Source organism: Lissotriton helveticus, chromosome 6, assembly GCF_964261635.1.
Source record: "Lissotriton helveticus chromosome 6, aLisHel1.1, whole genome shotgun sequence".
In the NCBI taxonomy this organism is placed as follows: Eukaryota; Metazoa; Chordata; class Amphibia; order Caudata; family Salamandridae; genus Lissotriton; species Lissotriton helveticus.
In genome coordinates, this window is record NC_136067.1 from 2112067604 (window position 1) to 2112211782 (window position 144179).

The 144179-nt window shown below is 48.2% G+C and overlaps 1 protein-coding gene across 1 annotated transcript; it reads right to left on the reverse strand.

The window, feature by feature from the left end:
• Positions 1-31973: 31973 nt before the first annotated feature.
• Positions 31974-110184, reverse strand: LOC144762081 (NACHT, LRR and PYD domains-containing protein 12-like). Its single transcript, XM_078647212.1, has 4 exons — positions 110060-110184; positions 87510-87823; positions 79956-79991; positions 31974-34268 (listed from the first exon to the last, which is right to left on the reverse strand). Exons 2-4 carry the CDS (start codon positions 87787-87789, stop codon positions 32569-32571), a joined length of 2016 nt encoding a protein of 671 aa, XP_078503338.1. The 5' UTR covers positions 87790-87823; positions 110060-110184; the 3' UTR covers positions 31974-32568.
• Positions 110185-144179: the final 33995 nt, after the last annotated feature.

Here is a 144179-nt window from a genome sequence, read left to right on the forward strand (position 1 = left end):
GCGTGACCAGCGCCCTCGACGTTAGGCGCCATAATTGATTGGGAATTTAAAACTGACTGACCCTATCTAAAGTAATGGGTTGCATATTCAAAACGCGGACGTTTTCGCACCCGATTTTCAAAAGTTAACAACAGGTGCCATTACAGAGTGCGCTTAGAGGGCCCTCCCTGGTTTCATTGAATAATGGGCCCAAAACTAATGTTTTTGCAAACATTTTCCCAAATACAATGGAAATGGTAAATATAGAGGCGGTAGATATAAAAAAAAAGGGGCACTAATTCATTAAAAGCACCACATTCCTAATACCACATCTTATGCATCTAGATATTAGCTCTATAGTTGGCAGTGTGGATCTAGAGCCATAATGTTAAAACCGCCAGCCTTTCCATACCCAATATCAATAAACTGAGGATAGGCACCATTACAAAGAGGGTCTTTTCTAATGCCATGGGGTGACAGGGGCAAGCTTTATCCAACATATGCTCAAAAGGCCAGAGTTTAAAGAAATGTTGTCACCCATTCGGAGCCCCGGTGGACACCAAAGAGCAAAACAGGATTTTTATGGGGTAAACCATCATCTGTGTCACTTAACCCTATTCCACTCTATAATTTGGACAAAAGTACGTTCTCAATATTATGCGAAGTACCCTTCACTTTTTCAAGTACTGTCCAGGTGAAATTGTGTTTTTCCTTGAAACAGTGCTGAACCAGTTTGGTTGTGAGCTTGCCTGCCCTTATGGTACTTAGATGTTCTTGTACCCTGACCGTGATCTTACGTGATGTTAATCCAAGATACTGCAAATTGCATTCACACAGCAAACGGTATACCACATTGGTGGTGTTACAATTACTGAACTGATTAAGAAACCACTCCTTGCCTGAAGCCAAAATCACACTGTTACACTTTTTTGTGAGAGGGCACACAGAACAGGAGCCACAAGGGTGGTGCCCATTCGGAATGTTGGTAGTGTAGTAGTACACTTTTTAATGTGTACGTGATTTCTCTGGCATGATTGATAAGATCCTTTGGCTTCCAACTCACCTCCTATGCGGACGACACTAAAATTGTGTTATCTCTTAGAGAAGGGGAGGAAAAGGAAACTGGGGCACGTTTTCATGATTGTATGAATGCCATCTCAGGGTGGATATCGACCAACTGCTTGAAACTAAATTCAAGCAAAACAGAAGTCATCATATTCGGGAATTACCCACACCTATGGACACCAGACTGACGGCCAGAAGATTTTGGTATTTGCCCTGCCCCCACCGGGAAAGCAACAAATCTGTGGGTGTTAGTGCATAGCAAACTTACGTTTAGTGACCACATAAGCACGGTGGTGTCAGCTTGTTTTCTGATACTCAGAATCGTACAAAAAATAAAGCTTTATCTTTCAGAAGAAAGTCTCAGGACGGTGGTCATTGCACTTGTTATGGCACTTCTGGATTATTGCAACAGCCTCTGTCTGAACGCCCAAAAACAGCACATTAACAGACTTTAGATCGCGCAAAACGTGGCGGCCAGGTTGTTGACAGGCACACCTGAATTTTGTCAAAAAAGAACTAATACAACTATACTGGCTTCCTGTGAAACAAAAGGTACGCTTTAAGGCCCTCTGTACGGCATTTAAAGCCCTCAATGGAATAGGCCGGACTATCTGAGGCAAAGATTCAAATGGTATGTTCCTGGAAGGCTCTTTGGTCCACAGGAGCAAAACAAGTTCTAGTTCCTATATTTAAAAGAGCCAGTTGGGGAGCTAGGAGTTTCATCGCCTGTGCATCTAAGGTCTAGAATGACCTGCCGTTCCATTTGAGCAATTCAGCAGATCTCCTCTCTTTTAGAGGGGGGCTGAAAACATGGCTGTTTACTCAGTGACATAATTTCTCCTGATATGCAGTGCATAGCGCCAGGACACCTCAGGGTAACCGTTGCACTCTAAAAGTTTAATTAACATAACATGCACTTCCTGCTTTTCTTTTCTAACTAGAGCTCAGCTGATTGTGGGACTTTTGACAGTATTTATGTTAATCACAGTGCCCGTCAAGGGCTGCATTTAACAAATACCTTCAAAAGGCATAAAATCAACCCCAAAGCTGCACTCTATTTAGAAAAGAAATGCAACAAGTCTACAAACATGAGGTGTGCTTTTAGAATCATCTGAAAGAACAAGTACGTGCTTTTAAACTTGATGCATTTATTTTCTAAATACAGCTCAGCTGTGTGGCTTTTGAAAGTATTTATGCTAAATGCAGCCCATGACGGATGCTGTGATTAACATAAATACTTTCAAAAGGCCCGCAATCAGCCCTGCAGCCGTGCTGCTTTAAGAAAAGGAATGCAGGACGTTTAAAAGCACAACGTGTGCTTTCAGATGGTCCTGGATGTTGGTGAGTGGTAGTGATGGAATTCATGGAGAAGAAGGAGATGGGGCGCCACGAAACACTGTTCACAGTGTGCGACGCGTGCTAGGGCTATCACTGGGTGGGAGTGTTAGCCCACTCCCGAAGGTCGAGTCTAGTTGCTCCCCTGATCACAGCGTACATCATGGGCTGCATTTAACATAAATTCTTTCAACAGACAAACCATCAACCCTGCATTTAGAAAAGAAATGTAGCAAGTTTTATATAGTGGGAACTCAACCCAAAGGTATTGGAGCAATTTACCTGATTTTCTTTTTGAATGTATGGGGAGAGTCATTGATTTGCAGAGAATCACAGAATGTTAGTCTAACCCGAGACAGAAAACCCATCGCCTAAGTTGGCAGCTCGAGCATTAAGCCACAACCTCTACCACAAGACCGGAAGCATTTACAATATGATATACAACTTTATACAACGAACAACCATTGACAAAGCCAATAATCCTGGCTTCTTGTAGGTGTAAAGATACTTGTATTATATATTTGGATGCAATGACAGAAGAAGCGAAATATCAGTTGGGTGGCACACTATGCTAAACTATCTTAATTGCTTTTAACCAACGTCCTTAAATGCATTGGTCAGGCTTTTTGTGAGACACCCTAGTTTTTTCATCTCACTTAAACCCCTGGTCTACACGCGTGGCCAGGTTCTTGGAGCACATAGCCTTGGCTGCAGCACACAGAGACCTTACTCTCTCGCACACAGAGGATAAAAATAGAGGGAATATTGCTTGCGTGGTATTGTAATTAAACGAGTGACTGTGTTTATGAAATCATCCCCACATTTCCCAGGTGTTGAAAGCCCTGGAGTAATGTTGCTGCCAGCGCACTTGCATCGTCACTAAAAAATATTAACAAAGCCAAACAGCTCTCAGATAACATGAGAGGTACTTGGCTTTGTCAATGCTTATTTAGACATAATGCAAAGCTCGCGAGCTGCTGTGAACATGACAAAGAGTAACACAGTCCCAGGCCGCGGTGCACTCTGGGGTGTCAGCGCTCTGCTCTGCTTTGAGCTGTGCAGCATGGCTAAACAAACATTGGCAAAGCCAGGAGATTGTGCATGGGTGAAATCTCTTGGCTTTGCCAATGCTTGTTCAGGACTTGTGCTCTGAGGACATAGATACAGAGTTCACGAACGGTTGATAGAAATGCAGATCATAAACTGAGGCTTGTAAAGGCCTCGAGGCGCCTCCAGGAGGAGGAGACACAGGGTCTGAGGGGTCAATGCTGAGGGAGGAGGGTCGATGACAGGGGTGAACCCTCCCCACCTCCTCCCTCCTCCCCTCCCCACCTCCTCCCTCCTCCCCTCCCCTCTGACTCACCAGCCTCACAGCGCCTGCAGATGAAGCCTCCGCTTCGAGGCGCCCCTGGGGCTGCAGCTCCACTGTCTGCGAGTCAGACTCACTGGCAGCAGCTACAGAGGACATCACTTCCGGAGGTAGTGAATGCTGATCTGCGCATGCGCCACCCACTGGCTACGGATTTATGGGGAAGTGAGCGCAGTGCAGGTAGTGAGTGTAGATCTGCGCATGCGCAACTCGGGCTACGCGGTTGTGAAAAGATCGACTGTTAATAACTGCGCATGCGCGCACCTTCAGTTATAAATTGAGAGGGAGAACTCAGTTTAGGGGTCTGCGCATGCGCAGCACGGCCTGTAAGATACCTTGAAAAGAGACCAGTATGATACCCTGACTGCTGCCCATAGGGGTCTGCGCATGCGCTGAGGGACCAGTGTATTGTCCTGACAGCTGACCCCTGACCTCAGGGTTTGCTGCAGACAGAGCAGGATCCCCGGGTCAGGGGTGAGTGTTGCGTCATCACTGTTTGTGTTTATGGGATTTCACGAGCACCAGTGAGGGCTGAACCAGACCCAGGGTGAGGGGGGTCACTGGACACCCGGGGGGGAGGGGAAGGATTCTATGGGGCCTGTGGGCCTAGGGCCCCAAAACTACTTTGGCTACGAGGTCGGTAGTGAGGCCCACGCGTGCCTCTGCCAAACATCCCGGAAAAAGGGGGAGAGAGCTGCCCGCCTGCAGGGCACCCCCTGTAGCAGGGCGCAAAGCGCCGGAAAGCCGGTGGGCACGTCTGAGCCCCACAGCCTGCAGCGACCGGGAGGCCCACCGCACCAGCCTTGAAGGACGAGCCGACCGGAGCCTACCCGCGTCGGCCGCCACCATCCAGTGTCACCAAGAAAGAGCGGACCGCCCAGTGCCCACCTGCGACGGCCGCGAGGCAGAGACCCCACCGGAGAGGTGCACCGGCCGGGCGGAGCCCACCCGCCACGACCGCGACAGAGCATCAGGCCCGCCGGCCGAAAGTGACCCCCAGCGCTGGAGAAGCGAGCCGTGCAGAGCCCACCTGCATCGACCGCCACCGAGCCAGGACTGGTAGCCAAGCACTACGACCTCCGCGGAGCCCACCCTCGTGAAGGACGGATGCCAGCCAGCCGAAGGTGAGCGGAGGGGGCCGGCAAGCCTGAAGCGACCCCCGTGACTGTAATCGTAAGCGGAGCCCACCCGCAACGCACACAGCGGTACCAATGGCGGCTGCCAGCTAGCGCCGCCAGCACCACATATAAAGCGGAGCCCACCCGCTGTGAACATTAACTAGTGGCCCATTGATTAAGCAAACCAAGCGGAGCCCACCCGCGGCCTGCCTTCAGCGACCCCGCCGCGCAGCGATTAACTGAAGCTGCTGCGGCGGTAGGGAAAGGAGCCCGCAGCGTGTGGAGAGCTGCCGGGCCCGGTTTCAATGAAGCGGAGCCCACCCGCACAGAAATGCGAACACCTCCTCACCCCGTATAGCGTGTGACTGCGGCGGTAGGGGAGGAGGAGTGAGAAGCCAGCAATCTCGGCGCAGCCGAGACAAAGTAAATTACCGGAGTTTCAAGGGGAAACCAGCAGGCAGTGGCCGCCTGCCTCGCCCCACCGCATCCGTGCATGCGTGGCCGGGACAGATAACGGCCCGGAAACCAGCGCCGACACCCCTTCCCCATCGCGCAGTGTGCAACGAGTGAATAGCTACGGAGGCGAGGGTGCAAAAGACAAAGGCTGCATCCAGCCGGTAGAGCCCTCTGATGAACCCCCCCTCGGTCAAGAGGCAGCAAGGAGGGCCCAGCACTGACCACAGAGCGCCTCAACATTCACTACGGCAAAGTGCTCCAAGGTGTGGCCCAAGCGCAATCCAAGTCAGCCCTTCAGAAGGAGACCGCACTTACCCTGCTGCGAGCGAAGATCATGAGGAGACAGAGCGGCATGCTGCACCAGGACCCCCCTGCGCAGCCCATGATGACTGAGGCCAGCTTGCCTGAACGCGCCCAGCAGGCATACAAAACTGGGTGCAGGTTCTGAAAGTGACCGGCGTCTCTCTCTGTCCCCTCCACGACACAGACACAAAAGGGCTCCACCTTCAATCGGCACAGCTCCCAAGTCGTGCCTACTGCCCCCAAGTTAAAAGAAGAGAAAGGGACACTCACCGAGAGGAGAGGCTCTGCACCTCGGTGTTCATCAGCGCCGAGCCCCGGACCGGCAACAACCAGGAAAGCCTGAAATCAGAGAAAGACTACCGGAGCCTGCTCCAAAGTCAGCACTGCCATCTAGTGGCCTTCCATCAACAAGGCGAGTGACCACTGCAGTTTTACACTAGCAGCTCCAAGTGTACCTCAGGACAACAGACTCCCTGTAGAAGGCACCCAGCGGCGAACCGCCCATACAGCCAAGCAAGTTAGCAACAGCACAAGGAGAATCTGTCCAAGCACAAGGACACAGCCACGCCCGAATGACGCCACGTAAATATGCAACCTCCTGAACACATCAGGAGACCACGCAAGAACGCGCCCAAAGCACGGAACCGTGCCGCGAGAAACGCGACAGGAGTGCCAGAACTCCACACCCGCACGACAGGATCGCGCAGCACTGCGCCGGAACGTACCAGGAGCGCCAGAGTGACGCTGCACAGCGACACACCAACGCCACGGGACAGAGCACAAAAGTCCCCAACGGAGACAGCGATGTCTCACAGCAACCAGAACGCCATCGTCAGCACGCATGGCGGCATGCACCAGGAGCGGTGACGCAACCCTCCTCCGCGCAGACAAAAGCGCGCCAACGCCAAAACACCGTGACGGTGAATAGCGACCACAAAGAAAATAGCACAGCATGACAACTCATGCCCAAGATGAAAACCGACCACCCAGTCTGGTCACCAAGGAAAGAAAAGCAACAACAGAGAAGATACGACGACAGGTCTAGTCACCAAGCCAAGTGAAGACAGTGTCCTACCACATGGACAAGACCACGGGGACGACATGTAGAGGGCCCACTACATGGAGAATCCTGGTTAGCATGAGAAAGCAAGAAAGAAGACCTGACCGCGTCGAGGAAGAGAACGTAGAGGAAGAATGGAGAATCACAACATCACTCCACAGAGGAAGAGAGAGAACCACAACACACAGGAACATCAGTGCTGTCCAAGGAGCATTGCAACAGTCAGCACACAGGAACATCGCTGCTGTCCAAGGAACATCGCAACATCCGTGTGGATCCCAGTAATCCCTACAACCTGCATTAGAGGAGACCAACCACTGAAGAACCGCATGGGTGCCCCGTGAGCCTGAAGCTTGCCGAAGCAGAGCATACCCGAGCACTAGACAATCAACCCTTGTGGACTACACAAGACTCGACTGTGGCCATGTCCGAAGTTCCGCAGCTACCCGCACAGCCCACGCGATCAAGTGGCAGTCCAGGGGACAAGGGCCTCGGCCGCATGTCCTGTGAGACAGGAATCCGGATGGGAGAGGTGCAGCAGCGGCAGCTCCACGACAGGCAACAGGAAGCATGAAGGCCCCAGGTAAACACCTGGCACCGAGAAACAGTCTGTTGAAGACACTGAACGCATGTCCTAACGGCAAGACCATCCTGGTGGATGACATCAACACCCCCGAGGACATCATGAGAGACTTGGCGGTGAGTCCGTTGGCAGTTCGGCAGCGACGCCTTTGCGCGGCTCATGCGAAGCCCGCACGGCCCACCCGGTCCCATCGTGTCCGGCAAGAGGGTCCTCCCAGCGTCTCTAGTGAGAGAAGAGTCCAAGCAGGAGAGGCCTGTCTTCGAGGCTCCAGTGAGAGAGGAGTCTGGCAAGGAAGGCAAGTCAGAAGTTACTTGGCCGGACGGAGGTGTGAAGGCATCAAGATCAGCAAATCCAAGGAAAGACCTCTCGTGCCATAGTCGTCTCCTACAACCAACAAGCGTTGTCATCCACTGGACTAGGAACACCCTGAGACCCCTCAAGGGTCACACCCATTCTGCTCCCAATGCTCAAGTGATGAACACTGTATATAAGCGTCAACACAGCAAGACAAGGATGATCTGAAGTACACCGCCGAGGTGAAGCTCATCTGACTGACTTTGTAGTCCTGGAACTTTCAACATTCTCCCAGCTGATCGCCTGAAGAAGATCTGTTGGGGCTATCAAATGTTATTGTTCTGTTTTCTTGCAGGTTGGACATTCGTTTTCCTTTCATTAAAGTTTGGGAGGAATGTAGTGTCCTGCTAGGACACAGTCTAGTTGTTCCATGTGTAACCCTACACTAAACACCCACCCACCACAGACGTCACTGGGTCAGGTGACGCTGTTAATAAAAGACCCTGAGCGCACGTGCTCGTGGCCAGATCTACTATCCCCTAACTGGTGTCCTGTGTCATCCTTTACTCACCATGTGGGCCTAGGGCCCCAACACTACAGGGCCCCCTGGGGGGGGGGGGAGGGGCAGGGGTAAAGGATTCTATGGGGCCCCCTGGGGGGGGGAGGGGCAGGGGTAAAGGATTCTATGGGGTCCCCTGGGGGGGGAGGGGCAGGGGTAAAGGATTCTATGGGGCCCCCTGGGGGGGGAGGGGCAGGGGTGAAGGATTCTATGGGGCCCCCTGGGGGGGCAGAGGTAAAGGATTCTATGGGGCCCCTGGGATGGGGGCAGGGGTGAAGGATTCTATGGGGCCCCTGGGGGGGGCAAAGGTGAAGGATTCTATGGGGCCCCCTGGGGGGAGGGGCAGGAGGGGAAGGGTTCTATGGGGCCCCCTGGGGGTGGAGGAGCAGAGGTAAATGATTCTATGGGGCCCCCTGGTGTGGGGGCAGGGGTGAAGGATTCTATTGGGCCCCCTGGGGGGGAGGGGCAGGGGTAAAGGATTCTATGGGGCCCCCTGGGGTGGGGGGGCAGGAGGCGAAGGATTCTATGGGGCCCCCTGGGGGGGGGGCAGGAGGTGAAGGGTTCTATTGGCCCCCTGGGGGGGGAGGGGCAGGGGTAAAGGATTCTATGGGGCCCCTTAGGGTGGGGGCAGGGGTGAAGGATTCTATGGGGGCCCCTGGGGGGGGAGGGGCAGGAGGTGATCAGGGAGCAGGCGATCATTCAATAAGAGGTTGGTGAAGCTGATAGAGCGCGCAGGTCACCCGACTAGTCTTACCATCCTCACCTGGGCCCATACGCATGACTAAGCCTAATAACCACCAGGTGACCTTGGCGCCAACTCTAATCAGTGAATTATGAATTTCGTTTTAGGACCTATACCATTGTCTTACCAATCCTTATCATCTGTACCTAAAGTCCTAAGGGATCAAGGGAGTTAGCAAGAAAATAGGTAGAACAATAATACTTCATTTACCTTAAATAACCACAAACTCAGGGACGATTTGAACTCTTTATCTATGAAAATTATTAAATGTCACAGTCCAAATATGCAAGATCAAAGCTCTTTCAATTAGGAAGATAATGATGAAAGCAATAATATGCAAAGAAGTTGTGAAACTTAATTTTGCCATTTAAACAAAGGTAGGGAAGAGAAAAGGGATGACAGACGATAACATACCCACATTTATTTATATTTACCTGAAATAGTGTGAAGACCAACCCTGGCAACGGGCTGGGATAAAGGACAGAACCCCGAATATACAGGTGCCACCAGGATAAAACAGGTGCAGACCAGAATCAGGTCAGGTAAAGCCAAATTGAATCAGGACAAGACCACCATAGGTTAAGACCGACACCCACAGCTAAAGTTGCTCCACCAGCGTTACAACCCTCTCTACAGCTAACAGTCGAACCCCAATTGGGTCATCAAATCTTCTCCCTTAGAAACACCGAAATTGCTATCGATTTTTCTGACAGAGTGCTCGGCCAGCACTTCTGCTCTCGATCGCCTATTGAGTGCGTTGGGCAGGGGCGGCTGGTGACATTTGAAAGTGGTGGGCGTAAATACTGCGCTGTGGCGAGCGCGCGCAGCGAGCGAGGCCCAACCACCTATGGGGGATTCAGGGGTTCTCCCACGAGAACACTTTGAAAAAAGAGTGGGCAAATGGTGCATTCTCAAGCACATTTGAGAAAGAGATATCTTGGCCAATACATCTCTGGGAGTAGCCAGACAAGTCTCTTTGCACTTGCACAGATACATCTCTCTCCCTGCATTCGCATAGGCACAGTCACCCTACACTCATAGACCCATTACTCACCCTTCCCTGACACATCACTAAGCCAGCATTCACCCATCCACATCACTCACTGTGGACTCACACAGGCACACTGCTCAACCTGCACTCACACAGACATCACTCACCCTGGACTCACACAGGCACACTGCTCAACCTGCACTCACACAGACATCACTCACCCTGGACTCACACAGGCACACTGCTGACCCTGCGCTCACACAGACATCACTCACCCAGGACTCACACAGGCACACTGCTCACCCTATACTCACACAGACATCACTCACCCTGGACTCACACAGGCGCACTGCTCACCCTGCACTCACACAGACATCACTCACCCTTCAATGCACTGCACTCAATTGGTTTCATGTCTTTCAGCCTGTCTAGGCCTGACATTGCCTGGTGACAGACTCCAGTACATAAGACCACGTCAGCTGGGGCCTCTGAGCAGCTGGGGGTGCTCAGCACAGACCCAAGAATGCAAGCAGCCCCCCCACAGACACTGGTGTTGTTATTGTAGGATGTTCGTCACTGCAACAGCCTTCACTGCAAAGGAAAGTGGGTTTAGATGCACCAGTCAGAATAGAACCGTGGGTCAATGCGCCTGCTCGCGCTCTGCCCAAATTTAATTTCGTTCGTTTGCGAGCTTTATTCTCATATCAGACCCGCCACATGCTCTATTGTCAGTGATGCTTTTTATGGGTCTTGGCTGAAATCGCTGCCCCAGGGATTTATTATCCGCTTTCTAGTAATAAGGGATTTGCTGTCTGGCAGGTTTGTACCCAAGTGGAACAAAGAAGTGATGTGAGCTGTTCGTGCCCAGAGGTAGAAGCTCACCTCCGGGAGGTATTTGGGGTTTGTGTCACTATTTCTGTTAGGATCCTTCCTAGCGCTGCCTGAACACGCTCCCAACCCAGACATCTCTGCCACATTAAGGCTTGAGCATTGAATTCTGCCATAAATACAGTCTGCCTCACCGGGGACCGGCGCCAGAACACCAGTACGAGCGAGCGATTATAGAGTCCACGCGCTGCAGCTACCAGTGCACACATAATGCACAGCGAGTGAAGCGCATTGTCCCTCGGTTAAATGGCTGGCCAGTAATCTGAATGTGCAATCACTGCCAGCGGTAGTGCAGTAATAAACGAATACGTGCAGTCCGGTGACAGCAGTCGACGCCTACTGCTTTATGAGTAGAGTACACGCGCTGCCCAGTAACTAAAGTGTGCCCCCAAGACCCAGTGCAAGGGGTACAGAGGAATTATCAATGATTGTAGTGTGCCCAGTGCTAATTTATTCACAGTTAATTAAAACCATTCAAACAGTCACGGCTCGCAGTACTCGCGAGGGGGATGGCGGGGGGGTTGCGGGGGGAGGGGGTCACGGTGGGGGGTGCGCCAAGGGAGAATAACATTGAGAAAACTTACCTGACCGCCTCTGCTCCGCGTTGGCGCCTCATCTTCAAACAGGAACCAGAACAGGAGCAGCAGCACTGAGTGGCAACCCCATAGCCAATCTGCAGCGCCAGGGCACAGTTACTCCTCGCCCGCAGCACGCCCATTAGGAGACTGAGGGGCTACTAATGGGCATGCGCTAACAAGTAAGAACACAAGTGCGCATGAGTGGGCACGGTGCGAAAATTCACCCTCCGTCCCCACTCATGCGCACTTGTGTTGTGCTGTTGCCTGCTGCCCCCATGTCTGACAATGCATGTCAGTCAACATGACGCCAGACCGCCCACCCCCTTCAGACTGTGAAGGGTGTGGGCGTTCTGATGTCATGCTGACTGGCATGCATTGTCAGTTTTCCCACGGCGTCGGTGTTTGAACTTGTAAACTATTCAGTTTACTTAAGTTCAGAAACGTCGGAGCTGCGGGCGGCTGCGGGCGGCGGGGCTACGCCCCAATGGATGCACCGCGCCTGGCGTTGGGTCAGTGACAGGTCAGCTATTCAGACAAGTCGGACAAAACTAACTAGCTAAGCCTACTCTAGTTATACTATTTTTCAGGGCAGTGTACCCTCCCCCCCCAATGTTGCAAGTGTAAGGATCCCTAATTTTGATTGGACAAAAGACGAGGAGAGGTCATCACACCATATCAAAATGAAACTTTTCTTTAGAATATTGAAATTAGCGTTCCCTCCCATAACTTTATTTTCCCATGCACGTTTATTCCACCCAACAATGGATGTTCTAATAGTCAATACAATGTTATAATATAACTTCTTTTTGAGAGTTCAGCAGGTCATCTTCCCAGGCGCATCTCAGTCAAGACTGTCCCTGGCACTCCTTCAATGCCATGACTTGGGCTTTCTTGGTTTCTTCTGCGCATGTCCAAAATGGGTGCAGTGGGATTTCATCAGGCCCGAAATGTGATACATGCAAAAATAGAAAACAAACAGTTTTAGAACAAAGAATAAATGAATGTTCTGTATACCACTTATCTCTACTCTATTCCCATTACTTTATTTTAACTATAGCGTTAGGGGTTAAGCAGAATGAACAATTTAGTGAAAGCAGCAAAGCAAGCATTATCACGTTATGACATAGAGAAACCATTTTAAGTTCTAGTGCGCAGAAGCAAAGTTTTCCCCTCAAGCGAAAGGTACATCATGTCACATGAGTATGACTGACGCATGCACAGAACAGATCCTGCGTTGTGGCGCCCATAATAATGCAAAAGGATTACGGTTAGTAAAAGCACATAGGCAAGCTTCCCCTAGATACTAAAAATGTCACGTGGTGGAATATTAATAAGACAAAACATGTAGTTTAGTAGGTTTACACGTTATTTAGAGAGGGCTGAGTCCGAGCAAGTTGCTTTTCATGCGCAACCTTGCTCCATCAAAGCACAGCTACTCCACCACAAGGGTCTCAAGGTGCTGGGGGAGGGGGGATGGCTCCGCTGAGTGCTGGGGTCATCCAAAGACCCAGGTCTTGAGGTCCTTGCTGAACAGAAGCAGTGTAGAGATGGGCCCGAGGGGGAGTGGGAAGGTGTTCCAGGTCTTGGCTGCGAGGTAGAAGGCCTTTCCTCCAGTCCTGGTCTTGTAGATGCGTGGGACGGTGGCCAGAGAGAGGTCAGGTGATCGGAAGTGTCTCTTGCGTGCGTGGAAAACGAGGCGGTTGTTTAAGTATGATTGTTCGAAGTTCTGGAGGGCCTTGTATGGGTGGGTGAGGAGCTTGAAGGTTATTCTTCATTGAATGGGGAGCCAGTGGCGATCTCGGAGCTGTTGGGTGATGTGGTTGCAACGGGTGATGTCTAGGATCAGTCTGACTGTGGCGTTCTGGACGTTCTGGATTTAACGTAGTCGTTTCTTGTAGATTCTGGCATAGAGAGCATTGCCGTAGTCCAGTCTGCTACTGATGAGGGCGCGCATGACCGTTTTTATGGATTCGGATGGGATCTATCTGAAAGCTTTTCAGAGTATACGAAGGGTGTTGAAGCAGGCCGAAGATGCGATGTTAATCTGGCCTTTGATTGTGAGCGATGAGTCTAGCATTATGCCTCGGTTTTGTGCATAGTGCTACGCAAATAAATGATTGACGGAATGCTGAATAAATCATACATTCACCCCCCAGTCAAGAGATCTGGGTTAAATCCATTGTTCTTTTGCTCGCCATGCTACCCCAGTTTAGACCCAATCATATGCTAATCAGTCTTGACCCTGTGCCTCATGGGAAAATTCCAGACCGGCCTGCCAAGCCAGGTCCTCCCTGGACCGGAAACAAGCATCCTGGGACCTGTTTCTGCGTATTACCCTTTATCAGCCAGGCTAGCTTGAATCCAGTGGCACAGTGAGCAAGGGACCCACGTCTGAGCATACCCATCACACAGGGTGAAAAGTGCTATGCAAACAAAGGATGGGCAGAATGCTGAATAAATCATACATTCACCCCAGTCAAGAGATCTGGGTTAAATCCATCATTCTTTTGCTCACCATGCCACCCCAGTTTAGACCCAACCAGGGAGGACCTGGCTTGGCAGTTAGGTCTGGACTGTTCCCATGAGGCACAGGGTCAAGACTGATTTGCATTTCTTTTCTACTAGGTGGCGAACCCCACATACACAGCCGTCAATTTAGTTACACCATTAATCACTGGGATTTTGCAGTGCTTGAATATCTGTGCCTTTCATTTTATATACCATTGCAGAGTCTTATATCTGACTTTTTAGGTCGAGGCTACCGTCGCACTGCGAAGCAGTGGGCAGAGCCAAAGATTTAATGTTGTGTAGTATGGGGGCTTGAACCCGCCCATCTTCTCCATTGGCTGGCCTCGTAAATGCTGGCCAGCCATTGGAGAAGAGGGGCGTCACTCGGTTCTAGCCCCGCTTGAGCAGATTCGGTGGTGCGTGTTTTTTAAAAAATGTTAATCAGTGACGTCATCCGTCACTCAGCAAAAAAACACCCCCCCGAATTGCGAAAATGGCGGCGCTTTTGTTCTGCCATTTCCCCCCGACCGCCGGCGGAAGAAGTCGTCCTCAGGTGAGTGCTTGCTGTCCTGCCCCTCCTCGTTGCTTGTTTTAACTTTAAACGCGAGGCGCGGGTGCGGCCAGTGCTTGTTTTCAATCAATGCACTTTTGAGGGAAGCTCGAGTTTACTGCCCGGCGATAAGGTCAAGTCAAATAGTGGTTGTAGAAACCCATGCTGCCACATACCCTTCTGGCCGGCTGGCAGCACTGGAAGTCTGCGCGGTGCCGAAGCGCCACTTGAAGATGCAGAATGTTCCTGGTAAGGGCGCGTAGGGGCAGGAGGACAAGCAATGCCTCTGTATGCAGCGCCAAGCTGCCGGACTCGCGCTGCCAAATATCGGGGGCTCATATCTCTGCCCCACCCACGCGGCCTTTATAAAGAACAGGCACGGGGAGATTCAGTGATGGCCCAGAATCACAGGCTGTGGATACAACCTCGAGGCTGTGTCTTTATCAGCCTGCGTTAGAGGCACCACATGGGGAAATCTGCACTGCCCGCGGAGCCCATTGGGCTCGCGCTGCCCCCCCCCCCCACCTGACCGTGAGGGCATCGGAGTCCCAACTGCCCGCCCGACAGCACCCTGAGCCCCCAGCCTCCTGTGAGCAGCAGACATAAAGAAAGGCCTCGCTCTTCTCACCACACGTTTAGTTTAATTATCCAATGTGTGCTTATTGACATGTGCATCCCAAGCATAGAAGCTCATCACACTGCCCATTTGATCCTTGGCCTCTCAGCAGAGACTCTTCACCCCGTACTACGGCTACTGTTGCCCCAATGCCAACAACTGAAGACTGGTGTTGTGTGCATAGGGTCACTTGCCCAGGAACACAGGGTGTTGAAGCCCGTGAGACCCGCCCAATTATCCTGCACTAAATTCGGCCACCAATAGTCCTGACTGCCGCCTCTGACCGGGCCCGATACCAGCAATAAAACCGCATGCTACTCCTGCCGGCCCGCACCTGCGCCCTGTGCTTTCGCCAGCACCCCCTCTCACGCTGCAGTCAACCGACTCTGGCGAGAAGTGTGGGGACTCTGTTTTGGACTGACCTGGGTGCTTTGCTGCCGAACACGCCGACTTCCTGAGACTTGGCCTCCCTGTGTCCCTGGAGGGATTGACCGCCTCCGCCGCTCGATTACTTCTTGCAGCACCCGCTTTGCGGGTGCCGCTGCGCGGCGTGAGGCGTGGGGTCGAGGCTCAAGGAGGACTGCTCAGCGTGAGTGAGGAGGAGGGAGCTCCGTGAGGCTGAGGCGAGCGCGCGCCGCAGGGACTCAGAAGACCAGGAGTCCCTGCGCTGCACAGGTGTGCTCGGCCGCGCCCCCAGCAGGACACACCCCCCGGCCGACCAGTCAATTAAAGCAGGAAGCTTGCTAACTCGCAGTGGGACTCTGTTTTGGACTGACCTGGGTGCTTTGCTGCCGAACACGCCGACTTCCTGAGACTTGGCCTCCCTGTGTCCCTGGAGGGATTGACCGCCTCCGCCGCTCGATTACTTCTTGCAGCACCCGCTTTGCGGGTGCCGCTGCGCGGCGTCAGGCGTGGGGTCGAGGCTCAAGGAGGACTGCTCAGCGTGAGTGAGGAGGAGGGAGCTCCGTGAGGCTGAGGCTGAGGCGAGCGCGCGCCGCAGGGACTCAGAAGACCAGGAGTCCCTGCGCTGCACAGGTGTGCTCGGCCACGCCCCCAGCAGGACACACCCCCCGGCCGCAACGTCCCTCTGAAAACCAACAGCCTGACGCTCAGCGGGACGCCGAGCGAAGCCCGAGCAAAGGGCGGGCAGTCTGTGGCAGTCAGGGGCTGTCAAGGCTGGGCTGGGCCACGTCTCTTACATTCGGCTCTGGCCCCTGGTGGGTCGCGTTACATTGTCCAAAGGCATCCCTTTCTATCATGTCAACCCGTTCTGGCAAACTACTTAGGTCTGAGGGTGAAAGGGGTGGTGCTGTTGGGAGCCCAGTGATTGGAACTATGGACCGCTTCATTACGAGAGTGGCGGCGGTCATTGACAATGAGATCGCCATTTCTGAACGGCGACTCTCTGAGGTCTATCTCCCCTCCAGACGCTCCTCTTTGGGGGCTGTAGCTCAGGTACTATCACCTGCTAGCGAGAAAACTCATTCTGTTCCCCCTGATGTCATGGAGGCTTCTGCAGATCTTCCCCAAATGGCAGAAACTGGGAGCAATATAGATAGGCCGGAACACCTACCTGCGCTTCTATCTAGTGGTGTTGTGGAAGTCTGTGGCGCAGATACAGCTCCTCCACCTGCGCCCCTAATCACAAGCTCTACTCAAATAATATTGCCAACTTCACCGGTTCACAACATAGTAAACCTAGTTGGGGTGCAAGTTGTGCTTGACTCGAGTGGGCAAAATAAAAGGGCCAAAAATAAAAGGGCGGCATGCTCTAGTAAGGGTAGGCCGATGAAACAGGCTAGGTTATATAAACAACCGAGAAAAACTATTGAGCAGGTTGTGAGGGACGTAAGGGGGTCGGTCCCAGCAGATAAGGTAGTGGAGGAGGGGGGCTCTGTGGACGCTCCCATGGGTAGAAACAACTGCTCGCCCTCTATTAGTAGTGCAGCTAATGTTTCTTTAGCTTTCGAACAAAATATGATTGATAGGATTATGGAGAGGGTAAACACTCTCTTTGTGCCGTTGCTGACCCAGGTTAAAGGATTGGGGACTAGAATAGACAAATTAGAGCAATCAACCCTTGACGGCTTCTTCTCACTTAAATCTATATTTAAACAGCATAAAAGAGCGAGTGAGAACCAGGCCATGGATCCATATGAGAGTGTGCCCCCAGTAGTCCCCGCGCAAACTCAGGCGGATTCTAATCATTCAATTAGGGCAAAGAAGGTAAATACTGGCAACATACAAGCACCTATACCTGTAATCCCTCCCCCAATAAAAGTAGGAATCCATCACAAGGGAACGGAAACATCTACTGAGGTCGCCAAAGGTAAACCTAAATTAACATCCCATCCGCAGCCCTCGGTAAGCGGAGGGTTGGCAAAGGTTAGCCAAGCCTCCGGCATACAAGACAAAGGCAAGGGAGTAGCAACAGAGAAGGTAATTAAAACTGCCCCTCATTCTGTAGCCCCGATTACAACTACAACGGTCCCCCGTAAATTTTTACGGCGAACTCCCCCAATAAATTTACCACCAGATTGTCACCCCTTTGTTGGTGTCCTAGTAAACGTTCCCCACCTGAAGGAAGACCAAGTGGAGAATCACCAGTCTCTCAAGAACAAGTGTATTCACTGGCTAAAATCAAATAAGCCAATCCCGAATGGTCTAGATGGGCTAATTCTTAGCGTCCGCAGAGTAGGGTGGATAGGCCAAGGAAAAAAAATACAGGAGGGGGATTGTGTAATTATAAACTTCCAAGATCCCAGATTGGTGAGTTCCATCTGTGGCCCTATAAAAAAATATGGATGAGATAGGGGTTAAACTAGTGGATCTAACCTTTTTTTATCCCAGGACAATTGTAATGCCATCCCGGGTAGGCCCTAGCACAATTGACTCCGGCCAAAACTGGGACCCATGTGTGATTGGGGGTCTGGGATATAACGGGTCGAATCCTCTGCGGGTGCCAAGGAGTTGTTGACTGGAGGAGGGTGATACGAGGGAGATTATAGTGCCCGACATGGCAACTGCCATTAGGAAGGGTTTAATGACAGTAATACCAACCCGAATACTCTCTCCTATAAGTACAGGCGACAGTGGAATGGTAGACTCTCTGCCCATCCCCTTGGACAGTAATTTGCCTGTTCTCCCTGTGAGGCTATGGACAGGAGCGTTCTTGCGGTCTGCAACGCACCAGCTGTGACGGACCGTAATTTTAAGGTTTTCAGTTGGAATGTCGCAGGGATCGCAAGAAAACTGGCCCTTCCAGACTGGAATGCTTTGGTTGACGACCACGCCATATGCATTTTCCAGGAGACCTGGAGTTTGGTCCCAGTACACAGGGTGGGATTTTCATCCTACTATGTGCCCGCACAAATTTCAGATTCGGGGAGAGGACGCCCTTCGGGAGGTTTGCTTATATGGGTGGCAGCTTCCCTAGACTGTAGAATAGAGGACCTTCAGACAGGATGTCCAGATATCCAAAATATTATTTTAAGAGACTCTAGGGGTCGCACAATATTGAATATCTATAACGTATATGCCAGAGGGACTAAGGGCGGGAGGAAGTCGACTGTATTAGCTCTCCTAGAAAGCCACCTTAGTACAACTCCATATAAGTCGTGTACCCTGGTAGCGGGCGACATGAATTGTACGTTCGAGCCCTTGGGCTCGGATGTTGCCTTACAGCAAGATGAGGAGGACGCGAAGATAGGGATCCCAACCTTGGAGATTCCTCCCATTAGGAGATGGTCACAGGTGGCGCTACAGTTATACACCCTGAGCACTGAATTCAATTTAAGGGCAGTGAATGGGAGGACGATTTCAGATAGGGGGGGGGCACATACTTATAACAGACCAGGACCTACTTCTAGAATTGATTATATTCTATTAGATATATGTCTGTGGAGCCAGGTGAGGGATATGGTTGTTGTACCCACGGTCGAAAGCGATCACAACCCGCTTTCCTTGACCATGGTTCAGTGGTGGTGTCATTCCATGAAGGGGAATAATAACCCCATATTAACTCCCCCAGATGAGTCGGTAGTCTCACTATGTGGAAGGCGCCTAAAATGGGCTAAATTGGTCATGTCGGAAGAAAAAGTTGGAGAAATATCAGCCCTTTTAGATCATGCTTTGACAAACTTGGGGACCATGCCGGAAGGGGTGGGTAGGGCTTGCGAGGTCTTCGCCGCACTAACAGAGGCGCTGACTAATGTGTTTTCTATCCCCTCGAGTAAGCTAGGGAGGAAAGGAGGTGAAAAGAAAGCTAGCGGGTGGTATACACATCTGTGCAGGTTAAACAAATCAAGACTTGTTGAGGCAGTGAAATCCAAATCCCACCCTGACATATTGGAAGCAAGGAAGGCATATAACAGATCCCTTAAAATTGCTAAAAAGGAGTGGGAAGAGAAATTTTGGGAGGACTTACTTGTTGCTAGTAAAAGCAAAGACCCAAGGGGTTTTTGGAACCTTGTAGGCTCCCGAAATAGGCCTGATGAAGCTATGAGACCCTGTAATATCCCCCCACAAAGCTGGGTCAAACACTTTGGGGCCCTATATCTCCCGGTGGATGGGGCACTAAACGTTAGGATGCTCCCCCCACTAGTATCTGAACCCCATGGCTACAATCTCTTTTCAGCTCTAGAGATTGAAAAGGTGATTGGGTGTGTAGCCCCCCGGAAGGCAGCAGGCCCAGATGGCTTTTACCGGGGGACCTCATGCGGGCATACCCAGTGGCCTGGGGAGGGGTTATTGCGGCACTCCTTAATGATATTATGAAGGGGGGCCAGTGCCTGATTCCTGGAAAGGGGCGGTGGTGGTCCCAATCTATAAAAAAGGCTCTAGAGAAATCCCAGGGAACTACCGCCCCATAAGCCTCATTGACTCCACCCGAAAGATAGCAGGTAAAGCTATCCTTGGTAGGATTCTTCATTGGGTGGAGGAAAACAAAATACTAACAGACTTCCAGGCAGGGTTTCGGGCAGGTACAGGGACGATTGAGCAGGTGTTTAGGTTGGCACTCCTTGGGTGGAAGGTGGTGGAACTAGGCAAGGGCAGTCTATATTTGGCATTTATAGATCTGAAGACTGCTTTTGACCTAGTTCCCCGGGAGGAACTATGGAGGGTGCTCTATGGGTTGGGGTTACCTCCCTACATTTTGTCCCTCCTTATTAGCCTACACAAACATACCTTTGCTCAGGTTCGTTGGGGGAGAAATGGAGAGATAACTGAAAATATTCCAATGTCTCGGGGTGTGAGACAGGGATGTGTCCTAGTGCCCACCCTCTTTTCATTATATGTCAATGGGGTGGTGGATTATCTCCAGCAAGAACCAGCCGATGCTCCTTGTCTAGGGGGAGTGCGGATCCCAACTTTACTTTTTGCGGACGATACGCTTTTGATTTCTAGGACTCCGCAAGGCCTCCAAAAGTTGCTCGCCCGTTTCCAGAACTTTTGTGCTTTAAGGGGCTTGGTAATCAACGTAGATAAAACCAAGTTCCTCATTCTAAACCCTCCAAGGAAACTGGGCCGCCCACCCACTCTTAACTCTGTTCCTTTGGAAAAAGTATCCGAATTCGACTATCTCGGAATACGGATTACGGACACCATGAATTGGTCATCCCATATTGCTAAAATGGTCTTGAGTCACAAAAGAGTAGGAGGGGCCCTCCTGAGGGAATTTCGGGCTTCACCAAGGAGGTCGCTTGCCCCGGCAATTGACATCTACAAGGCTAAGGGAGTAACATCAGCCCTATATGGGGCAGAGCTGTGGGGTCATTGCTGCCTGGATTCCTTGGTAACATCAGAGAGCAAGCTCTTGAAATCTCTAATCGCCCTCCAAGCACCCCTACAGTGCCTGTGCTGTTGGACACTGGGTGTAAGAATATCAAAGATCAAGCCCGGCTTCGGCCACTCCTTCTATGGGCACGTATTTGGAGGGGTGAAGAGTTAAAATCATATGCTGAAGGGCTAGCAGAAATAATGAGCTTGGGCGGTTGGGCAAAGATCAAGTGGTTGAAAGCTACGAAAAAACTTCTGGAGGATATTGGGCTAGGGGACTGCTGGTCATCAAGAACGGCTCCACCAAAAGATGTTCTGAAACGACTCTACTGGAAATGAGTTGCGGACCAGCTAGTGACAAATTCTAGACATTGTAATTCTACAGCTGCCTTTTTAATAATTAAAGATGTTGTAGTCTACGAACCATATCTGGACTTAATTACCCTGGCAACTGATCGAGCACTGTATTTTAAATTCAGAGTGGGTTCCCTTCCAGTTGGTGCCCTGGTGTCAAAGTGGAAATCGGGTGCCCACACGTCCCCCTTTTGCGCCCGTTGCACCACGAGGACAGAGTCTATACCGCACATATTGTTTGAATGCCCGGACTATGCAAAACTAAGGGGCTTTTGGCTGAAACCCCTTTGTCGCAATATGGGCACGCGTAGTCATCTGGTAGCTCTTCGAATCCTTATGACGGACACTTCCCCTCCTATTGTTTGTGGTGTAGCCAAATTTTTAAAACATTTTTGGTTGATTCGCTGCAAGAGATTGTCAATAGTGGTTTAATTTGTATTTTAGTTAATTTATTCTGACATCATATGTCTTTTTATATTTTTTAACTGTACACTCAATACTGCTCTTAAAATGTCTTTTTCCAGTTTTTAAATGTTGTATTTGTGTACGCTTTCAAGATATCTTGCATATCGAATAAAAGCTTCAACCAAAAGTATATATTAATCCACGCAGACACTTCTACAATTAAAGAAACAATTGAGAGAAGTGTGGAAATAAAGTATATATCAATCCACGCAGACACTTCTAAAATTAAAGAAACAATTGAGAGAAGTGTGGAAATAAAGTATATATCAATCCACGCAGACACTTCTAACATTACAGAAACAATTAAGAGAAGTGTGGAAATAAAGTATATATTAATCCACGCAGACACTTCTAACATTAAAGAAACAATTGAGAGAAGTGTGGAAATAAAGTATATATTAATCCACACAGACACTTCTAACATTAAAGAAACAATTGAGAGAAGTGTGGAAATAAAGTATATATTAATCCACGCAGAAACTTCTAACATTAAAGAAACAATTGAGAGAAGTGTGGAAATAAAGTATATATTAATCCACGCAGACACTTCTAACATTAAAGAAACAATTGAGAGAAGTGTGGAAATAAAGTATATATGAATCCACGCAGACACTTCTAACATTAAAGAAACAATTGAGAGAAGTGTGGAAATAAAGTATATATTAATCCACGCAGACATTTCTAAAATTAAAGAAACAATTGAGAGAAGTGTGGAAATAAAGTATATATTAATCCACGCAGACACTTCTAACATTAAAGAAACAATTGAGAGAAGTGTGGAAATAAAGTATATATTAATCCACGCAGACATTTCTAAAATTAAAGAAACAATTGAGAGAAGTGTGGAAATAAAGTATATATTAATCCACGCAGACACTTCTAACATTAAAGAAACAATTGAGAGAAGTGTGGAAATAAAGTATATATTAATCCACGCAGACATTTCTAAAATTAAAGAAACAATTGAGAGAAGTGTGGAAATAAAGTATATATTATTAATCCACACAGACATTTCTTAAATTAAAGAAACAATTGAGAGAAGTGTGGAAATAAGTATATATTAATCCACGCAGACACTTCTAACATTAAAGAAACAATTGAGAGAAGTGTAGAAATAAAGTATATATTAATCCACGCAGACACTTTTAACATTAAAGAAACAATTGAGAGAAGTGTGGAAATAAAGTATATATTAATCCACGCAGACACTTCTAACATTAAAGAAACAATTGAGAGAAGTGTGGAAATAAAGTATATATTAATCCACGCAGACACTTCTAACATTAAAGAAGCAATTGAGAGAAGTGTGGAAATAAAGTATATATTAATCCACGCAGATACTTCTAACATTAAAGAAACAATTGAGAGAAGTGTGGAAATAAAGTATATATCAATCCACGCAGACACTTCTAACATTAAAGAAACAATTGAGAGAAGTGTGGAAATAAAGTATCCATTAATCCACACAGATACTTCTAACATTAAAGAAACAATTGAGAGAAGTGTGGAAATAAAGTATATATTAATCCATGCAGACACTTCTAAAATTAAAGAAACAATTGAGAGAAGTGTGGAAATAAAGTATATATTAATCCACGCAGACACTTCTAACATTAAAGAAACAATTGAGAGAAGTGTGGAAATAAAGTATATATTAATCCACACAGACACTTCTAACATTAAAGAAACAATTGAGAGAAGTGTGGAAATAAAGTATATATTAATCCACGCAGACACTTCTAACATTAAAGAAACAATTGAGAGAAGTGTGGAAATAAAGTATCCATTAATCCACGCAGACACTTCTAACATTAAAGAAACAATTGAGAGAAGTGTGGAAATAAAGTATATATTAATCCACGCAGACACTTCTAACATTAAAGAAACAATTGAGAGAAGTGTGGAAATAAAGTATATATTAATCCACGCAGACACTTCTAACATTAAAGAAACAATTGAGAGAAGTGTGGAAATAAAGTATATATCAATCCACGCAGACACTTCTAACATTAAAGAAACAATTGACTAAGTTACCGGGTTCCCGAATTGAACGTCTTTGTAGTCTGCATCGTTGAGCCTCCTAGTGACACCCTTTGCAAGAAGGCCCAGGGTGCCCGTTCAATGTATCCGGGGCCCTACTCCCGCCCTCTCAAAGGTGGCGGCTGGCCGCCTTGGAGGAGGTCAGAGGGGGGAGGAAGCAGCAGCGCCCCCCCCCACGCTGAGACACAGCATGGGTGCAATTGGCCACAAAGGGGAAGGGGAGCAAGTGCCCCCCACCACGCAACCAGAAGACACCACGGATCGGGGTCCAGGAGCGCTCCGAAGGGGGAGGGGCGGGTGAGCAGCCTTGCGCTTGCCCCCCCCCCCCTCGAAGTTAATCGCTGACTGCACACAAAGTCTGTCTGCCTGCAAAGCAGCCAGGGGCTGGCCTAGTGACTGTGAGGACGCACCCCGCCTCACTCCTACACACTCTAGGGTACAGCCACCCCCGCAGATGCTCCCACGAAGCCTTCAAACCGGCACTGTTGCCTGCTTCCCCCTTCCCACAGCACCCCAGGCCCATGCCGCTGCTCCGAAAAAAAAAGACGGGGCGAGGGCCCAGCGGCGCCCCCCGCCCTTTACAGCTGTGCTGCGAGAGCCGGCCCCGGAGCCAGGGAAGCCACAATTGACGGCATGGAGCCTCAGACTCACCCATACCCCTTCTCCCGTCTACCGAAGACTGAGCAGCCAGGAGATGGGGCCGCTGCCTAAGCACCCCTGGAGCTGCCCATCACCCCCCAGAGAGGCCGAAGCACCCCTGGAGCTGTCCATCCCCCCCCCAGAGAGGCCGAAGCCCCCCTGGAGCTGTCCATCCCCCCCAGAGAGGCCGAAGCACCCCTGGAGCTGTCCATCCCCCCCCAGAGAAGCCGAAGCACCCCTGGAGCTGCCCATCCCCCCCCCAGAGAGGCCGAAGCACCCCTGGAGCTGTCCATCCCCCCCCCAGAGAGGCCGAAGCACCCCTGGAGCTGTCCATCCCCCCCCAGAGAGGCCAAAGCACCCCTGGAGCTGTCCATCCCCCCCCCAGAGAGGCCGAAGCACCCCTGGAGCTGTCCATCCCCCCCAGAGAGGCCGAAGCACCCCTGGAGCTGTCCATCCCCCCCCAGAGAGGCCGAAGCATCCCTGGAGCTGTCCACCCCCCCACAGAGGCCGAAGCACCCCTGGAGCTGTCCATCCCCCCCAGAGAGGCCGAAGCACCCCTGGAGCTGTCCACCCCCCCACAGAGGCCGAAGCACCCCTGGAGCTGTCCATCCCTCCCCCCAGAGAGGCCTAAGCACCCCTGGAGCTGTCCATCCCCCCCCAGAGTGGCCGAAGCACCCCTGGAGCTGTCCATCCCCCCCCCCAGAGACGCCGAAGCACCCCTGGTGCTGTCCATCCCACCCAGAGAGGCCGAAGCACCCCTGGAGCTGTCCATCCCCCCCAGAGAGGCCGAAGACAGTCACCATTGTCACAGGATGTACCTGGGCTGAGAGGGCAGGCATTGCAGAGACAGACACCATTGTCACAGGATGTCCCTGGGCTGAGAGCGCAGGCATTGCAGAGACAGTCACCATTGTCACAGGATGTATCTGGGCCGAGAGGGCAGGCATTGCAGAGACAGTCACCACTGTCACAGGATGTCCCTGGGCTGAGAGCGCAGGCATTACAGAGGCAGTCACCATTGTCACAGGATGTACTTGGGCTGAGAGCGCAGGCATTACAGAGACAGTCACCATTGTCACGGGATGTACCTGGGCCGAGAGGGCAGGCCTTACAGAGGCAGTCACCATTGTCACAGGATGTCCCTGGTCTGAGAGGGCAGGCATTGCAGAGACAGTCACCATTGTCACAGGATGTACCTGGGCCGAGAGGGCAGGCATTGCAGAGACAGTCACCACTGTCACAGGATGTACCTGGTCTGAGAGGGCAGGCATTGCAGAGACAGTCACCATTGTCACGGGATGTACCTGGGCCGAGAGGGCAGGCATTGCAGAGACAGTCACCATTGTCACGGGATGTACCTGGGCTGAGAGGGCAGGCATTACAGAGGCAGTCACCATTGTCACAGGATGTACCGGGGCTGAGAGGGCAGGCATTACAGAGGCAGTCTTCATTGTCACAGGATGTACCTGGGCTGAGAGGGCAGGCATTACAGAGCCAGTCACCATTGTCACAGGATGTCCCTGGGCGAGAGAGCAGGCATTACAGCGACAGTCACCACTGTCACAGGATGTCCCTGGGTCGAGAGGGCAGGCATTATAGAGACAGTCACCATTGTCACAGGATGTCCCTGGGCTGAGAGGGCAGGCATTACAGAGACAGACACCATTGTCACAGGATGTCCCTGGGTCGAGAGGGCAGGCATTACAGAGACAGTCACCATTGTCACAGGATGTACCTCGGCTGAGAGGGCAGGCATTACAGAGCCAGTCACCATTGTCACAGGATGTACCTGGGCTGAGAGGGCAGGCATTGCAGAGACAGTCACCATTGTCACAGGATGTACCTGGGCTGAGAGGGCAGGCATTGCAGAGACAGTCACCACTGTCACAGGATGTACCTGGGCCGAGAGTTCAGGCATTGCAGAGACAGTCACCACTGTCACAGGATGTCCCTGGGCTGAGAGCGCAGGCATTACAGAGGCAGTCACCATTGTCACAGGATGTACTTGGGCTGAGAGCGCAGGCATTACAGAGACAGTCACCATTGTCACAGGATGTACCTGGGCCGAGAGGGCAGGCATTACAGAGGCAGTCACCATTGTCACAGGATGTCCCTGGTCTGAGAGGGCAGGCATTGCAGAGACAGTCACCACTGTCACAGGGTGTACCTGGTCTGAGAGGGCAGGCATTGCAGAGACAGTCACCATTGTCACGGGATGTACCTGGGCTGAGAGGGCAGGCATTACAGAGGCAGACACCATTGTCACGGGATGTACCGGGGCCGAGAGGGCAGGCATTACAGAGACAGTCACCATTGTCACAGGATGTACCGGGGCTGAGAGGGCAGGCATTGCAGAGACAGATACCATTGTCACAGGATGTACCGGGGCTGAGAGGGCAGGCATTACAGAGGCAGTCACCATTGTCACAGGATGTACCTGGGCTGAGAGGGCAGGCATTGCAGGGGCAGTCACCATTGTCACAGGATGTACCTGGGCCGAGAGGGCAGGCATTGCAGAGACAGTCACCATTGTCACAGGATGTACTTGGGATGAGAGGGCAGGCATTGCAGAGGCAGTCACCATTGTCACAGGATGTCCCTGGGCCGAGAGGGCAGGCATTGCAGAGACAGTCATCATTGTCACAACATGTACCTGGGCTGAGAGCGCAGGCATTGCAGAGACAGTCACCATTGTCACAGGATGTACCTGGGCTGAGAGGGCAGGCATTGCAGAGACAGTCACCATTGTCACAGGATGTATCTGGGCCGAGAGGGCAGGCATTGCAGAGGCAGTCATCATTGTCACAACATGTACCTGGGCTGAGAGCGCAGGCATTGCAGAGACAATCACCATTGTCACAGGATGTACTTGGGCTGAGAGAGCAGGCATTGCAGAGACAGTCACCATTGTCACAGGATGTACCTGGGCCGAGAGGGCAGGCATTGCAGAGACAGACACCATTGTCACAGGATGTACCTGGGCTGAGAGCGCAGGCATTGCAGAGACAGTCACCATTGTCACAGGATGTATCTGGGCCGAGCGGTCAGGCATTACAGAGACAGTCACCATTGTCACAGGATGTACCTGGGCTGAGAGGGCAGGCATTACAGAGGCAGTCACCATTGTCACAGGATGTACCTGGGCTGAGAGGGCAGGCATTACAGAGGCAGTCACCATTGTCACAGGATGTACCGGGGATGAGAGGGCAGGCATTGCAGAGGCAGTCTTCATTGTCACAGTATGTACTTGGGCTGAGAGGGCAGGCATTGCAGAGACAGTCACCATTGTCACAACATGTACCTGGGCTGAGAGCGCAGGCATTGCAGAGACAGTCACCATTGTCACAGGATGTACCTGGGCCGAGAGGGCAGGCATTGCAGAGACAGACACCATTGTCACAGGATGTATCTGGGCCGAGCGGTCAGGCATTACAGAGACAGTCACCATTGTCACAGGATGTACCGGGGATGAGAGGGCAGGCATTGCAGAGGCAGTCTTCATTGTCACAGGATGTACTTGCGCTGAGAGGGCAGGCATTGCAGAGGCAGTCTTCATTGTCACAGGATGTACTTGCGCTGAGAGGGCAGGCATTGCAGAGGCAGTCACCATTGTCACAGGCTACAGCGCATCTTGTGATGATCTGCGAATTTTACAAGTGTCTGATTCCAAGTCCCAGTGGTGTATACGGTGCAAAGATGTGTGGTTGGCACTAGGAAGCCTCTTTGTGCCCCAGTGTGGGCAAAAAGAGCGACAGTGCCATATCTCAGTAGATATAGATCTGCGCTGTTCTTTCCCCCACCCGCAACAGAGCGCAGCAACTTAATTTTAAGTACATCAGCCCTTATGCGTTCAACTTCGTTTTTATACATAAATGACTGATACATCATAACAAGTTTAAGACAACTACTTCAAAGCTACATAGGAGATGCCTCTAGAGTCTTCTTATGACAACCACCAACATAACAAATCATGGGACCAGGGTTTACCTCTAAAGAGACCCATGCTTACAACTAAATATACCTATTGTACCTCCTAGAATTGTTGTGGTGTGTTTTGTTCTATCTGACCTAGCGTCAACTGCTGCTTTAATACAAAAATTGCTGCTTAAAATTAAATAAACTCTAATTAAAATGAGTGTTTCATTTAGTAAGTACACTGTGTAGGAAGTCAATAGACTGGAGTTTTATAGAGCGCAAACTTAACCTGAAAGTATCAGAGCACTTTACATGAGCACCTTCATTTTTAGGCACAGGGAGATGACACCATTTTCCCAGAGTCACAGGACCTGTGCCTCTCTGCAAGACTCAAACCGGGCTCCCTGCCTTCGGAGTCCACTGCTCTAGCCGTACTCCACATCCTCTCCTGTTTAATTGAATGACAGAGGTATAGCTCGTTGCGTATGCTCTGCTGCTATCAGACCCTTCCACTCCAAGGATGCTACTCATAATAATTTGCATTTCTTGTTGTCTACCTGAATATACATGTGAAGACCTATAGTAATAGGACAGTTGAAGACATAGGTTAGCACACAGTCTAGAGTTCTATGAGCGCCTTCTGCAGACTCCCGGCACACTAGGATGGCTAGGTTCAGCAGACGTCTGGTTGTTTCTCTGCCTCTTCCCAGCATGGGCTGTGTGCCCCTAGGCTCAGCAGACACCGGCTGTTTCTCTGCCTCTTCCCAGCATGGTCAGTGTGCCACTAGGTTCAGCAGACGTCTGGTTGTTTCTCTGCCTCTTCCCAGCATGAGCTGTGTGCCACTAGGTTCAGCAGACGTCTGGTTGTTTCTATGCCTCTTCCCAGCATGAGCTGTGTGCCCCTAGGCTCAGCAGACACCCGGCTGTTTCTCTGCCTCTTCCCAGCATAAGCTGTGTGCCCCTAGGTTCAGCGGACACCTGGCTGTTTCTATGCCTCTCCCCAGCATGGGCTGAGTGCCCCTAGGTTTAGCAGAAACCTGGCTGTTTCTCTGCCTCTTCCCAGCATGGGCTGTGTGCCCCTAGGTCCAGCAGATGCCTGGCTGTTTCTCTGCCTCTTCACAGCATGAGCTGTGTGCCCCTAGGTTCAGCAGCAGATGGCTGCTTCTCTGCCTCTTCCCAGCATGCACTGTGTGCACCTAGGTTCAGCAGACGTTGTGCCACTAGGTTCAGCAGACGTCTGGCTGTTTCTCTGCCTCTTCCCAGCTGAGCTGTATGCCCCTAGGTTCAGCAGAGTCCTGGCTGTTTCTCTGCCTCTATCCCAGCATGTGCTGTGTGCCTCTACGTTCTTCAGAGGCCTGGCTGCTTCTTTGCCAGTTGCCAGCATGTGCTGTGTGCCCCTAGGTTCAGCCGATGCCTGGTTGTTTCTCTGCCTCTTCCCAGCACGAGCTGTGTGCCTTTAAGTTCAGCAGAGGCCTGGCTCTTTCTGTGCCTCTTCCCAGCATGGTCAGTGTGCCCCTAGGTTCAGCAGACGCCTGGCTGTTTCTCTGCCTCTTCCTAGCATGAGCTGTGTGCCCCTAGGTTCAGCAGACGTCTGGCTGTTTATCTGCTTCTTCCCAGCATGAGCAGTGTACCACTAGGTTCAGCACACTTCTGGCTGTTTCTATGTCTCTTCCCAGCATGAGCTGTGTGCCACTAGGTTCAGCACACGTCTGGCTGTTTCTCTGTCTCTTCCCAGCATGAGCTGTGTGCCCCTAGGTCCAGCAGAGGCCTGGCTATTTATCAGCTTCTTCCCAGCATGAGCTGTGCGCCACTGGGTTCAGCACACGTCTGGCTGTTTCTCTGCCTCTTCTCAGCATGATCTGTGTGCCCCTAGGTTCAGCAGATGTTGTGCCCCTAGGTTCAGCAGAGACATGGCTGTTTCTCTGCCTCTTCCCAACATAAGCTGTGTGCCCCTAGGTTCAGCAGACGTCTGGCTGTTTCTCTGCCTCCTCCCAGCACGAGCAGTGTGCCCCTAGGTTCAGCAGGCGTTTGGCTGTTTCTCTGCCTCTTCCTAGCATGAGCTGTGTGCCCCTAGGCTCAGCAGACGTCTGGCTGTTTCTCTGCTTCTTCCCAGCATGAGCTGTGTGCCCCTAGCTTCAGCAGAGGCCTTGCTGTTTCTCTGCCTCTTCACAGCATGGGATGTGTGCCTCTAGCTTCAGCAGAGGCCTGGCTGTTTCTCTGCCTCTTCCTAGCAGGAGCTGTGTGCCTCTAGGTCCAGGAGACGTCTGGCTGTTTCTGTGCCTCTTCCCAGCATGAGCTATGTGCCCCTGGGTTCAGCAGAGGCCTGGCTATTTAGCTGCTTCTTCCCAGCATGAGCTGTGTGCCACTAGGTTCAGCACATGTCTGGCTCTTTCTCTGCCTCTTCTCAGCTGATCTGTGTGCCCCTTGGTTCAGCAGACGTGTGGCTGTTTCTCTGCCTCTTCCTAGCATGAGCTGTGTGCCCCTGGATTTAGCAGACGTCTGGCTGTTTCTCTGCCTCTTCCTAGCAGGAGCTGTGTGCCTCTAGGTCCAGGAGACGTCTGGCTGTTTCTCTGCCTATTCCCAGCATGAGCTGTGTGCCCCTGGGTTCAGCAGAGGCCTGGCTATTTATCTGCTTCTTCCCAGCATGAGCTGTGTGCCACTAGGTTCAGCACATGTCTGTCTCTTTCTCTGCCTCTTCTCAGCTGATCTGTGTGCCCCTAGGTTCAGCAGAGACATGGCTGTTTCTCTGCCTCTTCCCAGCATGAGCTGTGTGCCCCTAGGTTCAGCAGACGTCTGGTTGTTTCTCTGCCTCTTCCCAGCATGGGTTGTGTGCCACTAGGTTCAGCAGAGGCATGGCTGTTTCTCTGCCTCTTCCCACCATGAGCAGTGTGCCCCTAGGTTCAGCAGACGTCTGGTTGTTTATCTGCCTCTTCCCAGCATGGGCTGTGTGCCCCTAGGTTCAGCAGATGTCTGGCTGTTTCTCTGCCTCTTCCAGCATGTGCTGTGTACCCCTAGGTTCAGCAGACGTCTGATTGTTTCTCTGCCTCTTCCCGGCATGGACTGTGTGCCCCTAGGTTCAGCAGATGTCTGGCTGTTTCTCTGCCTCTTCCAGCATGAGCTGTGTGCCCCTAGGTTCAGCAGATGTCTGGCTGTTTCTCTGCCTCTTCTTATCATGAGCTGTGTGCCCCTACGTTCAGCAGACGTCTGGCTGTTTCTCTGCCTCTTCCTAGCATGAGTTGTGTGCCCCTGGGTTCAGCACATGTCTGGCTGTTTCTCTGCCTCTTCCCAACATGAGCAGTGTGCCCCTAGGTTCATCAGGTGTCTGGCTGTTTCTCTGCCTCTTCCCAGCGTGAGATGTGTGCCCCTAGGTTCAGCAGATGCCTGGCTGTTTCTCTGCCTCTTCCTAGCATGGGCTGTGTGCCCTTAGGTTCAGCAGACGCCTGGCTGTTTCTCTGCCTCTTCTTAGCATGAGCTGTGTGCCCCTAGGTTCAGCAGATGTCTGGCTGTTTTTTTTCTGCCTCTTCCTAGCATGAGCTGTGTGCCCCTAGGTTCAGTAGACGTCTGGCTGTTTCTCTACCTCTTCCTAGCATGAGCTGTGTGCCCCTAGGTTCAGTAGACGTCTGGCTGTTTCTCTGCCTCTTCCTAGCATGAGCTGTGTGCCCCTAGGTTCAGTAGATGTCTGGCTGTTTCTCTGCCTCTTCCTAGCATGAGCTGTGTCCCCCTTTTGATAATTCTGTAACCAAGATCATTGGCTTCTCCTGGGTTTGTCTGAGACTTCAGATCTGTGAGGACATATTGTTCTGTGCTATCATGTGATCCACTTGAAATCTTCCAAATACTAATCCACCACTAATAAGTTTGAACAGTGGTCGCTAATCGAGGTTTATGTCTGAGTAACGTATCAGGTGAGGGGACTCTACCAGAGCTTGTGTGCGGCTGTACTAGTGCGATATCGCAAAGCATTTTCATCTTCCAAGGGCTCTTTGGTCACCTCCGAATGGCAATAATTCACAGGGTCTTCCCAAGTAGGCGACTTACAAAAGGATTAATTAAATAGACCTTATTTTAAAACACTGGTGATTTGTAAGCCTTTTCCCAAACATATTCTTGGAGAACTGTTCAGAACATATAAGCTTCTCCTCCAGAACAGTCAGGAAAAATGCAAAACAGACCTAAATATTTGCTATGGCCAAAGCTTTCTAGGCTCAGATTGTAATGTTTGTGAAGATATTAAAGAAACACTTGTGTATAATTTTTAATCACAGCGGAATCAGCGGGGCCAAAGTAGAGGAATCCCTACAGAGTGCACACGTGACAGCCCAGCTGACCCCACCACGAGGGCACCTGGAGTAAATACAAGATACCTGGGCAGTTGTTTCAAACTTACGTTAAACTAGAACACTTCTGAGTCCACGGGATCAGGGATTTCACATCTTCTGCTTCCAATTTAAATTGTGAAATATTGAGATTCTGAATTGGAGCAGAGTTTTTAAAACAAAACAGCAACACTTTCATATCCATTGTGTCCATTTGTCGCCCAATGTGAATTTTATCGAAGGATTCAAGGGCTATCTTCGTAAACTCTTCATCCTGGATCTCATGCAAGCAGTACAGCAAGTCCATCAGGTAATCACTGAGGAAATCACTGCTGTCCTTGATTTGTTCTTTAATCCAAGGCAATAAATTAGTTTTTGTTCCTGACAGAATCTTCCATTCTAAGTGTTCCCCCATTCGCTTCACTGCTTCTGTGTTTCCGAAGCCGAAGATGAGACGTACAGTAAGCAATAAGTGATTCTGGTCGCGTTTCATGTAGTCGCTCAATAAACCGCTCAGAGCTTGATCAGGATTCATTGCATGATCCGTTGGTTCATCGTTATCCCTTAGTACATAGAATAAAGCTGCAAAGAAATCTTGAAAGATGGAGTGGGCGAAGCTGTAGATGTTGAGGTCACTGGTATCCTTGTGAAATAGGTCTTTACTTTGGAGGAGTGACTGGATATGCACAAGGGACAAGCCGTGTTTGTGGAGGTCTTCTTCCGTAAACTGTGTTTTGTTCTCGTAGAGTCCATCCTTGGCCAAGGTGCAAACCCTCTTCAGGGTATCTTGGGCAGGCTGCGTTGCTGCACTGTTCTGTTGCTTTATGAAACTGGATAGGAAAGTAATGAAGAGCAATGCCATTGTTCTTGGGGCATTTGTGAGATCTTCGCCCCTTTCCATCTGAAGCTTGAGGACTCTGCAGATGACCCAACACACAGTTGGGATGAAGCACATGCTATGAAGAGCAGGCCTTTCCCGAATAACTTGGAAAACCTGGGCTCCCAATTCTGCACTTCCAAAAAACTTGTTGAAGTATTCCTTCCTGTCGTCTTCTGAAAATCCAACCATCTCTTCCAAACGTTGGATCTTCACACATTGCCTAAGTTTCTCCAAAGCTGCTGGACGTGTGGTAATTATTATGGACGACTTGGAGAGAAGTGTTCTTCTTAGTAAACTTTTCTGTGCACACTGCAGGGGTTTGTCGTTGCCTGAGGGTAGAAATAAGGGATGCCTCAATTTGTCAAAACCATCAATTAAGAAGAGTACTTTTCCCAGGTCTACCACTGAGCCAAGATGTGCCTTAGGCATCTGCATATAACTCTGCAGGAGGAGGTCCGCCATGACTGGGTATCCAGGAAGCTGGTCACTATCTCGGCACTGAACATAGAAAACATACTCAAACCTGTCCTGGAAAAGTTTCCCCATTGCCCAGTCAAGCATGATCTTCCGAGCAAGGACTGTCTTTCCGATCCCTGCAGCTCCCTGGATCACAATGATTCTCGCAGTATGTCCCTGCTTATCAGGGTTAAATAATTCTGGCACTGAGGAGTAGGAGTACATTGGGACCGGAGCTCTGACTTCTCGATGCTTCCTCCCAGAGGACATGATCTCATGCATTCGCCCCGCCGGCTGGTTATGGCTCTTTACGAAGACCAGTTTTGGATATCTTTCTGTCAAATCAAAACGCTGACCAAAGCCAATCTTTTCAGCTTCTTGTACCTTTAATTTTTCAATTACGCCATCAATATATTTCTTCCTCAGCAATTCTGCAAGGCAAACAAGAAATAATCAAAAAACACTCTTATCAACCTGCAATCAAGTGTCTTTGCTACCCTCTGCAGCCCTACTACAATTCCTGTGGTATTGTCTATTCGGGCACTACAGGAGTCGTTGCCTGAATCGGGATTTCAAGATGTGAAAATTTTTTACTGACGAGGAAAATATTACTGAGTTAACCCCATTTTGAGTTGTGGAAGTTGAAATAATTCAGAAATACAGCGCCCAATAAACACTGCACCCTGCAGTGTTAGTAATTAAAGATGTATTAACATACCAAAACACAGCCCCGGCAGAATGAGGTTACTAGAACTAACAAATCATATGTCCTGCAATTACTTGAAAATAATTAAATAGTATTAAAATTATTCACCAGGGGGGAGTGGCTTTGGCGGCGATGTAGTGAGACGTGCTTTCCGCGAGCTCCGGTGCCCTGCCGCCTTTATGAGCCTTATTTAACGGAATTGGGGTGCTGCACCGTGGCCCAGGGAGTGGTGGATGCTGCCTGTGAGCCGGGGCACCCGCGGAGAGCAGTGATCTGTTGGGAAATTGCACCGCTGGCTGGCGGCGACTGCCAACGTTCCTGGGAGCAGCCGTGCCTACCATTTTGTGCCACCCGACGGAGAAGCTGACCCGCGCCCTGGGGGCTGCCTGGGTTCCCGCTTAGCTCCGCCTGTGTGTTTCCTGCGGACTGGGTCAGGCCTGGCAGTGGAGCACTCCGGAGCGGGAGCTTTGCCGACAGTTGCGAAGGCAAGACTCGACAAGGCAGTGTGGTGAGAGGAGGCGGCGCAGCCTGGTGGGGCCACCGTGGTGAAGAACACGGCGGACTGACGGCGCCTGGCTCCGAGGTGGTGCAGGAGTTGATGCCTGGGAGGGCCTTGAACTGCGGACACCCAAAGGAGTGGTGAGTCCCCGGAGAACAGCGGTGCCCGGCTGTGCTCTATGTAGTGGAGCCGAGACTCGGGGGTGAAACAGCGGAGGCGGCGCAGGATTGGCAGACGGTGCTCGGCGGCTGCTCTGGGGGCTTGAGCTGAAGTGGCCTGAGAGGTGAGGTGGACCGGCGGGTCCCTTTTGGACGAGCAGCAGGAGGCAGGCTGCAGACCCAGCCTTGTGGCGGTAGAGGCGGGTCACTGAGCAGGTTGAAGGGCTTTACCGACAGTTGCAGAGGCCATGCCTAACGAGGCAGTGCGGCGAGAGGAGGCGGCGCGGCCTGGTGGGGCCACCCTGGTGAAGAGCGCGGCGGACTGATGGCGCCTGGCTCCGAGGTGGTGCAGGAGTTGGTGCGCGGGCCGGCCTTGAACTGCGGCCCCCCAAAGGAGAGGTGAGTCCCCGGAGAACAGCGGTGCCCGGTTGTGCTTTGTGTAGTGGAGCGGAGGCCCGGGGGTGAACCAGTGGAGGCGGCGCAGGATTGGCAGACATTGCTCGGCGGCTGCTCTGGGGGCCTGCGCTGAAGTGGCCTGAGGAGTGAGGTGGACCGGCAGGTCCCTCTTAGACGAGTGGCAGGAGGCAGACTGCAGGCCCGGCCTTGTGGCGGTAGAAGCGGGTCATTGAGCCGGTTGAAGGTGCGGCGAGGCGGGGGGTCGGGGGCAAATGTCGGGATCGCTGATCTGAGCGGCACTGGGGGACTCTAGACATTGCACGTTGCTGTCCCCCAGGGTCCTGCCCCCCAGTCTCCCTGCACTGCTGCTTAGACACCTGGTGCGCCTCCATGTTGGATTGAGCGGCGGGTCGCCCCAGGGACTCAGAGCAGCCGGCACCGAGGCAGGGGAGCTCTGCTATAAGCATTGAAGTGAGCGGGGATTTCTCCTGGGTGGAGTTGCTGGTGGCCATCGTAGGTGGAGCGTGGCTGGTCGTGTTGCTGCCCTGTGGTGAGTGGTGGGCACCTGAGGGTTCTGCGGGCGAGCGCCACCATCTGGGGCCCCGAGGCATACCCCATCGATTGGACTCCCCATTGAGTGACTCCTGTGCATTGACTGGCACTGATTTTGGTTGGGTTCGGGGGACACAATTTTTGCTGTTAAGTGGGGTTGGAAACGCTTGTCGAGCTCTGCAGTGCCCTGTGGTCTGGGGGACCCGGTCATCATCGGCTGCTGCCAGGCAGTATTCGCGCGAAATTTAGGGTGAGTGCAGCGTAGCAGCGGGGCCATCGACCGCCATTTTGAGACTGAGGCCTGGAGGTACTGACCACTTTGACCGCGGCCCGCACTGCACTGGTGTGGGCGAGTGTGCTCCGGTGGTCGCCCTCTGAGACGTGTGAGGGGGTTGTGGAGCGGGTATTGTTGGGGTTGACGGAGACATTTGGCACGGGCAAGGGAGGGCGAACATTTCAGGGTGCCAGTGTCGCCATTTCGTGACTTTAACTCGTTGCCTGGAGTTTAGCACTGTGGAGAGATGGGACCATTTTCTGTAGCTGTGTGACTACCCTGGGGCCGTGGCTGGTGAGCTGGAGTGGAGAGGCTGTGGTCCAGATTGACCTGCAGGGGGCGGCGCGGACTGGTGCATTTCCCCTCTTACCCCTCTTTTCTTCTTCTCTCCTGGGCGCATACCGACCGACAGGCACAGAGAATGCTGATTGACCACAGCCGCAGAGCTGGCAATGACGCGGTTAAGGGGGGGTAGGGCCGACTCGGCGGCAACATCCAGAGACAACTCAGTTGTAGCCATGTGGGGCAAGGCTGGGGCGACGACGCCTGCTGAGGGATCTTCGCAGGCTGCTGGAGACTCGCCGCCGGTGACCCAGCCTTTTATGACCTCCTTTATGTCTGAGCTCAAGATGGAAATAGGCTCCCTATGCTCCGAGGTGCATTCTTGTGTCATGGAATTTCAGAAAGAGGTCACCGACTTGAGAGACCGGGTCGACGGGCGAGTCTACAGCAGCCTGCGAAGATCCCTCAGCAGGCGTCGTCGCCCCGGCCTTGCCACACGTGGCTACAACTGAGTTGTCTCTGGATGTTGCTGCCGAGTCGGCCCTACCCCCCTTAGACCTTGTCATTGCCAGCTCTGCCTTTCCCTCCGCTCCGTGAGGAACCCCCCGGATGCGGAGGTTGTTCCGGCGGCTTCTGTTTTCAAGGTCCTCCTGCTTGACTTGTAATTCTATATTTTGCTCCTCCAGCGCCGCCAGGCGTTGCCACAATTGCTCCTGGTCTTCCGTACATGCATCTACTATTTTCTCAAGCCCATCGACCCTGTCTCCCAAGTCGGTGACCTCTTTCCGTTTCCATCCCCGCATACCCCCATAGTGGGGAACCCGCACTTCCCACCGGCCGATCAATCTCGAGCATTTGACAAATGGACACAAGGAGATTGCAGGGTGATTTGCGACCTATATGAAGGGGGCGCACCCAAAACCTTTGACCACTGTAGGGAGGAGTCTCGAGTACCATCGGAGGCAAGACTGCAATATGCGCAGTTGCGACACTGGGTCTCTGAAGGGGAAATGTACCAGGCAGCCACACGCGATTTCACCCCTTTCGAGAAGCTGGCGCGCTCCCTTGGGGGATTAAAGGGGCTGATCTCCCAGATCTACCACATCCTACAACACCCGCCGACTGTGCCATCTCACCCATACCAACGCCAGTAGCAACTGGCGGCCGGCGCGGACATTGAGCCCTCGCAGTGGGACTGACTTTGGAGAGATATTACCAAGATATATCGGAGCATCCCGCAAAGGGAAAGTGCTTACAAACTCCTGAGCCAGTGGTACTACACGACCCTGCGGCTCCATAAGATGTTCCCCACGGTCTCTCCCTTGTGCTGGAGGTGTCAGTCTGCATCCGGGGATTTTATCCATGTTTGGTGGGCGTGCCCGATCCTGACTCTCTTTTGGAAGGAGGTTCTCAGCCACATTAGAGGGGTGCTGGGGTTCCCCCTGCCTGAAGCCGTGAGCACAATCCTACTTGGTATCAGACCTGCCACCCTTAAGGCACTCACCCGCAGTATTTGGATCCTGGCGCTCCAAATGCTGGGGGCGGCCAAGCAGCTTATAGCCCTATCCTGGAAGAGAACCGAAGCCCCACCTATAGCAGTCTGGTTTGGTTTGTACGGCTTTGGCATGTCATAACGATGGAACTTCTCACAGCACGACTGCAAGCACGCGACACACGTTTTGGGGCGGTTTGGCGGCCCCTAGTGCGATACCTCTGCTCCATAGAACACGCGAGCCACATGCCTACCAAGCTCAGAACCCTGCGCCTCTTAGACGACGCTGTCACCCCTCCAGACCCCGACAGACTACTCCCTTAGACATCCTCTATGACGCAGGAGTTACCCGTGGCGCCTTCTCCCCGCTGACCCCCCATGGTGCACGCACACTCTGCCTTCACTGTTCTCTTTATATCTCCCACCTCTCCTATTCTCCTTTCATTTTTTCCTCTCCTTTTCTCTGCTTTTAGACTCTACACATGTTTACTGAGCCCCATTGGGCTGTCCTTAAGTGTTGGGCCAGTTGCCCGTTAGTCAATTGCCAATAGACCTTTGATCTGGGTTATCTAAACGCCACATGGATACAACAGCTTATGTCATGCCACGCGGCCGGCCCCGGTGGGGTTGTAGGCAAGGTGCTGTGTAAATTTGTTTTTTTGTGCAAGCCCTCTGGCCCTAACGCTGTTTCCTTTCGCGGCCGGCCCTGTCTAGTGTTGGAGGCTCAATGCTGTGTTTAAATGACCCTGTTATGAGTGTTAACTCTTAAAAATAAAACAGACTTGAAATGAAATTATTCACCAGATACCCTTTAGTTATTTTTCACAGTGACCGGGGGCATGTACAGCTAAGCCAGGCTCTGACAGGACCAGCAGAGCTATTACTTTATCTTGTAACTAGTAACTACTAGTAACTCGTCTACACTGACCGGTTAGGCACAGATGAGTTAGGCTCTGGGGGCCCGGTAGGACTATTTCTTCATCTTTCAGCTAGTAACTACTAGTAAATAGTCTGCAGTGACCGGGCACGCACTGCCAAGCCAGGCCCAGGCGGCACGAGGAAGATTATTAATTAATCGTGTAACTAGTCTACATTTAGCTGGTATGCCCAGCTAAGCCAGGTTCTGGTGGGGCCAAGTCAAGTCAAGGTAACTTTATTTGGTTCAAATGGACCATAAAAGTTTAACATACATACAAAATACCTAAAGTTATCATGTCCAATTTATACAATAATATAACTCATGAAAATACACCATTTTCATTTACACTTCATACCGTTTCCTTATTGAAAGTGCAGGTCTGATAAAATTTAGTGCAGCAGTGCAAATAACAACAGTGGGCAAAGAGCATAAGAAAGTAAAACCCTCCTGATACATACAAGGGCGAATTTCTCTTAGGATTGGGGTAAGGAACCGTGCCCATGGCTCTTTGAACAGTGTGCAAAACAGCATAAAGTGCAAGGTGTTTTTGTTGTGCTAGATTATTGCAAGGATAGGGGATAAGGTTCTTGCATCATCCAGCTTTTTTAGGAAAGGCCACAAGAAAGTGCAACTTGCAAAGACGAAATCTAGTAATGAGAAATCGGAACTGTGCATTAGTAGTAAAAGACAAGTAAGATTGTTGTTGGAAAGGGGACCGATATAAATGATAGTGTAAACCTGGTTGCCGGCGACAATTGTTTGACTCAGCAAAATATGCTTCTTTTATAATCATTTTCATGTTTATGTGGATACTATCAGGGTTAACATAATAATGCCCCAAACCTATTTCGTAAAATTTTTCTTTGACAAAGCGGAGCCATGGAATAGCCAGGGCATTATCAAAGGTCATGCAATCCTTGATAATTTCCCTTTGAACTATAAGTCCTTTGACAGCCACATTTTAGCCTAAAGGACCAATGGGGCGATGTTAATTCGGTCCTCTATAAAATCCAGCCGTACCTTAGAGTGACAAAAGGCTGTGGGGACACTTTTTTTGGGTCTTTAGCAATCTTTTTATTAACCTGTTTTCTAAAGTTTGTAATTGAGTGCCTTTATGATGTCCCCACACTCCCGCCCCGTAGGTTGCGACAGACAAGCATTTTGATTTGCATAAAGTGATTAATTCTACTGCCGGCTTGTGGCCCGACTTACAAGTAGAGCGGAATAGACCCTCTTCTACGCGGCTAGTATGCTGAACCCTTGCTTTAACAAGATGGTCCCAATTCAGTTTATTAGGTCTCGCCTGGCAATGCGCTTGCGCATTGAGCTTGCGAGAATATAGGGACTTATCCACAGCTTAACCAAACTGGCGATTTCATGCTGTGCCCGTGAAAAGCAAGCTCGCCTTGCAATGCGCTTGCGCATTGAGCTTGCGAGAATATAGGGACTTATCCACAGCTTAACCAAACTGGCGATTTCATGCTGTGCCCGTGAAAAGCAAGCTCAATGCGCAAGCGCATTGACCTAAAAAGTGCGTGCACATGAAAGCCAGCCATCTGCCGCCAGCAGCTTCACTTGAAAGGGATCATTTCGCAGTTTTCGCCTCAGGCATTTCTCCTCCCCTAATTTATTCACTGCCCACGGCCGGCCGGCCGTACTTTCACTTTGACGGCCGCCAGACCGTCTCTCGCATTTCTCCTCCCTCCTCTCAGTGAACTTTTATTTGTTTTAACTTGTTTTATTCTGACATTGATTGCATCGCGGCTTAACTTATTTCAAATATGACATTGCATCGCATCTTACCTATTATTTCAATCAGCAGCAATCTCGTTTAAATGTGCCCTGATTCTGAGCATGGTTTTGGAGATGAGCACAATTACGCTTTATTTTACCTAAAACTATTCTGACATTGATTGCATCGCGGCTTAACCGATGACATCCGAGCCCTGATGGACAACGGAGAAACAGCGGCCCTCATCCTCCTAGACCTCTCCGCGGCATTCGACACTGTCTGCCACCGCACCCTAGTGCAGCGCCTCAGCAACGTCGGAATTCAGGAAAAGGCACTGGAATGGATCGTCTCCTTCCTCGACGGAAGAACACAGAGAGTCCGCCTACCACCGTACAAATCAGAGGCCACCGAAGTCATCTGCGGCGTCCCTCAAGGATCCTCGCTGAGCCCCACCCTCTTCAACGTCTACATGAGCCCCCTCGCGCCCATCGCACGCCAACACAACCTGAACATCATCTCCTACGCCGATGACACCCAGCTGATCCTCTCACTGACCAACGACCCCGCCGCTTCCAGAGCCAACCTTCACGAAGGGATGAAAGATGTAGCCGAATGGATGACGACCAGCCGCCTGAAACTGAACTCAGACAAGACGGAAGTCCTCATCCTGGGCTCCTCGCCCTCCGCCTGGGACGACTCCTGGTGGCCCCCCGCCCTGGGCACCGCACCCACACCGACAGACCACGCACGCAACCTGGGCTTCATCCTGGACTCCTCCCTCTCCATGACCAGACAAGTCAACGCCGTCTCCTCGTCATGCTTCAACATCCTGCGCATGCTACGAAAGATCTTCCGGTGGATCCCCACCGAGACCAGGAAGACGGTCACCCAGGCCCTCGTCACCAGCCGACTGGACTACGGCAACGCCCTCTACGCCGGAACCACCGCCAAGCTCCAGAAGAGACTCCAGCGGATCCAGAACGCCTCAGCCAGACTCATCCTCGACATCCCCCGACGCAGCCACATCTCCGGACATCTGAGAGACCTGCACTGGCTCCCCGTCAACAAGAATCACCTTCCGTCTCCTCACCCACGCACACAAAGCCCTACACGACCAAGGCCCGAGCTAACTCAACAACCGCATCAACTTCTACGCTCCCAAACGCCACCTCCGATCAGCCAGTCACGCCCTCGCCACCGTCCCCCGCATCCGAAGATCGACAACAGGAGGAAGGTCCTTCTCCCACCTGGCCGCCAAGACCTGGAACTCCCTCCCGACCGACCTGCGCCTGACCCAAGACCACCTCTCCTTCAGGAAGAAGCTCAAGACCTGGCTGTTCGAGCAGTAGCAGCACCCCCCCCCCCCAAGCGCCTTGAGACCCTCCGGGTAAGTAGTGCGCTATATAAATGTCCATGATTGATTGATTGATTGATTTCAAATATGGCATTGCATTGCGTCTTACCTATTATTTCAATCAGCAGCAGTCTCGTTTAAATGTGCCCTTGCATGCTTTTGGAGACGAGCACAATTTCGCTTTATTTTACCTAAAACAAGTAAGCTCTTTAATTTTTCTGAAGGCTTTCATTGTCTTTTTTGGTTTTTTTTTGTGTCTTTTATAGCGCTCGGCTACTCAGAAGAGTGTCCCGGCGCTTTATTGACAACCTAAAAAGACAAACACAACAGAGTAAAAAAGGGCAGGGTCAACAGAACATAAGAGTCTAAGAAGAAAAAAAGCCAGGTTTTCAGGGCCTTCCTAAAAGACAGCAAATTAGAGGTGCTACGTAACGTCAGGGGCAAAGAGTTCCAGAGCTGAGGGGCCCGGAACATAAAAGAACGGCCTCCCATACGAGCCCTCCTCACACGAGGGACAATAGCAAGGAACTGCGACTCTGATCTCAAAGATCGGGAAGGACGATAAGAGACGAGCCTCTTCTGAAGGTATTTGGCCCCTGTAGAATAGAAGGCCTTGTGAGCAAGGGTTAGAGCTTTAAAAGCTATCCGCTGTCGGATAGGCAGCCAATGAAGCGACTGCAGCAAGCCGGAAACTTTGACTCGCCTATGCAGACCAAAGATGGCACGTGCCGCCGCATTCTAGACCACCTGCATCCGTTGCAGGAGATATTCGGGCAGGCCAAGATATAAGATGTTAGAGTAGTCCAGTCTTGAACCGATCAAGGCCTGCACCGTAATCCTCCTGTGGTCCTCCGAGAGCAAAGGAAAAAACTTCCGAAGCATACGGAGAAGACCAAAGCAGGTGCCAGTGAGGGCAAGGATCTGAGGTCTTAAAGTCATACCGTTATCAATTTTGACCCCCAAATTCTTGGCTGACTGAGAGGACTGCCCCGGAGGAGACATATCAGCAGGCCACCATACCTGCCAGTCCGGATCGGATTGACAACCGAAGAAGAGCACCTCTGATTTATCTGAGTTGCACTTGAGGCTGTTCAGTTGTAGCCATTTAAAAACAGCCTCAAGGCACTCGCGGATACTCTCTCCGTCAAAATCCTCTCTTTTCCGGCAGGTAAAGAGCAACTGGGTGTCATCCGCGTAGGATACGATCTGGGCCCCGAAAGACTCAGCCAGAGCCGCCAGAGGGGTCATAAAGATGTTAAAAAGAGTCTGGCTCAATACAGAGCCCTGCGGGACTTCGACTCCCAATGGCGGCATCTCAGCAAAGCTAGAGGAGGCCCAGACCGTCTGTCGGCGGCCGGCCAGAAAAGATGTAAACCAGCTAAGCACCGTCCCCCTCAGACCGATCTCATGAAGTCTGATGAGCAAACCCTCATGGGGGACGGTGTCGAAGGCCGCCGACAGATCCAGCATGATCAGCATGGCTCTCCCACCCGAGTCTAGCGTCTCCTTGATGGCCTCAGACACCTCCAGCAGCGCCGTCTCCGTGCTTAGATTGGGGCGAAAGCCCGATTGAGTGGAATGGAGCAGATCGTTTGATTCCCAAAAATTAGAAAGCACGTTATGCACGTGCTTCTCCAGGGTCTTAGCCAGAGCAGGGAGAAGAGAAATAGGCCTGTAATTGTCCAAGACCTCGGGGGCTAAGCCGGGCTTCTTAATAAGGGGAATGACCATGGCTTGCTTCCAAGCCAAGGGGACCTCACCTTGGCTCAAAGAAAGATTCAGAAGGGGGTTGACCAGCGGATTTACCACCACCGCCATCTTCGCCAGAAATTTGGCCGGGCATGGATCGAGCGGCGATCCAGATTTGAGATTGGCCAAAAGTGTCAAGGACGAAGCAGTTGAAATAGGCGGAAAGTCTGACAGGACTGGCCCTAGAGGAACTGATGGGACTGGACCAGCCTCAGAACACATGAGGGCACCAGCCGGCCGCGATGGAAAGGAATCCTGTATCAACTTAATCTTTGCAGTGAAGAAGCAAGCAAGATCCGATGCCCACTTCTGTGTGGGAGCAGTTTGGGCCACATTCAACCGTGGGGCAATATATTCCCTGACGATCGTGAAGATCTCTTTGCAGGAGTTCGAGGCATCCTCAATCCTCCTAGCAAAGTAGCTTTTCTTCTCAACGATAATATCTCGGTGGTAGGCTTTGATCATGGTTCTGTATTCGAGTCTGGCAGCTGGATTGTACTGAGCTCGCCAGGCCCTTTCCGCCACCTTGCACTGCCTGCGAGAAGCCAGCAGCGCGCCAGTGAACCACGGAACAAAAACCCGTTTAGGTAATAAACGGGGGGTCCTCAAAGGGGCCAGATCATTTAGCCTGTCCACAAACCAGGCCTGCAAGGACTCCAGGTCCCTATCCAGGACCCCTGTAAGAGGGCATGGATGTTCACACAGTGCCTGTGACAACAATTCTGTCGTCACCCGGTGCAATGCCCTTGACGCTGGCCCTAGCTGCCTGGGGGAACTACTCAGGGGTTTCTTATTGCCCAGTATATGAAAATGAACCAGACGGTGGTCAGTCCAAAGAACCGGCAAAAGTGCCGTCACCTCTATGAGGGAGGAAGAAAAGACCTGATCCAAAGTATGGCCTTTGTCATGTGTTGGTTCAAAGAGAAAGGGGGCTAGGCCCAAAGGAACCGTGATATCAGATAATTTAATCACGTTTGGGTCCAAAGCATCGTCCATGTGAAAGTTGAAGTCACCAGCCAGAATGCAATGGTCCGCTCTCATAGCGAGCGTTGACATAACAGACTGGAGCTCCTCGAAAAAAGTACCTGCTGGACCCGGGGGTCTGTATACTAACAGTCCTTTCACTGACTGATGCGGCGCCACGGATAAAGAAAAGGCAAGGGACTCAGACCCTTTAATAGCCTCAGTAGGAATGATAGAACATACAACAGAGTTCTTCACCACGAGTGCTACGCCGCCACCCCTTCCTTCCGGTCTATCCTGCCTGTAAATGCTGTATTCTGACGGGATCGCCGAAGCGATATCAGGGTTGGAAGAAACTCCCAACCAGGTCTCTGTGAGCATCAGACACAGCGGTTTTTCCATAGTCAGGAGGTCAAAGAGCTCCTGAGCGTGACTGCGCACTGACCTGGTGTTTAATAGCATACAGAGATGCTTCACCGAGGCCACCTCCCGATAAGGAGGTGACCGTGAAACAGTGCCTTTCGACCAGCCACAACCCGGGCATCTACTCTTGCCCCTATGGCGACCGGAAAATACCTTGAAGCAGCCGCACGATACCCTTTGTAGGGACCGCAGTTGCGCAGAAGTGTAGCTGACCATTATAGCTCTAAATGTGCGCGGTTGACTCAGATCCAGGCCTCCCGCCGCTCCGACCGCCTCCGGGACGCTGACGGGCAGGACTCTGGCACGACTCAGGCACAGCGAAGGCACGCCCGCTGCGCAGGTCCGCTGCGCGGAGGAGCGAGCTTTAAATAGGAGTCCCTCTGGACATCCGGAGCGCTAGACCACTCACTATTGGTGTTCCTGGTATTGACACTACTCCAAGATGGCGCCCGTTCTTACCCCACCACCCCGAACCGGGAACCGGGCACGGGAAATGCGGTGGATGCCAATTAACGTGCAGGTAAGAGGGTCCTACGTGCTGGCGGCTAAAAGCAGGGGTTAAGAAACCTAAAACAAATTAAATAGGAAAAAAAGGAGCATTTAAAAGAGAAGCGCGATAACAAAGCGCCACGCGTTTGTGCAGTCTTCTGTGTCTCATCCTGCAGTCTTCTGTGTCTCATCCACATCTGCCAGATTGTCGTGTTTATAAGTTGACGCGCCTTGAGGCGTGCAGGCAGAAGTACGGTAAATGAATACGGCGTGTTATTTCTTTTTTATTAGGCTTACAGCTGGCTTTGTCATGGACAAGTCAGCAGACCGGCCCGGGACTACAGTACAGAGAATTCCATAGCATAAAAAAAAAACAGAGAACGGCTAATCTGTGATTTGTACCGATCAGTTGTGTTTAAAAAAAAAAGTCAGATGGGTTTTTAGCACGCCCACACTCTCCATTGTTCAATTGCGTAATCAGTTTCCTTTAGTGCCTTCCAATTAGGCAGAAGTCGCGATACGTCACTTCTTGTGGCTTATGTGGAGCACTGCTTGACTACAAATTAATTATACTTAATTCGTGTCCCTCCAATGCAATCATAGTGATTGAGGTACTACTTTGTTTTTGAAGTCTATTACTAGGACACCATTTGTGGTTTTTTGTCTCTGCTTATGCATTGTAGTGATCGTGTGTTTTTTTTTAAACTTTGTGCAGGCTTTAAAAAATAAACGTTTTCACTTGTGTTTAATCTTTATCTTTAGCAGCAAACTCTTATGTTTTCTTTGGGCCGGCGCCGTGTTTTTGCTTCACCCATCTTCCCCCTCGTTCATCCCGCCTACCCTCTCCCCTACCCCAGTCAGGTTACCTCCTGCTAAATTTGAAATGCTTGCAAATTCCTGCAAGAGCTGGGTGCAGCTTCTGTAAATAAAATAGTTATGAAGCTTGGATGTTTGTTAAATCTAGTTTCTACCCATAAAGTAAAGAACACCAGCTTCATAATTATAAAGAAATGTGCCGATCGTGTGGCAAACCCCTCCCACTCTTTCTCTTTGGTCACTTATTGTTTGGAGAACATACCATATCTAACATATAAGTAAACAACAGATTTGTACCAAAATCGTCACGATAGGAGAGTTTCTATCTAAGGTGAGGACAGGCATTGTATATGTGCAGACAAATTACTCTCTGCAAAAGGCTAGCAAAAAACCCCGGGCTGCGCGACGTGTTTGATCTCTGTTCAACCAGCAAGCAGAAAACCGTAAAATAGCAACCAATATGAGTGTGCCAGCAAAGTATTTGTAAACGCATTAAAGAGCACACAGTGACACTAGTACTGCACTTTTTTTCCCTGCTTTGTGCTTTTGTATTTTCTTTCTCGCATTTATTGTATCCACCCCACTTCCTCTTGTCTTCTCCCCCTGCCCTGCTTTCCGCCCCTTCCCTATCCGCCTCTCTCTCCCTCTCTACTTCCCGCTTCGCTTCTCTCTCCCTTGTCTGCCTCCTCTTTTCTCTCACTGCCTCGCGTAGTCAGCCCTCCCTCCTGTACCCACCCCAATGTTCATTGTCCTCTCTCGTTTCTCACCCTGCCTTCCTCCCTCTTCACCCACCCTTTATTTGACCTCTGGTCACCATTTCTCCTTCCTCCACCCCCTCTAAACATTTTCTTCTTATGTCATCCCTTCACTTTACTTCTTCTTGTCTTTTGCTACCCACCTCACACCTGATCATATACTCTCTCCTCCAATCCTGCTTATTTGTTTATCGCCTACAATAAAAACTCCTTTTGTGGAAATCATCTAAAACATTTATTAAGGGTTGTGGGATATTTGGCCTGGTTAGTTTCTGATTTACAAATAACCATACATTTCTCGAAGGTAAGATGCTATAAAAGCATCTCCCTTCGTACACCTCATACTGTACATAATCTTCACAAAAGTTTAAGCTATTGCCATTATAAATTACAATAACTTTTATTTAAGTATTAATTATTTAAAAAAATTAAAAGCAATTGTTATTTGTAATATCAATACATCTAAGTCACATAAATACAACACATATTGTATTACAAAGGCTAAAGGTGTCACATTTGCGAAAGTTAAAAGTATTGGCATTGTAAATGACAAAGCTATTAATTTCGCTATTCACAAAACCAACACATAAATAAAAAAATTGTCATTTACAAGACCAATAGCTCAAACTTTCCTAATGTGAGACCTATTGCATTGCAAATGTTTGTTATTATCTTTTTTAACCTCCTATTTATGTATGTACTGTCTTTTATTCTGTACTTTTATGGCTATTCCTTTGTATCAGAATAAAGAAATTGATTATTAAAAACGATGCCCAAATATGTAAAATTGGACACCGTGTCAATGGCCTTGCCCTCCAGGTATATTTTCTTGTTTTAGTTTGACTCGGGCCACACACCATGATATAAGATTTGGTCAAATTAACTTTTAGGTCCAATGCTAGCATAAAATCAGTAAACATATTCTAAGATTTCTGGAGACTTTTGACGGTTAAGGCCATTAAAACTGTGTTGTCCGCGTATGACAACAAAGGGACCGGGGTTCCCCCAATTCTAGGGAAGTCTAATGCCTGCTCTATTAGAGATGACTCTAGGCCATTTGTGTACAGAAGGAAAAGAAAAAGAACCAGGATGCACCCCTGGTGAACTCCCTCTGTAGAAACAATAGGCCAAGTCTTCTCTCCCCCAGGACCAAATCTTATGGCGACGGTAGTGGACGCATGCAGCCTGCGCAGGAGGGTGATAAGAGATTCCTCAAAGCCCAGTTTCTCCCGATTTACTGTATCAAAGGCACTGGACAAGCCCATGAAGGCAAGGTGGATTGACCCCTTCCTTGCCCTCATGTACTTGCCCATTATTAATGACAAATCGAGGCACTGTTCGTACGTCACCATACCCTTCCTGAAACCATATTGTGTTAGGGACATAAGCCCCGAGGTATCTGCCCAGGTGTCGAGGCCCGCTAGAATGACCCTCCCCAACACCTTGACGGTAGCGTTGATTAGGGAAATGGGCCTATAACAGGCCGGGTCGTTCTTGTTTCCCTTTTTGTACACAGGTACCACTATGGCAACTTTCCAAAATAATGGGATGGGGCCAGGTATTGCTGCTCTGAAGACACTTGTCAGGAGGGGTGCCCAGAGTTGAGGATTGCTTTTAAACAGATCTAAAGGTACCCCATCATGACCTGGGGCTTTCATGCAAATCCCCTTCGCAAGGGCATCCTTGACCTCACTCACGGTCGGAGAGGAGCTACGTTGGTATGCATTAATTAGGTCTATTGGGACGTCTAAGCATGGCTCCTGAGATGTAATTCCGTTTGGGTTAATTATGCTTGATAAATGAATTTTCCAAGCTTTCCCTGGGATCATTGAGTCCATGCCCCTTGCATCCTTTGAAAAACAAGCATTTGCAATGCAATAGGTCTCGCATTAGGAAAGTTTGAGCCATTGGTATTGCGAATTACATTTTTTTTATTTATGTGTTGGTTGTGAACATAGCTATAGTAATAGCTAAAGTAATAGCTTTGTCATTTACAATGCCAATAGTTTTAACTTTCACAAATGTGACACCTATAGCATTTGCAATGCAATATGTGTTGTATTTTCACGAAAATCCAAGAACAGAAGTGAAATATTAACATTTTTTTGTGACATTTATAAGACAGACGTTATTGTTGTTCGAGTACTTTACGCTGGTGTTTGGATTCCTGTAAATCCCCAGTGTTGCAGGGTGCTTAAGAATTTTGTGATCACAGTGGTACTGTATTCCGGGCTACCTTTGATACTTGCACAAGTGCCACCTTGCCCATGTAACGCTTGTTCTTGAGCCTGAGTGTCTAGCACTTATTGCAGGACTATACCTCTAATCATACTCTGTTTTCTCTTATAACTGCACACTTGGTACTTTCATTTCCTCTGGTGCACTTTTGACTACCTCATGTATTTTGTTTGCTCACAATTGTCACTATTACCTTATGTAAGTAACGTATGTTTTTGCAACCTGTTCTTTTGTAATGTTTCTCATTATGTTTCATTTCTGTTCCTGTTGTGAAGCCTCCGACGCCTTCGGGTAAAGTCCGCGCTTTATAAAAATGCATAAATACATGAATAAATAAATACCTCCTTCGGGTCAAGTCCGCGCTATATAAAAATGCATAAATATATGAATAAATAAATACCGCCTTCGGGTAAAGTCCGCGCTATATAAAAATGCATAAATACATAAATAAATAAATACCGCCTTCGGGTAAAGTCTGCGCTATATAAAAATGCATAATTAAATAAATAAATAAATACCGCAAAACATCCTCGTTACTCTGCCGGTCTGCGACCAGGAAGTCAGGCAGGCCGGCGCGACAACAGGAAACAGGAAGTAGTAGGGCGGGAGCCTACCCCGCCTCCCACGGAAGAGCCGCGATTGGAGCCGTGCACCGGAGCAGGCAGGAGCCTACCCTGCGCCCCGGTGCCTAACGAGGGAAGAAGAGTCCTGCTGCCGGGCCCTGCAGCTGAGGAGAGCCGGTGAGTGCGTTGCTGAGCTGCGGGCGGGCGGGCGGGCGGGCGGGGGGGGGGGAAGCATGTACGCGGGGGGGCGGCCTGTGTATGTGTATGTGCGTGTGTGTGTGTGTGTGTGTGTGTGCGTGTGTGTGCGTGTGCGTGTGTGTGTATGTGTCTTGGAGTGCGTGTGTGTGACTGTGGGGGAGGGGGTGTGTGTGTGAGCGAGTGTCTGTCTGCGATGTGTACGGCGCGGGACGCGGACGCGACGTGCGCATTCGCGCACACGAATCCAGGAGAGAAAATGCGCGTGCACCCTCTGGTCCGTCATTCCTCCCACAGTGATCGCTACTGGTCTCCAGCTGGATGCATCCTTACGGATGCTTTTCCAGCGAGACCCAAAAAGATAGGATGAAAATGAGAGGGCACTGTGGGAATGTTTCTCTCCTGACCGCCTTTCAACATGCACTGATTTCATTTTAAGAGCCAGAGTGTCTGGCGCGTACAAGAGCGTATTTATTGCACAGGTAGCAAGGGCATGAGGTCCACAAAGGCCAAAAGGGCTGCATGCCATGTTACACGCTGTGCCTCTTAAACAAACACACAAACTGGTAACATAAACTACAAGTCCCAGAATGCAACGTGCTGTTCACTAAAAAGTCATGACTGGATGAAATCGTTACACATGGCAAGTAGCCACTGGAGCAGCTGTGCATATCAAAAATACATTAAGTCCCCAACTCCAAACTTGATCAGAGAGTTCCCTAAACCTCAACTATGGTGACAATGTTGGCAATGGAATGTGTGCATGCCACAGAAAAGAATGAGGCATTTTAACTGCAAGTAATAAAAAAACGACAGCAGGGATACCTTGTTCCACGCAAGTCTTCATTTAACACGTGAATGCATTTTGGGAGTTGTAGTGACTAACCACCCCTATAAGTACAAATTGGGCTATATCATTTAGATTACAGTGGTCTCTACAACGTATAACTGGGCTTGAACCTGGTGCTCCCGGTGACAATGTCGCCTGGCAATCTAATCTCTTATTAAAACAATAACAGCTGACACCTTCCAGCGGAAGTCGGTATTGCTAGCAGTTTTCAGATGTCAGCAATGAACTGCAGACATTATTTGAATCTGGTTTAGTGAATTTTCCGCCATGGCAACTTCGAGTCTAGGTTGAGAAATACCCCGAAACTGCAGGATTTTCCACAAATGCAAAAAAGTAAGTGAAAACCGCATCACCGCGAGAGGCGCGAGTTGCAACTGTGTGGGAAGAGGGCAGCGTGTTGTAATAGCATTTAGGTAGCGCTTTCTGCCCTTGAGACGCAGAAGCGCTACAACGTGAATGAGAAAAGCCACAAATGATCATGGTCAATGGGAGCTGGGACCGGTGAAAACACTCAACAGCTCGAAAACTTCGAAAGGCTCGTTGAAATAAACTTTAGGCCACCCCTTCAAAAATGAACCGGAAGGGACTATTAAAAGGGACATATGTTTGAAATCAAGCACAATGGAGTGGTCTCGTCAGTGAAAAGCCAGCGTCTGTAAAACTGTCTAAACAAAAAACGTGTCTCACTCCCAAATGTACACAAAGCAGCTTCCACATTGAGCCTGTTTGCAGAAGGGGGCTGCCTGGCCCGTGCACTTGGGGGAAGCCATTTCAAAACAAACAATGCCGTCTCAAAAAAACTCTTCAAGTCACCCACGTGATACTTCCAGGTGTCTCATTCAGAAACAAGGGGCTCTTAATTTCCCTTTTCTTTTTCCCACACTTGAAATCCACTCGTTGTGCCTACTATCCAAATTAAACTCGGTGCCTGGCCGTCATGGTTTCAATATTGTTAGTCCAAGCAACAGCGCGTTCTGCTGCGGACTAAGTCACACATACACAAAGCCACAGGCGTTGTGCGGCAACAGAGAACCAAATTATGCGGCAGAGTCCTGTAAATGTTTCTCCAAAGAAAGGTAAATTATGCAGCAGGCAATTTACACAACCCAGTCTATTGCATTATCTTCCAGCTATCTTGAAATGTTAGCACACTTTGACACAAGAGTGATCACAGAAAGGACTACATTCCTACATACGTTTGTCAAAGTACACACTTTCGGCAGAACCTATACAAAAAGTTATACACAAACAAATTCACTATTTTGTATTGCGCAGTAGCACAGAATACTATTTTAATAGTAATTTCTCCCCCCCCCCCTGAATAAAAATGCATAATTAAATAAATAAATAAATACCGCAAAACATCCTCGTTACTCTGCCGGCCTGCGACCAGGAAGTCAGGCAGGCCGGCGCGACAACAGGAAACAGGAAGTAGGAGGGCGGGAGCCTACCCCGCCTCCCACAGAAGAGCCGCGATTGGAGCCGTGCACCGGAGCAGGCAGGAGCCTACCCTGCGCCCCGGTGCCTAACGAGGGAAGAAGAGTCCTGCTGCCGGGCCCTGCAGCTGAGGAGAGCCGGTGACGAGGAAGAAGAGTCCTGCTGCCGGGCCCTGCAGCTGAGGAGAGCCGGTGAGTGCGTTGCTGAGCTGCGGGCAGGCGGGCGGGCGGGGGGGGGGAAGCATGTACGCGCGCGCGGGGGGGGGGGGCGGCCTGTGTATGTGTGTGTGTGTGTGTGTGTGTGTGTGTGTATGTGTCTTGGAGTGCGTGTGTGTGACTGTGGGGGAGGGGGTGTGTGAGCGAGTGTCTGTCTGCGATGTGTACGGCGCAGGACGCGGAAGCGACGTGCGCGTTCGCGCACACGAATCCAGGAGAGAGAGCTCGTGCACTCTCTGGTCCGTCCTTCCCCCCAAAGTGATCGCTATTGGTCTCCAGCTGGCGCATCCTTACGGATGCATTGCCAGCGAGACCCAAAAAGGGGGCGGGGGGTTTATTACCTCCCAAAAACTCTTAAGAGTCTTTAAGTGCATTTACTCTCTCCAGATCTTCCAAGGCTAACCTTCTCAGTTCTTTTTTCCTCTGGTTGACTGTACTTTTATAAGCTTGCCTCACATTTTTAATTAAGGTTTTGTCTCGAGGGATTACATGCAGTGCCTTCTTAAGGTCCTTTTGGGCCCTTGAACACTCAGCATTAAACCATTTTGTCTCCTGTGCTTCCCTTCTTCCAATTGACTTTGTCAAGCTTTTGGATACGTCCCTACAGATTAGTTGGAAACCCTGTATAACCATATCTGGGGGAGAGTCTTGATCTAATGGAACTCAAGTCAGCTTTAACAATATTCTCCTCGAATTGGGAGAGATTTATTTTGGTGCAATTCAATCTCACCCCTTGATTTAGGTTATACTGGAGTGGGCGACCATCACCTTTCTCCTCCTGAACTGTTACACGTAGGGAGGCAGTAAAGGTATTATGGTCACTGCCATTATTAGGCTCTGCCTCGAAGCTATTATAAAAAAAACAAATTTCCTAGATATTAACATAAAGTCAATAACACTTACCCTTCCTCTGACCATATAAGTAAGGTACTGTATTTGCGGGTTGCTAACCAGGGTATCAACCAAAAGCAGATCGTTTACAAAAATAATGGCATTTAAAGCTTCGCCCTGTCGTGTATGTGTAAAATGCGTCAGCTTTTGACCTTCAGTGACCAATAGCCCGCACTCTCGGTGTGGGCTATGCCGACATAAAGTGCAATTAAAATTCCCCACCCAGTAAATACACAAGGGCTGCCACTACCCCGCAATCTTATCAATTTATTCATTGGGAGTGACAATGATATCACTGTTTGGGTCAAATATGTTGTAATACCAATTAATCAGTAATTTCCTGGCCTGTAACAGATTGCAAATCAAAATAAGTTGATACCAAGGAGAGTCAATAACGGTATCTGCCTTAATAGTCCCATATTTGACAGAAATCAGTGTCACCAACCCTCCTCTTGCCCTCCCTGCTGGCGCAGCAATTGCATGGACATGAAAAGAACAATAACCATCTAACTCAATATTCTCCCTATGCCATGGCTCCTGAACACAAATGATATCAAAGACCTTGACATACTCTAACCAAACCTCGTACTCTAAATTCGGGTGAATACCTGCAATGTTCCAGGAAAGAATTCTGAGAGTGCGTGTTTTATGGCTCCTTGTCACTGTATCCTACAGGTTATTAATAGTGGCAAGCCCAGCAGGCGTGAAATCCAAGCCATGCTCCACCGCTCCAGAATTGAGTCTCAATTTCACATGTGTTAATGTGAGTGATGGTTGTTTTATGTGAAGAATGATCCAAGGAATTTTCGACTAACCCACTCCCTGTTAATCTAACCACTACATTAGGGTCTCTCCCTAGTAAGCCACCTATTGTTATTATCTTATCTGAACTACTTAGGTCAAAGGGTAGTCAATCTATATCTGTTAGACCAGAGGGTACCTCGAAGCGATTAGGGTGAAGCCATGTGGAAGGCTGGCGAAGGGGGTATCTATTACAAAATCGCGGCAGTGGCTGTTGGCTCTTCGAAGCCCCTTGGTGGCAAGGGTAGAAAAAACCCAAGGGGCGGGCTATATCTGCTCCGAAGAGGAGTCACTAAGGTGACACAGAGTGAGTTTAGCGCATGTCCTATCGTTAAAATTCAACACCAGACAATCGCCTTCTCTGCTATTGGGGGTTTTTCCCAGCCAACTCACCCGCCTTGCCATAATGATATTTTTATGCCAATTTATCTGGGACTGGATTTTACTTGTGCAGATTTATTAATAAGGCTCTGGCAACTTTCATTGTGCCCTGGTGAGAGATAAGAGACCCCGGTCAAAACCATGGTATAAGGTGTGTACTCCGGGGGTAGGTTTAGAATGGTATTTATCACCCTGCCTGCTTGGCAGACCAGGAGCGGAACCAGTTATGGGTATTTTCCCTTTCAATAGACTCAACCTGCTATGCCTATCAGATCTTAGAAAATTGGTAGCCCCTCATTCACCATTAAGGGTCCACTCAAGGCCGGGTGCCTTAACCAACGGAACTGTTGAATGGTCAATGCCGTTATCCATGTCCGGGGGAAATTCTGGTGGTTTGATCGCATTGTGTGTATCTATTGGCCCATTTATTATGGTCCGCCCACCCTCGGTAGTGCTAGGAAAAGCATTATCTCCTCTTTCTCCAGTACCATTAGCTAAAGCACACCCTCCGCTTTGCTTACTTTGCGCGGCTGAGTTCCCTGAGATCAACAATAGTTGACCAAGCTGCTCCTCTATACCACCCAGGCGGGACAAAATAGGCTCCAACAAGTCTGACACTATTTTACCAATTTGGTCTATCACCGTGTCCATTTCAGTCTGAGACCTGATGAACCCTCCTCCCCCACGGGGTCTCCCAACAGTTCCTGGGGGTTTTACTGTGTTCTCTTGATCCTGGGCAGTGGCCCACTGTGCGCTGGACAGTCCCAGTCGGGTCAGTGCACTTCCTTTTTCCCCCAGACGTACTCTGGTCCACCACAGTTGTACGTATTATGGCTTCCACACCCTTTGGTGCGGCACTCCACCTGAGACTCCTGGCTCAAGATGATAATGGTAGGTGAAAGTGGAGGTGGGGGTTGTGCCAAACAGTGAGAGGGCGTAGCAGGTTTTGTTATAATGGGAACCTCCGTGAGAGTGACAGGCTGAACAGTCTGTGTAGTCAGAGCAACAGATGGGTGTAGTGGAGCTGACGAAAGTCTACATTCTATGAGTTCAATTTCCTTATTAATAACCCCCATGGTTTTCTGTAGGAAGCCATCTAAAGTAGAGTCTGTACTTTTGGCAGCAGGCGAGGGTTTCTTCCTCCCCATGACCAAGAAATACTTGAATGCACGGAAAGAAAAAATGTAAAAGCAAGAGAGAGAGATCATTTCTTTAAACGTACCATCATACCAACTTACTAGAATTTTTTCTGGTGCGTCAACCGATGGAGCCAAAAGGGGGGCCCGGCCCGGCCTCTTCCGCCTGCGGACGGGCGCAGATGGGCCGGCCCTTGGTCTGGGCTTCACCCGGGCACAGGCACACCTGCGTGACCCATGCTGCAGAAGCCCTGGCCAGTGTTAGAGCGCCTCCTGGCGAAGAACGTGACGTGAGCGTCGTGCCCGCTGCTTGGTGGTGCTGGGAGTTGCGGTCTCCTCACCCCTCTCTCGACAGCAGGTAATTCAGTGCAACAGCAGGCAGCAGGTATCAAAAGAAACGGGGTGGGACCAGCAAGACTATTACTTTATCTTGTAACTAGTAACTAGTCTATAGTGACCGAACACACACAGCTAAGCCAGGCTATGGCAGGACCAGCAGGACTATTACTTCATCTTGTAACTAGTAACTACTAGTAACTAGTCTACACTGGGCGGGTACGCACAGCTAAGCCAGGCTGTGACGGGATCAGCAAGACTATCACTTCATGTAACTAGTAACTAGCAGTAACTAGTCTACAGTGAAAGGGCACACACAAATAAGTTAGGCTCTGGCAGAACCAGCAGGACTATTACTTTATCTTGTAAATAGCAACTACTAGTAAGTAGTCTACAATGAGCAGGCATGCACAGCTATGCAAGGCTCTGGCGCGACCTGCAAGACTATTACTTCTTCTTGTAACTAGTAGTAACAAGTCTACATTGAGCGGGTACGTACAGCTTAGCCAGGCTCTGGCGGGACCAGCAGGGCGACTTCATCTTTCAACTAGTAAGCACTGAGTCGTTTCAGAAGAGGAATGTCCCCTCTTGTTTCAGGCCGGGTTATGGCTTCGGTGGCCAACACTGGCCCGCAGGAGCTAGAGCAAAGCCATATTTTCATCATAGCTGTAGCGTCTTCTCCAGCCTGGATACCCACCAATGACTATGCCACACACGGAGCTTAATATAACACATCTTTATTCAACTGCGTGTAACTGCGAACTCCACATTCAATCACAAGCTTTCATTGCGCTCCATTCTGACACCTAGGTCACAGCTCTACGGAGTCCGTAAGGAGCCAAAAGGGTCCCGTCATAAAACTGGCCAGACACTACAATAGCCACTGACCATGAAAATCATTATCAGTGAGAATCACAGGGACTGATTCACAGACCCTTGTAAGAGCAATTATAAGGTACTAATGTAGAACTACTTCCTGTACTCATAAATACCTTTGCAAATCATCCGCGATGCCTGAAAATGTATTTAGTAGGTTATCTTTTTAATCTGACTCCACATGGTCCTCTCAAAAGAGCTTTGAAACCATTTAAGTCATGTTCCCGGTCCTTTTAGACAAGTCTCCGGGAGCTTTGACACTCAATCCCTAAAAAGCATGAACTTTCTTCTTTTATCTCAATATGATATGTTCAATGTGCATCCCATCAGCCCAGTGCATGTCTGTATCTGTGAAATAACACCGCAGCGAGTGACTTCTTCTGGTTTTGGTCCCAGATACCGCACCATCTCTGACAATACGTCTTTTTCTCTTTGCTAACAGTCCCTCAGAAAAAAATGAATAAGTATGGTGAAGGTTTTGACCAATTGAAGCAATGGTTAATAACTCTTCATCACCATATTTGATTCTGTTGACATTACTACCCATCTGTACCAGGGCCAAGTGCTGAAGTTATCTCCACACAGGGCAGGAGAGACGAGACACACTTGGTGGCACGCTGATGCTCCTGGCGACAGCAGCCCCAGGTCACCCATCTTGTCCCTTTCTTCCTGCCCCATGAATGGAAGGATTGTGAATTCAATTTGCTTTCTAATAATTTATGCTACATTTAACTATTCCCATGTGGTTTCACTCACGTCCACTTTGTATACTCAAGTTATATCCAGGCCCTCTCTGCCTTCTTACTTCTGAGGGATTTAGCCACCTCTAAGCGAGGATTCACAAATATCTCAGCATCTGAGGTTTTATATTTTCTGTATCTCCTCTTTTTAGGCAGCGCTTGTGCTGTCTCTGCAAGTCATGCTTTATTCAGGATATGGACATTAAAAACTCCTTCCATTTTTAAGGACTGCCCCTGTTACATGTGTTGTTACTCAGAGCTTGTGAGCACTATTTCTTTCTTTAAGCTGGAGCACTCAAGACCAGTACTCATGGTTTACAGAGCTCTGTTGTAAACAAGGCTGCAAATCTTGCTCTTATATTGCCACATTTGCTGTGCATTCAAAGACGAGTTTTGTTTTGGCTGCAGCTGACTACTCCTCCCTTCTGCTTTTGAAACGCTCTGCCTGGCGTCACGGTACCTGCCTTCTTATGGCTGCTGCCGCCTCTGTCTCACAGCTCTACAAGCATTTACAATGCAATAAATTTCGCATTTGCGAGAGTTTGAGCTACTGGCATTCAAATGACAATGCCTTTTATTTATGCGTTTTGACAACCTGCACTGAGTAAACACGCACTTTGTACTTATAGTTGTTGCTTACAAGAAGCAAGGCTGGCAGTAACTGTGCCTCTTTTACTGGCCAGCCTTTCGTAGGGCAACTGGGCTGGCCAAGTGAGCTAAAGAACTATGGGGGAATCAAACCAGATCTGTGACTGGGGGGTGAGCGTCTGGAAAGTTTCACCGCTCCGTTAATCATCTGCTTGTGTTTGCAGTCTCAAAGGGCAAACATATTTGTATCTGCAGCTAGTTTCTTCCACGATGAAGTTTTCAGCAAAGTAGCTGATATAAACAGCCAGGTAAATGGATTTGCAGCAGATTTGTATGCCCACCGAACTGCATGCGTGAATACATTCAAAAACATGAATGTACAACGAGCTCCCAGCAGCAACATAGCTGTCAGCCTTCAGATAAGTTTGCACTCTTTGAAAAAGCAAATTATGTTTTAAAGTCACTCTTGAGTGATGGCTACGGGTTCACACTGAGTGAGATCAGAGAAATAATGGTCAAAGTTGATGAAATGTATTGATCCATAATTGTCCTGGTTACGGCATCCTGGCCGCTCGTGTGCCTCCTCGCTCATACAGAGGACAGGAGTCCTCACTTCCAGGCGTCTGTTGGGTTGCGGTCTAGTTCCACGATCCGGAAACGCCCCCAGTGATGTCAGCGCTTCCGGGGAAATCCGCATTTCTATAGCGATGCCCGCCGGCTCGGCGCTTCGAATCGTCGCCAGAATCCTCTGTTCCTGCCTGCCACGGATTTGACTGCCTTAAGGAAACCGAGGTCGCGCATGAGCGCTGCCTCATTTCCAATTTGACCCGTTCTGCTCCGACGAGAGTTCATCGTCTCAGAGCTGGATTTTTCATTGTGCCTGACATTTGCCTCGTCATTCAGGGAGCCTTGCCCATGTTGTATGGGGCTTCTGAGGGGGGTAATTATCACCGCGCTGGAGCGCTTTTGTTTGGTTAAGCACACACCGCGCTGGAGCGCTTGTTGCTTGCGTGTACAATAAGGAACACTGTTGTTCCTCGAGCCTTCTCACATCGCGCTGGATCGCTTGTGGTGGGGTTAGCGTACACTGCGCTGGAGCGCTTACTTTGGCTTCCTTCCACCACGCTGGAGCGTTTGTACAGGGGTTTTCACACACCGCGCTGGAGCGCTTTTGTTTTGGGTTTGAACACGCCGCGCTGGAGCGCTTGGTTCTTTTGTATTTGTAGTGCAGGGGCACTAATCCTATGTTCCTGTGACAGCGCTATATCCTTGTTTTTGAGACTCTTAGCGCTGGAGCGCTTATACTGGTATCTCTGATCCTAGCTGGAGCACCACTTCCTTTCCTTGGCTAAAGATGTCCTCCAGATACATGGTGTTTCATTTGTTATGTAGATACTATTCTGTATGTGGGCAGAGGTACATGTGGCTAGGGTGGTTTGTGTTCATTCTAACAGGGTTTCCTTATATCCCTACCAGCTGGAGTTAACGGAGTCAAGAGAAGTCCTCTTCTGGTCCACTGAACTCCTTTCCATCATCTTTAGCTTCCTTCCCTGGCCCCATCTTCATTCCAGTTCAGTTCACAGTTCTTCACTGGGTAAGGTGGGTACAGGGGCGATAGCTCTTGTCGTCTCTGCGAGGAAACTTCGCAAGCAACAGGAAAGCCTTGTGGGGTACCTGACAGTATTCAAAGCCCACGTGTTTCATCTCGCCCAGACGAGTGATCCCGGGATATCCCTACAGGATATAGCAGCCATGCTTACCAATATGCAGGCAGAGAACCTCAGCCTATGCCATGACATGACGGCCTTACAAGGTCAGTTGGCGGCCGGGGTGTCAGGTCCTTGGGGTCCTTCTCTGAGTCACAGAGTCAGACAGGAAGGGTTGTTACGGCCTCCCCTGTTCACCTTTGGGGATCCACATCTGCCTCCACCCAGGACACTGCCATACAAGTGATTGCATCCCACCCGGTGCAACTGGCACCACCCGAACGCGTTTATGGCGACAGCACCAAGTATAGTGTACTCCTCCACCAGTGCCATCTCCATTTCATGGCCAGAGCCACCGCCTTCCCGGACGATGCTTCAAAAATCGCCTTTATACTTTCCTACACGGGTGGAGATGCTGCCCAGTGGTCCATCTCCTTGGTGGAAAACGACGATCCCATGCTGAACAACCTGACCGTGTTCAAGGAAACGATGCGACGGATGTTAGCCCGTCACACCTTTGTTCAGTCAGCAGACAATGAACTGCTTAACCTGAAGCAAGGCAACACAGACTTGCTCCACTACATCACAACGTTCAGTCGACTCGTCATTGAGGCCCATTGGCCCGAGTCCAAGAAGGTGTCCTTATTCTACAGGGGTTTACGTGACGAGCTTAAAGACCTGATTTCGCAGATGCCAGATCCTCCCGAAGAGATAGGACCATTCATTGATTTGGTGGTCAAGGTGAATTACGGGATACAAGAGAGAAAGACGGAAAAGACCAAGGGTGGTGATAACGGGTTCTTGTCCTTCAAGGAGAAAAGCAGGGAAGAAAACGTTCCTACCAGTAAAGCAACGGAACCGATGCAGATTGGTAGCAAACGGGGTCCTCTCACCAGTGAGGAAAGAGAGAAAAGAAGGAAACAAAATCAGGGCCTGTACTGTGGCAAAAACTGACACTTCGTCAGGGAATGCCCTGTAAAGCCCACCCGCACACGAGGAAGAAGACCTTTTGCCTTGCCAGTAACCAAGGGGGACAAGACGGGAAACGAAGTAACCCAGTATACAAAGGGGTTCGCCTACTGGGTTCATCGTCCAGCAAGACCATGACCCCTTCTGTGTTCGATGGCAGTCATCATGTGCCATGTGGCTCATGATACGGCAGGTGCACAGAACACAAAGCACTATAGGTGTGTACATACCTGTGTAATGAGGCTCCTTACAGAACTACCATTAGTGCAATGTGGCTCATGATGCTGCAGGTGCACAGAATATAAAGCACTATAGGCGTGTACAAACATTTGTAATGAGGCTCCTTACAGTACTACCATTAGTGCAATGTGGCGCATGAGGCGGAGGGTGCATAGGACATAAAGCACTATAGGTGTTTACAAAACCTGAGTAATGAGGCTCCTGACAATACTACCATTAGTGCTATGTGGCTCATGGTGTGGAGGGTGCATAGAACATAAAGCACTATAGGTGTGTACAAACCTGAGTAATGAGGCTCCTGACAATACTACCATTTGTGCCATGTGGCTCAAGATGCGGCGTTGCACAGAACATAAAGCACCATAGGTCTGTAAGAACCTGTGTAATGAGGCTCCTTACAGTACTACCATTTGTGCCATGTGGCTCATGATGCGGCGGGTGCACAGGACATAAAGCACTATAGGTGTGTACCATCATTTTTTAGAAGCTGAAGACCTTATAATTCCTCCCTCAGAGACGGTATGGAACCAAACCTCCATTGGATCTTTGGTAGAGTCCCTTTTTGAGCCATCTTTAAAGACACTATACAAGTATACAAGTCATTCTACGCTTACCAAAAACTATCACCTCGGGTGCCCAGGACACGGGATCCAAGGAGCCCTGGGGAGCCAAGACCAAGGCCGGAGCTGCCGTTGTCGAAGGCTTAGGGCTCCCAACCAAGTCTGCAGGGCCCGAAGGTGCACAGGCGGAGTCAGGATGCCCAAAGATGGCGTGCATCACTTCGTAAAATTGACGAAGCTGGGCAGGGGTACTCCTGGTTCTGGGAAGGGAGGAAAGTCCGGGGTCGACCCTTAAGGCTCCGCACAAGGAGCCGCGGGAGTGGCACCACTCACACCCTTCGTAATGTCGGCCGACGGACGAGGGGAAGTCAGAGAGCGACGATGCTTCTTCAACTTCTCCTTACAGTGCTTCGACTTACCCGACTCCGAGTGCGAAGACTTCAATGATGAGTGGTGATGGTTCTGCGATCGGTCCCGCCACCTCCCTCACGACCTGGACCTTGAGCGACACGGAACTAACTGCCGGCCTCGAGGAGCTATCAGGACCGCTCCCGCAAAGACTTCAGGGCCATGGTCCGGCAGTCGCAGCATGACTTGGGGTCGTGTTTGCGCTCCAGGCAGTAGAGGCTCATGCAGCATTAGTCGGTTACAGGAACTGCAGACCTTGAAGCCCGGCATCCCACGTGCACCAGGAGACTTGAAGGACTCGAAAAGAAGTAGACAAAAAGTCAGTAAAAAATTGACTGGGGGTACCACTCTCTCCAGATCTGCAATGGCTGGTGTGAAAAAAGAAAGAACTGACATCAGCGTGCGAGGGCGGCGGCTAAGTAGCCTCTGTGACGTCAACCTGGTGACTATGACGCCAACGATGGACACGGAGTCGACCGCCGCCACCTTCCGACGCGCAGTGGTACTGCTGACGAAAACGTTCCGGATCCTGTCAATTCGCCTCATTCTCGGGACAGGTGTCAGTACCTGACAATTCATCGAGCTCGCAGTAGCGTTTAGTTATTACGGTTCGAGGGACAACAGTCAGTACTTGTCACAAGGTTTGTTATTTAGCCTGAGGTCCTCCTGCAGAATCAACCTATGAAAATGATCAGCTTTAGATGGACAGGTGTCGTCTCCAGAACATTGAGGCAGGAACATCAATGGAGCTAAATGTCATGGACACAATATCGAAGGACAAAATATTAAAAGTTAAATATAGATATATATACAGCTATATATATAGGTAGTTATAGTTAAGACCTAATTTCCATTGGTATAGTGTTTTGTGTTTTGCTAATAACCATGGCACTGTTTGACAAATCTTCACAAAATGTTCACAACTAGTTTGCCACTCACTTCAGCTGCTGTCTGGAAAGTTTTGGGGTGATTCGTCAAGAGGGGCCCAAGGAAAAGGGGGGGTTTCAGAACGCTTTCTCCCCATGCGATTTCCCGTAAAGATTTTAGACACGACTACAGCCCGAACCGCTGAACGGAATTACACCAAATTAGGCAGAAAGCTAGATCTTGGACCAGAAAGGGTGCTTTTTGTATTTTGGTGCAAATATGTTCAGTGGTGTTTTGGAGTTATTTAACAAAAAGGATTTATATAGATCTAAGGATGCAGATCCAGCACAGATCCACTGTTATGGATCCGCGGATCCATGCGCCAGCAGCAATGCCATGATTGGCTAACCGCAGCCTGACATTAAAGTGGCGACCTCCATTTTCTATATCGGGACTCGGTCCCAAGGGGAAAAAATAAGAGATGAAATTGAATGAAGGTGTCAGGGTAGAGGTACCCTGACCCATTGGGTCTGATAGAGTGGTCTTCAAGGAACCCCTTATGAAAATGACAAAATTCAGAGCTGCTCCCCCATGTAAATATGCATTGGATCCATGGATCTAGTGCCCAATCAATAAAACACATACACCCACTCTCAGACCCACCTAGACACTCACTCACACCCCCACACAACCACTCACACCTACTCACACATGCATACACCCACTACACACCCACGTAGCCACTCACACACCCACAAAGTCGATCACATACCCACTCACAGGCCCACACACCCACTCACATACCCATATACCTACTCACACCAACTCACAGACCCACAAAACTACTCTCACATACCCACTTACATACCCATACAGTCACTCACACACCCACTCACATACCCATATACCTACTCACACCAACTCACAGACCCACAAAACTACTCTCACATACCCACTTACATACCCATACAGTCACTCACACACCCACTCACATACCCATATACCTACTCACACCAACTCACAGACCCACAAAACTACTCTCACATACCCACTTACATACCCATACAGTCACTCACACATCCACTCACATACCCACTGTTGGACCTGCGATAGGCAAGCCCAGCACCAAGGGGGGTAGCTTGGCTTGAGTGACAAGGCGGTAGAAGGCTGTTGTGTTAAGCCGGCTATGACCAAATAATAACTCCCTGCACACCACACAAAAAGAAGGACACCACACCACTGTTATAGAAAAATACGTTTCGTTTATGTAAAAGTTCTCTGGGTTTGAAGGAAGTTCACTTAGGTAATCACATTCACATTTCTTACATGGGTTTGATTAGCTGTGTACTGGTTTCTCAGGAATAAATAGTTGGACTCTAATAAATAAATATACTGGATAAATATCAGGATTCAATACATTAGAATAAATATCAGCAATGACTGGAATAAATATCAGCAATGACTGGAATAAATATCAGCAATGACTGGAATAAATATCAGCAATGACTGGAATAAATATCGACTAAACACAGAGAAGATCCCAGGGGAATGTTTTGAGACCCTAACTGCTAAACCCCCTGATTAGAATTAACACCAACCTCAATTAGCAGTGAGTCTACACAAATATAAAACCAATACACTCATGTACCCAAATACACAACAAAACAAAAGGGAAAAGTTTAACTGAAACGAGTTCCCATCAGTCCACCATCGAGACCGCCCTTCATCATCTGGGATCTCTTGTACATATCACATTCAAGGGAACACACCTGACCAGGCAGATGGTTTACCATGCCCAGGAGTGTCCCAAAACAGTTATGCAGATGTGAAAGAAATGGCGTGCCTAGTAGGGAACCGAGTAGCAGTGCTTAGAAATGTGTGTGTGGTGAAAAAAGAAGAAAGAGAAAAAGCTCTAAAATTAGGTCGTGATCGGGAAAAAGTTTTTTTTAATATGCACCCTCACACTCCTAAATCAATAAAAACAGTGCAAATTAGTAGTATAACAAAGGACCACTAAAAGGAGATGTAAGGTCGACATGTTTCTGCAGTCGGGTGGAGCCTCAAGGTCTCCCGCTGCTTCCTCAGGACCATTAGTGCTACTGCTCAATTAAAAATAAAACCATATCACCTGAATAGTGTATGTGTAATCCTCTTCCCATCCTAGACAGTAGAAGAAAATAGTATATATGAGTATATATAAGGGTACATGAAAAAAGGTAAAATCAATCCCCTCCGAAAATCCAACAAGATAGAATTACTTGTGTCAATACATACAGCACATTTTCTAACAAGATTAAAAAAATTGTCAAAAAACATTGTAAAATTCTCAATACAGGTACAGACTCAATACCCCCTCCTTTATTTGCCTTCAAGAGAGGCCAAAATTTGAGGGATCAGCTGGTCCACACCAGACCGAAAACGGCGATCCCCCGGGCGGTTGGTACTCTATGGGACTTGCCCGCAGTTACTGGACACCATCCTTGTGGCAACTGTGCGGCTTGCCCCCAAACCACTAAAACACTGACTATAGATATAGGCACTGATAGACCTTGGCAACTCAGACGGTTCATAAACTGTAACAGTTCAAACTTGATTTATTTGATAACTTGCCCCTGCAAACTGAACTACGTGGGGATGACCACCAGAAAAATTAAATTGAGAATTTCTGAGCATAAGAGTTCGATTCGTTGCTGTAAACAAGCAACAAAATTGACGAATCATTTTTTGCAAGTTGGTCACCAGCCCTCTGATATTTGTTGGACGGTATTGGACCAACCATGGATCCCTCCTTCTGTAACTGATACTGCTAAATTTCTGTTCAAATGTGAACAAAAATGGGTCTACAGACTTCGGAGCGATAAAATGTGGGCTGAATGAAGACATCCCATGGATGTCGCTTTAAGTGCCTGGCACGACAACTAATAGGGTATTCAAAATATTCAATCCTTCTGGATCACTCGATTATACATAGCGTGTCTTTAACGAGTGGCACTGTGCATATATACAGGGTGTCTGTAATAAGTGGCATATGCATATATATAGCTTGTCTGTAACAGGTGGCACTGTGCATATATATATAGCGTGTCTGTAACAAGTGGTTCAGTGGTCACTACAGTGATTGCCACCACTGTTTGTATGAGAGCATTGGGTGTATCCATTTTTTATGATCACATCTCTTACATAAATATGTGTGCCTTTAACAATATGAATTGTAGATGGTGTGGCTCTGGATAAATTGACTGAGCAGTAAGAATATGAGCGCATTTATGCCCACGCTGTATTTTATCCTGCTGCATGTCATGTATGAGAGCGGGATTTGGAATGGTCATTACCGAGGTATCCATTGTTGAATTTACTTTCGATGTTGACACACAATCACAAGAAAGACACAATGATTTATAATTTGGATTATCGACAGCACGGTTCATTGACAATAAATTCGAGCGTTACGAACAGGAGATAATCTATATCTCTGCATGTTGTGACATCCGAGTGGGGATTCGAACCGCTGTTTTGTATGCGCTGCTCACGAGAACTACACTTCCCGGCAGCCTCAATGCGTAGGGACGTAATTATGCGTTGGGCACGTTTGCACACGCCCAACGCCTAACGCGGATGTGGAAAATGCATTTATCCCCCTCCGGTACACCGAGTCGGTTCCTCCCCACGATAGAGCTCTGAGGGACGACCGGTGTGCCGACGGAGAGGTAAGCTTGACTTACAAGTATTAAGGAGCACAGACCGAGCGCGTGGGACCATTCAGGGCCTCGGCTGTTGCGTTTGGGTGTCTTGGTTCTGGTTGTCGAGTCACAGGACCAATCATAATTTTGAAACAATGCATTCCCATAAGCGGCGAATGTAATCAGGGAGTGCTATGGGCATCAGCGGGAAAATGCGGCGCCGCTATGGGTATATACTAGACTAGTTAGATGAGGAATGAATGCAGGTGTACATATACACTATTTTTTGTCGTTTTCTTTGTAGTGCGGTGCATCCACTACCTGAGCTCGTGCCAGTTGAGGTGGGGTTTTTCCTTCCCAGCAAGTTGGTGAGTGAATTTAAAACTTGCAATTCACGAGTTAGTGATCTGTGATAGTCTATGATGGTCAATATCTGTATATGACCCATATAAATGATAGACATTATAACAAAGGCACAATGTGCATGTTATTGATTTTACCTTTTTTCATGTACCCTTATATATACTCATATATACTATTTTCTTCTACTGTCTAGGATGGGAAGAGGATTACACATACACTATTCAGGTGATATGGTTTTATTTTTAATTGAGCAGTAGCACTAATGGTCCTGAGGAAGCAGCGGGAGAACTTGAGGCTCCACTCGACTGCAGAAACATGTCGACCTTACATCTCCTTTTAGTGGTCATTTGTTATACTACTAATTTGCACTGTTTTTATTGATTTAGGAGTGTGAGGGTGCATATTAAAAAAAAAAATTCCCGATCACGACCTAATTTTAGAGCTTTTTCTCTTTCTTCTTTTTTCACCACACACACTTTTCGAAGCACTGCTACTCGGTTCCCTACTAGGCACGCCATTTCTATCACATCTGCATAACTGTTTTGGGACACTCCTGGGCATGGTAAACCATCTGCCTGGTCAGGTGTGTTCCCTTGAATGTGATATGTACAAGAGATCCCAGAAGATGAAGGGTGGTCTCGATGGTGGACTGATGGGAACTCGTTTCAGTTAAACTTTTCCCTTTTGTTTTGTTGTGTATTTGGGTACATGAGTGTATTGGTTTTATATTTGTGTAGACTCACTGCTAATTGAGGTTGGTGTTTGGAATAAATATCAGCAATGACTGGAATAAATATCAGCAATGACTGGAATAAATATCAGCAATGACTGGAATAAATATCAGCGATGACTGGACAGTTACCTAGCAGGTTAGATACTGATCGTTTCACATAAATATCACAGGGTCATTCTGGTATCGCTGCCACCAATTAATCACTTTCAGGGTAAACACATTACGTTTGTCATTCAATGCGGAATGCGTGCTCTTACAGTTTTTGAAGTGTTCACGGGTTCGGGCTCTCTGGCACAAGATACGCGTGATAATCCCTTAGTTGCACTCACAACTCATTGCACGTATATCTGGAAGATAAAGGCATAAAATGACTACAGCAATTACACTCCGCGGCCAGCCGGTTCAATGCTACTGCTGCCGGAGGAGTCTGTGCGCTTCTGTCAGCGCAGGCGGGGTTTCCGAAGGCGGCTCCAGTTCACGAGTCTTGGGACCGTCGAACGGGCTGCCGGAGGGGCCAAAACACCTGCGCGCACAGTTAAAAATGAGACCGCATCACAGTTCCACAACAACGCGGCAACTTCAGGGGTAGAGACGGCCCACCTCACTTCGGCGGCGCCGGTAAGCGCTCCAGTCAGTATGGCACTTCTCCCAAGGGCGAAGGGGGGTTCCAGGGGCTCCGCGATCCTCCCTCCGAGCTCACTCACGGGGGGGGGGTTCCCGCCCACACACCAGCTCCCAAGTCACTCGGGCAGGGCAGAGACAGTAATCTCGCCCAAATGAAGGCCAGCCTTTCCCCGCCCCAGCGCAGCACCTCACCTTCTATCCACAAACAGCGCGTCGATGGCGGTGGGTTCGTAGACGTCCGAACGCCCGCCAGGAGGCACTTAAGTTGAAGGTGGCACTTTTAAGAGTTGCAGTTGCGATCTCACCACTGGGGGGCGGAGAGGCTCTAACTATGGCCAAAGTCTCTGAGGGGCAATTGGGCACTCGCTGACCAGGCGCTGAAGGCTAGAGGTCACTGCTCACGCTTCTGACTGGAACGCCAGTCAGGGTCCACGCCAGCAACCTCTGCTGCTCTTCTGCCTGCGCTATCAGCTGCCTCAGGGTGTTAACAGGGCAGGTGTCAATCTGGGGTCAAGTCCTCTTCTTCTGGTGTTCTTTGATCATTCTCCTTTTATGGCCGCCAGGGACTGGGCCTTTTATAGCCCGTGCCCTAGGATGCCAGCACGAGCCAGAAGGTTCTAGAACCTTCCCTGGCTATATCAATGACATGGCCCTTTCAAGGTATCTTTTTGGTCATTAGGAGCCACCGTACTGGGCTTCCTAAGGCAGCCATTTTGTGTACTTTTAACTCCTGAGGGGATTCCTGTCAGGTTTGCAGGTTACACAAAGTGCGCCAAAACCTTCAAAGGGTCAGAGGTCAGAGGGGCTCCAATGGGAGTCACTCTCATAGGGGACAATGGTGTCCACCATTTTAGGGTTGACAACCCCAGTTGGTTATGCCACCGGTTCCGTCAGGCGCCTTGTACATAGGTGCCAGGAACTTGGTGAGCAACTGGGCATCAAAGAGCATCTAGCCCCATGGGACAACACACAAAAAGGTCCTGGTAGACAAAGAAAAAGCGACAAATTTTAGGAGGCACGGGGGAACAAAATAAATCATAGTGTGAGGGGACTCTCAGAAGCAGACAGGTCTAACACGCGTCCCCCCCAGCTGAAAGTGGGGAGAGCTACCCAACCCCTTGGGAGTTCTCAACACTAAGGCGGAAATACCTGGAGAGACCGTCTGCATTGGCGTGGTCAGCTCCGGGCCGATGTTCCACCCGAAAGTCCATTCCCTGTAGGGAGATAGACCACCTCAACAGTTTTGGGTTTTCCCCCTTCATCTGCATGAGCCAACGAAGGGGTCGGTGGTCTGTCTGAACCAGGAAGTGCGAACCAAACAGGTATGGTCGCAGCTTCTTCAGTGCCCAGACCACCGCAAAGGCTTCCCGCTCACTGGTACTCCATCTCTGTTCCCGGGGAAGTAGTCTCCGTGACAGGAAGACCACGGGTTGATCCAGACCCTCTTCATTGAGTTGCGATAGCACCGCCCCAATGCCAATGTCGGATGCGTGTGTCTGGACAATGAATTCCTTTGACAAATCTGGTGCCTTCAGAATTGGAGCGTTGCACAATGCTTGTTTCAGGGTGTCGAAGGCTCGTTGGCAAGCCTCGGTCCAGATGACTCTCCTGGGTTGCTTCTTGGCCGTGAGTTCAGTAAGGGGAGCCACGATAGTGCCATACCCCTTCACGAACCGTCTGTAGTAACCTGTGAGGCCCAGGAAGGCTCGGACCTCAGTCTGGGTCTTGGGGGGGTTCCCATGCCATGATTGCCTCAATCTTTGCCTGAAGGGGTTGCACCGTTCCCCGGCCCACCAAGTGACCTAAGTACACCACCGACCCCTGCCCAATCTGACACTTGCTGGCCTTGATCGTCAGACCAGCTTGTTCCAGGGCCTGGAGAACGTCTTGCAGGTGCTGCAAGTGATCCTCCCACCTGCCACTGAAGACGGCAATGTCGTCCAGGTAAGCAGCAGAGAAGGATTCCTTCCCAGTGAGGATCGTGTTCACCAGTCGCTGGAATGTTGCAGGAGCGTTCTTGAGCCCAAAGGGCATCACACAGAACTGGTAGTGTCCATCAGGTGTGGAGAAGGCTGACCTTTCCTTTGCTCCATCAGTCATGGGAATCTGCCAGTACCCTGCTGTGAGGTCAATGGTACTCAGATATTGGGCAGCTCCCAACCGGTCAATTAGTTCATCCGCCCGAGGGATCGGATGAGCATCGGTCTTCGTGACCGAATTGAGTCCTCGATAGTCCACGCAGAATCGCAATTCTGGCGTGGTGCCAGGTGGTGCAGCTTTGGGAACTAAAACCACCGGGCTAGACCAAGGGCTATTCGAAGGTTCAATGACTCCGAGCTCCAGCATCTTAGCTACTTCGCTTCGGATGCTGGCCTTCACCTTGTCCGACAGCCGGTAAGACTTGGACTTCACAGGTGGGCTGTCACCGGTGTCCATGTCATGAACACACAGATGGGTCTTACCCGGGACAAGGGAGAACAGAGGAGAGAATGACCCCAAGACCTGGCGACATTCCTCCTGCTGCTCCAGAGTTTGGGATGGTGAGAGTTTCACTCCCCCCACTGACCCATCCTTCTCTTGAGACGCAAACAGGTCGGGGAGAGGCTCAGTGTCCTCTTCCTCCGATCCATCAGTCACCATGATTAACATGACTTCGGGCCTCTCATAGTGGGGCTTGAGGCGATTGGCATGCAGCACCCTATGGGGATGCCGTGGGGTCTTGACGTCCACCAGGTAGGTAGACTTGCCCATCTTTTCCAATACCTCATAGGGGCCTGTCCAACGGTCCTGAAGAGCGCTCAGCTCTCCCGGCTCCATCACCCACACCTTCTGTCCAGGCTCCAGCTCCACTGGGTGAGCGTTGTGGTCGTACCACGCTTTCATCACTGCCTGGCTGGCTTCCAAGTTGTCAGAAGCTTGCTTCCACAACTTAGCCATTTGGCTCCGGAAGGCCAGCATGTAGCTCACCACATCCTGGGAAACTTTCCGGGGAGACTTTTCCCAGGAGTCCCTCACCAGGCTGAGAGGTCCACGTACAGGGTGCCCGTACAAAAGCTCGAAGGGGCTGAAGCCCACTCCCTTCTGCGGCACTTCCCTGTAAGGAAAAAGTAAACAGGGTAGGAGGACGTCCCATTTCCTCCGCAGGCTTTCGGGTAGACTTCTGATCATACCCTTCAACGTCTTGTTGAATCTTTCCACAAGGCCATTGGCCTGTGGGTGATAAGGAGTGGTGAACCGGTAGGTCACTCCACACTCCTTCCACATTGCCCGCATGTATGCTGACATGAAGTTGGTCCCCCTATCAGACACAACTTCCTTGGGGAAACCCACTCGGGTAAAGATCCCCATCAGGGCCTTTGCCACCACCGGTGCAGTGATGGTTCTCAGAGGAATTGCCTCTGGATATCTTGTGGCATGATCCACCAGTACCAGGATAAACCTGTGACCGGAGGTTGTCGGTGGATCTAGGGGCCCAGCAATGTCGATGCCCACCCTTTCAAAGGGGGTGCCAACGACGGGAAGTGGTTCCAGGGGAGCTTTCAGCTTCATCCCTGTTTTCCCACTGGCTTGGCATGACACACACGACCGACAGTATGCGTCGGACGCCACCCTCATTCGAGGCCAATAAAAGTGGGGGACAAGCCTGGCAAAGGTCTTGTCCTGACCCAAGTGTCCTGCCAAGGGAATCTCATGAGCCAACTCTAACAGGAAGACTCGGTAACACTGTGGGACTACCAGGGCCCGTGACAATCCGTGCACTGGCGCCCTGGGTTCACTGTAGAGAAGGCCATCCTCCCAGTAAACATGATAGTTCCCAGACTCGTTACCCGCTGCTTGGGCTTCAGCCTGTTGCCTCAGACCCTCGAGGGAGGGACATTCCCTTTGTCCCTTGCTCAGTTCCTCCCTGGACGGACCTCCCTCCACTCGCCAATCAGCGGGGATAGGTAAGTTCTCCAACGGAACCATGTCCTCCTCCGTGGACTCCGGGTCCACCTCCGCAGGTGGCCTATCCGCCTCACGGGGCACGGACGTCGAGGCAGGCTCCTCCTGTCCTCGACATGCTCCCTCATCAGCAGCTATGGGGCGGGCCATTGTTCCAGACTCCGACCCCTGCGACTTCTCCTCTCGAGCAGTCGCCGACCTGGTACTCACACAGGCCCAATCAGGTGTACCCAGCATCTCAGAATGAGTCCGGTATTCCACCTCCTTCCAAACATTGTGCTCCATATCATTGCCCAACAAACAATCGGATGGCACACGGGGCTTACGGCGACTCGAAGTGGTCCTGCAACCCCTCCCCACTCAGTCAGTCAACTATCTTTATTCGATTATTAAAAATCATAAAAGAACGAGCATTAATACATAGCAACATTTCATCAAAACACAGAATTAATACAGTCAATATTTAAAAACTCTAAAATCACAATATATAAAATGGGTTATGCAAAAATTTTAAGAATATTAAAATCAGTGAGATAAAAACAAAGGGTAATCAATATTCAGAAATAAGGTGCCTAGTTCTTGTGCGATGCTTATTTATGCGTGCTCCTGCAACTAGAAAACTAGCAACATGAAAAGCTACTCTTGCATTAGGAAGGAGTTGCAGGAACATCAAAGCTGGTTTTACCTGAGTAAAACCCAAATTGCACAAAATTGGACGCAAATATCTTTTTCTAATCTCAGTATAATGGCCGCAGAACATGGTGAAGTGAGTCGTGTCCTGGGTGGAAAAGTGATCACAATCACATGGTTCAGCATTATCGGGTCTATTCCATATTTTAAAATTGCCCAGAATGAAGTGAATCAAATCAAAACGAAATCTCGTTAGAAGGAAACGGTGGTATGGTTTAGTTACCAGGAAAAGATATGGTTCCATTCCTGGGACAGATGTCAACATACAATGTTTCCTAACCATGGGTTTATTTAGCTCTGTGGCTTCCCTCTCCATAACATATAAATTTGTCAGGGAATTTTTTACTATTTTTAAATCTTCCTGCTTTATCAGATGTGGAGATGAGAAAAGTTCAGGCCGGCCGGCTAAAATTACCTGCATATGAACATATTTTACCCACGGAATGTTTTGGGCTCTATCCAGGGCTAAACAATCTTTTAAGATGATATGATTTAATGTAAGCTCCTGGTTAAGCCAAATTTTCAGCCATCCAATAACTGGGGCTAGTTTTAAAATGTCGGTTATATAGCCCAATCCAAGCTCTGTATGTATTGCACTCAAAGGGAACCTCGGCCACAGGATAGTGACCCATTCTGCCGTCGGCCATTGCGGCTGGATGAAGTACGCCTGGCATCACCTGCTCCGAGGACACCAGATGACTCCTTACCATAGTCATACCATAGTCATACTGGCTCCTGTATCTCTCAGAGCTTCCCCTCTATGGCCATTGATGGTGATCCACTGCCCATACTTGGTAGTATTCGCGGGCACCTGGATCTTTGGAACCATCTCCCGATCACCCAGGGACACTAAGGTGACTCCCGCCCACTCCCTTCCCTTACTTAAGGACATCTCCTCCCCGAGCGCTACACTAGCGACTCCCGGGGCCTTTCCTCCAGTGGGAGGGGGTGGGATCTTTGGGCATTTCGGGTCTCCTTTGTAATGTCCAATACCACCGCACTCAAAGCAATGGACAACCCTTGGCTGCTGACTCTGGCCAGGGTTAGGGTTCTTCTGCGGGTTAGCCTTAGAGTTGGAAAAGGTGTTTTTCCCCTTAAAGTTATTTTGGGGACCTTTGGAGAACTCTTTCTTATTATCTCCCCCCTCTTTCCTCTGGGGAGCGCCCTGTCCGGACTTCTGAGAATCTCCTCCAGTCCCCTTCGTGGACACTCGGGTACTCGCCCAAATGTCCGCCTCCTCAGCAAGCTTACGGGGGCAAGTAAGTTTGCTGTCTACCAGGTGTTGCCTCAGCTCGGGAAGACATTTCTCGAGTAGATGCTCCTTGAGGATTAAGTCATACAACCCTTGATAGTCCTCCACCTCACTACCTTGGACCCACCCTTCCAGGGCTTTCTTGGCAAAATCCAGGAAGTCAACCCAATTTTGTGAGCTCAGCTTGTGGCTGCCCCTAAACCTTTGCCGGTATTTCTCGGGGGTCAACCCAAACTTCCTGATGAGCGCCACCTTCATGGCGGGGTAATTAACCTGTTCCTCCCGGTCTAGGGCCAATAGGGCATCCCTACCTGTCGGAGGCATGTACCGGTATAATCCACCACCCCAATGCTTCTCATGGATCCCATGGGCTCTTAAGGAGACCTCATAGGCTGCCAGCCACTTGGCTATGTCATCTCCAGCGGTATAACTGGCGACTACGTCCTTGGGTAAATGGGGCCTGGGCTCCCTGGCAAATTCCTTTGACTCGACACCCTTCGGAGTGATGTTAGAGGCCTGGAACTCGAGTTCTCGTAGCTTGAACTCATGTTCCATCCTTTTCCTTTCCATCTCCAGCTTGGACTCATGTTCCAACCTCCTCCCCTCCCTCCGTTCTTCCAACTCCATTTTTGCTATTTCCCACCTTAACAGTCTTTCCTCTCTCCTGTCAGCTAAGTCGGTTTCTGACAACCCTCTCGATGACACACTGCTGCCCTCCCGCGAGGTTGCCTTGGGGCTGATTGACATCTCACCCACCCCTGGGGGACATTCCGCAGTCCTATCAATGACAGTACCTCTGTCCGATTCCTCCTCTTCCACCGTTCCCTCCGTGTGTGCTTCCACCCATGCTCGCAGACTAGTACGGAGCTCCTCTCTTTTGGCCCCTCGCCTGACAAACACTCACCTCTCCTGACAGAAATCCTTGAGCTGGGCCACAGTATAGGTCTCCAGCTCTGACATTTCGAATTCCATCTTGTCAGTGAAAAGTGTGGACCACCACCCCGAAGTAGGTGACCAGGATAAGAACTTTGAGGGTCACTTCCACCCACCTCCAGGAAAGAATTTGGAAAAAGCAAAACGTTGAATTTGAGGGCCGCTAGGAGAAAACTCCGGGTGTGTACCTGTGGTGCACACTGAATTATTATGTGGTTCAAAACAAGCATGGCTCGCAATCCCACCCGCTGAGCACCAATTTTATGTTGGACCTGCGATAGGCAAGCCCAGCACAAAGGGGGGTAGCTTGGCTTGAGTGACAAGGCGGTAGAAGGCTGTTGTGTTAAGCCGGCTATGACCAAATAATAACTCCCTGCACACCACACAAAAAGAAGGACACCACACCACTGTTATAGAAAAATACGTTTCGTTTATGTAAAAGTTCTCTGGGTTTGAAGGAAGTTCACTTAGGTAATCACATTCACATTTCTTACATGGGTTTGATTAGCTGTGTACTGGTTTCTCAGGAATAAATAGTTGGACTCTAATAAATAAATATACTGGATAAATATCAGGATTCAATACATTAGAATAAATATCAGCAATGACTGGAATAAATATCAGCAATGACTGGAATAAATATCAGCAATGACTGGAATAAATATCAGCAATGACTGGACAGTTTCCTAGCAGGTTAGATACTGATCGTTTCACATAAATATCACAGGGTCATTCTGGTATCGCTGCCACCAATTAATCACTTTCAGGGTAAACACATTACGTTTGTCATTCAATGCGGAATGCGTGCTCTTACAGTTTTTGAAGTGTTCACGGGTTCGGGCTCTCTGGCACAAGATACGTGTGATAATCCCTTAGTTGCACTCACAACTCATTGCGCGTATATCTGGAAGATAAAGGCATAAAATGACTACGGCAATTACACTCCGCGGCCAGCCGGTTCAATGCTACTGCTGCCGGAGGAGTCTGTGCGCTTCTGTCAGCGCAGGCAGGGTTTCCGAAGGCGGCTCCAGTTCACGAGTCTTGGGACCGTCGAACGGGCTGCCGGAGGGGCCAAAACACCTGCGCGCACAGTTCAAAATGAGACCGCATCACAGTTCCACAACAACGCGGCAACTTCAGGGGTAGAGACAGCCCACCTCACTTCGGCGGCGCCGGTAAGCGCTCCAGTCAGTATGGCACTTCTCCCAAGGGCAAAGGGGGGTTCCAGGGGCTCCGCGATCCTCCCTCCGAGCTCACTCATGGGGGGGGTTCCCGCCCACACACCAGCTCCCAAGTCACTCGGGCAGGGCAGAGACAGTAATCTCGCCCAAATGAAGGCCAGCCTTTCCCCGCCCCAGCGCAGCACCTCACCTTCTATCCACAAACAGCGCGTCGACGGCGGTGGGTTCGGAGACGTCCGAACGCCCGCCAGGAGGCACTTAAGTTGAAGGTGGCACTTTTAAGAGTTGCAGTTGCGATCTCACCACTGGGGGGCGGAGAGGCTCTAACTATGGCCAAAGTCTCTGAGGGGCAATTGGGCACTCGCTGACCAGGCGCTGAAGGCTAGAGGTCACTGCTCACGCTTCTGACTGGAACGCCAGTCAGGGTCCACGCCAGCAACCTCTGCTGCTCTTCTGCCTGCGCTATCAGCTGCCTCAGGGGGTTAACAGGGCAGGTGTCAATCTGGGGTCAAGTCCTCTTCTTCTGGTGTTCTTTGATCATTCTCCTTTTATGGCCGCCAGGGACTGGGCCTTTTATAGCCCGTGCCCTAGGATGCCAGCACGAGCCAGAAGGTTCTAGAACCTTCCCTGGCTATATCAATGACATGGCCCTTTCAAGGTATCTTTTTGGTCATTAGGAGCCACCGTACTGGGCTTCCTAAGGCAGCCATTTTGTGTACTTGTAACTCCTGAGGGGATTCCTGTCAGGTTTGCAGGTTACACAAAGTGCGCCAAAACCTTCAAAGGGTCAGAGGTCAGAGGGGCTCCAATGGGAGTCACTCTCATAGGGGACAATGGTGTCCACCATTTTAGGGTTGACAACCCCAGTTGGTGATGCCACCGGTTCCGTCAGGCGCCTTGTACATAGGTGCCAGGAACTTGGTGAGCAGCTGGGCATCAAAGAGCATCTAGCCCCATGGGACAACACACAAAAAGGTCCTGGTAGACAAAGAAAAAGCAACAAATTTTAGGAGGCACGGGGGAACAAAATAAATCATAGTGTGAGGGGACTCTCAGAAGCAGACAGGTCTAACACCCACTCACACACCCACTCACATACCTACTCACATATCCACACAGCCATTCACACATTCACTCACAGACCTCCACAGACACTCACACACCCACTCACATACCTACTCACATACCCACACAGCCATTCACACATTCACTCACAGACCTCCACAGACACTCACACACCCACTCACATACCTACTCACACACCCACACAGCCATTCACACATTCACTCACAGACCTCCACAGACACTCACACACCCATAAAGCCACTAATAAGCACACCCACACACTCACAAGCACATCCAATCACAGACGTAAAAACCCACTCACTCACAGACCCACACAATCAATCACATACCCATTCACAGACCCATACAACCACTCGCATACCCATACAGCCACCAACACACCCACTCACAGACCCACACAACCACTCACATACCCATACAGCCACCAACACACCCACTCACAGACCCACTCACAGACCCATACAGCCACCAACACACCCACTCACAGACCCACTCACATACCCACTCACAGACCCACACAACCACTCACATACCCATACAGCCACCAACACACCCACTCACACACCCACTCACATACCCACTCACAGACCCATAAAGCCACTAATAAGCACACCCACACACTCACAAGCACATCCAATCACAGACGTAAAAACCCACTCACTCACAGACCCACACAATCAATCACATACTCACTCACAGACCCATACAACCACTCACAGACCCATACAGCCACCAACACACCCACTCACAGACCCACAAATCAGCCAGGGCCTGTGGCCAAACCCCTTCGGCCGTGCACAGCCTGGGGTTGGCTATATGCAGGGAGTAGGCTATTGGTATGGTAATTAAATATTACTTTACTTTTTTTTAAACTAGAAATTCGTTGAAAAAAGCAAAGGTTACAGGGACGTTATAGTTAGGGAATAGAATTAAGAGAAGCTTCGGAGTTCATCAAAAAAGCAAAGGTTACAGGGACAGCATAGTTAGGTTCAGATTTACCAAGCACAAAACCAGAGAAGTTCAGCAGTTATAGTTACCTCAAGTAACTATAGCTCATGCCCTCGCCATGCACTGCTAACCACCACAGATTACATAACTCCTCACACCTTCTATGACTTCATTGATAATATCACTGCGACATTTAGTGTAATATTATTAATGATAAAACTGTGCATGGCGGATACACAAGTTATAGTTACCTTAGGGCATGAGTTATAGTTACTTGAGATAACTCTAACTGACGAATTTCTATGGTTTTGTGCATGTAATATCTGAACTTAAGTGTAACTTTCCTGTAACCTTTGGTTTCTTTGTGAATTTCTAAGGTTTTTAAATTCAATTTTCTAATCATAAGTCCCTGTAACCTTTGTTTTTTTTGTGAATATATATATATATTTTCAGAGTGCGTAGATGTGGAGCTAAGAATATTAAATCTATTCTTCCTCTAGATACACTTACCTTTTGATATTTTGGTCCTCAACATTCTGTCCACAGCATTACTATATCCTATAATTATTATCCTCGACATTCCATAGTACAATCAGATAGGTACTCTTTCTATCTCGTCATTTACATAATTGCGCGGGTCATCACTATAGTGCAGTAATATCCAAGTGGCCTTTATAATCTCCTGTGTCACTCGATGTCTATGTCTGTGACCTACACTGCTCCAGTTTCATAAATTGCAGTACCAGGCCAATGCTTCTTTTTCAAATTCGTCCAAAATAGGTTTTGAGCAGCAAGCTGTTCTTTGTGTTTTCTTTTAGAGATGTCTAACTTTTGACGATTCCTCTCCCTGTGCTTCCATGTCCCTCTTCCAAGTCCTCTCCATTCTTTTCTGCTCTGTCGTGTGTGATGTGGCCTAGGGGGCTTGCTGTGGCTAGTGGTGCCTGACAGATCCTGTACGACACCTAGGTGTGATCTTTGGGCACCTCGACTGAGAACAAGAGCACTCTGGGGTTTCACTAACACCTGAAGAACATATGTAGTTCCAAACTGTTGTTTTGTGAATTTGGGTAAAAGTAACTTCTGTCATTTATACACAAGAGCACACAGTTTGACATGTGAACACAACATACCCTTCTCCTCGTTTTCACGCTTTCTCTGATCCAAATCTGAAAGACATCAATGAACTATGGTAAGGCACATCATGACTACTTTAATAGGGTAACTCATTAATCATTATATAGAGGCTGGTAAGGAAATACACTAAAGGGTGAGACTGACCAGTCATTATCGATGTTCTCTTTTACATTTGAGGAACATTAACCCAGGATCAGATTCTGCTGACGATGCTTCACTTCTCTCACACTCTGAAAACAATGTCTCACTCCCCTCATATTCTAAAGTGCTACCCTCCTCATAATCCTTCATTCTTCTCATAATCAAAAGACAGAACATCAATCCCCTGATATCGTCGAGATGATGCCTCACTCTCCTCATATTCTGGAGATGGTGTCTCACTCTCCTTATACTCTGGAGATGGTGTCTCACTCTCCTCATAAAATAAAGATGATGCCTCGCTCAACTCATACTCTGGAGATGGTGGCCCACTCCTCTCATACAGTGAAGGTGGGGCTCACTCTCCTTATACTCTGGAGATGGTGGCCCACTCCTCTCATACAGTGAAGGTGGGGCTCACCTCCTTATACTCTGGAGATGGTGGCCCACTCCTCTCATACAGTGAAGGTGGGGCTCACTCTCCTTATACTCTGGAGATGGTGGCCCACTCCTCTCATACAGTGAAGGTGGGGCTCACCTCCTTATACTCTGGAGATGGTGGCCCACTCCTCTCATACAGTGAAGGTGGGGCTCACTCTCCTTATACTCTGGAGATGGTGGCCCACTCCTCTCATACAGTGAAGGTGGGGGCTCACTCTCCTTATACTCTGGAGATGGTGGCCCACTCCTCTCATACAGTGAAGGTGGGGCTCACTTTCCTTATACTCTGGAGATGGTGGCCCACTCCTCTCATACAGTGAAGGTGGGGCTCACTCTCCTTATACTCTGGAGATGGTGGCCCACTCCTCTCATACAGTGAAGGTGGGGGCTCACTCTCCTTATACTCTGGAGATGGTGGCCCACTCCTCTCATACAGTGAAGGTGGGGCTCACTCTCCTTATACTCTGGAGATGGTGTCCCACTCCTCTCATACAGTGAAGGTGGGGGCTCACTCTCCTTATACTCTGGAGATGGTGGCCCACTCCTCTCATACAGTGAAGGTGGGGGCTCACTCTCCTTATACTCTGGAGATGGTGGCCCACTCCTCTCATACAGTGAAGGTGGGGCTCACTCTCCTTATACTCTGGAGATGGTGGCCCACTCCTCTCATACAGTGAAGGTGGGGCTCACTTTCCTTATACTCTGGAGATGGTGGCCCACTCCTCTCATACAGTGAAGGTGGGGCTCACTCTCCTTATACTCTGGAGATGGTGGCCCACTCCTCTCATACAGTGAAGGTGGGGGCTCACTCTCCTTATACTCTGGAGATGGTGGCCCACTCCTCTCATACAGTGAAGGTGGGGCTCACTCTCCTTATACTCTGGAGATGGTGGCCCACTCCTCTCATACAGTGAAGGTGGGGCTCACTTTCCTTATACTCTGGAGATGGTGGCCCACTCCTCTCATACAGTGAAGGTGGGGGCTCACTCTCCTTATACTCTGGAGATGGTGGCCCACTCCTCTCATACAGTGAAGGTGGGGCTCACTTTCCTTATACTCTGGAGATGGTGGCCCACTCCTCTCATACAGTGAAGGTGGGGCTCACTCTCCTTATACTCTGGAGATGGTGGCCCACTCCTCTCATACAGTGAAGGTGGGGGCTCACTCTCCTTATACTCTGGAGATGGTGGCCCACTCCTCTCATACAGTGAAGGTGGGGCTCACTCTCCTTATACTCTGGAGATGGTGTCCCACTCCTCTCATACAGTGAAGGTGGGGGCTCACTCTCCTTATACTCTGGAGATGGTGGCCCACTCCTCTCATACAGTGAAGGTGGGGGCTCACTCTCCTTATACTCTGGAGATGGTGGCCCACTCCTCTCATACAGTGAAGGTGGGGCTCACTCTCCTTATACTCTGGAGATGGTGGCCCACTCCTCTCATACAGTGAAGGTGGGGCTCACTTTCCTTATACTCTGGAGATGGTGGCCCACTCCTCTCATACAGTGAAGGTGGGGCTCACTCTCCTTATACTCTGGAGATGGTGGCCCACTCCTCTCATACAGTGAAGGTGGGGGCTCACTCTCCTTATACTCTGGAGATGGTGGCCCACTCCTCTCATACAGTGAAGGTGGGGCTCACTCTCCTTATACTCTGGAGATGGTGGCCCACTCCTCTCATACAGTGAAGGTGGGGCTCACTTTCCTTATACTCTGGAGATGGTGGCCCACTCCTCTCATACAGTGAAGGTGGGGCTCACTCTCCTTATACTCTGGAGATGGTGGCCCACTCCTCTCATACAGTGAAGGTGGGGGCTCACTCTCCTTATACTCTGGAGATGGTGGCCCACTCCTCTCATACAGTGAAGGTGGGGGCTCACTCTCCTTATACTCTGGAGATGGTGGCCCACTCCTCTCATACAGTGAAGGTGGGGGCTCACTCTCTTTATACTCTGGAGATGGTGGCCCACTCCTCTCATACAGTGAAGGTGGGGGCTCACTCTCCTTATACTCTGGAGATGGTGGCCCACTCCTCTCATACAGTGAAGGTGGGGCTCACTCTCCTCATTCTATGGAGATGGTGGCCCACTCCTCTCATACAGTGAAGGTGGGGCTCACTCTCCTTATACTCTGGAGATGGTGGAACACTCCTCTCATACAGTGAAGGTGGGGCTCACTCTCCTTATACTCTGGAGATGGTGGCCCACTCCTCTCATACAGTGAAGGTGGGGCTCACTCTCCTTATACTCTGGAGATGGTGGCCCACTCCTCTCATACAGTGAAGGTGGGGCTCACTCTCCTTATACTCTGGAGAGGGTGTCTCACTCTCCTCACACTCAGGAGATTGTAGCTTACTCTTCATTTCCTGGAGATGGTGTCTCATTCTCCTCATTCTATGGACATGGTGGCTCACTCCTCTCATACAGTGATGGTGGTGGCTCACCTCCTTATACTCTGGACAGGGTGTCTCACTCTCCTCACACTCAGGGGGTTGTAGCTGACTCTCCTCATAGTCTAGACATGGTGTCTCGTTCGCCTCATTATCTGGAGACGGTGCCTCACTCTCCTGGTACTCTGGAGACAGATTCTCCCCCTCCTCATACTCTGGGGATAGTGTCCCACTCTCTTCATGCCCTGGAGAAAGGGATTCACTCTCCTCCTACTATGGAGATGGTGCCTCAGTCCCCTCATACTTTGGAGATGGTGTCTCATTCTCTTCATACTAAGGAAATAGTGTCTCACTCTCCTCATTCTATAGAGAAAGAGTCAATCCCCTCATACTCTGCAGAGAAAGCCTCACTCTTCTCGCACTCTAAAGACAATGCCTCAATCTCCTTATACTCTGGAGATGGGGCCCACTCCCCTCATATTGTGGAGATGGTGTCTCACGCTTGTCACACTCTGGAGATGGTACCTCACTCAACTCATAATCTGGAAATGGTGGCTCACTCCTGGAGGAAAGTAGGATCTGTTTCTTATGCTTACACCCACTTTTTGCTTGATGTCTCACTGTTTTTGACTAGTCTGACTGGGATCCTGCTAATCAAAACCCCGGTCTATCTGCTTTCTCCCTGAAATTGACATACATGTGCTTTAGTACACCCTTTATTGGATACTGGTGTACCCTTATCAGTCCCTAGTATATGGTACCCATGTATCCAGGGCATAGATACCCCAGAGGCCTCCCATGGGCTGAAGCATGTATTATGCCACCCATGAGAGGCCATGCAAAATGTAACTCTAAGTCTGCTACTGCAGCCTGTGTAAGATGGTGCTTGCACCACTTACTCAAGATATAGGTTCACTAAATATGTCACTACACTTAAAACCTATCAGTCACCCCTATGGCAGGCCTTAACAATCATGAAGGCAGGGTGCTGGGTTTTACATGAGAGGGTGCCCATGCATGAGCAGGGCCCCTCTGCAGCCTTCAGAGACCATTCTATCGGGTTGCCTGTGACTCAGCCAGACATATAGGTAGAGGTGCATTATAACCTCGCGGTAAATGCTATCTCGAAAACGGCTGAAACAAAACATGTTGTGTTTGGTGTCAAACTCCTTGGAATGATACCTCCACACCAGTACTGGTGTGAGAGGTATGATTCCACCTTTCTGAAGTGAGCTTTGTGCGGTCACTGGTCTATCTGGTGTCAGCCTTCTCGACCTGGACAGCACAAAATGGATGCTGCCAACCAGAAACACATTTCTGCCCTCCTGCTGCTGAGACAAGCTCGACCAGAGGAAGGCAGCCCAATAGGCATCCTGTCACAGGGAGGTGTGGTCACCTCCCAGACAGGGTTTAGTGTACTGGGGCTCGGTGGGTGCACTCGGAGAGTGCCTGAAAATCTGCACCAGGGGCACATTTGGTGTCCCTGTGATTAGTCCAGCTCAAACCAATTCTGGGAGCCATTGGCTCCTGCTATGGCGCAAAATTGGACAAAGGACATGGGAGTAGCCAACCCTCTGCCCTGCCCCTTCCCTAGGAGAGTCCCCTGAATCTGTCCAACCCTCTCCAGTGGGCACAAAAGGGCTTACCTGGCTGTAAGACTTTAGATTTCATGTGGACAAGATTCTACAAGAAGAAACCACTGACCTTCGACCGTCTAGACACACTGAACTTTTCTGTATTCGACTGGGCTCGACTTTGTCCCCCTTTCCGTCCGAAGCTTAGTTTGTGCCTTTGCTCCATACAGGCTCCGTGCAGGACCTGTGGTGCACTAAAGACAACAGAAGAATCTCCCTTGGAGTGAAGGATTCACTCCCATGCCCTAGCAGGCACCTAACCGCAACTGACCAGTCTGCTGCTCCTGAGCTCCTGCGGACTCCGAAGATTTCAGCAACACAGGAGGTGGGTTTCTGAAGGTCCCTGAGGTTGATCTGCTCTCTCACCGAGTTTGAGGCCAGTATCCCTCGTGGGGGCTGCGTAACCCGAACACCTATGCACAGTGTCCATTTGCATCCTGTGACTATAAGTGTTACATAAATGTTTCTGAGACTTTAAAATGTTTACTAAGCTACAGCATAAGTTAAATTACTATTCTTTCTATGCCAGTATCTAGTCATACAATTTCTAACGTATGTGATCTGAGTGGCTAGGTGACTATGTTGTATTTATTTTTGAGTAGATATCAGAGTGGATGTATGGGTGTGTGAGTTGCTGCATAGCTGCTTGAATGGGTGTACAAATGGATGTATGGGTGACTGAGTGGCTGTGTGAGTGTTTGTATTGGTGAGTGAGTAGCTGCTTTAGTGTATGTATAGGTAAGTGGGTGAGTGTGAGTAACTGTATTTAAAACTGAATGTGTGAGTGGTTGTACGCAAGGGCGAGTATGTGTGAGCAGCTATATTGATGTGTGAATTGATATGTAAGTGGTTCTGTGGGTGAGTGAGTGGTTGTATGGCTGAGTGAGAGGTTGTGTCAGTGGCGACAGAGTCTCACTCTATTCATACTCTGGAGATGGTGTCTCACTCCCCTCATATGCTAAGATGGTGCTTCACTCTACTCATACTCTGGAGATTGTGCCTCACTCTCCTCATGCTCTGGAGATGGTGACTCACTCCCCTCATACTCTGGAAAAACTGTCTCACAGCCTTCAGACTCCGGAGTTGGTTTCTCACTCTTCTCAAACCTTGGAGAATGACCTTACTCTCCTCTACTCTAAAGACGATGTCTCACTCGCCTCATACTCTGGAGCTGGTTTCTCACTCTCCTTTTACTCTGGAAACAGAGCATCACTGTCCTTATACTCTGGAGATACTGTCTCACTCTTCTTATACTCTGGAAATGGTGTCTCAGTCACCTCATACTCTGGAAATGGTGCCTCGCTCAACTCATACTCTGGAGATGGTGGTACACTCACCTCATACAGCGGAGATGCCATTTCACTCTCTTCATACTCTGGAGATGGTGTCTAATTCTCCTCATACTCTGTGGTTGGTTCCTCACTCAACAGATACTCTGGAGATGGTCACTCACTCCCCTCATACTGTGGAGATGTTGTCTCACTCTCCTAAAACTCCACAGATGGTGTCTCACTCCCATCATACTCAGGAGATGGTGACTCACTCTCATACTGTGAAGACAGAGCCTTACTCCCCTCATACTCTAAAAGCGATGCCTCACTCTACTCACTTCACTCATACTCTGGAGAGAGCCTCACTCTCCTCATACTGAGTAGATGGTGCCTCATTCCCCTCACACTCTGGAGATGGTGTCTTGTTCTTCTCATACTCTAGACACAGAGCCTGACTCTCCTCATATCCGAGGATATGATGCCTCATTCTCTTCATAGTCTGGAGATGGTGTCTCACTCCCCTATACTCTAGAGGTGGGCTCACTTTCCTTATGCTTTGGAGATGGTGTCTCACTCTCTTAATACTCTGGAGACAGAGTCTCGCTCTCCTCATACTCTGGAGACAGAGTCTCACTCCTCTCATACTCCTGGAGATGTTGTCTTGCTCTCCTCATAATCTGGAGACAGAGTTTTGCTCTCCTCATAGTCTGGAGACGGGGTCTCACTCAACTCATACTCTTGGAGATAGTGCCTCACTCAACTGATGCTCTGGAGATGGTCCCTCATTCTCCTCATACTCTGGAGATGGTGTCTCACTCCCCTCATACTCCTGGAAATGGTGTCTCACTCTTCTCATACTCTGGAGCAGAGCCTCAGTCCCCTCATACTTTAAAGATGCCTCATTCTCCTCATACTCCGGAGATGGTGGTTTATTCACCTCACTATGGAGATGGTGTCTTGTTCTCCTCATACACTGGACACAGAGCCTCACTCACCTCATATTCTAAATACAACACCTCACAATTGGGAGATGGTGTATCACCCCCCCCCCCCTACTCTTGAGATGGTTGCAAACTCTCCTCATGCTCTGGAGATGGTGACTCACTCCCCTCATGCTCCAGAGATGGTGCCTCACTCTTCTCATACTCTGGAGACAGAGCCTCAGTCTCCTCAAACTTTAAAGATGCCTCATTCACCTCATACTCTGGAGATGGTGGTTTATTCACCTCACTATGGAGATGGTGTCTTGTTCTCCTCATACTAGAGGAGAACAAGACACCAGAGCCTCACTCACCTCATACTCTAAAGAGGTATTTGAGTGGATGTGGTTTACTGGTGACTTACTCCTGAATTTCAAAGAGCAAAACACGCCTACTCATGCATTGGACACAGGCCTCTGCACTTCAGCCCACGGAAACACTTGTGAAAGGAATGGCATAGGAATGAGGTAGGCACTCACTTACAGGCCTGTGTTGCAGGCCTTCACTCACATGCCTGTGTTGCAGGCATTCATTCACATGCCTGTGTTGCAGGCACTGATGCACATGTCTGCATTACAGGCATTCACTCACATGCCTGCGTTGCAGGCACTCGCTCACATGCCTGGGTTGCAGGCATTCACTCACATGTCTGTGTTGCAGGCACGCGCTCAGATGCCTGGGTTGCAGGCATTCACTCACATGTCTGCGTTGCTCGTAAGAGTGCTTCTGCGCGGTCCAGACTGCTGACCCGACCGAGTAATTCCGCCGCCACCGCCAAGGCCTGCGCTTCACCATAGCTGTCAATCAAACGGCAGGCAAGAGCCACGTATACAGCCTTCCTTGAGCGCCCTTTGGGGACCTCTGACCTTCCATCTGCAGGTAGGCGTGTCTCCAGCAGAGAGCATAGGTCATCCAGCTCCTCCTGCTCTAGCTCCTGGAAATGGGTGAAGAGGATCTTCTTGGCGCTTCCTGCCATCATGTGGGTCAGTCACGTGCTCCAGGGAGTACCTGTGCTGACAAAATTAAAATTAAAAATAACGTAAGGTCGCCTCACTTCCAACTCAAATCGATTGGGGTAGAGCAGTGGTAATGCTGTAGACCAGGGGTTCCCAACCTGTGGGCAGGGCCCCCTAGGGGTCCACAAAGCCTCCTCAGGGGGTCCACGACTACTTAGAACATTTTATAATATTAACAGATTAATAGTGTGTATAAACAAAGCAGCTTAATGTACAATTTAACATTTTAAAATGTACTGTAAATGGGAAAAGAATTTGAAAGTGGAGACTAAAAATGTCATTAGTATCCTCAGATTGATGTGGGAGCAGCCAAGGTGCCTCAGACAGAATATAGCATGGATGATGAGTGGCCTCAACGGAATCTAGAAAAGCTCCAGCCTTCATATTAAAACTACAATTTTGATTTTATTTTTATTGAAATGTGTTTGCGAATTAAATAAAATTAGTCATCATTTGTGTATTTGTTTGAATTCTTTTTCAGCATTTTTTGTGTATTGTTTTGCGGTTCAAATCATGGACAGTGCTTAGGCTGGGTCCTCGGTTAGCAGCCATGATTCAGTGGGGGATCCCGGGCTTTCAATAATGATTCGAGGGGAGTCCTCAGGTTCCAGTAATGATTAATTGGGGGTCCACAGAAGTCAAAATGTTAAGAACCACTGCTGAAGAGCCATCGATTCCAAGTGGTCCTGGATACTTGAGAAAGTGAAGCCCCCACTATATGAGCGTCAGTACCTTGAGCGGGACAGATTATGTTGGTTTACAGCCCTTCTTAACTCTCATCTCTGGCTTGCAGGTCACTCCAAGACAGAAGGAGAAACCTATACATACTGGAAGAACAAATCCTTGTGGTGCAGCTGTGGTATGGGGGAGGAGGAGCTTTACTAAAACAAGTGATTAACTGAAGTACCTTGAGCGGGTTACACAAAAAAAGCTTAAAACTAGGACAGAATGGAAGAGAAATTTTTTAAATGGCAAAAAATAAGTTAAAAGCAAATGTAACAAAATAGATTGAAGGAAGAAAATACAAATGCAAATAAGAAAAGAAAGAAGGTAAGATAAGAGTAAGCAGGATGGAACAAAAGAACGAGAGATGGACAAAATGGGGAAAAGAATAGGAGTGGGGAAAGAAAAATTGAAACTTGGAAAAAGGGGTAACAAGAAAAAAGGAAGCAACAAAGAAAACAGGAAGAAGAGAAATGAAGGAAAGCAGAAAATTAGATTGAAAGAATCGAAAGAATAATGGAGAGACGGGAGTAAAGAAAAGACAGAATTAACAAATGAAAGGAATACAAAAAGAAAGGGATGAGAAAAGAGGTGACAGGTCAGACGGATGATAAAAGGAAAGGAACCAACAAGAATGGAAGAATTAGATTAAGGAAGAAAAGGGAGAGCAGGAAAGAATTTTAAAATGGGATATAAATAAGGACAGAAAGCTAGAAAGAACATGAATTTAGAGAAGAATTGACCGAACGAAAAAATATGGAAAGGAGAAATGATAGGAGAATGGAAAGGGAGGAAAACATAAATCAAAAGTAGAAAAACTGATGGAAAGAAACAAAATAAAAGAATAAATGGAAGAAAGAAGAGAATCCTGGAAATTTGCAGGTTTAGGCCCCATTTTTAAAAAAAAATCATGCTGTAAAATACATCATTCTAAAGAGTCTTTCTTGGGGGGACGATTCCCACAAGCTCCCTGAGAAGAAGTATTGGGATTGCTCACTTTGCTAGAACATTGTGGTCCACGTGGCATTATTTTCCTGACTACTCACTTGCACTTGGGACGCACTGGTGCCGAAATTAGGGTTACGGGCGGTGCTGCAGCACCCCCAGATAAACTTGAAAGAGTTCTAGCATGGTAACTATGGGGACTGAGCCCGAATGGTAACTATGACATTTGGAAGGAGAAGGGTTGGGCTAAACCATGAGAAAATGTAAGCCCTCTCCTAGAGGGGACCATTTTAGACACATGGGTCTCCCATGGCATAAGGCAGAATGCAAGGGCAACCGTCTGGGACTGGTTTATTGTTTGCCATAAGGGGCCACCCAAGGCTAAGGCATGGTATTCATGACAAAATGCTGGGACTGGCCGACTGGAGGTGATAGTATACGAGGGAGGGGGAACCTGTTGCAAATATTATTAAAAATAGGGTCAAAGCGTGGTAAGCGCTGGGCTTCATTGACAAACCATATAAGTAATGGAATGTTTCATAAGTAAGTTTATGTGAGAACTGAATTTTAAACTGCATTATTCAAGTGTTTTTCTACATTTTCTCAGCGATGATACCTGCCTCCCTCAAAGTCCACTAGAAATCACATGGCTCACTTTCTTCGCATACTGGAATTTGGGGGAGGTATGACACCCCCCACTTTCAAAGGTCACTAGCCGCCACTGTGCTACCTCTGACTTGAATTCTGCCATTAGAATTCTTTAGGAAAATCTATCAAGGCAGCCCTTTTTGAAGATAAGACATCAAGGACAGTCAGGGTGGGGGTGACTTGCATGGATCGCACAATGTTATTTTGCCCAGAAGGCATTGCAAACTTACAACCATGACTGCTAGAATTCCTCGGTTATCTTTTTTTACTTATTTACTTACACAGTTTGGTATAGCACAGATATTACCCGAAGGTGTTAAAGCGCTGCACAACATAAGTCGGACATTACATTTCAATAATAAATTTTACAAACAATATAAGCTGAGTGACAAGGTGTAAACAAGTACAAAGCTATGTAAAGTATCACACAGTTTCAAGTACTGCAGCATGACAAGGCTCAGTGTAAAATCTCAGTCTGCTAACACCAAGGAGCCAGATCCTAATAGTCAAAGAGGAGGGGTGTTGAGTTAAGGAGAAAGGAGAAGGGAGTGGCCAATAGGAGTGGAGGGGGCTAGAAGACCGCCACCCTCAGCAGGAAATGAAAGTTTCAACAAGAAACAGCTAGGGTGGAGAAGTGTGGCTCACTGGTTAGAGGAGGCAGACCTGGAAGCAGACGTCAGCCCGGGACCAGGGTTCAATTCCCGGCTCGGCGGGGTCTTGAGTCCTAAAATGTCCATGGACTCGACAATTCTCGCTCCGGTGCCTACTCGATTCACGGGTTCACACTCTGCGACTCTGGGCAATAGCTTGCTTAATCTCCACAACGGCCCCTCGCGGCGGGATGCCTGGCTTTCACCTTGCGGATACCCTGCCGGGGTTATCTCACAGGGGAATACCAGGACGGGTTCCCTAAGCAAGCGCTTAGAAACCGCTTGGTGATTTGAGCTATATAAATTCCTGTACATTTACATTTACATTTACATTTACATACTGAAAAGAGAGATTCATTGAAGTACCTTTCAAAGAGAAGGGCTTTCAGTCCAAATTGAAGCTAGGCAGGGAGGTATGGTATGCAAACCTGGAGGCAAAGAGCTCTAAGTTCTGGTAGCATTCATTGAAAAGGATTCAGCCAAAGTGCATTGCTTCTGGAAGGTCTTTACCAAAGAAATATCACTGTCCCTCCAAGTGCACAACCTTTCTTTGCTGAACAAATATCGCAATCATGGCAAGTGTACAATCCTGTTTTTTTAAACTAATATCACCTAATAAGTGAAACAGATAACAGATAGTGCCACACTCACTGAAGGCTCCCTCGCCGCCTATGTTCAAAGAAGACTGCGATGCTAACTGAAGGCTCGTCAAAGAGGACTGTGCTGCTCACTGAAGGCTCGCCACCTATGTTCAAAGAGGACTGGGCTGCTCACTGAAGGCTCGCCGCCTACGTTCAAAGAGGACTGTGCTGCTCACTGAAGGCTTGCCGCCTATGTTCAAAGAGGACTGTGCTGCTCACTGAAGGCTCGCCGCCTATGTTCAAAGAGGACTGTGCTGCTCACTGAAGGCTCGCCGCCTACGTTCAAAGAGGACTGTGCTGCTCACTGAAGGCTCGTCAAAGAGGACTGTGCTGCTCACTGAAGGCTCGCCACCTATGTTCAAAGAGGACTGTGCTGCTCACTGAAGGCTCGCCGCCTACGTTCAAAGAGGACTGTGCTGCTCACTGAGGGCTCACCACCAATGTTCAAAGAGGACTGTGCTGCTCACTGAAGGCTCACCGCCTATGTTTAAAGACGACGGTGCTGCTCACTGAGGGCTCACTACCAATGTTCAAAGAGGACTATGCTGCTCACTGAAGGCTCGCCGCCTATGTTCAAAGAGGACTGTGCTGCTCACTGAGGACTCACTACCAAGGTTCAAAGAGGACTGTGCTGCTCACTGAAGGCTCAGCACCTATGTCCAAAGAGGACTGTGCTGCTCACTGAGGACTCACTACCAATGCTCAAAGAGGACTGTGCTGCTCACTGAGGACTCACCACCAATGTTCAAAGAGGACTGTGCTGCTCACTGAAGGCTCACCACCAATGTTCAAAGAGGACTGTGCTGCTCACTGAAGGCTCGCCGCCTACGTTCAAAGAGGACTGTGCTGCTCACTGAAGGCTCGTCAAAGAGGACTGTGCTGCTCACTGAAGGCTCGCCACCTATGTTCAAAGAGGACTGTGCTGCTCACTGAAGGCTCGCCGCCTACGTTCAAAGAGGACTGTGCTGCTCACTAAGGGCTCACCACCAATGTTCAAAGAGGACTGTGCTGCTCACTGAAGGCTCACCGCCTATGTTTAAAGACGACGGTGCTGCTCACTGAGGGCTCACTACCAATGTTCAAAGAGGACTATGCTGCTCACTGAAGGCTCGCCGCCTATGTTCAAAGAGGACTGTGCTGCTCACTGAGGACTCACTACCAAGGTTCAAAGAGGACTGTGCTGCTCACTGAAGGCTCAGCACCTATGTCCAAAGAGGACTGTGCTGCTCACTGAGGACTCACTACCAATGCTCAAAGAGGACTGTGCTGCTCACTGAGGACTCACCACCAATGTTCAAAGAGGACTGTGCTGCTCACTGAAGGCTCACCACCAATGTTCAAAGAGGACTGTGCTGCTCACTGTAGGCTCACCGCCTATGTTCAAAGAGGACTGTGCTGCTCACTGAAGGCTCGCCGCCTATGTTCAAAGAGGACTGTGCTGCTCACTGAAGGCTCGCCCCCAATGTTCAGAGAGGACTGTGCTGCTCACTGAAGGCTCGCCACCAATGTTCAAAGAAGACTGTGCTGCTCACTGAAGGCTCGTCGCCTATGTTCAAAGAGGACTGTGCTGCTCACTGAAGGCTCGCCAGCCGCCTATGTTCAAAGAGGACTGTGCTGCTCACTGAAGGCTCGCCGCCTATGTTCAAAGAGGACTGTGCTGCTCTCTGAAGGCTCACCACCAATGTTCAAAGAGGACTGTGCTGCTCACTGTAGGCTCACCGCCAATGTTCAAAGAGGACTATGCTGCTCACTGAAGGCTCGCCGCCTATGTTCAAAGAGGACTGTGCTGCTCACTGAGGACTCACTACCAAGGTTCAAAGAGGACTGTGCTGCTCACTGAAGGCTCAGCACCTATGTCCAAAGAGGACTGTGCTGCTCACTGAGGACTCACTACCAATGCTCAAAGAGGACTGTGCTGCTCACTGAGGACTCACCACCAATGTTCAAAGAGGACTGTGCTGCTCACTGAAGGCTCGCCACCAATGTTCAAAGAAGACTGTGCTGCTCACTGAAGGCTCGTCGCCTATGTTCAAAGAGGACTGTGCTGCTCACTGAAGGCTCGCCAGCCGCCTATGTTCAAAGAGGACTGTGCTGCTCACTGAAGGCTCGCCGCCTATGTTCAAAGAGGACTGTGCTGCTCTCTGAAGGCTCACCACCAATGTTCAAAGAGGACTGTGCTGCTCACTGTAGGCTCACCGCCAATGTTCAAAGAGGACTGTGCAGCTCACTGAAGGCTCACCACCAATGTTCAAAGAGGACTGTGCTGCTCACTGAAGGCTCGCCGCCTATGTTCAAAGAGGACTGTGCTGCTCACTGAGGTCTCACTACCAATGTCCAAAGAGGACTGTGCTGCTCTCTGAAGGCTCACCACCAATGTTCAAAGAGGACTGTGCTGCTCACTGAAGGCTCGCCGCCAATGTTCAAAGAGGACTGTGCTGCTCACTGAAGGATCACTACCAATGTTCAAAGAGGACTGTGCTGCTCACTGAGGACTCACTACCAATGCTCAAAGAGGACTGTGCTGCTCACTGAGGACTCACCACCAATGTTCAAAGAGGACTGTGCTGCTCACTGAAGGCTCACCGCCAATGTTCAAAGAGGACTGTGCTGCTCACTGAAGGCTCACCACCAATGTTCAAAGAGGACTGTGCAGCTCACTGAAGGCTCACCACCAATGTTCAAAGAGGACTGTGCAGCTCACTGAAGGCTCACCCCCAATGTTCAAAGAGGACTGTGCAGCTCACTGAAGGCTCACCGCCAATGTTCAAAGAGGACTGTGCAGCTCACTGAAGGCTCACTACCAATGTTCAAAGAGGACTGTGCTGCTCACTGAAGGCTCACCACCAATGTCCAAAGAGGACTGTGCTGCTCACTGAGGACTCACTACCAATGCTCAAAGAGGACTGTGCTGCTCACTGAGGACTCAAATATTTACAACAAGGGGTGGTGAGGGACAGAGTCTCTGAATTAAGCAGAATACTCTCACCCAGTCAAGAGATCAGGGCTAGATCCAACACCGTTCTTTAGCTCACTGCACCATCCCAGTTTCAGAACCTGGCTGTATGCAAAATAGTCTGTTCCTGTCCCAGTGCATGATGGGAACAGGGCAAACCAAACTACAAAAGCCAATTCTTACACTGGGAAGGAAACAAGCTTCCGGGGACCGGTTTCTGGCATTACAGCCGTCTTCGGCCCGGTTAGCTTGAATCCTGATGGTGCAATGAGCAAGGGACTCATGTCTGAGTATACCCTTCCACGCTTAGGGTGGACAAAAATATTTACAACAAGGGGTGGTGAGGGACAGAGTCTCTGAATTAAGCAGAATACTCTCACCCAGTCAAGAGATCAGGGCTAGATCCAACACCGTTCTTTAGCTCACTGCACCATCCCTGTTTCAGAACCTGGCTGTATGCAAATTAGTCTGTTCCTGTCCCAGTGCATGATGGGAACAGGGCAAACCAAACTACAAAAGCCAATTCTTACACTGGGAAGGAAACAAGCTTCCGGGGACTGGTTTCTGGCATTACAGCCGTCTTCGGCCCGGCTTGCTTGAATCCTGATGGTGCAATGAGCAAGGGACTCATGTCTGAGTATACCCTTCGACGCTTAGGGTGGACACAAATATTTACAACAAGGGGTGGTGAGGGACAGAGTCTCTGAATTAAGCAGAATACTCTCACCCAGTCAAGAGATCAGGGCTAGATCCAACACCGTTCTTTAGCTCACTGCACCATCCCAGTTTCAGAACCTGGCTGTATGCAAATTAGTCTGTTCCTGTCCCAGTGCATGATGGGAACAGGGCAAACCAAACTACAAAAGCCAATTCTTACACTGGGAAGGAAACAAGCTTCCGGGGACCGGTTTCTGGCATTACAGCCGTCTTCGGCCCGGCTTGCTTGAATCCTGATGGTGCAATGAGCAAGGGACTCATGTCTGAGTATACCCTTCCACGCTTAGGGTGGACAAAAATATTTACAACAAGGGGTGGTGAGGGACAGAGTCTCTGAATTAAGCAGAATACTCTCACCCAGTCAAGAGATCAGGGCTAGATCCAACACCGTTCTTTAGCTCACTGCACCATCCCAGTTTCAGAACCTGGCTGTATGGAAATTAGTCTGTTCCTGTCCCAGTGCATGTTGGGAACAGGGCAAACCAAACTACAAAAGCCAATTCTTACACTGGAAGACTTGTTGTAAATATTTTTGTCCAACTAAGCGTGGAAGGGTATACTCAGATGTGAGTCCCTTGCTCATTGCACCATCAGGATTCAAGCAAGCCAGGCCGAAGACGGCTGAAATGCCAGAAACCGGTCCCCGGAAGCTTGTTTCCTTCCCAGTGTAGGAATTGGCTTTTGTAGTCTGGTCTGCCCTGTTCCCATGATGCACTGGGCCAGGGACAGACTAATTTGCATACAGCCAGGTTCTGAAACTGGGATGGTGCAATGAGCTAAAAAACGGTGTTGGATCTAGCCCTGATCTCTTGACTGGGTGAGAGTATTCTGCTTAATTCAGAGACTCTGTCCATCACCACCCCTTGTTGTAAATATTTTTGTCCACCCTAAGCGTGGAAGGGTATACTCAGATGTGAGTCCCTTGCTCATTGCACCATCAGGATTCAAGCAAGCCGGGCCGAAGACGGCTGAAATGCCAGAAACCGGTCCCCGGAAGCTTGTTTCCTTCCCAGTGTAAGAATTGGCTTTTGTAGTCTGGTCTGCCCTGTTCCCATGATGCACTGGGCCAGGGACAGACTAATTTGCATACAGCCAGGTTCTGAAACTGGGATGGTGCAATGAGCTAAAAAACGGTGTAGGATCTAGCCCTGATCTCTTGACTGGGTGAGAGTATTCTGCTTAATTCAGAGACTCTGTCCATCACCACCCCTTGTTGTAAATATGCTCACTGAAGGCTCGCCGCCTATGTTCAAAGAGGACTGTACTGCTCACTGAAGGCTCGCCGCCTATGTTCAAAGAGGACTGTGCTGCTCACTGAAGGCTCGCCGCCTATGTTCAAAGAGGACTGTGCTGCTCACTGAAGGCTCACCACCTATGTTCAAAGAGGACTGTGCAGCTCACTGAAGGCTTGCCGCCTATGTTCAAAGAGGACTGTGCTGCTCACTGAAGGCTCACTACCAATGTTCAAAGAGGACTGTGCTGCTCACTGAGGACTCACCACCAATGTTCAAAGAGGACTGTGCAGCTCACTGAAGGCTCACCGCCAATGTTGAAAGGGGACTGTACTGCTATTGCAATGCATGGCCAGGGACATCACTTTTCCAGCCTGACATTTTGTTCTAAAAATCAGTGTTTCAGATATTTGCGTCTACTTGGTTCAAAAGAAACAAACATTAGAGCTTCCAGAGAGCAGAACTGGGCTCAGTGGAAGTACAGAGCTGGACCTGAGGAGGGTGCCTTACAAGGAGCAAAAGCTGAAACCTAATTAAAACACTTGAAGTAAGTGTACTAATACTGTTCACCAAACACTCCACTTACAGCAAATGTGCACCACAACCTCTTGTCACCAGTATTAAGGCTATAACAAAGACTCCTACACAGTCCTACACAACTGTACACAACAAACGTTCATTATCAACACAAGCTTTTCAATAAAAAATAGAACCAGGCCTTTTGTATTTCTCAGTAATTGCACTGTCTATTCTTTGCAGCACTGCCTGCCTTTCTTAGACATTAGACAATCCAAACATTAAAAAATGAAAGTGAGGCTTCGTCCCAAAGAACCTAGATTCAAGGGCTTCAGTGGCATGCCCAATGTGCCATCCTGGTACACAAAAACATATATGTTTTGGTCTTTTTTCATAGCATTCAAGGGGCCTTATAGTAAAACGTAGATGCTTCACTTGTGGTGTTTATGCCCTGAATAAAGAACGATCTCTTCTCAAACCTGTGGGAAAATGATTCATAATGACCACTCTTTAGGATCTGCCTACAACATCTGATTGTGAAAGATCTATTGTGAACTTACAGTGGGTTACAGACCACTCGTTGCTTACCATTGTCCGGCTTTATTGTCACTCTCATGTGCTTGCTTCTTATTCAGTGGTTTGCCTCCCAGTTCTTCTATTTGTCCCTCCCTGGAGCAAAGTCTCTTTACCTTCCTTTTAATTAGCTGGTGTCTATGCTTCCACTTCTTGTATTTGTCCCTCCCTGGAGCATAGTCTCTTTACCGTCCTTTTAATTAGCTGGTGTCTATGCTTCCACTTCTTGTATTTGTCCCTCCCTGGAGCATAGTCTCTTTACCTTCCTTTTAATTAGCTGGTGTCTATGCTTCCGCTTCTTGTATTTGTCCCTCCCCGGAGCATAGTCTCTTTACCTTCCTTTTAATTAGCTGGTGTGTATGCTTCCACTTCTTGTATTTGTCCCTCCCTGGAGCATAGTCTCTTTACCTACCTTTTAATTCGCTGGTGTGTGTGCTTCCACTTCTTCTATTTGTCCCTCCCTGGAGCATAGTCTCTTTACCTTCCTTTTAATTAGCTGGTGTGTATGCTTCCACTTCTTGTATTTGTCCCCCCCTGGAGCATAGTCTCTTTACCTTCCTTTTAATTAGCTGGTGTCTATGCTTCCACTTCTTGTATTTGTCCCTCCCTGGAGCATAGTCTCTTTGCCTTCCTTTTAATTAGCTGGTGTCTATGCTTCCACTTCTTGTATTTGTCCCTCCCTGGAGCATAGTCTCTTTACCATCCTTTTAATTAGCTGGTGTCTATGCTTCCGCTTCTTGTATTTGTCTCTCCCTGGAGCATAGTCTCATTACCGTCCTTTTAATTAGCTGGTGTGCATGCTTCCACTTCTTGTATTTGTCCCTCCCTGGAGCATAGTCTCTTTACCTTCCTTTTAATTAGCTGGTGTGTATGCTTCCACTTCTTGTATTTGTCCCTCCCTGGAGCATAGTCTCTTTACCGTCCTTTTAATTAGCTGGCGTGTATGCTTCCGCTTCTTGTATTTGTCCCTCCCTGGAGCATAGTCTCTTTACCGTCCTTTTAATTAGCTGGCGTGCATGCTTCCACTTCTTGTATTTGTCCCTCCCTGGAGCATAGTCTCTTTACCTTCCTTTTAATTAGCTGGTGTGTATGCTTCCACTTCTTGTATTTGTCCCTCCCTGGAGCATAGTCTCTTTACCGTCCTTTTAATTAGCTGGTGTGCATGCTTCCACTTCTTGTATTTGTCCCTCCCTGGAGCATAGTCTCTTTACCTTCCTTTTAATTAGCTGGTGTGTATGCTTCCACTTCTTGTATTTGTCCCTCCCTGGAGCATAGTCTCTTTACCGTCCTTTTAATTAGCTGGTGTGTATGCTTCCGCTTCTTGTATTTGTCCCTCCCTGGAGCATAGTCTCTTTACCGTCCTTTTAATTAGCTGGTGTGCATGCTTCCACTTCTTGTATTTGTCCCTCCCTGGAGCATAGTCTCTTTACCTTCCTTTTAATTAGCTGGTGTGTATGCTTCCACTTCTTGTAATTGTCCCACCCTGGAGCATAGTCTCTTTACCATCCTTTTAATTAGCTGGTGTGTATGCTTCCACTGCTCAGCTTTAGTGAACTGTTTCCTGTTCATTCAGCTCTGTGGGAATGCATGTGTTTTCCAGCTCTTGCCCTCGTGTGCTGCTTCCACCTGAATACCCCTCTCTGTGATTAGTGAGTGCATTAAACCCACTGGTTAACCAAACAAGGAGAAAGTGTGGTTTAGGGACACACTTCTAAGGCCCTTGCAAACAAGTCTCACCTGAATCCTGCCTCGGTAGTTCCCCAACTTGGCATCCATGCTGCCTCAGACAAAAGTAATCACTATATCCAAACCTTGATAGAGGAAGTTGTACCTCTCAAGAGCAAGCGGAGCAGACTCACCCCTTTTCTACCTTAGTTCTCAAAAGACCTTTATTAGGAAAGGAAGTACCTCATGAAGCTTGAGAACGAATGGAGAAAAGCCCCCTCTCCACTAAGTATGGTTAGACTGAGAATTGCAGAAAAAAGCTACAAAGACCACATTTTCAGAGCTCAGTCAACACATATCGGATCCCTACTGGGCGTGGCATAGAACAGACCTAAACTTTTATTTGAAGTAATCAATTGTCAGACATCAAGCTTCTTGTGTTCTTTCTTGGCGGGTAAGGGAGGTTTCAATGCGGGCTTTGTGAATACACACACACTTTTTACATGGTCCCTAGCTGTTAATAAAGGAGGAGGTAGGAACGCTCTCCCCCTTTAAATATTTTGCATGGAGTTAGCGCCGAGAGATCCTCTCGGGGATGATTCGTAAGCGCTCAATAAATCCACAAAATAAATAAATACTTCCTGGCTTCTATCCTCACATCTCCGGGAGTCAGTTCAGGGGTGTGAGGGTGTCTCTTTTTCTCTTGCTTCGACTGACTTCAGAAGATTGGGGAATTTGCGTCGCTCCTGTGGATTGAGTCTAGAACCCCACTGCAGGTTAGTGGGATCGGCAACATCAATCAGGCAAACAACCCTTCATCTAAAACCACACCATGTCCTCTGAGATTCAATGCAATAAGTTTGTGGAGTTTTTTTACAAAAAAAAAGTAAAGGCCATAGACATTTCTCTGTTGCCCACCAAACTATATAGCTGAGAATAATGTAACTTCCACAGCGGTGCGGTCCTTGCCCAGCTCTGGGGGACCAGGCCACTCTTTCCAGAACAGGACTTAAATCAGTTTTTCAGAATTGTTTCTCTCTAGACTAGACTATGAGAACTCACTCCTCTCAGGTATCCCCAGAGCACACTTAGCTCCACTCAGAGCAGTTCTTCATGTCGCGGCCCACTTTGTCACTGGACACGAAATTTGACCACATAACACTCATCTTGCTGTAGTTAAAATGGCTTCTCGTTGAGGTGGGAGCTCAATTTAAACCTCCCTGCACCACACATGAGCATTCTTGCCAACATTTTAGAAGAGGAAAGTGGGAGATTTCAAAAATATTATCTGGAGAATGTATTTTTTCCATTGACTTCTACTGAAGGAGAGGCAATTTCAGGCAAGAGACAGCTAAACATAAAGCAGTTTTTGGCTTCCAAATCATGAGTCTCCCGTCCGTGTACCTAATCGGAAAATCAAAAATTTCAACCACAAAGTGGGGTTAAAGAAATGCACAATGCCCTCTCCTGGAGCCCCCAGTCCTCAAACGAGAAGAATAAATGAATCAATCATTCTCGGGAAGACCCTCCGTATGATCTCATGCCATGTGACTTTCTGAAGGATCTACGGCTATGGGATGAGCAAAAGGGGCTAATCCCAATAAACCAAACAGGGTTCATGGCAAAATCGGGCACGCTAACCAACTTAATGGCAATATCAATTCTGATATGTAAGGTAACCGTTCTACGTCGATCCCTTGCTCACTTTGCCACTGGATTCAAGCTAGCCTGGCTGAAGAGGGCTGTTAGACCGAAACCGGTCCCAGGATGCTTGTTTCCCGGCCCAGGGAAGACATGGCTTGGCAGTTTGGTCTGAACTGTTCCCATGAGGCACAGGGTCAAGACTGATTTCCATCACAAGACCTCTGCAACTCCCTCGCCACGTTCTTCCACCGCAAGATCGCCGATATGCACGACAGCTTCGGCCCTCTGACCACAGACCCTACCACGGAACCAGCGCCCCCACCACCAACCTCCGCACCTTGACCCCCGTCAGCACGGAATACATCACCCACACAATGAACACCATCCACTCCGGCTCCCCAACCGACCCCTGTCCACACCACATCTTCAACAAAGCGGGCTCCATCATCACACCCCAACTCCGGGACATCATCAACAACTCCTTTGCATCCGCCACCTTTCCGGAGAGCTGGAAGCACGCGGAGATCAACGCCCTCCTGAAGTAACCCACCGCAGACCCCACCGACCTCAAGAACTTCCGCCCCATCTCGCTCCTCCCCTTCCCCGCAAAAGTCATCGAGAAAACCGTCAACAAGCAGCTGACCGCCTTCCTCGAGACGAACGGCTCCCTTGACCCATCACAGTCTGGATTCCGAGCGAACCACAGCACTGAGACCGCCCTCATCGCAGCCACCGACGACATCAGGACCCTGCTGGGCAACGGGGAAACTGCCGCCCTCATCCTCCTCGACCTATCGGCTGCTTTCGACACGGTCTGTCACCGCACCCTGACAACCCGTCTCCACCACGCCGGAATCCAAGGAAAGGCCCTGGAATGGATCACCTCCTTCTTTTCCGACAGAACCCAAAGGGTCCGTCTCCCGCCCTTGCGCGCAGCAGCCATCAAGATCATCTGCGGCGTACCCCAAGGCTCCTCACTCAGCATCACCCTCTTCAATGTCTACATGAGCCCCCTCGCAGCCATCGCACGCAAGCACAACCTCAACATCATCTCCTACGCCGACGATACCCAACTAATTCTCTACCTCACCAACGACCCAGCCACCGCCAAGGCCAGCTTCCAGGAAGGTATGAAAGACGTCGCAGACTGGATGAAGCTCAGCCGACTGAAACTGAACTCAGACAAGATGGAAGTCCTCATCCTCGGCCCATCCACCTCTGCCTGGGACGACTCCTGGTGGCCCCCTCAAGCCCACGGACCACGCACGCAACCTGGGATTCATCCTTGACTCCTCCCTCACGATGATCAGGCAAGTCAACGCCGTCACCTCTTCCTGCTTCAACACCCTCCGCATGCTCCGAAAGATCTTCCGCTGGATCCCCACTGGAACCAGGAAGACGGTCACCCAGGCCCTCGTCACTAGCCGGCTGGACTACGGGAACGCTCTCTACGCAGGGACCACTGCCAAACTTCAGAAAAGACTCCAGCGCATACAAAACGCATCCGCACGACTCGTCCTGGACATCCCACGACACAGCCACATCTCCGCCCACCTGAGAGACTTGCACTGGCTCCCCGTCAGCAAGAGGATCACGTTCAGACTCCTCACCCACGCACACAAAGCTCTCCACAACATGGGTCCCGAATACCTCAACAACCACCTCTCGTTCTACACACCTACCCGCCAGCTCCGCTCCACCAGCCGCGCCCTCGCCGCTGTTCCACGGATCCGCAGAACCACCACCAGAGGAAGATCCTTCACCTACCTAGTGGCCAAGACGTGGAACACCCTCCCCACCCACCTACGACTGACCCACGACCATCTCGACTTCAGGAAGCATCTCAAGATCTGGCTTTTCGAGCAGTAGCTGACCCCCCCCATCCAAGCGCCTTGAGACCCTCGCGGGTGAGTAGCTCGCTCTATAAATTTCGTGATTTAATGATTGATTGATCATATAGCTGTGTCTGAACTTGGGTGGCGAAGTGAGCTAAAGAACCCTGATTGATTCAACCCAGATCTGTGACTGGGGGTGAGTGTCTGAAACGTTTCAGCGCTCCGTCCATCATCTCGTTGTGTTTGCTTTGAACCACTCTACATTCCCTGATGTACTGCTACTTTATTGACTTATGGTGGCGTTTGACCAAGTATTAAGGGGGGAGGGCGGGGGGGGGGGGAGTCTGTGGATCAAACTAAAGAAATGGGGAATACCCTCAAAACTTTTGGAGGCCATAATCCAGCTGCATTCTGTTACTTGGATATGCATTAAACACGGAGATGGTGCCCACTTATCCAGAAAAATCCCCACATCACAGGGAGTGAAGCAGGGGCGCGTTAGGCCCTCTGCTTTTAACCTGTTTATTGCGGATCTATCACAGCTGTTAGATGTCACCAACAGTCACCTACCAAATATTGATGGTGTACTGGATCAGTAACCTGTTGCATCCCGGCAATCTTGCCCTGTTCAGTCTTACAGGGTAGGCCTCCAATGGCTGCTTAGCCAATTTCACACTCATATGACCATCAACAACCTAGAGGTAAATTTGAAGAATGCAAAGTTGGTTACCATTGGCAGGAAAAAATATCAGGTAGTGGCTGGCTTTAAAATGGCAATTGTGTCAGATCAAACTTGCAAGTACGTGGCGGTGCATATTGATGCTAGTGGTTTTTTCATGAAGCAACAGAAAGAAGTCAAAGCAAAAGCCCTGACCGTCCAGGTGACTCGATCGAAATGATCAAAATCATTACTGGAGCCAGGCATCTCCCCCCTGCTGGAAGTCATGAGGACCAAAATCTCTCTTTCATTGACCTATTGCATGGACACTTCAGTAGGTAGGGACAACAGCCTGCTGAATAAACTCGTTATAAAGATATACAAAGGGTTTTCTGTCTGCCAAAGTCTTATCTACATTCCAGATCCGGTTGGAACTGGGCCTTCAAGACAAGAAGGTAGCCAGTCCTCAGCCTGTGTCATAAGTTGCGAGGGGTCTGGATTGTGTAGAGGCTGCTCTGGACTGAAATCAGCTCTAGTGAGTGGGCCAGGCCAAGCACACCATCGGTTCTTCGAGCACTGCCAGCAATGACTGAAAGCAAAAGAACTTTGGGCCATAATTTGAGTCAATTATAATTCAAAACGGGCCACAGATAATGTGTCCGCCTTTGGTCATGCCATTCAGACTGAGCCCTCTTCGTAAAGCGCAGACACGCCTGGGCAGCCATCGACATGTGCCAGTCAGCCTCCCAGAGTTATATCTCACCTGCAAGCATGCAATCCACCTGAAAGCAAGGTATCGCCCTTAGGTTAGGGGAGTGGACGTTTTTGAAACATCTAGCCAGCTGGCGCCAGCCTAACCATGGTACAACCTGAAGGGGCTGGGGCCCTTGTGAAGAATCCTTCGAACATGTGTGTCTCTGCCCAGCATCTTTGAACAAGCGCAGAACCAGGCTACAGGGAGAGTGGAAACCATTGGGAGTTTGCCCATGCCGGCAGCCATCATTGCTTCCTTCAACCCAGACAGCATCATTCTCATCATCCTGTTGACAAAATGTGTTACCTCACTGAGGGGTTCTGCTTTAATCCCTGGGGCTCCCCCAAGAGGCCAAGCCCTGCTCCATCTGCCCACTAGGACATTAGTTCAACAATTCATAGGCTGTATAACATCATACCGGCATTTAAAAGTTTTTTCGTTCTCTCATTGTTGACACAATGCTGGTGTTTATAGAGGGTTTGGCGTGTACACAGGTTAGTGATTTTAAAATGCTTAAACTTCAAAGTTGACAGCACTAGCACTTTGGGGAATAATCTACTTCTGTTTCTGCTGAATAATCTGCTGCTATACCTATTGCACCAGCACTTGTCGGAATTTTGTGCACACTTGGAAGAACATTCTGGTATTTTTTAAGTGATTTTAATGGATGTTGTATTATTCTGACAGGACAGATTGTACCCCTTATTGTATTGAAGCCTTTCAGTGTTTCGCAACTCTGGTGGTGTCTGGTCCAAGGAATAATGTGTTGCTGCACCCCTGCACGAGCACTTTTGAGGCTGCCCCTTTCTATCAGCTAACCAGAGTGGGATTCCATATATGTTGCTGATAGCCCTATTTAAATGCATGCTTTTTGTGTCCTAGGGTTTAGGTCTCGCCTGGCATTAGCAGTGCGCATATGCGCTGCCCTCGCCATGCGAGGCGCTTTTGGAATCGATGCAGATTCTGAAGTGACTTAAAGTTACGCCATTGCTTCGAAAGTCTCTGAAAGTGCTGTGGTTCTGTGCCGGCACATTAACTCTCGCAAAGCGATCACAGTCCATGGAAGCGGCTAGTTCCTTTAAGGCAGGGCTGTACCGTATTATCTGCCCGGTTTTAGGGCATGAAGGGGGAGGGGACACCTGTTGTTGGAACTTGATAGAAGGCTTATTTATAAACTTTCAGAGCCTGGGATTCTTGCAGAGCTGACGTCCGGAGAGGAGGTCGCCGAATTGCTTGTTTATAAAAGCGGCAGCAACTGGAAAATCCATAAAAGTCTGAAATGATGAAATGAACAAGCTATCTGATCTAATGATGCGGGGCATTTGCGGGCACCATACTCGGGACCTTAGGGAAGGAGACTGGGCGCATGGCCAAAAACGCCATTTAGGTCAATGCCCTGTTTCCATCACTCAATCCACAAAAAAAGAGAATATAGAATGCTTTGGGTGTCTAACTTTGAAGGTTGTTTTTTGACCTTGCTTTACGACAACAGCAATAATGTTCCAGAAAACACCCACACACACCATTCTTGGGGCCAGACCTATAAGGAATCTCTAAATTTCGATACAGACGAGTACTTCTGAAATTTTGGTAAAGCTAGTAAATAATCAGGCTTCTTGCCCTGACAAGTGACCGACTCTGCACCGGGAAACATCATTAACAACGAAGGCAGTACTACGCGTAACGTTTACAACGAGGCACTTACCACGTAAACGTCTTTCCAACGCGTATGCCTTCAACGATCGTATTTACCACGAAAAAAAAAACGAAGGATTAAAAAGGGGGGTTGGGGGGGGTCTCCCCCCCCATAAAAAAACGATCCCGCCGTGCCGAAAAAAACAGTGTCATAAGAGAGGAAGCGGAATAAACTTCCGCTTCCTCTTTATGACGTAAGAACGACGTGGCAAAGAAGATGAGGGGAAAACGAATTCCGTGGTAACGCATGCGTGGAAAAGGCATGCGTTGCAACGGAATTCGTGGTAACAACATATAACCCTCTGCACCAACCCTCCTGTGCTTTCAGAGACAGCGGCCTGGCACAAATCTCGAGGGTTTTCCTCCTGAGCAATCCTCCACGAGGGAAAGAAGTGCTACGGAACATATGAAAAGTTAAATGAGGGTTTCTTAAATGCAAATATAAAGCTCACACTTGTTTCATTTACCTAGAACTCAACGCCTTTTCAGTAGCTCTTCGTCTCTACGCTAACAGAAGTTATATGTGTGTAGTTAACTGAGGTAGAATAGGATGATGTAATTTGGGGTATGGGACTTAATGGGGTTAGACCTGAAATGATACCATAAAAGGCATACCGGAGGCAGAGGCAGCAGCTTGTCTGTAACGGACACAAAGTTGCTTTAAGGAAAGCTTCATTTTCACTTGGTGACTGATGGTGAACAGATGATATGAGTTTGCGAGTGTGAAAAGACCAGGCTCGAGAAATGGTCAGTTTGCAGTTCTCTTTATACTGCTGACGGATACTATTCTGCTAACAGATTCTTGACTCTTCCATGACGAATAAATCAAACAAACACAGGTGCCTGGCTTTAAAATCTAAGGCCTAAATGAAGGCATTCTGTCCTGATCCCTCTGGTGCGACTTTAGAGATCCAGAGCGCAAATGTGTAGCCTTTCCAGTGGCTTGTCGTAATCGCTGGTGTTTTTTTGAGTGGTTTGGTTTGTGGAGGTGGCCAAAATTGGGTCAACAGTCCAAACTTTTAAAAGCCTTGACTTATGGACCTTCACTTGTGCTCTTTATTCCTTTAGCTTAAAGACTTGCACATAAAACCTATCTGTGGTAGAAAACAAGCATTGAAAATACAATAGGTCTCGCCTTTCATTAAGATAAAGGCATTTGCTTTGCTATACAATACCATTAGCAAAGCAAATGGCTTTAACTTAAAGGCAAGACTTGTTGCATTATTAATGCTTGTTGGTAATTGTAATGGTTTTCAACAAGCACGCCCTAATGTTGATTGTAGTGTTTTAATATGTGCAGCTGCTTTCCTTGTTTATAGTGACTGTAAAGGGTTTAAGTACCCGCACACTATAAAGACTCCTCCAAAGTTCCGCCATGTGACCCATGCAACGCCTCTGTGACCCTTGCAGGGCCCCTGTGACCCTTGCAGGGCCCCTTTGACCCATGCAGGGCCTCTGTGTTCAATCTGGGACCGCACGCGCTCCGTTCCCTGGGGTGAATCTCAAATATATCACCGCCCTTGAGGGAGAAACAAGTCATGATCCAACAGAAGGGTGACCAACCGTCCGTAAATTTCACGGACCGTCCGTAATTGGGGCCTCACGTCCGTTGTCCGTGAGAATCCCTTTCACGGACGCCTTTTGTCCGTAATTTTGGCCTTCACAGGGAGCAGCACTTCTCCCTGTGAGAGGCCTCATCCCCCCTTGATGGGGCGCCTCGCGCTCCTCCTGGAGCACAAGAGCAGTCCCACCCGCCCATTGTCATTCTGTCTGAGGCTGATTGCCACATACAGACTGACAATGTGGCAGTCTGGGGGTGCTAAAGCTGGCAGCCTCCTCCTATCTTAGTGTACAGCAGGGCAATCTGTTAGAAATAAGGTAAAATGCCCATGCTGCAACGTGAGAAAACTGTTTATTTAAAGAAGCCTAAAAAACAAGTTAAAAAGAAGGGGTTATTGTTCTTTTACTGTCCCATCATTTTAGAGTGAGGTATTTTCAATATTATATTCAACAAAGCCCTGGTTACTGATTTTTTTTATTTTAAGCAACTAACACCCATTGACAAAGCCAATAGTTCTGGCTTCTTGTTGGTGTAATGGTACTTTCTGTATTATACATCTGAATGCAATGACAGAAACAACATAATACCAGTCGGGCGGAAGACAATGCTAAGCACAAATTTTTTTGCCTAGGTGTTTTAAACCACGCCCTTAATTACATCGAACACACTCTTTGAAGAGACCCCACGTTTTTTACACCACTTAAAGCCCTGGAAACAACGCCATGTCACAGTCACCTCACATCCTGGCACTGTGCATCATGCATGACTCATGACTTCTACGTTTTCAGATTGCCTATGTGCAGGGGCATAGTGAACCCTCCCCCACTCCTTGCTTTAGGAACTACAGCGAGGCTAAAGTTCTTGATGGGCCTCTTCTGTCTGCGACTCTGCAGACAAAGGCTCAGCTCATAATGTGAAAAGGTGGGAAAGTAAATAAGTAAAGTAATGTGCGAATGGCTGGATGGATTACTGAAAGGATGAATGAATAGATAATGAAAGAAAAAATGGATGGATGAGTGAATTAGTGGAAGTATGGATGAGAGAAAAGGTAAATAGATGGATGTTTGGGTGGAAGGGTGGATGATGGGCAAGTGAATGGGTGTATGGATAAGTAAGTGAATGGATAGCTGGATGGGTGAAAGGGTAAATGGCTGGATGGCTGAGTGAATAGATGGATGGGTGGTAGAGTAGATGGATGGGGTGAAAGGGTGGGTAGATGAATGATGGAAGAGTGAAAGGCTGGATGAAGGGATGGATGAGTGAAATGATGGATGGAAGGATATATGGTGGATAAGTTTGCAAATGGTTAAATATGTTTGGATATAGATGGGCACACAGATGGAAGGACAGAATGAATGGCGAAAGACTGAATGATGGATGAAAGAATGATTACACCTTGCATCACCCATTATCTTAAGTAACATTTCCTATACAATGACTTTCACATTAATATGAGTCATTGTCTCTATATAATGTGTGTGTGATGTAACGTACTCCGATACCCTGCCCTACATACTTGGGATGAGTAACACTATAAAAGAAATTAAATACACATGAGAGACGGTCTAAGTGAAGATGAGGGGCACCAATGGAGGGTGGCAGCAAGGCTGGACCGGGCATTGTGTGTTTCGCTGGGAGGCGGAAAGGGGGGTAGGGCTGTTCTGTTACTGGGGGCTGTCACTGCAAAGCTCCTTGGATATCCAGTAGTTTTCAATCTACAATAAAAGCGTCTCACTTATATTCAGGTGTTGTTCACCATTGTCTGGTGAATTAAGTACCTGCTGGAGCGAGATGCAAATTTTGAATCGTCTAAGGTAGCAAGCTGCAGCCATACTGAAAAACTGTGACCTGCACGGTTGTCTCAACCTAATGTAAACGTATTTTGACTTGTACTTAGGTGGTTGTCTATTTACTTACTTATATACTATTGCGCTACCACCTCTGACGTGTCTGTAAAACTTAACTTTTGTCCCGAAGTTTTGTCCTGAATTTGGACCATTTGTCCTGAATTTTTGTCCTGCATTTTGTCCCTTTCTCCTGAATTTTTACACTCACCGTCCTGAATTTGCACCTATGCCAGTTGGTCACCCTATCTGTTGAACCAACAGTAGACATTTTCGGAGCTTTACTGCCAGAACTGCTGGGAAATATAAGATGATTTGTAACACTCAAAACACAGTTTACATTTTAGCGGGAGTGGTAAATATTTATGCGAGGATAAAACACTAGACCTCCCGCGCCCCGGAAGTGATCCTGCCGCTATCACTAGGCAGTCCGTCGTCAGTGTCACTGGTCGCGCTCCGACGCACGGGAGCGGAAGAGCGTCTGGGCGCTGATTGGCTCTTTCCTCTTGCATATATTAGCATATGAAGCATCTGGCGCTGGAGTGACTCTCTGCAGATCGCACCGCGGGGCCCCGGGTTCAGCCGTGACCCGGCCGGGTGTGGAGGGCAGGGAGTGCACCAAGGGGCGCACCCTCACGGTCAGGAGACGAACCCCTCATGGGGGGTCTGTCCCGCGCGCTGACTGGATCCCTTGTCTGTCTGCAAGGGATGCGTGGCTGTCACGCGCAGTGCGTGAGTCCTGCCGGCCCCGGTGACCAGCACGTATTCCACCGCAGCTGGAGCCGCGCGGGTAGAAGTGCAGGACTAGAGAGGGTGAAAGCTCTTAAAAACCGAGCAGAAGTCTCATTTTAAACAATGATGTCAATTACCAGTTGATTCGGAGCTCTCTTAATTAGTAAAGTTTTAAGAATGCGGATCTGCAAAGTTTAGCGCCTGGAAGCTAAAGGTTCCCTGGCGCGGCGCTCGGAGCAGGGGTTACCTGGAGCGACCGACGGGTGCAGGTCCTCTCTGGGCCGCGTGGGGGCGTCACAGGCAGACCCCTCTCCCCTCCTCTGGCCGGGCTGTCACTCTGCACCTCACTTCCGGGTCTGTGAGTCACCGCCCTCAGGGCTCACTTCCGGTGGTGGTTGGCACATCTCACGCCCTGTTGCCATGCCAACCTCTGCTCTGAGCTGGGCTGCACCTTTAGAGGCACACAGTCGTCTGTGAGGTCTGGCTGAGCCTGCTTGAGAGTCAACCTCAGGCTAACGCTCTGCTTTACCAGCATTTGATTGGAGGCTACTGAGCTTTACCAGCATTCGTTTGAGAGGCTGCTGAGCTTTACCAGCAATTTATTGGAGACTGCTGTTCTTTACCAACATTTGATCGAAGGCTGCTGAGCTTTACCAGCATTTGATTTAGAGGCTACTGAGCTTTACCAGCATTTGATTGGAAGGCTACTGAGCTTTACCAGCATTCGATTGGAGGCTACTGAGCTTTACCAGCATTCGATTGAGAGGCTGCTGAGCTTTACCAGCAATTTATTGGAGACTGCTGTGCTTTACCAGCATTTGATTAAAGGCTGCTGAGCTTTACCAGCATTTGATTGGAGGTTGTAGGCTGCTGAGCGTTACCAGCTTTTGATTAGAGGCTGCTCATAGCTGCCAAGGTTTCAGATTGCAATGTGTGACATTTTCAAAATTTCAGTGTAATTATGAGAGACATTTCAATGACTATGAGTGACAATTTCTTGCAAGTCAAATCAAGCAATGAAGACCAGGAAAACATATAAATATCAAGAATTGCACCCATTTGAGCAACAAGCCACTCTAAGAAGATGTTACAACTGCTGGAAAGCACCCGAAACTAAAGTACAGAGTGCCCTTCTAAGCTGATTGTTAAACAAAACGAGGATTCGGACCTGCACACTCTCATTGAGAGTGTGCACCGCACCACTGCAAACAAAAGATTGTTTCTGTAGATTTTAGCAGTCAGTTATTGTAGCATGGTCAGATTAACTGTTGAGAAACCGGCGCAGTGTGCCTGCCACTTTCTCACCTCAAGCGTAGAAAATAACATAATGACTGCTATAGTGGGGGTGGGGAGAGAAGGAGGCGGATGAGGACTGTTTTAAAGATTTGATGTCCTCACTTGAAAGCACCCATTATTGTTCGCTGGGGCACTGAATGTAGACTGCATACCGAAATTTTGAGCAGGTGTTCTGCTTTAATTTCTCCTGATCTGACAAACGTAAAATAAAAAGCATTATCTTTCTTGATAATCGGCTGCTATAAATCTAATGAGCAAAGGGACATCACTTTTATTAAGAGCACCAATAGCTTAACGATGTCAGAGGTTATAAGTGATGTTTAATTTTACACTTATTTATATTTGAGGCAGGCAACGAGCGGAAACGGTCCGGCGGCAACTGGCACATTCCCCCCTGGGCTGGTACACACGGTCACAGCTGCAGGCAGCAGCCCGGCTCATAGTCGGTTAACCCCTAGACCATGGGACCACGATTATACCACAATGCACAGAGCACCTAGCGGGCCGAAAGGGGCGAGCAGCAGGGTCAGGACGGCGAGTCAGCAGCCACTAACACTGGTAGGGCAGAGTGAACTTCACAGAAGCCGAGGCATGCCTGTGGTGGTCCGAGCGGCCGGATACTCCTCACCTCAGCTGTTTTGTAATAATCATCCGATCCTGCTTCAAGTTCTGCCTCTGCCATGATTGTGCGGGCCGTCCAGTGAAAGGTGGTGTTTGCGCGCATGATCGAGAAGGCACCAAAATAATTATTGTGGTGGGCAGCAGCAAACTAATAAAACGTAACTACGGCTTGCCCTGCCTGCGTGCCCAGAGACAGTTATGGATACACTGTTTGTTGCAATCACGTGACCTCACCATGTCACGTGAATGCCGTACCACCGGCCGGCATGAATGCTGCAGCAATGAGCCACCTGGTCGGCACATACTCCTGACCTGCCATTCAGCAATAGACTTTGCACACTACTTCAATTGCAAAGTCTGCCAGCAGAGAAGCATGCGATCCGTGCTGCATGCTCAATGTGTTTGGCCTGAGCGATGACTTCCTTGCACAGGCAGTGGTGTCAGGAGGCGCTACAAAAACATGACCTTGCATTTTAGTGTGGTGATGCAGACCAACACACAAAAATGTGTTAGTAGCATGCCTGATGCGTGATACTTAGCAGGGCTGGCTGCTGAACTTTACCAGTATTTGATTGGGAGGCAGCTCAGTTAGCCCGCCTACAAAATAGTCCTAATGATCACAACTGATGGAGATATTGGTGACGCAGGCCTTGGACTGCTCTCCCTTTGCCCCCTGAGGGTCAAGTGTTAAAGGGGTGTGCTTGCTCCTCAGGTTGGATCCCTTGGTAAGGAGCCGGAGCTTTGGCATCAGGCCTTTGTGGATCTTCGTTATTAACAGTTCGTTGGATAGCAGTTGTATGAGCTCACCCGTTAGGTACTCTTTAGGTCATAAATGAGAAAGGCATTGTAAAATCGAGGAAGAAGAGGAGGTTTGTACGGGTAGCCCTGTGACAAATATGGTAGGATTGGATTTTCACTATAAACTCAGATCATACAAAAGGGTGAGTTTTACATTGTAAACTCTGTGACAAATGTAAATGGGGTTTACATTATGAATGCTGAGACAAATACGATAGGAATAGGTTGTAGACTGTGGTCTCCGTGATAAACACCTCAGGAAGAATCGTGAAGACAAAACCATACACAGCACAGGTGTCTAGCTCACAAGGTTCTCTAGAGTACTGGCTTCATTGTAAAAGGGTAATTTTGAAGTTGTTTTTTAGCTGTAGGTGAATACAAGTATATTTTTTCTTTCTAAAACTAAAACGTATTGGCTATGCATTGACTTATTAAGTATAATTTTATGCTTCTCTAAGTCCTAAGTTTCTAACCTACACTAACACTCTGAATATGTCTGGGACCATTCTGGCTCAGAATCCTGAAGATTAAGGGCCCTATTTATCAAGGATTTCCATCGTGTGTGCACCGTGCAAAGTGCTGCATGCGCAATGCAAACCCAAAATTAAATGTATCAAACCACGCACGCCCCCTTTACGTGGCCTTAAGTGTCTTGATAAACCAGGAATAAACCAGGACATCATACATTACTGTGTTATGTTCCTCTGTCCAGCTCCCATGGATTTTGACGCATTTCCACATTTACCATTACTAGTAGACCTGGGAGTGCTCCAAAATGATACACTTCCCAGGGGAGACAAAATGAGGAGAAATATTTGTATTTTTCCTCGTTACTTTCTCTTTCTATGTGTACTGCATTCTGCATCACACATAGTTAGAGCAATGTGACTCTGGGGATTGTTTTTGTGCTGGATGATTCCCCTTCCTACACAAAAACTATCCTGCATGCAACTGAGGCACCCTTGCACCATGGTGCAAGAAAGCCTGCATTGGCGCTTAGCAGCCCATTGTGCAACAGCGCTGAGGAAAGGACAGGAATGCGCCAAAGTGGGATAAATACTCTGCACCCTGCCCTTTCCCTTTAAAGCAGCGCAACAGGGGGACTTGCTGCTCTGCGTTACTTTTTTATGAATCTGGGTCCGAGTGTTCTGAGGGTGTACTTGGTGCTCAGTTTAGGTCCACTAGGAATGTGGCTGGAGGACACCAGAAGTAAAACGCGTAGGGCTATATTTATGACCCGGTTTGCACTGCTCTTGCACCACGCAACGTGGTGCAAGAATGATGCAAGCCGTATACCATGTTTTTGAGGTCACGCAAAGCCACTTTGCAAGGCTATGGCTGGCTCCAAAAATATGCAGTAATGCAGCGCAAATCTCTGCATTGTGTTACTTGGCTCTGGGTTGCGTTACTCGGCTCTGGGTTGCGTTACTCGGCTCTGGGTTGCGTTACTCTGCTCTGTGTTGAGTTGCTCTGCTCTGCGTTGCGTTGCTCTGCTCTGCGTTGCGTTACTCTGCGTTGCGTTACTCTGCTCTGCGTTGCGTTGCTCTGCGTTGCTTTACTCTGCGTTGCTTTACTCTGCTCTGCGTTGCGTTACTCTGCTCTGCATTGCGTTGCTCTGCGTTGCGTTGCTCTGCTCTGCGTTGCGTTACTCTGCTCTGCCTCTGTGTTCCATAGGTGTTCCTGCTCAACTCCCAGGGTTCTTGATGCTTTTTCAGATTTATAAGACCTTGTAAACCTGGGAACGCGCCAGACAGATCTGCCTCCCCAGGCATAAAGAGGAGAACTATTTGTATTTGGCCTCTTCTTTTCATCTTTCTATGTGGCCCTGTGCCACCAAACTCATAAATACGACTCCTAGGGCCAGATGTATGACCATTCCATTTTGCGAGTCACAAATTGCGACATTTTGTGACTCGCAATTTGCATCTCGCAAAATGGAATATACAAGTGTCTCAGACACTGTTTGCGATTCCCAAAGGGGCCGCAAACGACCGGCCTCGATATTCATGAGGCAGGTCTCAATTTGGGACCCAATTGGTAATCATCCTGTTTTCCTTAAATGAAAACAGGATACATTTAAAAAAGAAACGTTTCTGTTTCATTTTTCAAGAGCAGGCAGTGGTCCGTGAGAGTCGCAAACACTATTTTGTGAGTTGATAATAGGTTACTGACTCGCAAAATAGCGTTTGCACATTGCACAGACCTGTTTAGCGGTCACAAATGGGCCAATATTTCGTTTGCGACTGCTAAAAAGGGTTTTACATCTGGCACTTAATTTGTTGCAACTGAAGACTAGTAACTCTTACCCCTTCCATGCCCCACCTCAACTCCCAATTCCCACATTCCTACTTGAACTGCAATGGAGGTGCATTGTTATTGCACATTGACACAGAGGAAAACTGCCCTGGTACTATCCAAATCCCTCAGATCCCCTCCTGTGACCCTGCAAATAACAATAGCTGCTGTGCTGCTTGTCACAGGAAAAACAGCTACAGCCAGGGCTTTAAGTTGGCAGGGTCTTGCCGGTGCTCAGCACCGGTATGTCTAAAAAGCAGGTGCTGAGACGGGTCCCTATCGGGCTCTCTGTTTTTGCCCTCACCATCAGGGTGAAAAACAAATCTTAAGTCTGCAGCAGTGCCACCCTTCACTGCCTTGAGGTAACTTCAAAGATACTCATTATAGTACTTTCACAGTCTCATCATTTCAGAACAGAAGCATTTTCAATATTATAAACAGGGAAGCCATAGATGTTGCTTATCTATCTTATGCAGCTAATACCCATTGACAAAGCCAATACCCCTGGCTTGTTGTAGGTGTAATGTTACTTGTATTATTTATCTGGATGTAATGACAGAAGCAGCAAAATACCAGACAGGTGGCACACTATGATAAGCACAGGTTTTTAGGTAAGCTCTTTTTAAGCCACGCCCTTGATTATATTGACCACGCCCCTTTGAGAGCCCTCACCCTCCCCCCAGTTTTTCCATCGTTCTTAAAGCCCTGGCTATAGCGTACCATGCAGCATTTGCCAGAAACAACTGGGCGAGTATATAGGGACATAAAACTCTGTGGAATTTCTACTATCAAGCGGGTTGCCCTGTTCAAACGTAATGATTTAACAGAACTTGGAATGGGTTGGAGTTTGGTGTGGGTGGCAGCAAAGAAATTGTTGCTCACAAAAAAGACAAGAGGTGGTTGGCAAAACAGGAACAAGTTGCTTAATTTTAACGCAGCAGCCGGGAGTCTCAACAGAGTACGTCTAAAGAAAGTCTCTTGCTGTACAAATGTTCGTCTGACAATATATAAATCTTGTGAGGTACAATAAAACAATTATGCATTCTTGAAAAAGCATCTCAGTCGCAGATTAACAAGTTTGGGCATCTGATGAAGGCACAGATGCCTCTCGACTTGTCTGCTCACTTTTTTGTAATAAACATACACCTATTTTATTTTGCAAATTCTAGCATTCTTTTAAAACCTGTCATCTCTTGGTGAGTGTGAGCTTTATCCTGTCTTTCCACAAACATGGCATGCTGTGTCAGGTATCCTTCCAGCTGACAGAACACCTTTTTGGACACAGCCCTGTATTTACCCTGTGGTGGTGCTTCCTAAACATGGCGCTGAGTGTTGGCTAGTACTTTCATAATACTAAGTCAGAATGAACATTAAGGCCCAGCTAAAACTCTGCTGGCCGGCTCTGCTGCTGATCTTGTCTGCAATGAAGCCCCCGGCCAATCCAAGGAGTCCAGAGCAGTGGACACGGTGCCTGGAAGCCCTTCTTCCATCCTTCACCTGAGATCTAAGAACGGTTTCCCAAGAACCAATTACTACAAGTTCATGTTAGCTGAGTGGTGACCCTGCCTGGCTATCATGCGCACTTCTGCAGCCCCCCCTTTTCATTGCTTTTGTTTGACCCCTTGAACACAGTTCCAAATTTAGATTCAATGAGGAAAAGAAGAACTACTCACAATATGTTGAGAAACTTTGTAGGCCTGTCAGTATTTTTAAATCCCTGCAAAACGATACTGTATTACTAAAAAATATATATATTCAATTCAAAGCTGGGAATCACTAAATGTACAATGTGATTGAAAAATTGACTTACAACTTTTGTATTTTGGTACCTTTTGATGTCAGCTTCACCTCTTTGCCTTGATGAAGAAGAGAGGTCCACAAAGCAGGTGTAGGCTGTCTACAAGAAACACGTATTTTGTGACGCTTGTAAATTGAAGAATAATGCTTGACCTCAACCAAGATGATGTATTCAAGAACTTTTTCTTTTTATGAATTCATTTGTCCTGATTATAGGCATAGAAACAATTACAAATAATGGGCCCGATTCAGATGCGGTTGGGAACGGCTCTGACCGCTTCGGAATTGTCCATTGGGATTAATTTCCGACCGACCCATTTTGATGGGATTGGTCAGAAGGGAATCCAGATCACTTTTCCAAATGGCCTCCGAAGGGCTCGGAGAGCCCGTCTGCCATTCGGAAAGGCTGCAGTAATTCCTAAGCCGGCTCTTTCCAGCCGAGGGATTACAATGGCAGCTTCCTACTACCTTTCAGTGCTGGCCTTTCCAACACAGAAAGGCATTGGGAATCTGTCTTTGGGGGCCCCCTGTGGCCCCCATGGGTGCAACACCACCTATGGTGCCCCACTGTTGATCCCTGCACCCGGTGGCATGCATCTTGAGATGCCTGCCACCGGGAGCAGGGATGAACTGCAGCTCTGCTCTTTGCAATGGGAGCATGCATTCAGTTCGGAATGCATGCTCCCATTGTAAAAATATGATTGCGACCGAAGAGGGTTTGGTCCCATCCTACTTCCTGATTGAATTGACAACAGGAGGTCGTTCGGTGTAGGAGAGTAGGGTCTGCTTCCTATGGTTACCCCCACGTTTTGCTGTGATTAGCATGGCTGTGGTCCTGCTAATCAGACCCACAGCCTAGTTGTTCTCTATCTAAATTGATACCATGTACTTTAGGTACATACCAGATTGGTTACTGGGTCACCATTGTGAGCCCCTGTATATAGTACCTTAGGTACCCAGGGCAGAGGTGCACCCAAGGCCTACCAGGGGCTGCAGCATGTATTATGCCACCCCTGGTTAGCCTTCCAAACTGACACCACAGGTCTGCACCTGCAGCCTTGGTAAGGTGGTGTAATCACCCCTTACTTAGATATAGTATATATATACATATATATATGTATGTCTGAAAGGGGTCCCCACTTGATATATCAGAGGAAACACAAAAGACTCGCACTCCAGGGTCCATGTGAAAAAGTGTTTATTGGCGACGCGTTTAGACCAGGCGGTCTTCTTCGTTAGCCAGCCACATAAACTCACAATCACCATTTTAAAGTGCACAAAGAAAGTAGTGGAAATCGACATAGGACCACATCCCGAGACAAACTACAAATGAGGTAGAGAAAAGACTCTGTGGTACAACTGCTTTTGCGAACTTGTGTTTGCTAATTAAAGGACATTTCATATTTACAAAGCAAATTCAAAGTATATCACATAATACAAATAAAATTAGAATTTATTAAATTATTTCAATTACGATTCGGCCAAGTGGCCTCATTAAAATAAATCGGAAGCAGTAGGTGTCAAGTCCATACAATTGTACAATGAACAGTCAAAGATCAACATAAATGTAGGCCCAGTGGCCTTGTTCAACCTCTCGGAAGGAAATGCCATATTACAGATTTCATTCAGAAATTCAGTTTCTCAGAGAGAGAAAGATATGGTATGTATCCTGGTCAAGTGGCCATATGACCGAAATATAGGGATTTTCCTCTCAAAGGCGCTAGTGCTCCAACGATTATCGTGTACAATTTCTCAATCTTACCAAGAGACATATTATTAAGTTTCATAAGTCATGGCTGGTGTTGCTACGTCAAGGGGAGTGGGGGGTTGCTGGGGGAATAAAGTGAATCCATAGATATAGCTTGATTAAAACAAGTAGTGCTAAAATAAATCTTTTAGCACTGTGATTAGTGCAAAAAGTGAACCCTATACTATCTGTAGACAGCCTATTCAGACCTACATCAAAGAGTATAGTTGTGGGTGTGATTGTGCAGTGAAAAGGTGGAGTACAGGTTGTGTGGAAAAAAGGAAAGGGGGAATATAACCAAAAAGTGAGATGTGGTGGGTTCTTCGCAGAGTGCGTACTACCCCACGTGTGGGATCGGGTCGGTTGTCTCGAGGTCGTCTTGTCTAAGCTATACTGTGAAGCTCCTGACTCCACAGCTATCATCAGAGAGAGCCCTCTCCAATGAGATAGTGTGGTATAGGAAGTTGCAAACACAACAGCTGGGGGTGGAGGCAGGAAGAGGGTTAGGTGCAGAGGTTAGGTAAGGTAATTTCATGGCCTAACATAAGGTCTTCAGCCAATGTGCACATGTAATTCATCATCCTCATTCATGCCAAAGGGTTTCTTGAATCCAGACGGATGATGTACTGGGATTCCAGGACTCGTAGCTGCTTTAGTCTGTTACCCCCTCTCGGATTTTCAGGAATTCTGTCAATACCAAAGAAAGAGAAATGATTAACATCACTATCATGAAAATGCATCCAGTGTCGTGCAGTAGCATAACTCATATCAGCATTCTTGATAGCCCTTATGTGTTCCAATATCCGTTTTTTTATTGGGAAGATGGTGCTCCCAATATAAAACTTGGCACACGGACATACAATCACATACACACAAAAATCAGTGTTGCAATTCATAAATTTCCCAATTTGTTCACTTTTGCCCGTAGGAAGGGGATATGATTTGACATTCTTGCTGGTGACACAGGCTTTGCATTTGCCACATTTGTAAAAACCTTTCTGTTCCTTGAGCTAAGTCTTTTTCTTCTTGGGTGCCTCAAAATAGCTCCTCATTAACATGTCTCTCAAAGATCGTGCCTTCCTGTACGTTATCGGGGTTGTCTGTTAATCGTTTTACCTATGACAGGATCACTCTTGACAATGTGCCAGTGTCTCTTTAGTATCTCACGTACTCTGCCTGCTTCTACATTGTAGGTGGTTATTAGCCTGACATTGTTGGATTTAAGGTTCTCTGTGGTTCTCCCTATCCTCTTCGTCAAGAGTGTCTCTCTATTCCTGGCTTTAGCTTTTTCTTTTGCCACCAGCAGTACCTGGTCGGAATAGCCCCTAGCCTTGAATCTTCTGGTCATGGTGGCCTGTTCCTTCTCAAATTGCTGTCTCTGAGCTGCAATTACGCTTTGCCCTCAGGAATTCCCCATACGGGATGCTATCCTTAAGACTATTGGGATGGTGACTTCTAGCATGTAGGATGCTGTTGCCTGAGGTGGGTTTCCTGTATAAGCTAGTTTGTATGGCTCCCTCCTCAATTTTGACTGTTACATCTAGGAAGCCCATTTCTGTCTTGTCTGTCTTGCTGGTAAATTTCAGATTGACCTCATTCCTATTGAGGGAGGCAAGGAATTTGTTCAATTCTAACTTGGAACCATCCCAGATCAGAAAAATATCATCGATATACCGGGTGTAAAAGGCAATGTGGCGTGTGAGGTTGGCATTTTCATCAGACCATAATACTTGTTCCTCCCACCATCCCATCAGCATACAGGCAAAACTTGGAGCAAAGCAGCTTCTCATCGCTGTGCCCACTTCTTGTTTGAACCAAATGTCCTCAAACAGAAAAAAATTGTTTAGTAAACAAAATTCTAACATCTTCAGTTTGTTGGAGAAAGAAGACAGATCAGGATATATATATATATATTTCTATGGATCAAATTCCAATGGAAATAGGTGGTGATTTAAGTGTGCAAGGGGAGGAACTAGGGGGTCACACAAGTAAGGGACCCCAGCAATGTAAAGAATTAAATCAAAAAAACTCCCAAACACACCACATCACGCCATAGATGTCTTCAACGAAGCAATTCTTATGGACCTGGAGAAATTAGCGAAAACAAAGAGTGAAATGGACAAAAAACTTTCCAATATAACAACCAAAGAATGGGAGGCAATAAAATCTCTGAAAAGCGATGTAAGCATTGAAATAAAACCCTCCGACAAAGGGGGAAACATCGTGATTTTTGAAAAGCAGGCCTATGTGCAAGTAGCACTACGCCAACACACGGACACTGAAGGTTACATCACAATTAAGAAATCTGAATATGTCCAATGCACAATTGACTATCAAACCCTGTTGGAGGGCTGGAAAAATGATGGAATGCTAAAGATGGAAGAATTCAAATTCCTGTAATGCGAAGCACCAACAATACCAACTTTCTATCACCTCCCTAAGGTCCATAAAAACGCCAAAAGGCCACCAGGGAGGTCGATCGTATCCTCTATTGGTAGCCTATTGGAGAACACTTCAAGATTCATTGATTCTTTTCTGGCTCCGATCGTGAGAGCCTCGTATGTGAGAGATACGCAGGACTTCCTTCAACTTATGGATAGTATAACATAGGAATCAGACATGCTCCTTATCATGCTAGATGTTACCAACCTCTACACGTGTATAGCCGCTCGAAGGAGCAGACTTGTGTTTGGGGGCACTTGGATTCTGCAGAATTGAAACTGCCCACCAGTTCCCGCCTACAGCTTCCAGATTTCCTCTTTACTCCTCGCGGCCCCCGCTTCGCGAGAGCCGTTCGAAGGAGCAGACTTGTGTTTAGGGGCACTTGGACCCAGCGGAATTGAAACTAACCACCAGTTCCCGCCCACAGCTTCCAGATTTCCTCTTTACTCCTCGCGGCCCCCGCTTTGCGGGAGCCGCTCGAAGGAGCAGACTTGTGTTTGGGGGCACTTGGACCCAGCGGAATTGAAACTGCCTACCAGTTCCCGCCCACAGCTTCCAGATTTCCTCTTCACTCCTCTCGGCCCCCACTTCGCGGGAGCCGCTCGAAGGAGCAGACTTGTGTTTGGAGCACTTGGACCCAGCGGAATTGAAACTGCCCACCAGTTCCCGCCCACAGCTTCCAGATTTCCTCTTTACTCCTCGTGGCCCCCACTTCGCGGGACGCGTTCCGACCGAAGCCCGGGCCAAGGGCGGGCCCGTCTGAGACTGTCCGAGCACGACCGAGGACGGGACGGGGCCCTTCCCTTTAATCTTCCATTGGAGCAACTTATGGAGGTTAGTACTTTTCTGTTGGTTAATTTAGACTGTTTAGCTCGTTATCCTCCTTTTCCATACAAGCTTGGGAGCTGTCGCATTGCAGGCAAAAAAAGGAAATGGCCACAGCTACTGCGGGAAAGGGGCGAAAATCGCTATCAGGAGGACCAGGAGGATCAATTGTGGAAACATTAGATCAATTTCTAACAAGGGCGTCTTCTGTCCTCCAACGTGAGATTGAAATGACCAAAAAGAGGCTTTCTATGGAGCCGGCCTTCGAGAAGCGGTCTTCAATGGGCAGGCTGTCCCAGGCTCTTTCACCTGTGTCTCAATTAACGGCTGAGTTTGCGCCAGCTGGCATAACTGGTGGGGACACTCAGTCACTAACTACAGCTAGTAGTAGGCTAAGTCCCCTAGCTACTGTGGTCCCGGCAGCAGTTGGTCCATGCATTCTTCTGCAAAACCACAAATATTCAGGAGCTATTTGATCAAGACATCTGACTCAGTCTGTATCTAGTACTAAACCAGGGACTACAAATCAGGTACCAGACCCGGCTGTCACAAGAAAACGTGGGGGAGCCACATTAAAGAACAAAAAAGCAAAAATTCAGAAGAGTGGCAATATGGAGACATCCAAATGTTACAGACTCTAATGCATCACAGCCAACAGTACAGGGGTCTACGACTATACCAGGCATTGGTGATATGATCCCTTCTGAGTCCAATGAAGACTTCTGGGTTAAATTGAAAAAATATTCACAGAGACTTGTCTTCCTATCTATGATAGACTGAAATCAATAGAACATAGACTTTCTCATGTTGAATCTCTGTTTACACCACAGGCAGAGGGTGGCACGTGGGCATAAGATGGCTCTGGAAATGTAGAGGGCATGTCTAGTATAACGAATGCAGATCGTCATCATGTAACCTCGCTGGTAACAAATGTTTTAGTGGATCTACCAGCCTCTACTGTTTTATCTGACGAACTCCCTATTCAATCTGGTGTCTCTGCTGTGCCTAATGATCCATTAATATCTAGGAATGGGGAGTGTGGGGGGGACTTAGGGGCTGTAAGCCACGATCAATCAGCAAATATGGCTAAGACCGTTGAAGCACATAAGAGTGTACTTCCATGTATTGATCTCCCTCCAGAATCTATTCCTTATGTGGTGGTATTAGCAGGGTTCCTGTCTTGAGCCTGGGAAAAAAGGAGTCCTACAGTGAGCTTAAAAACAAATATATCCACTGGTTAAATTACAATAGGCCGCTCCCTAACCAGGTCTCCAGTGAAATTCTGTTGGCTAGACGTGTGGACTGGGTGGGATCACGGGTGAAAAATACTCAAGGAGATTGTGTTGTAATTAACTTCAGGAACAGATGGGCCGTTGAGCACATCTGTAATTAAGTGGCAGGAAGTTTTACAACGCAAATACAATCTTTCCCCTAACTTATTTTTACCCGGCTGCGTCTGCTAATTTTCAACTTGACTCTATTGCAAGAATGCAGCACCGGGGGGACAGGGAAAACCTGGGCTGCAATCCCTATATAGGTTATCCCAATTGGATGGGCACTCAAAATTGTTCCACGACACTGCCCATGTTTCATCACAACACTAGATACAGCATCTTGGACTAAGTAGATTGACGATCGAGGTGTAGTGTGTCCCCACTCGACAAAGTTCATAAAAAAAGTCCTTTAGAACCAAGGGGTGGTTGTGTAGGATGAAATGCAGTATTCTTCAACATGGCCCTATGGGGGGCGAGAGTAGCCCCGTGGCAAGCAGAGGTAATAGTTGGATGGCGAATACTAGCAAGCATGTTGGTGCCCCATCTACAGTAACAAAGGTGGGAGCATGTAGCACGGGAAATGGAGGGGTACGCGATAGAGCACCAAGGTAGAGGGAGCCTAAGCGGAGGATGGGGGGGATGCATATGGATGAATCACCATCTGGGGTAGTTGGTTGTAGCAGGACCCATAGGAGGTCGAAAGCAGGGGAGTCAAATGGTAATATCAAAATTCTGTCATGGAATTTGGCAGGGATCAAAAACAAACTCATTTGTCCAGGCTGGGGTCTGTTTATAGATAAATATGATCTCTGCTTATCTCTGGAAAATCTTCTTCGGAGTGGTTTTGCCACCTTTAATATACCAGCCACAACAAGAGCCAGGGGCAGACCATCCGGGAGGCTCAGCATCTGGGTGGGGAAGCACCTGAGTGCTAAAGCAGAGCAGCTGCCAACAAATTCTCATGACTTACAATGTGTCCTCTTATCCCTCCCAGCTAACAAACGTATTGCCCTAATCAAAATGTATTCAAGGCCAACGCAGAGTGTGCAAGAGTCTAGAGGCATTGAATTATTGAGAGAATATATACTGACCTTTGACCCTGAGAACATCTTAATAATAATAGGGCAATTTTAATTGTCAGTTTGAGCCCCTTAGTAATATGAGCCTAGAGGACCCAGATAGTGAGAATCAGTACTGGAATATTCCAGAACCCCTGGTCCCACCTGTTAGAGCATGGACGCCGTTGGTTCTACAAATAAACTCACTCACCCTTTCCTTTTCCCTGAGGGCTTGTAATAGGAGACTAAAATATAGACCTGGCCTATCAACATTTAATAGAGAAGGGCAATCCTCGACCATAGACTATATTATGGTCGAAACTAGATCATGGGATAGGGTCTTGGATTACCAGATTTACCAGCGGAAAGACAGTGACCCTAATGCACTGGTTATGACACTCCAGCCAGGGAGCTGGGGCCTGTACAACTGCCCAGTAGAGCCCATTCTTGTTCAACAACCTCTCCTTTTACATAATAACAGACGGGGAGTAAAATGCCTCACATATTGGGTTCACCAAATAAGCTAGCACACATTTATCAGCAGGCTGTGCCGTTCCTTAGCGAAATGGCTGGGGTTGGGCCACCGTGTACTCCAGTTGGGCACGATGCTAGTCTTGTTCAAATACATAATAAGCGGACATCTAAAATGCTTGCTGTGTTTTATCCTGAAGTAAGCATTAAGGAAAAACCAGTCATATCCCATCCCTGGTATAATGCCTCTTGTCGCAAAACAAAAAGAGATCTATTAGAAGCTATAAAGGCCAAGGACAAGCCGAGGATAAAGGAATTCGGCGGCAGTACAAGCGGGTGATCCAATCAGAAAAGAAGTCCTGGGAAACTAACAAATGGGAAGATCTGAGAATTGCTGTGCAGTATAAGGATTTGAAATCCTTTTGGGCAATGGTCAGTGATGGTGGGAGTGAGGGTAGATCAGCAATAACTCCAAATATAGCACCAGCAGTATGGGAAGCTCATTTTGGAACCCTGTATGCATTCTCAGGCACTGACAATTTAACACCTTCTACCTTGGGCCCCCTCCATGAGTATTGACTGTCGGGGAGACCTGAGATTACTATTACTGAAGTAGACTCTGCTATCGCCAAGTTATTACCTAACAAAGCGCCCGGTCTTGATAAGCTTCCAGGGGACCTATTTAGATGTTTTGTTCAATTCCATTTTATTGGGATCGGACCCGCCAGATACCTGGCGCGGACGAGAAATAGTTCCCATCCACAAAAAAGGCTGTCCCCTGATACCTTCCAACTATAGGCCTATCAACCTGATAGACATCACCCAGAAGTTGATTGGACGTATAATCTTGGAGAGAGTCCAGGTTTGGGTCGAGGAAAATGAGATCTTGAGTACTCTCCAGGCAGGCTTTAGGTCGTGTACATCAACCATTGACCATACATTCAGACTTTAGGTCCTGTATTGGAAAACAGTGAGTGTGGAGGGTGGCAGCCTCTACCTCATTTTTGTGGACCTGAGGTCTGCTTTTGATCTGGTCCCTAGGGAAAAACTGTGGAGTGTTCTTTTGCACCTCGGCATCCTAACCTACCTCCTGGATGTGCTAATTAGGCTTCATACAGAACCTTTGCCCAAGTGAAATATGGAAAATACGGAGAGCTGAAAGCCCGCTTCCCGGTCAAAAAGGGGGTGCGCCAGGGGTGTGTCCTGGCCCCTACCCTTTTTATTTTATTTATAAATGGGCTTATAGATCATCTATTAATTTATAAAGTAAAGGCTAGAGCGGCTTCCATGTACGGGGCGGAGCTGTGGGGGCACCATAGATCCTGGAGTCTTTCAAGGGTAGAGCACTCATTTATGAGGAACTTGTTGGGATTGCCAGTTAGCACCCCGTTAGTACCTCTTCGGATGGAATTAGGGCTACTCCCCATTGAGAAGGAAGTGGCCTTTAGGCGACCTACCTACTGGAGAAGACTATGGTCAGTACCCGAACCGGCTCCCTACCGAAATGAATTCAGGGATGTGTGGGAGGAAATTAGAAATAAGAAAATCCTGAGGTTAATTCACATCAAGACGCTCTGTAGTAGAATCGGTTTACCAGAGCTTTGGGGAGCACCGGAAGTATCGTGCCCAATATTATCTAGGGCCGATCTGGTACAATGCTAAAGGTCCCACAATCTATTGTCTCTTCACGCGAGCTCTACTGCTGGTAGACTGACAGTCCAGTTCCTCCTATTAAAAGAAGATCACAAAAAGGAGGACTTCCTTGACCTGATCTATCCAGCATCGGCAAGGAAGTTGTATATGCAATTTAGGAAGGTTGTAGTCTGCCGCTCATATCATTTACCAGTAAATGAGACTTAAATAAAAATACTGAGTGCCCAGCGTGCAAATACCATCTTGAAAATTAGATCCACATTCTCTTCTTTTGTCCCCAATACCAGGCTGCACGAAAACGCTGGGTGAAACCTATCTGTAGGAACCTTGGCTTCAGAGAATGGTATAAGGCCTTTAGAGTATTAAAATATGATACGCACCCACCTATCGTCTTGGCCGTCTCCCGCTTTTTAAACGGGATGTGGCTAAAACGCTGAATTTTTTAAATTAATTAAATTTCGAACTTATGTATTTTTATGAAATCCAAAGTATTCTTCTGATAACTATTCAACATGGTTTAATTCCATTTTAACATGTGATGGTTTTATCCGTGTAATGTAGGTGTACATATATGATTGTGTTTGTCCTTGATCTGTTTTTATGTTATTTATCTTCTGTAATATAGCGTGTATGTATTTTATCTTGTACTTTTATGGTCCGTTGCGACCGAAATAAAGTTATCAAAGAAGTAGCCGATGAAGATGGGATTGCAGCAGTAAAATAGTTTCTGGAAAGAAAACTTTTGAAATATCATATACATAACCAGATGCTGCTGAGCGTGATAAGATACTGTCTATACAATAACATCTTTCTCTTTGCAGGCAAGATATACAAACAAATAGGGGGACCGCCATGGGCATGTGCTTCGACCCCAGCTATGCAAATTTGTTCGTAGGCTGGTGGGAGAAGCACATGGCCCGGGGCGATGCCCACGATCACTGGACAAATCAAATATTGCTATGGACTAGATACATAGATGATCTTTTTGTCGTTTGGCGCGGTGATCGCTCCTCGGCTGAGGAGTATGTGGCAGCACTAAACGATAACGATAGGAACTTGAGATTTACCAGCACCATGAGCCCAACTTCTGTCTGTTATCTGGATTTGGAGGTTTTTGTAGACAACATCGTCCTCCAAACTAGACTATACAGAAAGCCTACGGCGGGCAACGCTGTGTTGCATGCAGCAAGTCATCACCCCAGGAGTATGGTACGAAACGTCTCCTTTGGTGAATTTCTACACCTGAAGCGTAACTGCTCGGCGGAGGAAGATTACCAAAGTGCTAGAAATGAGGCCAGCATCAGATTCAAGATCAGGGGATATCCAAAAAACATCTTTAAAGAGGCTGCAGACAAGGTAGCTAAGGTAAATAGGAAGGACCTTCTGGTAGCGAAACCTGTAATTAAAAGAGAAGAACCTACCAGAATGATTACTGATTTTAACATGAGATCAGGTGAGGTGGTGCACATTTTTAAGAAAAATTGGCACAACTTGAAAACAGACAACATACTCAAGAAGCATCTCCCAGATCGCCCACCAATTACCTACCGACGCTGCCAATCACTTGGGGACCATCTGGTTCATAGTCATTTTTCAACTCTGTCACAGTCTCATAAAATAGCAAATACAAAGGGATTCTTACCATGTCTGTGCTGTAAAGCCTGCAAGAATAGCAAAAAGGTATCAAACTATCTAGGAAGACCAGGCAATGTTAAACCCACTAGAGAGATCAAAAAAACTTCTGAATTGTAACTCGGAATACACTATATACTGCAGTGAGTGTCCATGCGCAAAATGCTATATTGGCAGTACGATCCACCCCGCGAAGAAGCGCATTCTCGAGCACATGCGTGCTATAGCTAATAAGGATAAGACATACCCTGTAGCACGCCATTTTTCTACATTCCATCAGAGCAACAGGGACTTATTAAGTTTTTACTTCATAGATCAGGTGGAACGTAAAGAAAGGGGAGGAGATAGAACAAAGGTGCTTCGGATCTTGGAATTGAAGTACTCCGTCGATCTCCAAACCACGGCCGCTTGGGGTTTAAATAATGACGAAGAGATGTGGGTACCTCTTTAATGTATGGGATCATACATGGACTGATTGAAAACTGAAACAAAAAGCGATGCCACAGGTTGAACTCCTCGAAGAAAATGATAGAACTGAATATAAGAAAGTGAGCTATTTCCTTAGTAGATTAGAATCTACAATAGGAGAATAGGTTTCTTTATTTAAATGCTCACTGTTATACTGAATAATTGTCACACTTGCACACTCTGTTTTATCTAAATATTCAATTCCGACGTGCTCTAGGGTGCACTCTCCGTGCTGGAGAGCGTCCAAATGAAGGCTCATTAGCAGCCGAAATGCATTGGAGGATGGATATGTTATAAGGATGTTATTGAACATAACTCGTTTGAATTTGAAATTGAGATACATTCAAGAGAATGAAGTAATTCTTGAAAAAAAAGAAAACATAAACAAATGTGAACTAAACAGCGTTGTTACTAATTGGAACTCATTATAAATTGAGATACCCCCTCTGGGCGAAGGAGCTGTGACTAGGGGACGTCTCCCAGATGGGACACACTGTTATACTGAGACATTTGCCCATACAGGGCTAGATAATCTGAAGGGGATATACTATGGAAATATATTGAAAACATATAACTATGCAATTTTGGTGACACAAATTGGCCATTTTAATGTATTTAAACATAAGGTTATGAATTCATATTGTTAGCCTTACAAAATGTCCATCCTTACAATATGTATAAATTTACTTTTTGTATTTGCACATTTGTATATCTACGCTCTAATAGTACGTGTCGCAAATTGGTATATTAACCACTTTCCATAACTCGAGATAGAATTGTCCCCCTCTCAATTTTGCACCTTACTGTTTGTAGTTTATATGGTTTTTTTTTAACAAGCACATAAGCACTTCATCTTGAAACCTTTCTGTTGTAAAATAAAGTCCTGAGGCAGATGTAAGTACAAGCAGACTTTATTCTGTCACCATCTCTCCGAAACTGCCAGAGGATTGCCAACATTCTAAGGCAAGCTCTGGCAGAATATACCATAGAGGGGAGGGGGGAGCCAAGGTGGAACATACCAAGATGAGAGAAAGGCAAGATTACACCACATCTCCCTTCGCCAACATAATGAAACACATGGAGGAGCGTGGGAGTAATAAACTACCTGCAAGAAAAATTGGAAGTGGTTAGACATGTCAGGCGAACTGGGGGAAGAAAAAAAAAACAGGAGACATTCCTCCAAAGGTTACATGAATGAGAGAGGAACCTCCTGAAATACAAACAGAATATCACTTCCAATAGAAAACAGGAACAGCAGCAAAAACCAACTGGCAAAGTTTTGACCTGTAGTTAATATGAAAAGGTACGGTGCAGATTTTTGGAAACCCTAGGATCTCTCCCTCTAATGGAGGAAAAAGGTGAAATATTCCTTCCCTCAGTGAGAGATGTGTGATAGGTCCAAACACCATCTCTTATGGCTTTGTCCTCATCCAGATTGTTGTTAAGGGCAAATAGCATATGTTTAATAATTATCTGAACAGAGTTGGCAATGAGCTCATTGGTTAAAGAGGTACCCTCGTCAGCTCCATCGAGTTTGTTTCCCAATTTCTCTACAAACTTTTTCATTTCTAAAGAAGAGAAGATTACATTTTTCCCTATGTCTAGAGTTTCAGGTATGCCTTCACTGGTAAACGATTCTTTTAAAAAAAATCAATGAGGGCACTAGTAGTAGCATCAGATACAAACTCATGCTTGATCCACTTGGACGTGAAGTCAATGAGTAAAAACATGAATTTCTTTCTTGTTTCTCGCTGACCTAAAGGACTGATTACTTCTAAAGCAATTTTAGTCCATGGGACACTTGGTACTTTGTCTGGGTTTTCGGGAACACTTACACTATCCCCCTCAGAAGAGCAATTGCTCAACTCTTTCTCTTTTAAGGCAGCAATTTGATCTTGCGAACTTTTATTTAGGCAGACCAGATCTTTATTACAAGGGTCAAGCATGATCCCTAACTCCCTTTGATGGTGCCAAGTGCCAACCTAACAGGTTTGACCCTTCTTTTACAATGTAAACCATACCAACAGTAGCGCTATCCCTGAAAGTAATGCACAATTCTACCGTGCCCACCAGGGGTATAGGTTCATTAGCATCACTCATGGGGGAAATGTTAGGTTCTAACACATTGAGCTTTGAAATACCAAAAAGGTCATTCATATCATTTTGATTCACTAATGTAAATGGAGAACATGAGTCAACATTCCCTCTTCAACGTCTGCATGAGCCCTCTCACAGCCATCGCACGCAAACACAACCTCAACATCATCTCCTACGCCGACGACACCCAGCTGATCCTCTCCCTCACCAACGACCCCGCCACCGCCAGAACCAGCCTACACGAAGGGATGAAAGACGTCGCCGAATGGATGAAGAATAGCCGCCTGAAACTGAACTCAGACAAGACGGAAATCCTCATCCTGGGATCATCGCCCTCCGCCTGGGACAACTCCTGGTGGCCCCCTACCCTGGGCACCACTCCCAAACCAACGGACCACACACGCAACCTGGGCTTCATCCTGGAGTCCTCCCTCTCGATGACCAGACAAGTCAACGCCGTCTCATCATCATGCTTCAACATCCTGCGCATGCTCCACAAGATCTTCCGATGGATCCCCACCGAAACCAGGAAGACGATCACCCAGACACTCGTCACCAGCCGGCTGGACTACGGAAACACCCTCTACGCCGGAACCACAGCCAAACTTCAGAAAAGACTCCAGGGCATCCAGAACACCTCCGCACAACTCGTCCTGGACATCCCTCGACACAGCCACATCTCCGGCCACCTGAGAGACCTGCACAGGCTGCCCGTCAGCAAGAGGATCACGTTCAGACCCCTCACCCACGCACACAAGGCCCTCCACAACCTGGGCCCCAAGTACCTCAACAACCGCCTGACCTTCTACGTGCCCACCCGTCAGCTACGATCATCCAGCCTCGCACTCGCCGCGTACTACGCATCCGCAAAGCCACCGCCGGGGGAAGATCCTTCTCCTACCTGGCAGCCAAGACATGGAACTCCCTCCCGATCCACCTCCGGCTGACCCAGGATCATCTCTCCTTCAGGAAGCTCCTCAAGACTTGGCTCTTCGAGCAGTAACGGACCCCTCCCCCCCAGCGCCTTGAGACCCTCCTGGATGAGTAGCGCGCTATACAAATGCCCATGATTGATTGATTGATTGTCAAAGGTTTTTTTTTGTTCAAGTAAAAGGTACATTCAGGATACTTATGTTGTGTGAAATCACTCAGCGAGGTATTCTCCCCCGCATTCTTCACTTGAAATATGTATTTTGGAGAGTGCTCTTCACCGCTGCCAACCATTTTCACCTGATTATTCTCCCCATCCTTGCACACTCTTGCAAAATGGCCCCTCTTATTACACTTCATACATGTGGAATTGCGGGCTGTGCAATGAACGCTGTTCGCAAGATGGTTGCTGCTGCCACACCTGAAACATTTTAATCCTTCAATTATGCTAGCATGTTTATCAGCCTTAACTTCCCTGGGTCTGATCTTAAGAATTTCAGTATCATTGTTGTCTTCACAGATACTTTTAGTATTTGTTACACTACAGACTGGTTCCTTGGGTGGGGTCATTTCTAAAATACACTTAGCTGTGTGTTCAATGGATTGTGCAATACTAATGGCTTCCTTTAAATACAGGTTTTTTTAAAGATGTTTTTCTTTAATACGGGGGTTGTGGGTACATCTTACTAACTGATCCCTGATGAGGGAGTCATTAAGCTCGCCAAACTCGCATAATTGAGTTAGGCCTCTGAGAGCAGCTATGTAATTAGTGACCGACTCTTGTTTGCCCTGAACACGAGTAAAAAACTTGTGCCGCTCTAGGACCACTTTGTCCCCGAAATGTGTTTCTAGTTTCAAAAGAGTGATTTTAAATGCATCCAAATCCACCTCATCATCTTCTAAGTCAGGAACCGGTAGGGTGTCATACATTTTCCTACCCTGAACACCTAGGTTGTGTAGCAGAATATGTTGTTTGTATAGAGCTAAAAACTTTCCCCCCCCCCAATGGCAATCAGGTAATAATCAAACAAATGGAACCAATCCTTCCAATGGATTTCAGGATCCCCAATTTCATTTAAAAAGCATGGAGGTTGGCTCATGGATGACGCAGCCATGGATGATTAACCTTCAGGACAGGAGCACCTTTTTTTTTTGAAGAAGAAAGGCAGCGAGAAGGGGCTATCGTGGTACCCTGGAAAGGCCTTCTCACAAACAATAGTGCAATCTATATGAAATAGCTACCCTCCGACATAGAAAACATTACTTGTCGCATAATAGCTCATTTAGACATTCCTACCAAATGGAACACATGAATACACCAGATAACTAGGCGAAAAAAGCACATACAATATAACCATTCACAGTAAAGCTTAAAAGTGCATCAAACTGGCAAGGTACAGGGTGTTCTGAAAGACTCTAGGAATGCAGGGTACACAAATTTACCAATAAGTCCAGAGGAATTAGACGTCCATTATAAACTTGGTTACAATGAGGGACCAATAAACCTCACTCCACCAGCTAATGAGTCCCGAAGACGAGAGGAGTGCCTGACACTAATTGGGAACAGGAAATGTGGATGACAATACTATATAGAGAGAGTAAAAATACACGTGTCACAGCAGAGATATTAAAATGAAAGGCAGTGCGGATATTAGGGGAAGGAACACTTGATTAGCAGGTTACTGGAATAGGCAAAATAAGCATTACCAAAGGTAAAATTCCCCACAGAGTCATAAGCGTGCCTCGAAGAGTTACCCTATTAAGGAACACAGCACAGGGAACAATCTTGGATAAAAGATCAATAACCTTGACAAACTGAACAGTCTTACTTGAGGTATACTGAAGATTTTCCAGGAAGTAATTCGTAGTAGACAGCAGATGGAAGGCAATCAAAGTCCACAATCCTTTTAAAAACAATAAAAGTAGCCTGCTCCCAGACGGCGAAGAAGCAGCAGAAAGCGCCGCCCGCCGATCCGCTGAGTGAAACCAGAAGCAGAGAGCTCGATGGCGGCTCTGAGGAGACTGGCTCGCAACGTTGACACAGCAGACAGCAACTTGCAGAGGCGAGATAAATGCTGGCTCTGGTGAGACTGGGGTGCAACGTCGACACAGCTGACGGCACTGAGGAAACTGGAGCGCACGTCGAAAAAGCTGACAGGAACCAGATGAGGAGACTCAGTGTCTTTGAAGAGACTGGAGCGCCGGGCGCGTCACCCTTGGAAGTCCGAAGGATGGCTGGAGGCCGAGCACACCTCTGACAGGATTTACACCCCGGGTGAAAGAGGCTTGCAAATCGGAACCCACTATTAAAAAGCCTCCGTCAGATACCACCGGAAAAGGGCTCAAAGGCTGGCGGTATCCGATGACAAAGCTGACGGAGATCACTGTAGAAGCGTAGTGCTACTGGCAGGGGGAGAAAATAAACTGCAACCAGCTCACGCCTGATGGAGTCAATACCACCGATGCTCATACAACTGGGACCCCCCCCAGACCAGACAATCGACACAGCACTGCGGCAAAAAAAACTCTTAGAGGCAGGTACAAGCAGCACAGTCGACCCCCGGTGAGCCTAGACACACCGAGGAGTACTACATGGAAGGAGACACTATTAATTCCTTGTTTCCGCAATGGCTTAGATGATCCAAATCACTCACAGAATTCCAGCCACACTACGCCTCCTAAAAGCAACGCCAGTCCAAGTCCACAGCAACAGTGACTCTTGATAGAAGGCAGCAAGCTATTCCCCGAGAAGAGTATGGAACTACTATGCTTGCTTCACGACCAGAACAACCATGGCTTACACGAAGTGTAAGAAGATGGAGAGAGCACTGAAAGGGGTGGTGACAGGCAGGCCCCCTGCGCCGATCCTCGTCCTCGTCGCCAGTTTTGTAAAATAAAGTCCTGAGGCAGATGTAAGTACAAGCAGACTTTATTCTGTCACCATCTCTCCAAAACTGCCAGAGGATTGCCAACATTCCAAGGCAAGCTCTGGCAGAAGATACCATAGAGGGGAGGGGGGAGCCAAGGTAGAACATACCAAGATGAGAGAAAGGCAAGATTACAACACTTTCCTTTCAAGTACATATTGAACAATACATGTTTAAAGATGGCCGCTGCATTTGTAACTCATGCAATGATCCCTTTTCTATGTTCAGGAAATTTGGAAAATGTACCGAGAGTAGAAATGGCGGCACTTTGCACACAACAAACCGACACTGACAAAGCTGCAAGGTGAAACGCGTCTGTTGGAGGGCTGAGGGATCTACAATAAACATCTTTTGGAAGGATACCTGCGTGCTCTCCGTTTTTGGCTTGACGAAGCTGACTGTGTTTGAATATATATATAGACACATATTAACCTATAAGTCACTCCTATGGCAGGCCTTGACAATCCTGGAGGCAGAGTGCTGGGTTATGTGTGAGAGGGTACCCTAGCATGAGCTGAGCCCCTCTGCAGCTTTCAGAACCATCTCCTTATGGCTGTTCTATGATATAGCCATATGACATACTCTTAAGGGCATTATAATCCTCGCGGTTAATGCTAACTTTGGTTTGGATTTATCAAAACATGTCGTTTAAGGTGTTGAGGAAATATGAATTTCTATGATCAATTGTGTCCCCTATCTTAGACCCCAACGACTCCGTGTACGCATTACAAGTACATGTATGTTCCCTCCACTTTCAGCTATGAAGACGCAAATACATTTGCGTCCAACGTTAACATGTCCTCTTTCAGATCCACCATGAATGGGTTGAATATTCCGTTCCTAAGTATGCCTTGCCAACGTCTTTATGTGGTGTACTTTACACGTTTTTCAGCTCTGGCAAAGTAGGCCCTGAATTCTGCCATCGAGCCTTTTCCTGCCTTCAGCCTCTGAATGCTTCAGCCTGGGCCTGCATCTGTATCCGTGACCTCTGCCTTACTCCCTGCGCGGCTAACGGTGCTTGGCTCAGCCTGTTGCCTGCCAAGACTGTATTCAGCCTTCAAGTTATCTGCCCGCTCCTCGAAAAATACATTCCTGTCTAGTAGTTAAGTAAACATCCTTCCAGCTGCAGAGCAAAGGGCCCGGCCTCACTGTCTCCGTGCAATTAATTCATAGCTCCTGTTACCATGGTAGGCCCATGCCCCCTCGCATCTCATGTAGACACGTAGACGCTTATACACGCACTCACAGTCAGTATAGAATAGCCTCTGCCCGAGAGACCTTTCCTTCCAGATAATACAGTTCCTTAAACACGAGATATTAGATACGATTTGGGATTAGGTTGATCTGACATCCCAGACTTCTGTCTCCTCATGTGGGGCTAAATGTCAAGTCCCCTTCACCCTCCAGTTACACGTCAATCACACGTCATGCTGCCTGCGCGCGCATCTCTGCCATGTATTTCTGCTGACACTGCAGGATTCTCTTATGGATCCACCCACTTGTGACATCTTCTTAATGACGTTACTTGTACACGTCTTCATGCACGCCTATTGTAACGCCTTTTCATTAAGTATGTGTATTCTTATCTCTCCTCTCAGCTGTTACGCCTTCTGCATCTGCCTTTACTGTAATGCATTGACTATATATACGATTAACTGTCAATAAAGTATTGTCTGTCTGTCCCTTCCCGAACCTATGTGGTGACGGAATGGTAAAGCAACCTTGGTTCGAACCAATACCAATTCCTTTTTAAGGAATAAAACCCCTTTATAAACCTCAAATATCACGGATTTTGCCTCTTCTTTTTGACTGAGTTATTCTTATTGAACTTTACCGCATAAATTAAGTATAGGTAATTTAAATTTACCACATAATTGGCGCCCGAACAGGAACCCCACCCCCACCCCACGCGCCGGAGGTGCGTTGCAGGCCTAGCCCCCTGCCACAGCCGGACGGACAACTACGCGTACCCGCAGGATTTCCTGTATCTCCCTCAGGCCAACGGAGGTGACTGAGGCTGCGATCAACACCCAGACGAGGCGGTGAGGAGTGCGGAGGATCCCGACCAGAGCCTAGCTGAGAGAGCAAGATCCGAGGTATACAGAGGCCCACCAGGTTCCGAAGTTCCGAAGTATCTACGTCACGAGTTGAATCCAGTCCGGTCCAGTCCAGTCCAGAGTTTCCGAGGCCTTCCGTTCAGTGCTTCCCGGTGAGTACCATTGCTGGGGACGCATCTAGACGTGCGCATTAATTTGTGCCGGTCAAGACGGGTTTGGGTACACAGACCTGGTCTGCACTGTTTAGCAGTGTATCTGTACTGTTTAGCAGTATATCCTGTCTGCACTGTTTTAGCGGTGTATCTGTACTGTTTAGCAGTACATCCAGTATTATGCAGGTAGCTAGTTTTATTTTAATCATTGTTGTTCGTTTTAAAATGTTTTAATGTGTTTTCAAAATGTCGTGGTATGAGTGATTGTTCGATTTTCATTATTGTGGTTATTGTATTAATTGTGTCCAAATTCAAGTAAGAATCAAGTAGCCTGATTTTTAAGATGCCGTTATTCTCCAAATTAAGACAGATAAAAACTAGAAAAGGGATACTCGAGGAAGCCGTTCCCATTCCACCTAGGGACACTCCAGGGTACTTTATGTACCACAAACATGGCCTAGATGCCGTTTTATATCTCGATTTATGGGTGGACTACACCAAAGATCTAGCAGAGAATCAGAGATGGCCCGCTGCTGGGACATGGGATGCAGATTGCATCATGAGAGTAGAAGAAGCACTATGGAAAAAGAAAGCCAGACAGTCACAGAAAGATGCCATTGAATTATGGCGTAAAGAATCGCATAGGCGTACAGAAAAAGCACACAGAAAAGAAGAGAAAAGTAGAGAGGATTCAGACAAGGCCCGAGAAAACGTATTAGTTGAGGAAGGTATCCGAGTAAAAATAGAAAAAGTAGATAGACAACGAAACACCCTTATGAATGGTATGTATCCTCTTCTGGCCGAGGGTTTACCTAAGGCCACCCCGGAAATACCAAAAGATCTGCCACCTCCAATGCTCCCGACTAAAATGCATCATAAAACCGCAAAGGATATTTTCCTTTCTTCCTATCTAGACGTTGTAGCCCCCGAATATGTTAATACCGCACCGCCACGTACACCCCCTACTGGCGGCGCCCGACCCCAAGATACTCAACCCCCACCTCCGCGACAAGCTACTCCTCCTCCCGTTCCAACCCTCCCGGCCGTTCTTCCACCTCTTCCTGCACCTATTCCTCCTACTTTACACCCAACGAATCCCTTCGGATTCGGCGCCTCAGGAGGCGCGTCCGGAGGGGCGACAGGTTTCCAAACCCCACCACCAACACATCGGTGGACCTATAGGGATCTAGCACAACAACGTACACCTCAAGCAGCCGATTTTGACATATATAAAGAACGTCTCGCAGACTGTAGATATGATCCAGTACCCGGAAAAAAGAATGACGACAGAATGATGCTCGCATCAGTACGATTGCGACGAGTTACAAACTTTTTATTGACACTACCTGGAATGGTCGATCATCTAGACAGAATATATCATTTTGTTCAAACAGGGGTAGGCCCTGAAAGTATTAGCGAGGCCATGGCTTACCAAAAAGCTGATACTCAAGGCAAGATATTACGGTTTTTTATAAACTGCCTAATAAGGGAAATGGATAGGCCGGGTGCAGACCCGGAAGAAATAAAAGCACTTCATAGATGGGGTCAGAATATAGCAGACGGGAATCATGATAAACAGGCTTGTATAGAAAATATGTACCGAAGGATCAGAAAGGCAGTAAAAAAGATACATGAAAGAAGACAGCCAGAACCAGAAATAGATTCGGACAAAATTGAATCCTCGGGGGAGGAGGACGCACCAGAAGAGACAGCAGGACAAGCACAATTACCAGTTAGAGAAATGATAGCTTATGTAGGTAAAGGAAGACCCTATAATAATTCAATGCGTCCAGTACGTCCAGAAAGTAAAAGAATTTTTCAGGAAGCCATGTCTAATCCGAGAACGCCTGAACACTTATTCCAAGCCACTGACAACCGACTTCGAGAACGAATGGGGTACCATGTACTCGATTCTATGGACGAACAAGAATTAGCTAGGTCAGCAGTACAATGGGCTGACAATCCTGAGAAATATAGTGATGATGCGTTAGCACACACATTTTTGAATATGACACCAAGCGAACAGCGTTTAGCTGGTACATACATGATACAACACCTACTCCTATTGTATAGAAGCCAACACTCCGATCCAGGTCCCCTGCCTGATATATTAGCAGAACTACTCATGAATAAATGGAGAGGTCTAGGTACCGATCTAATTAAGGTAATTCTAGAACATCGGCACAGATATAGTGCCTTCCTGTGTCCACAGCCTGATTCAGCACACTCCATGGAAAGAAAAATGTATTACATAGACAGACAGAATCCGTTACGAGAAGTGCACCCAGTTAAGAATGATGATAATACGCTTAGACGCGTGTTTGTATACACGCCCATAACTAAAATAGAATTATTGGAAATGAAAAAATTAGTACCCAGCCATGACAAAGATCCCGCAGGTTTTCACCGTGAAATAAAAGACATGTTACTCATGGGTGATTACACCTATCCTGACCTTATGAAAATATTGAAAGTACTACTGCCTGCCGGTATTTACGAGAAACTCAAAGAAAAAGAATGGGAAGTGGGAAATGCAAAGATTGATTGGACTGCATTAGAAAACGAAGAAAATACCCGAATTCCAGGCCTAGGGCTTGGAGACAAAGTTAAAGCGTTACCAGGATTGTTAGTACACGTATTGCCACGTTTATTATCTACGAAAAAGGAAGACTGGGGTGCAATCTCAGCCTGCAAACAGAAACCCGATGAAGACACTAGTGATTTTTATTCCCGATTTGAAAAATGTTTTGGTATTAACAGCGGTCTGAAAGCAAGTAGCGAATCATATCCACATCTTTTTGTAACAAAATTAGTCGAGAATTCCCTGCCCCAGGTTAAGAACAGAGTACTGAAGGTCGAGAGTACTTGGCAAGCTAATACCCCTTCACAAATGTTACAAATGTTACAGTATCACCAGAATAGAATTAGAGAGGAACAAGAACACGAACAAAGACGTATGAAAGACACGAAAATGAAAATGTTAGTTGCCCAGTCAGTTCCAGCTGATGGTCACAAAAAGGGTGCGACCCAGCCCAGTAATTCGACGGCTCCTGTTAAAGGGACATGTAACTATTGCAAACAGCCAGGTCATTATATAAACGATTGTGCAGTTCTGAAACACAATATCTCCACGGGTAAGACCAAGGAGAGACCACGTCCACTTAGACAAGATCAGGCCCAACAACAAGTACCCCAGAATATACAGAATATACAGCCTATGCCAGCTTCACAACAGACCGTAGCAGTACCACAGCCACAGCCTATTGCCGCAACACAAAACACGACACAACAGATGTACCAGTATGCACAAAATGACTACCCCGATTATCAGCGATACACATGAAACAGCCTAGAGAGGGAGGTTGGCTTGCCTCTTATTGAGGTTCCTGTAGATCAAGAGGGTCCTTATGTACACAGTCAAGTATTAGGGAAAGACAGAAAGTTTCTAATTGATACAGGGGCAAGCAGAACAACGATTAGTTACGATGAGGTTCCAGGGGCACCCCTCTCAGGCTCACAGAATGTTTCCCTTGGATTTTCAGGAAAGCCTATTATTAACGAAGTATCACAACCTCTTCCTCTTGCAGTTGGTCCTTTGACACGGACTACAGATTTATTGCTTACAAAATCATGCCCAGAAAACTTGTTAGGTATAAAGACACTGAAAGCTCTAGGAGCTATAATATGCTGTTCTCCGGAAGGAGTACGATTATTCTTGCGTGATTTTAAAGGTCACTATGTATTGAGAGACATGGATCACCGATTACAGAATGTCCCTGCACATTTGTGGGCGCAAGGCCCCACTGATGTAGGTTGTATGCACATTACACCATATCGAGTCACACTCAAAGCAGGAGTGGTACTACCACGAATTCGACAATACAAGTTACCCCCAGATGCTGTAGTGGCTTTACTGAAAATCATTGACGAGCTCATTGCACAAGGAGTGGTCGTAGAAACCGACTCCAATGTATGTAATTCTACTATCATTCCAGTTCTTAAACGTACTGATCCAAATGCACCACCAGTTTATCGATTAGTTATTGATCTGCGCGAATTGAATAAATGCATTGTACCACAATATCCCGTGGTTCCAGATATCTCTTCATTACTGACAGCTATTGATTCAGAAGCAACGTTCTTTACTGTAATTGACCTCAAGAACGCCTTCTTTAGCGTCCCAATCGATCCGGAAAGCCAATACTTGTTCGGATTCTGTTTAAATGGACGAAGTTTCAAATTTGCACGCGCACCTCAAGGATTCACAGAAAGCCCCAGCATCTATAGTCAAGCACTGAAAAGACAACTCGACAGTATCCACATGCCTGTTAACACCGCCCTACTTCAGTATGTCGATGATCTGCTGATCACCGCCCGAAGCGAACCCGAATGTGAGAAGGTCATCACTGACGGTTTTACATTTTCTGGCTGACAAGGGGCATAAGGTATCCCCTTCGAAGCTGCAATTCTGTGTTCAGCAAGTTGTGTACCTTGGTCACTTGCTGTCCAAAGTGGGGAGACAGCTCACACCTGATCGCATCCAGTTAATTGTAAACATGTCACCACCCAAGACACAAAAGGAGGTGCGGGTCTTTATAGGCCTCACTTCGTACTGCAGACAATGGATTCCCCAATATGCATTTCTGGCAAAACCACTCATTCAGTTGACAACTCAGGAGGCAGCGACATTGACTGTCCTCCCTTGGACTCAAGAACATACACAAGCTTTTGAAGACTTAAAGAAAGCCTTATGTCAAGCACCTGTTTTAGCAACACCATGTTACAGTAAGCCTTTTACACTCTTTGTCACAGAACGTGAAGGTACTGCCTTGTCAGTACTCACTCAGGAACAAGCAGGTTCACACAAACCGTGTGCTTACTTCTCTAGCACATTGGATCCAGTAGCCCAGGCTCTGCCTGCGTGCTTGAAATCAGTTGCAGCGACAGCTTTAGCAATCAGACAAAGCGATTCCATAGTACTAGGACATCAATTGACAGTGCAAGTTCCACATTCTGTGGAAGTTCTTTTAAACCGTACACAGACCCAACACTTGACTATAGCAAGACTGACAGGTTATGAATTGACATTGTTTCAGCCACACATAGAAATCAGACGCTGTAGTACATTAAATCCTGCCACACTTTTGCCTTTAAGTGGCATAGACCCATTGGCACATGATTGTATTGAAGTCATTACTATTACGACGAAACCCAGACAAGACTTGACAGACGTTCCATTACCAGATCCAGACCTGACACTTTATGTGGATGGTTCATGCATGAGAACAAGTACAGGTGAATTAGTGGCCGCCTACGCAGTCACGACAGACACCGAAGTTATTGAAACCAATTGTATCGACACCCTGTCAGCTCAAGCAGCAGAGCTCATCGCTCTGACACAAGCCTGTATTCAAGCCAAAAATAAAAAAGTTAACATATACACTGATTCACGTTATGCATTCGGAGTCGTTCACGACTTCGGAGTCCTCTGGCGAGAGAGAGGTTACTTAACTTCTCACGGTGCCAACATATAACACGGTCCCCTCATTCAAGCTTTATTAGATGCAATACATCTGCCTACTGCAATATCTATCATGAAGTGTAAGGCACATACAAAAGTCACCGATACCATCTCCCAGGGTAACGACCTGGCAGACCGAACAGCTAAGCAAACTGCCCAGAATCGAACTCATGTAACTGACGTGACAAAGACAATAGTTCCGACATCGACACACTGCATGACAGTTAGGGATCCCACCCATGATGTAATTGACATACAGACACATGCTACACCAGACGAAATCAAGAAATGGACTGAACTAGGAGGGATCCAAACAGATCAGGGATGGATGACGAAGGGAAAATCTACATGGTTTCTCCCCGACTCTATGGTTCAAGTCATTATTAACACGATACATAGTCCAGCACACCTAGGAGAAAAAGCCATGCTAGACAGTATTCAACACATATGGTTCAATAAAAACTTACGAGCAGCAGCCAAACAGAAAGTGCGTACTTGCATGATTTGTTGTCAGTTCAATCCAGGTAAAAGCATTCCCGTAGAGCAAGGTGGATTTCAGCCTCCCGATCACCCTTTTGAAGTCCTCCAGATGGATTATATCCAGATGGAACGTTGTCGAGGATTCAAATATGTCCTCGTAGTCGTATGTGCACTTTCCCGATGGTTAGAAGCATATCCAGTCCCAGATTACACTGCTCCGACCACTGCCAAGCAGCTGGTTCGCGAATTCTTCCCACGGTATGGTTTGCCCCGTATCGTGTACTCAGATAACGGTCAGCCATTCTCATCCGAGCTTGTGAAACATGTTACACTCCTGTTAGGCTATCAGTGGAAATTCCACTGTGTCCGGCATCCCGAGGCAGCAGGTCTCGTGGAGCGCCATAATCAGACTCTGAAAATCCGACTTTCAAAAATCTGCAGAGAGAAAGGCGTTGACTGGATAGTAGCTTTGCCAGTTGCGCTCTTCTATATGAGGATGGTAGCGCATTCTCGAACTGGGCTATCCCCGTATGAGGTGGTCTTTGGTAGGCCACCAAATATGTGGGGGACGCCTATACCTCGTAAAATAACAGATGTTGACTGTATTATGCTGACAGATTACCTTGCTTCCTTGATGTCTGCACTACAATCTTGTCGTTCACAGGTAGCTGCAGCTTTTCCCGACAACACCGAGGTGAAGCCCCATGAAGTGGTCCCTGGGGATTTTGTTTTTGTACGTAATTTCGACCGGAGAAGTCCGCTGGAGCCCCGCTGGCAAACCCCGAAATTGGTTCTTCTGACGACGAGGACTGCCGTGAAGGTTGAGGGCAGAAAAGGGTGGCTGCACTCGAGCCACGTTAAAAAGTTTCATGGACTTCCTTCAGACTTGAACTCTCAGCCCTGCCCTCCTCCACAGACTGACTCAAAACTCCCCCTGGTTGAGAAAACCGCCTCCGAGGAATATAGACTGAAACTACGGTCTAGCAAGTCAGACAGTTTAATTGTTTAAGTCCTCCCCTAGGTGAATCGGTTAAATTAGTTTCTGACATGTATCCCCTAGACCGAGATAGAGAGAGAGATAGACAGAGACAGCTCAAGAAACGTGCATATTGTAAATCACTTCGTAGTCACTGTATAGTGACATTATTGATTATGTTTTTTCTAAGTCTTCTGATTATTGCTGCAAGTATATTACTGCATATCTATTACCCTATTTTCAAGCGTGCACATTCTGCTTTCAACGTCACTGCCGAACATTCTTTTAGCGAATTACCTCCGCATGAATTGTCTTACAGACTTGCGCTGCGCAACAACACATTCATTAGTATGTTACATCACTCCCATCTGACCAACAACGCTACAAATTGTTGGATATGTGGCCGACTCCCTCCCTACCAGAAATACAAGGGAGTTCTGCCCCTCTTTCCGTACCCGTTCACACACAATGGCTCATGTGGTGCATGGTTTAGATTGATTAATTCTTTAGATTCTGATACTGTAGTTTATGAGGGAAATTGGGTTTGGGGAAACCTGAACTTAGTTTTGCTTAAAGCCTGCTACCCTAGCAAGAAGGGACTTCCCACAAGGACAGGAACTGATCTAGAAAATGAAGTATATGGATTAGGTAACTATACAATTAACCTCATGATTTTGAATGTAGAATCCGAAGCTGCACCAGTTTTGCCTGCGATGTCAGTATTACCAGTCACAGGTGAATTATGTGTTAGAAAGAATGGTTCAGTACACTTAGGTCATAGTAAATGTACTACTGTGGTCGAATTCAGTGATCAAGGCAAGTCTACATTCAGAGCTACCCGTCATTCCTA

Bases quoted from the DNA above. Each gene is read 5' to 3' on its own strand.
- LOC144762081 (XM_078647212.1), bottom strand. From the start codon at position 87,789: ATGATGGCAGGAAGCGCCAAGAAGATCCTCTTCACCCATTTCCAGGAG. The intron at 79,992-87,509 runs GTGAGTGAATGC...GATGTCTTTCAG, and splicing joins CTTACGAGCAACGCAGACAT to ATTTGGATCAGAGAAAGCGT. The intron at 34,269-79,955 runs GTATGTTGTGTT...TTTGCCTTGCAG, and splicing joins GCGTGAAAACGAGGAGAAGG to AATTGCTGAGGAAGAAATAT.